Source organism: Phalacrocorax aristotelis, chromosome 2, assembly GCF_949628215.1.
Source record: "Phalacrocorax aristotelis chromosome 2, bGulAri2.1, whole genome shotgun sequence".
Classification (NCBI taxonomy): Eukaryota; Metazoa; Chordata; class Aves; order Suliformes; family Phalacrocoracidae; genus Phalacrocorax; species Phalacrocorax aristotelis.
This window is the reverse complement of record NC_134277.1, coordinates 158,774,611-158,918,789: the sequence shown is the minus strand read 5'-3', so window position 1 is coordinate 158,918,789 and position 144,179 is coordinate 158,774,611. Positions and strand designations below refer to the sequence as shown.

Genomic DNA, 144,179 nt, shown 5'->3' with positions numbered 1-144,179 from the left:
CAATAGCATGACAGAAGCATTTCTGTCACATCAAAGAGCAGGATAGATTGGAGCAGTACCAGTCACAGTTAACAGTGAAAGTTAGGCAATATAAAAAGAAAAATATTTTTGGAAAAGGCTTCCCTTTTAAAAGATTATTTTATTATTATTTTAATGAATTTTATCATCTCTGAGTTGTAGCACTGATCTCCATGCTAAAGGACACCTTTTCTGTTTATAAGAAATCATTCTGTGGTTTTCCTGCAGGAACACAGTCCTTGCTAACCTCTCTATAGTGCAACAGGGAGTGCCTGAGCTGTGTCTGGCACTGGGGGTAGGTCACAGCCATCTCCACTCTAAGGCCTTGGAAAAGGCTAAGAGCTACCACACGAGCATGTTCATGGGGAGAGAATGAGAATTTATCTTAGTTTATTATTTATCGAAGTGTCTTGTGAAAGGAGCTGAGGAAGGACTGATTGTACCTGTCCTGAATGACATCCTTCTTATCACAGTTGTTTAAGACTTAGTTTGGCTTTCCCAGGAGAATAGTGAAAATTAATGAGAAAAAAACATGAAATAAGAAAAGGAATGAAAATGCAAGGCTCCATGAAAAAAGTGAAAACATTGGCTGCCCTCAAAAAAAAAAAAAGTTTTTCTATATTCCAGGGGGTTCAGCCCTGCAAAGCCTCTATGCTTGTTTGGCAGAAGTACAGAAATGATGGTGGCAAATCAATATTTCAGAGATCTTATGTTTATTATTATTCCCAGTCAAGCCCACTACGATTTGTCAGTCTGAAAATGTTCGTCAAGGCAGTAAAAATACACTTTGGGCAATCCCTGGAGACTCCCACTGGAAGCACCAAAACTCACATGAAAATGAATTTTCATATCATTAAGGCATAATTTCTGCCATGTTTCACTTTTCTGTAAAGTTCCATGGTAGGGCTGGTCACAGAAATGGTATGACTGGACCCTGTCCTTTTCCTGGCAACATGTCAGTACCACATCGATATAGAATCACAGAATGGTTGAAGCTGGAAGGGACCTCAGGAGGCCATCTGGTCCACTCCCCTTGCCCAAGCAGGGCTACCTACAGCCGGTTGCCCAGGACCATGTCCACATGGCTTTGGAATATCTCCAAAGGAGGAGAGTGGGAAGGAGACTCCACAACCTCTCTGTGCAACCTGGGCCTGTGCTCTGTCACCCTCCAGTAAAAAAGTATTTCCTGATGTTCAGCGGGAACCTATTGTGTTTCAGTTTGTGCCCATTGCGCCTTGTCTTGTCACTGGACACCACTGAAAAGAGCCTGGTTCTGTCCTTTTTGCACCCTCCCTTGTAGGCATTGATGAGATCCCCGTGAGTCCTCTCTAGCCTCAGATCTCTCAGACCCTCCTCATATGAGAGATGCTGTAGTCCCTCAATCATCTTTGTGGCCCTTCTTTGGACTGTCTAAGTTTGTCCATATCTGTCTCATACTGAGGACCCTAAAACTGTATCTGGCCTCACCAGTTCTGAGTAGAAGGGACGGATCCACTCCCTTGATCTTCTGGCAAGACTTTGCCTAATGAAGCTGAGGATACCCTCAGCCTCCTTTGCTGCAAGGGCACGCTGCTTACCCAAGTTCAACTTGGTGTCCACCAGGACCCCAGGTCCTTTTCTGCCAAGCTGCTCTCCAGCCGGGTGGCCCCCAGCATATACTGGTGCATGGGGTTGTACCACCCTAGGTGCAGGACTTTGTGCTTCTTGTTGAACTTCATGAAGTCCCTGTTGGCCCATTTCTCCAGCCTGTCAAGGTCCCTCTGGATGGCAGCATGAGCCTCTGGCACATCAGCCACTCCTCCCAGTTTGGTGTCATCTGCAAACTTGCTGATGGCACACTGTGCCCCAGCATCCAGATCATTAATGAAAATGTTAAGCAAGACTGGACCCAGCACTGACTGCTGGTGTACACCGTTAGTCACTGGCCTCCAACTAGGCTTTGCACCACTGACCACCACCCTCAGGGCTCTGCTGTTCAGCCAGTTTTCAACCCACCTCACTGGGCTCATCCAGCCCATAAATCAACAGCTTCTCTATCAGGTTCTTATGGGGACACAGTGCCAAGGGCCTTTCTGTGGACAGTGTAGTTCACTGGGCCTTGGAGGAGCCAAGCCTTTTGCTCACGTAAGTATTTTTACAGTTCCCAATTTGTTGGGCTTCGCACTTTTCCATGCTAAAACTCAGTGGACAGTTTGCCTTTGTTGATGGCATCTTTGAAGGGTAGCTGCATCTGACCCTGGCAGAAAGCACACCTTCCGAACGAGGAGGAGCCTTCCCAAAGCTCATTGACCCAACCTTCCCCTGGATTTCACTCAGCTTTGGAGCAGAGCCACCGTGGAAAGACAAGAGCAGACTTCTCAACCCTGCAAAATGCCAGTGTTTAAAGCTGTATAAATTTTCACTCATCTTTCATCACTGAACACTACCTCTTGCTAAGCTATTAAAGCCATATTCACATGCCCCAGAGATTTTGTGAGTGATTAATAACAATGAGATGATTGTTATTTAATTATAGCCAAGAGTATTAGGGAAAGTTACTATACGATGAATGCACCTGCAGAACAGACTTCTCAGTATAGATCCTTTACATGGCTGGAGCCATATTACTAAGATACACCATGGGCATAATGACTCCAAGGAATCTCAGGGAAGAATTAATTAATAAATGTTGAAGTGGGTTTGATAAAGGGAGTGATCACATGGGTGAGGTATATATCCAAGTGGGTATAAATAACTTAGCACTGACTTCGTTGAAATCCATTTGTCCTCCATCCAACTGCTTTCGAATAATATCCCTCAAGGTAAGCCTTTCTAGATGTACTCTATACTATGGGAAGAAAACATTGTAGAATAAGTTATTTGGGACTGTGTAGTTGCAGACAGAAGCATAGGTAAGAGATTTGGGAGAGTAGACTATAGATATTTAGAGCTGTTAGATTTATAACCTCACTTCCTGGTGAAATATTACAAGATTTTTTTAGTTGAAATGAATGCAATATCAGACCTTGGGGGAGCAGGTAATCAACAGTAGATAGATACTGATAAATAAATGTTCATTTTTCTAGCTTTAAAAGTCCCCATGCCTGACTTAGAAAATCATTCTAAGTTTAGAGTAAACTATGACTGTAGTTCCAAGCAACCTATTGCCTGTCATTTAATGATTATTAATGCAAGGCTTTTATCTTCAGAATAATTCTTTATACACATTTCTGTAAGGACAAGAACACCCAGAACCTGAAGAGCTCTAAAGAACTTAGTGTTTATCATTAGGAAAATATATGATACGTTAGGTCAGTCTCAACACAGATTAGAGTAAATGTTTGACTACGAAGTGGGAGAGATTTTTGTGATGTGAAGGAAACTAATATAATGGATTGCAGGTACCTGGGTTCAATAGAAGTAATCCCAGAATGTCTCTTCATTTACACAGTGTTTTACAATATCTGCATTGAAACATAACATGAAGAATTGTTTAAACATCCTGTTAGATCAAGTAAGATGTGAAAACTGTTTGCAAAACAAAAGAAACCTCAAGTGCATCATTTTATTGCTAAATGGACTTTCTCTGTCTACAGCACTTCAGCAGAGTCTGTTGACTCACCTAAAGCAACACGAAAGTATACATTGTTAGTCAGGTTTATAGAGGACATTGGTGAAATTTGAACGATACCTAAGGCTCATCGTTGGTGCAATATGTGCATTTACCATGATAAGGGTAAAAACTGAATTACATCAAACAGAAAAATGTCCAGGCTACAAAAGAATGATTTCCTAAGCTGATGTCTTCCCACTCCCAGATTCAGGAGCTAACATTCTGCCTAATATTTTACTTAACTCACCAGGCGTACCAGTCTGCTGTGCGACTTTTTCTTGTCTTTGGATTAAACGAAAAATGATTGTAATTCTGCTGGTGTCTATGTCAATGGTGTTGTACAGTGGTAAGTGGCAATGTATTTTTATGATTATTTGACATTTATGCCTAAATACTATTTTAAGTATGTGCATTTGGAAACAGTCCTGTAGAAGGACACCTTCTGTCCCCTCTAACTTAGTTGTTCAACATTCAAATGCACTTAAATAAGTTTATCTATGGAGTACTTACATAACATATTTTTCTCAGGACTTGTAACGAAGCAAGAAACAGTTAGCGGGCTTAAAAATATAACCAGAAAATTGCAACTTCCCTTCTGTAGGCATTTGGTCATTATTTAAGTCCTTTAGATTCAAAAAAATGTACTAGTTACATATAAAGAGATTCTACTCATTAAAAACATGTGTATTGTCTAAATTCTCCAAACCATTCAGTGCATCCTGAAATATAACTCATGTTCGGCTAAAGCTCCTCCTTCAAATTTTACTATGAATAGGTCTTTTTTCTTCATATAACTCTTTAGATTTTATTGTCATGGGCGAATGAGCTTCCCAGCGACAGGGATGGGCAAACATTTAAAATTTCTGCAGTCCCTGCACTGTGTAGGAGTGTCATTAAGAGTTATCAGTGTGCAGGTAAAGAGAAGGGATCTTAGAAGGTTTAACACACCATTTCTGGACATTCCGTGGGGTTATTTCTAAAGGGAAAAGAAAGCTCAGCACCTTGGCACAGACAAAAGTCTGCACTCACCTACTTCAAGTTCACCAGTTGCTTCTCTTCTAAGGGGCTGTGTGCATTAGAAGTCAGTAAAGAAACAGGTCTAACAGAAAACGCATGGGCTAAAATATTTTGATGAAGCTGAACCTTAAGACTCCTACTATAGGAATAGAAATCAGTAAGAACATTAGCGTTTCCCACTGCAGTGACAGAGAATGCCAAAACACCTACATCGTTTATTCATAAAAAAATAAAGGGGTACTTAGTCCCCAGATGTAAAGGGCACTATACATATTGATAATATCTGATGCACTCAGAAATATCTGGGCACTCAGAAAAATTTTCTGACATAACGTTTGAAAGATATTTCCCCCAAACCTCGAAAAGGCTGGGCTGCAGGTGTCCCATGCTATGCCCTGTATGGTGACATCTTAATTAGCCACGATTGCAAAAAACAGCTGGAGGAGCACTGATGTGTTTTTGATGGTTTTTTTTCCAGATAATACTACAGAAAAACATTGTCAGAGTAACAACACCACAGACACATTTTTACATGTATCTGACTGCTGAAAGAAACTTTTTGGATAATGTATACAACTGGAAAGCCCAAGAGCTGATGTATCATACCAGAATCCTCAGGACATGTGCCAAGGCAGTTAGCAGGTTTTAGAGAAAGGCGGGAGGAGCTGAGCTCCCTGGGGTCTTCTGAGGTTTAAAGGACTGATTTTTGTAGTGCAATCTTTCACTGGCTATACAGGGAACGACATAGGACCAACAGCCCAAGAGACATGACAGCAAAAGAAGAAAAGAGAATAATTAATGTAGAGAGTATTTTCACTTTGTCCCTCCCCCACAATTTAAAAAAAAGTAAGCAATTTTGTTAGCAAATCTTGGTTCATTGATCTTGACTTAGTGACAATTAGAAATATCGTTCTTCATAATGAAAGGATTAGAAGAGCCAAAGGTTTAGCAAGCTGCTGACCTTGTCATAGGGAGTTTTCTCCAGGGGACCTTCAAACATTTATGTGTTAATCGGTTGTGTGCAAATGAAGTTTGCTGAGAAGAACTAAAGGCAAGTGAAGGATGCTGGAGCAACTGCAGCTTCCGGCAGTTCTGTAACATGGCTTTATCAATTCTCTCCTCTGTCTCTTTTAAGCTCAATGGGATTTTCATGCTTTCCAAAATTTTTCTGAAAGGACTAAATGATCAATAGCTATTCATCAACAGACACTGAGTTTGAGCCATGGTGTTATGCACTGTATCAAAACTTGGCTCTAAATGCATTTGATAGAATATGGCCTGGGGGAGGGATGCTTGTAATTGCAGAGGAAATACAGGCTTTAAGCCAGAAAATAAGGGGCAGTTTTTCTCTATCAAGCATGTGTACAAATGTGTATTCAATGCTATTTATTTTGCAAGGCACACCATTATTTTGCTTGAATCTGAATTCTTCGTGGCCATCAAGCTTCCAACAGACTTGTTCCAGTTCTGTGAGAACACCAGCCTTTATTGGGAGGCCTCGTTTGTGGAAAGCAGCCCATGCTGGAGGCATACGACTGTTACCATGGGTATCTTGTTCACCTCACAGAAATTGTAGACATCCTGAGAAGGCCCTTATACACAATCTAAAAGAAGTCCCATTTTTTCCTAATCCTTTGCTAAACATAGAGTTAAGCCATATATCTAAAACCCCACTACTCCACTTTACTCTCTTACACCTATGTTTATTGAAGGAAAATGCAACAATTTAGCAAGCTGTCAGTTCTTTCCCAGAATCTTTTGCAGAGGAAGTGGACAGCTTTCCAAATGCCAGTTATTCTGAAATATAAGCTATGCCATGAATTTAACATTACTTTTTTTCTTCAGTTTTTAGATCCTTGAGCCAATAAATACCCTTGACTTATTATCTTTAAAAAAAAAAAAGGTCAAGTTTAAATAAATCCAAAGTAACACGTCCTCTCCTAAAATCATGCAGAAGACAAGAACAAGTTAAAAAATGGGAAGGGAGAGAACAAGTATTAGATTTCACCCTAATTTGGGACACGGCAAACAGGAAAAAACAGAAGTGTGGAAAAAATATCACAGCATCTTCAAGAGGAAAAAGAGATAATTAACTTAAAGAAATAGTGATAAGAAGAGAGGCAATAAGGTGATAGGCAAGAAGGACTCAGAAAACCCAAACCTCTTGACTTCAAATACATGAAGAGCACAGGGTTACAGAGTAGAAACATCTGGGACAGTGAAGGTAGTTCAGCAACTAAAACTATTTTATACAGTTCCACTGATTCATCCCAGTAAGTACCACTGCTCCAAAGAGCACAGGAGTACAAGGGTTAGCATATCCTCACTAGTGATACCCCAGTTTAACAGAGGACTGATTTTTAAGCTGAATTCAACATGACTTACCAGCATGATTCTGGCTTTCCTGGAGGTGAATGGAGCTGATCAAGTGTTTCATGGTTTTGATAAATCAGCTTGCTAGTGTAGGAAGGTATGCAAAATGCCTGCAGTGTATGTGTCATAATGAAGTATATGTTGTTGGTTTGCTGGGGGCTTTTTTTATTTTAAAAACTTTTTGTTCTCAAATTTATTTGCTGAGGCAGGTGGCCAAGACCTGGAGCCGCCAGCATTCCTGCCAGAGCTTCTTAACACACCTGAAAGAATCTTGAGTAAGAATGGTTTAAGCTTCACTTTCTACAATATTGCATGGCATTGGGGAACTGCTCGTACTCCAGAAGCATTGCAGGGAAGTGTGCTGTTAGCAAATAGCTACTAACTCTTATCTCAGAATGGTTTAACAACTGAAGCAAGACCAGGGCAGTCTGGGGACAGCTCTTGTAATTTACTTTTTAAAAAAGAATGGTGATTTGTTTATTTTTTCATTTAGACAATGCCACGTTCTTCAATGGAGTCTTTCAAAATGTGGAAAGTGTTGCATTGTTTTTTGGTAAGTATGTGTTCCAGTTGTACTTGAGCACTGAATAGAAATCAAGTGGAGTTTACTTTCATATATACTGAAAAGGATGAGGGATTTTTGAGGGTGTAGATTTCCCCGAAGACTTTTATAATACTAAATATTGCTGAGTGTCAAGCGTTGTGCAATGTCCCTCGTTTACTGCTTTGTTTAGGCTCTGCATTCACGCGAATGTCACCCATGTGTGACCCACACCTGGTCACCTCCATTTAACACACATTTTATGGCCGTTCTCTTTCCAGACTGCCTGGGTTCTCACTTCACCTGGTTACAGTCCATCTTCACTAACTTCCCTGCCCTGTTCAACTTTGTGAACAAAATGAAGTGCATTACCGGTTTTTGTCCCAGGGATTTTGAAGACTATGGTTGCTCTTGCCGGTTTGAGATGGAAGGGCTCCCTGTGGATGAAGCTGATGAGTAAGTCTTATCCACGAGATGTCCTCTTCTGCCCTGACTGGCTGTCAGTGCCCTCATTCCCTGATGACCCAAACCATAACACTTGCCTAAACGATTTAAGGACAGTTGTTTAGTCCACTCATCACTCGCAACCTGAATATCTGATATGACATCCAAAAGATAACTCCAACTCTGCTTTATCAGCCCTGTCCTGTGCTATTCCTACCTGCTAGTGAGCGCTATCATTTTGCTGGGCCAACACCCTGTGGCGGTTGCCTTACAGGATGGCTTGGAAACAGTTGAAGTTGAGGTGGTTATAACCTACAGCATGTGATGATCCACTTCCTTCTTTCTTCTCATAGCTCAGAGTCTCTCTTCTTTCCCCACACTTAGATGTGGAGAAATACGCCCATCCTAAGATAAAAGCAGAGTTACTCACATGTGCATATAATTCCACCAGTGCAACTCTGGTGGCACGGCTGGTTTAAACTGGTTGCAAAGAGTGACCACGAATGCAATAGGATAAATAAACACCATACCCATCTCCTTGACATATCTCACCCAGAGGTCTCTAAATTCTGAACAGATCTTTGTGAACAAAACCTCATTCATTTCTTTGTACTGGACAATTCTGTCTCACACTTAAATTGGTGCCAAAAACTGGAAGATTTGTTAATACAGTGAGTGAGAGAGCAATAAACGGAGCAAGTTAGTGGTTTACAGTCTTACCAAACTGTTGGTATTGACAGCTGTGTAATACACCAGCAATGTAAGCTCATAGTGGACTATAATGAAAACGTTGGCATCTGAGGGGGATTTAAGCATCAACAGAATCGGGTTAGATCTAAGTATTACTTCAAGTGGCAGTTAGGAGGTTAAGTAGATCTTGCCCTGAATATCTGTGTACCTGCAGAGGTTGTAGGACACTGGAGCATCCAGGCACAGATAACAATGTAGCTGAATGGCTCTGCCCAGTACCATGTACCAGGAACAAAACCATCCAAACTCTGCTCTGTGCTTTGGGGGATACTGACTGGGCTAGTGAGAAAAAATACAATCTCAGGCCAGGACAATCAAATAGTTCTTCACTTATGCCAGCAGAACATGCGAAAAGAAATTCAAAGAGAATCAATATCCATCCGTGTCTAAATACAAAAAGATTTTTCCAACAATGTAATGGTATATTGTATTAATTCCCTGAGTGAAGACAGTAAAGGCTCAGAAAGGGCTGATGCTTATAGCTAGATGGAAGTTAATTCATCCACTTTCTAGCATGAGATGGCTGGAAAAATGAAGATCTAACCCTGCTACTGGAAAAAAGCCATGGGGTTTCTTAGGAAAGGTTTTCTGAACAATTGTGATGACATGCTGAAACTAGAGCTCTAGTCAGTTCAGTGGATTGACACGCGAAGAGCTGAGCACCTGGGCTTTTGCTTCACTCAGCTTCATTTTAATGCAGAGTAGCATAAATACAGAAACAGCAGAACGGTCTATCAGCACTTTTCTCCTGAGAAACATCCATAGTCACTTTGTGTTTACAAACTGGTTAGCAGCCCTGCAGTGAAGTTTCCTTAGCAGCACGGCAACCCTGCTGCAGCTTGCAGTAAATGGAGACTGATTATTCTTTTGCCACTGACACAGAGGTGCTCTTGGTTCAAGAGAGCCTCTGAACAGGCAGCTGCTGCATATCTTTCTCCAGCAGTGTTCCCACAGTGTTGCAATATTTTCACTAACTTTATTTCTGAGAAACTAGTTTTGCAAACCTCAGAATTTGTCACTGCCATTTCTGTTCCATAAAAAAGGGCTGAACGTCTCACTGTAGGTTTTTAAGGCACTGGAAAATGTTTGTGCCCATAAACCCAACCTTTTCTCACTTCCCAGAGTGGCTAACTGTTATATCTAAATCAGGAGCCTAGTCTACCTCCATAGTCCGCGGGGAAAGAGAAGTATGTCCAAAGGACAATCCATGTCTTACAATCCTCTGCTTGCAAAGGGAAGGCAAGTCACATTTTCCAATTAACTGTTGCATTAAATGGTGAAGTAATCGTGATGCTCTAAACAAACACACACTGCAGGGAGTTTGTATTAGACTAATTATGCAATTAGAGGAGCTTTCAGGTGCTGACACCTCACCAGGCCTCAGGCAGAGACAGGAGCGGGTCTTGAGACATTTCATCAGCTATATGTTTATGGAGCACCTCTGAAGCAAGGCACAGTAGTGTTTGTAGTGTGGAGGAATCATCAGGGCCCCTCTGCTGAATGCTATTTGCCCTCACCTTTGCTCAATACATTCCTGCAGTCTCCTAGACCAGGTTACAGCAGGGAGCAAAACCACTAACAGGCAGCAGAGACACTGGAGTGCAAGAGATTGGGCTTTGAAACTTCATCAGCTGCGATAATGCTATACATGAGCTCTGACCCGCTGCTGGCAACCTGGGCAAACCTGAGCACTGGTGTCTTTCACCAAGTCAAAATCTGATCACAGTTAGGGCTTGGACAGCTTCCTTGATTGTGAGGACATATTAAATATTGTAATAATTATTTATTAATATAGTAAGTGATCAAATATTAAATGCTTCCTAAATATAAGAAGTGAGAAAGTGAATGCGAAGCCTAGAAGGGATCCTGCAAGGGCTCACGTTCACTGTGTCTTCAAGAAAAATCCCACATGAGCTTAATTAAAGTTACCTCCTTACATTGTGCTCTCAAGTAAATCCTTCCTGGCAGCAGATGCTGGTTTTGAGTGCTAATGTTGTCTTGGTATTTGGTGTGGTCAAGACCAATGGCAGTTCAATAACAGACACATGTTCTGAGTCCATTTCTCTGAAATGAGGATATTTCAATCTAAATCTAACATCAAGCCCTTCCTTAATTTATATAATAATCTTATGTGGGTAAATGATGACTGAGTGTTTTACTGGTGTCTCATTTGTAGCTGATGTCAATGCACAGAGATGTTGCTGTAATACAGAAGTAGATGTCCTGCCTGTTCAAAAATAGCTGAAGGGAAGAGAGGACTGATGACGAGCCTGTTGATTTAGTTGACTTTCCATTGCTATTCACATTTAAAGCAGTCATGCAGGCGTTTGGGATTTGCACGACAGCAGGGGTGTAGGAAAAACACAAGGTTTCTGACTGCCTTTTGCTGTGTGGTGGTAGGAGAAAGGTACTTTACTCCGATGTGAGAGAACTATTTCATGGCCCCTTCCCATGGCTAAATGGTGTACTTTAATTCTGATTGTTGCACAGAAGAGAAAGTACAAGAAACAGAGGATAGCATGGCATGTATTTATATAGTCTCAATGGGACACGGGGATTCACAAGGCGTTGCAGAGGCATTAACACTCCGTGAGTGCCAGGTTCTGTGTAGTTCTCCAAATCTGCAGTGAGAAAGGTTGTGGCAGGACTGGAGCCAAGACCTCCAGACCTGAGCTGTAAGAACTCAGGTACTGCAGGAGAGAAATGTGTGGTCTCCCACAGCGTGCAGACCTGTGTCTACCACTGAGATTTGCATCCAGCTGTGCTTATCCGGCTAGACTGACTCAGGGAAAAGCAGTGCTCAGCCTTCCTCGTGTCTAGGGACCACACTGAGGAGCTCTTTTTCTCTTTTGGCATCTTTTACATTCTTGTGTAAATGACACGAAAGCATTGCAGTCTGATCTTGAACTGAAACCAAATTTTGTGAACTTCATGTTATTTCGTTTTCTAAGCTGTTGTTTCCAGCACCGCAAATGCTATGAGGAAGCAACGGAGATGGAGTGCACATGGGAACCATCAAAGATTTCTGCAGATGTCAGCTGCTCTACTGAAAACCTGACCTGCGGTAAGATTAACCTATCACAAGAGCAGAATACTGGAGCCTCACTATGACAGAGAAGTTCGTTCTGGTCTACCTACCAAAAGTCATATATATATTAAGCAGAAACCACCTCCATGTGTGGATTTTTGAGGGCTTTAGTGTTCTGCTTAGGGGTGAATGGAAATAGGAATACACAGAGGCATCAAAGCCCAACTAGGCAGGAAAATTGAAGTCCAATAACTAGAAACTTGCCAGGTCTCCTCTAATAGGCAGCCTTTTGCTGAGGTTCCCCTGACTTTGTAGGACCACTAAGCATTGCTTGAGATATCTCCACACATCAGAAATGCAGTGGATGCTGGGGAAAGACCTGAAAAACAGCTCCCTTCTGAAGCTTCAAGGCCTGATTTTTATATACTTTGAGGGACTATTGTTCCCTGCGAATTGTTCGCAGGGTCATATACACTCATTAGATACAACAGTATCACCAATGAGGGCAGAGACCATGCCGTTATAATAGGAGCTACTCCATGCAATAATAATACAGTCCTGGCAAGTGTGTAGTGGGGCTCTTTAATGCCTAATCAATTTTAATATCTTTTTTCTGGAAGAATTGACTCTGAGAAAAGGCTATATGCTACAACATGATTTGAGGATACCAGCAAAGAGTATCAGAATCCCCAAACCAATACTCTGACAGATTTTTTAATCAACAGTCTGATCCAATTTCCTTTTCATGTTTCAAATTAAAACAGTTTTTGTTATTTAGGCTAATCTATAAAGGTCCAAGTGCATTTAAATATGAATAGTGCTTTTTAGGTGTTTCCATACTTCATAATCAGGAAACATTTTGTTCAAACTAAAAAAAAGGATTAAAAAGAAAGAATAGTCCCCATCGAAAATGTGAAACATAAGTGTGACAGCTCTGAAAGGTCAATGTTTTTATAATCCTGAAGAGTGGAAGGTTTTGAAATGGGAAAATAGTATTTCCTGGGAAACTGTTTCCTATCCTTTATAAGGAGCAAAACACATCTTACCCCAAAGGCCTGGCTTGTGGACTAAGACTTCTTGCAGTTAGGAGGAATATTTTAATGAGGTTTGTAAAATGTCAAACTCAATATCAGCTGGGTTAAGTTTCCCATGGGAAAACTAGAGGCAGCAAAGCACTGCTCTGTAGCCCTCACTATTCCGCAGAATGAACCGGCCCAGGCAGGAAGTCTATTTCCAGCTGTGCCCGGCGACATTGGATGGCATTTTGAAAACAAACTGTGTTGGAGTACGAAACTTGACTGTGTTCAGTGTGAAGAAGCACAATATAAATAGGTTTGCGGTAATAAATATAGACACAAACCTTACAGGGAAGAAAAGGCAGGAGACAGAAAAGATATTTCAATAGTACCTTGTTTGGATTTTTATTTTATTTCCAGAGTCTGGGGATGCCTGTGAACAGTTTCTCTGCAACTGCGACAAAGATGCCATTGAATGCTTTGTGAATGCACATATTAACTCTTCCTTGAATGGGCTGGATGTCTTCTTCTGTCCATCTCTGGTTACAGGTAATAATGAGGATCTGACCGACTGCCTCTGACTGCCAGGTTTGACTGGCAGATTTGATGCCAGACTCATCAGATTTGACCCAACACGAATGAAGCAGTAGCTGGGTGCTTTACTGCACGAAACGTGGCAGTCTGTGCTATTCTCCATTTCATGTGTCCTTCCCATTTACTGCTACTCAGGTGAATACCAAGAGAGAAGAAGGACTAATTGCTGTCCTGGAGCAAGTCCAGGAGAGGTTACTGAGCTGGTGAGGGGGCTGGAGCACACGATGAAAGAGGAGAAGGCTCAGGGGAGATCTTTTTGCTGTCCTCAATACCTAGTGGGGTGCGTAGAGAAGACAGAGCCAGACTCTTCCTGGAGGTGCACAGGAGAAGGACAAGAGGCAAGAGACACAACTGCAGCAGGGAGAAGACAGTTAGATATGAAGATTATATTTTTTTTTCCAGGAGGCTCCTGCTAAACCTGTGAGGCTCTTGCCAACCTGAATGAATAGGTGATACTCAGGGTGATTAGTGGCGAGAAGGTCACTAGCAAGAATGCCAAACGGAAAATATTGTTATCTCAAGTCTCCCCTTAAATCATGTAAAACTAGCTGGAAAGGCAAAAATAGACTCACTTTGCTCTGTTACTTCATTTCCATCTTGGAAGGAAAAATCGTCTCTAAAGATGAAGGGGACGTTTATCTCCATTGTCATACACTAATCTGTGCTCTCTAGCTGAAATTACAGCCTTGTAAGGCTGAATACTGACCCTGTGGGAACAGGGCTGGATTAAAAACTTAATTCCTATGGATTGCAATCAGAGCATGGCAGGGGAGGACCTTTGAACTCCCAAGCTGAGACAGACATGAAAAAGCAATGTTAGTTTTTCTAATCCTTTGGCTCATATTCACACACCCCAGTGCTAAGGACAGGTGTCCACATCTATATCATGCCCTGGGTGCATCCCTCGTGAATAGGTCAAAGGAGAAGAAAATGCCACAGAAAAGTTTGCATCACAGCCAGAGAATTGTTTTGCCTAAGCCAGTAATCCTTCACTGGGGTCAGATGGCTCCACATAGAGTATGGCAGCTCCAACACAGGGCAGATAAAGGGGAAATTGCTAGGTGCTAACAGAAAAATCATGCTGGTTTTACCACTGCTGATAAAGATAGATTCAACTCTAGGTCACCAAATACCTCCACTTATTCTGGGCTCCTGATTATATTTCTTAATGGAAAAAAAATCTTTTGAATGAAACATTTTTATTTAGTGTTTACTTATGTTATTACCTTTCTGTGTAGCTGTTCTGTCCAGTCCAGGCTTCGGGGAAAAAAATATCCTGCCTCATAAATTTCTGGGGAAAGAATTTTGGTAGATATTTTATTACAGAGAAAAATGTGAATTAGATGGGGATATATTTTCCAAAACCTTTGCTTTAATAAGAATAAATTAAATGAATTCCTGACTTGTTGTACTATTCAGATTAAACAGTGGCAAGCTCCCTTCCCACACTGTAGTCTGTGAGAGAGCTTTCTCCTTTTCAGAAACCACCGGCAACAGAGAGATGGCAACGCTTCACACGGAGGGTATGTCCTTACCTCTGTAATTCTTTGAATGGAGGATATTAAATCAACATAAATTTATAATCACAAAAAAAATAATGTGAGTATTTTGGAAGCTATGGATTCCTTTCTGAGAAGCAAAGACAAGTTTTAGCACTATATCAGAATATGAAAGGAAGAGAAAAAAGCCTAATACACTAAAGCACCATTTTTGAGGCAAGCTTACACAGGTGCACAGGAAAATTTCAGCCAAATGAATCATTTTCCTGAGAAGGAATTCAGAAGAGGACCCTGAATCTCATTTAGAAATAATATAAGAAGAAACACACTAAAAGCAACTTCAAAAATGTTTTCAGGTGGATCCTATTCTATTTGCATGTGCATTTAAGGCTTTGCTTCAAAAAGGTTCCTAGCCAAGGGTGTGGACTTTAACACTTATGTTTTCTGTTGAAATGTTTAATTCTGACCTGCACACCTTCACTACAGACCATGTATTTAAGTACCCGCTGAAATGGGAATTTAAAGAATGCTGATTGCCAGCCCACTTCTCTTGTTTAGGTTGAAACTCTTTATGGCAGAGACTGAGGGATTTTTTAAAATTATACTCTATGCTGCTGAGTAGAATTTAGCATCAGCAGTGAAAAAACACTGAGGCAAGATTTTAATACTGTTACCATAATTATCAATAATTAGATTTGTATTTGCTCTATTTAAATCATATAGTAACACTACAAAAAGCACAATGGTAATAATATTTAGAAATAAGTTCCATTCGGATGACTCTGATCACGTTGTGCCAAGAGCCAGTCTAATGAGCATCCTAAGCCGTGACCCTCTGGAGTAAGAATGCTTTTATTTTTGCAGGATTCCTTCATCATGGGACTGACAAAACACAGGCTGCAACTGCATCCATGGAAGAAGGTTTGCAACTTACAGTGCAAGAAGCACTGTTTTCAACTCCCCAAACCTGAACAAATAAAATACAAGAATAAGCTGTTTGCTTGCTTTCTGCCCTTTTAAAAGGACTGATATAAAAGCAGATATAATGTTTCGGTGATCAAATTCAAGACTGAATGAGAAGGTGCAATTTTTCAATTTGTGCGTGTGATGCGCTTAACCAGCCTTTACAGTAAGTTTCCCAAGGGCTGAGAATGAGCACTCTACGACAAAAACTGTTTTTATCCAAACAGGCCTTTATTTCCCCGGGAACAGAGGTTGCAGCAGGTGAGCTGTTTGGCAGAGATGTGCTGTGTGGCTGCCAACCGCTGGACCCACAGCAAATTGCATATTTGTTGTCTTTAAAGAGACATTTAATTAGAGAAGATCAGGCAGTGGCATGAGGAAAAGTTGAACTTGGTTTATTGAAAACGAGCCAGCAGTTTGGTGGTGTATTTTCTTGCAACACAGATCCAGGCTGAAGTCCTTCTCACTCTGGTGCCCCTTGGGTGAGTTCCTAAACCACAAGATCAAGTGGTTCTTCTGACAATCTTCATATTTTTTCTGCTACAGTCAATAGCTATCTTATTCAAGAATGGATGCTTGCAAAAATCTCATTGCTGCAGTATGAGAAAACTATTCTTTTCCTACCAGCGTGGTGTGCACAACACCACAGAGGAGTCATCCAAAGCCTTGGGTGGCTCTGGGAGGGCACACCTAAAAGTGAGGGCCGTGTCTTATAGTAGTGGAATACAGGAGGAGACCAGTCTTAGACCATCCATTGCCTCATTTAGCTGATGCACTCTTGTATCGCAGTCCCACCACGAGCAAAGCCATACTGTCACGTACAGAGACCCCGTATCTGCCAAGCGCACAAGCAGCGTGCGCCAGGTGGGTGCAACCAAACCACTGCTCAACTTGGAGAAACTCAGGAGTTATTTTTAGGGAGTGGATAGAGGTGGAAAGTTGCACTTTTTGAGAACTTAAGAACCTGGTTTCAATTTCTAGTGTGCTCTTCTGTGTTTCTCGAAGCAAGTAATTGCCCTATGTGTGAATCTGGAATAATTCAAAAACATATGGAATGTTTCTCCTCTTCTTCTTCTCTTTTTTTTTTTTTCTTTCTTTATGCCAGTGTTCTGGCTGTTCCTAATACCTCTCCTGTATTATCAAGGTGGGTTTTTTACCAGGTATTTTATGTTCTTGCCTAACAACAGCTCTGATCCAGGTTCATGTTTTTCTAGCTGCTTCGGGAGGCTTGGTAACAGAAAACTGAGAACTCCTGAAGGAGTGAGTGCACCTGTATTTGTACATCTGTAGCAATCTTTTACTTCCCCCCAAAATGATTACTTGTCCTCTCTAAAGAAGCATAGTCCATCCTAAGGCTCAAAATGTTGGCAAAGGGTAAAAACCTGTATGAGGAATTTCAGAAATCTGAAAATGTATCCCAAATAACGTATCTGGTCAGATTTTGAGGGAGATATTTAAAGAAAATTTACCATTTAACTAGCTGTATCCCCATTTTAGCCCATAGGAACTTCACCATTGACAACTGTGAGAACTGTATTAAGCCAAAGATAAGTTCTACTCAGAAACTTATTCAAGGGCAAAGACATTCTTCCTCACATCACAACATCCTAACAACAGAGAAGAAGATGCAGAGATTATTTTTTTATAGTTTATATGTTAATAATTTATCAAAAGGGAGCTGATGATAAATGAAACAAGTTTATCAGGTAAATAAATAAATTAGATGTTAATATTCAATTTGCCGCTTCATTCATACTTACGCTGCTTCTTTGTTAGTGTGAAGCACGTTATCTGAATGCAGCAATGAGATTATTTTATCAGTATCGCTTTGCCTACAATGATCAATGTACCACAGAAAAATGGGCAAATCTCTATACATGAGATGCCTGAGTCTTCCTGCTTTGCTGAAAAAGCTCTCCTCAGCAGCTTGACGTCTCATAAGAGACTCTGCTGGCAACTTGTTTTCTGAGTTTATGTTTTGTCTTCAACAGTGATTCCTTCTGAGCCCAGCAAGATGATCCTGGGGACCTCCAAAGCTGGAGGTAAGAGTCTGATTATACTATTGTTGATGAATCAGTTATTCCTGACTCCAGGAGAAAAAACAGATTTTGGTTTATGAAGCTTTGTGGTGTCACAGGCAAAAATCTGCAGCTCAGGATTTCTGGATTATACCCCTGGTTCTTCTGCTGACTTGCACATCCCCGAGCAAACCATTTCATTTCTCCTAATTACTATCTTTACAAAACAAGGCTACTTGTGGTGTCTGGTTAAGCTTTATGATGTTTTCAGTAGAAGTTACTCGAGAGATGCATTGCAGAAACAGAACAGGTAGGTCACTGCCACGATGCCTCTGCTTTTTGTAGTTACCACAAGGGACCACAGAGGTAGAGCTCCTGCTCCCTCCATCCCTCAGTAAAAGGTCAGTGACTCTCAGCTTTCCTTTTCCTTTGGCTGACATGGCAATACTTCATCTAAAAGCATCGCAATTAAAAATCCATGCATGGTGACAACAGGGCTGCTGCCAGAGAACCGAATTTAGGTAAGGGTCAGATCGCAGATACACAAACGATAGCACCTGACTGAGAAGTATTCGCTGTCCGTTGCCTCCACTCACTCGTTTGCACTTCTCATGAAAGTATTTGTGAAAACCTCTTCATATAAGGTTTTCTGATATGAGGGTTGGTCCTTTAAATTACATTCATATCATCTGCTGCTGGAAAGAGGTAATTTTGATTTTGCCTCCTCCTTTATTATACAGAATTTCACAGAATTCTTTCCCAGTCTAAAACCTACTTCAGCTTTTGCAGTTGTTAGTGCTTGGAGCACAGCCACACCAGTAGCTACAGCCAGAAGTGGAGCACCTTGGTAGACTTGGGAGTTTTCAGTGGCCACTTTTTTGTAGAAATGATCACTCAGGCAGACTGAAACACACCATAAAAATGTCGAGGAACACAATATGGCGAGTAGAAAGGAGTCAGTTTTTTTAAGTCTGATTACACTGCTGGACAGTAGCCACCGTCAGGAGAGTAGCCACCCCAATACAGAAATATGGCATTGCTGTACTAAACACTGGACAAATGTTCTCCTTTAACTTGAATGTATCAGATCTGTGTGCTGCGTTGCAGGTCTGCACGGCTCCCAGAACATTATCTGTAATATCTATGCTTAGCTAAGTGCAGAATTTCCCAAACTTCAATTTTATTTTCTACATCTAGCGGGAATCACTTTCATTTCAACACACCACTGTCAAACAAAGTGGCATGAAATGTGCACCTTGCTGAGTTATTAAAACTAGTGTGTTGCTATTGATCCATCTCTGCAACTTTTCATGGGCTGCTTTGTGTTTTTTAGCAGTACTTTCCTTTTTTAATCTGTTTTCTTAACCTCTAACAGGTTACTGCCAACACAAACTAAACCCAGAAATTCAGAGAGGCAAATTTAATGAATTTGAGTTTAATCCAAATAAGTTCAGCCAAGGAATTTAAAATGAAAGGCTTTAAAAATATTGAAACATATGTTCACTAGTATTTTCCAAGTATTTTGTTTGTGAAATGCAACGTTCTTCATATTGACATTTAGAAAAAATGAAAGCATTTGATTTCAATTTGATGACAATATTTTCATTTACAATTATCCTATATAAAAAAGGTTAAAAAAGAGAAAAAAAAAGTTAAATAATCCCCAAATTAAACGAAACATTCCTGCTTAACGATAAATCTTCAGATAAGCTAAAAATAAATAGTCCATTTAATTTTTAGGATAAAGAATCTCCTTAAAATTATGTTTCTATTCATCCTAAAAAAAAATATATATATCAGTAGTTATACTGGTCTTATTTAACCAGCATCTTGTTTTCTGAAAAGCAAGAAATGTAATGAAATGACCAGCGTGGGTACTTTGCTTTTCCAGTCTTCATTTTGATTTTTTTTTCCCTACAACCACCAGTCCACATGAGTTCTGCCTGAGGGTATTGCTCTGACCTGCTATCTAAAATGAAAATCTTGATGTTTATTGCTCCATGTCTTCTTCCACTTTCCTCTTTCTGCTCATTCAAAAGAGGACAGATTTATGGAAGCTGTGGTCCCAGTGGAAGAGATAACCACCTCCCCAGCCTCCTTCCCAGGAGATATAAACCCCATGCAAGTCAAAACTGTCCCCACCGAGAAGATTCCTGCAGGCATATCTGCAAGGGCAAAGGAAAAAGGCAAGTAAAAGCTGTGTTGCACCTATTCTAACTTACAGCGCTCCCCGATTCCTGCCCACAGATATCTGCGGAGTCAGCATTTCTCATAGATATGTGGAATAACACTATTTTCTGCCTAAATCTGGATACGTTACATAGAATACAGGGTGCACAACACTGCACTGGGAAGAGCAGTTCACTATCACTGACCAGGAAAGCTTAACTAACCATTAATGAACAGTCTTCCAACTACGAATTAAACAAATGTTAGAAGACTGGCAACTGATTATGGTTCAGAATATGCACTTCTGGACACATTAGAGGAAGAAGAGTTTATTCTACCTTTGCAAGTCTAATCTATGCATATGTCATCTCCAGAGACAAGCCCTGCAAGTGGCCAGAGCACGGCTTCCTCTGGAACAGCTCTGGAACTGGTACTGGCTGACAGGGGACCCAATGAACCTGCTGGAAAAGGTAACTGAAGTGGTTTTTTCCAGTTATACCTAATGAAGTATGCAGCTACCTCTACATTAAAAGGTAGATGTATGTTACATGTAAAATTAGTTATTCTAAACCAGTTAGACAAGCACGTATCTATTGGTATTTATAAGAACAGGAGATGGAGTCATCTGCAAAAGCTTCCAGCAGTTTAACTTCCTCCACCAATGTGCTACCATTATCACTTACAAAAACTATTTATGACTAGGTTGTAAGTACATTTTTCATATGGTACATGATCTAAAATGAGCTCAGTGAACGTTTCCCCTTGCTTTTGCTTTTAGGCAGTAATTTAATCATGTCTTTGAGTTACTTTATTTTACAAGCAGCAGAAGCAATAAAAGGAATTTCCCCTGCTCCTCACTCTGACCTCTTGCTAAAGTCTTGCCAGATTCAGCCTTTTTCTTGCCATTTCTGAGTCTGTTCCAACTCCTCCTCAGAGTTCACGGATTTCCCAAGATGTTTCAGACCTGTCACTGCTGTAAATCCACACTCACAGACCATCCCATCCATCTTGTTAGGCTTCCCAATGCGGAAAGCAGTCCCAGGGCTGGGACAGGGCAGATATAAAGAACCACCCAGCCTTCTGTCATACTGGAAAATCTTATCGTAAAATATCAGTTTTTAGAGAGCGCATGCCAGTGTACGGACCTGGGGCTTGTTCTTAGTGGATGAACGTGAGTGAGCAAAGACCCAAGCAGGCACATGGTCAGAATTTCCTACTGGGGGAAGTAATCCAGGATTGTCCCTGAAAAGCAGGAAGAGCCAGCCTAGAGCTGCAGAAGGGAAGATGGGATTACTTATGGGAGCAAGGAGGATGCACAGGGAACAGAAGCCCGCCCTCTCTCTTCCCCAGTCCAACCATCAGCCCCTTCGAGTCCTTTCCCTGGTAAAGTCCCAAAAGAGACCACCTTGACATCATTTTTCCTGACATGGAACACACTCTACTCTCAAATCTTAGACATAATTCCCACAACATCAGCTCCTCCTGAGTAGTGAAGCCACAGAGGCATTAGAGCTGGGACACGGAGGTGTCAAGACCTCGGCAGCACAGTAACCGTTATGACAGATAGCTCCTGCATTTGGGACAGAACCATCATAGCTCTAATCGAATCGCAGTTAAAAAGCATAAATGTGATAATCTAAGGTGGTCTTCCCTGGGCTGTAATATCAGGAAACAACCTCTTCAAAATGAAAATCCAGCCTCTTTCCTTTGGGAAAGATTGCTCTGTAACAGTGGTGAAGGAATCGTGTACATCTTAGTCCTAGTAGACCTTTAATGCTAGGTGGAAAGTATTTCAAATGAAAAAAAAAAAAAAGCTATTGCACAGCATAGTCACTGCTCGGCTATCACTGTGCAAGCACAAGAGGTTAGGACTCTGTTTTCTGAATTAGCCAAGATGGAAGTTACTGAACACTCAGCTAGGTTTGAATATTGCAGAAGAAAAATTTAACTATGAAGGATTACAAAGGACTGCAAAGTACTTTCATTGCAATCTAATTGGACTTGTAATTTACATCTTCATAGGGTTCTCTCTTCCCCTTAAATATTTCCCAGCACTTCTGCTGTCGTAGTATTCTAAGAGTATTCATGGACTGGAGCAATGATTTAGAAATAGTAAAATGTTGACTTTAAAAAGTTCTGATATCTCTGAAAATACTTCTACATCACAAGAGAGCTCCCACCAGTGAAAACATGGTGTGTCAAATAACATTTTTTGCTTTATAGTATGTGAGCGATTAACCTTCCTGCAAGAGAGAGGAAACGGAACGGTGAAGAGGGAGATGCCCCAGCTAGGAGAAATGCTGTTCTGTTTAACTCAGCGATGCCCACAGGAATTTGAATCTTACGGTTGCTACTGTGGCCAAGAAGGAAGAGGTTATCCTACTGATGCACTGGACAGGTGTGGGCTCTTCTATAATCTGTCATTAACTGTGGGTATTATTGGGCTGCCCATGGACCAACAAAGAACCGTATGCCTTTTGTTGGGCCTTGTATTGCTTCTATAGCCAGGCCACATTTTGAAAAAAAATACACTTAAATACTTAAAACATGAAATACTCAAATGTCACTAAGACACATTCTATTATTGCATCAATGTTTTGGAGAGGACTTAAAATAAGAAAGGAGAACGATGGGAGGTAAGCAGAGCAGAAGGAAGAGTGTACCAAAAGAGATGAGGAAAATGGTTTGCTGTGAAACTTGGCTAAGAGGTAGTTCGGAAAGTGATTTAAAAAGAGTTAACATACAGCTGTGCTCCACTGTCCTTCAGAAGAGAGTACAGCTCGAGTGAAGCACTGTCTGAGCTGCAGCCAAGAGACCTGCTGTGCTCGACTGTGTGCTGTTACGACACGGCTGACAAAGAGGAGGATTTCTGGAGTAATGCTGAGAATTCAACCAAAGTAAAGACATCTCCTTTAAGAGTGTTGCATTTGCAACTAAAATTCTTCCCTGTATGGAAGTTCGTAAGAGTTGGGGCCACATCAGGTCTACGTATAGCCCTTAGTACACAGCACACACAGTTTTCCCACACCTGCGCACAAGTAAGACTGCCTACGCATGATCACTAGAGTACATGAAGGCTAGTGAAGTCTCTGGCTATCATGACGCAGTTTTCAGATTTTCAGCCAACAACACTTGAACACTCAAAGACACTTCTCACAGAGGATTAGGTCACAGTTACAATTGTAACTATACGTCCTAAATTTAAACAAAAAAACCCCTAAAAAACTACAACACTGTTAAACATATGATACCAAAGGTATGAGGAAGGAGGGAGTGGAAGTAAGAACCAGTATAGGAGGAGAGTAGGAACCATTTGGAGTGGTTTTCTTCTTTATGGAAAAGACTTTTCTGTGATGAAAACCAGGATCTCTCAGTTTTAATGGGCATTGAAAATAAAGAGGTAAAATAATTGGAAATACTCTGTGATGCACGAAGAGTAAGTATTTTTCATTTACATCTACTATTTATTTTAGGTGCTGCTTCTCTCATCACTGTTGTATGGAACAAGTTAAGAAACTTGGATGTCGTGCAGAAAGAACTTCAAGATCTGAAGTTGTATGTTTTGATCATAAGCCAAAATGTAAGTTTGGGTTAGAGGAAATTTTTCACGCCCTGATGACAGTGTACCAAAGCGTTACGGACTGAATGCCACCATGCCTGTGAGCTGCTAGAGCTGAGTATGGAAACAGAAAAATTTGGCTTCCAAACGTTAGCAATGCTTACCATAAAACTGAGCCTTTTTCCTAGATAAGATAAAGGTTATTACACCACCGTGTATGATGTAACCAGGTCAGGCTGAGATAATTACGTTGAGATATTTTATGGTTGGAGACAGAAGCCAGCTGGTGGTGTCGTTACATTCACAAACTCAACTAAAGCCAGTTGGACCTTCAGCTGTCCAGCACCTTGGTGTCAGGCTTATATTTAGACAGTTAAAGGTGAATTTGGAGACTAAAATTCAAGGCCGATTTGAAAATTTTATTTTCAAAAGCTTATCCACCCATGACAAATTACACATTGATTAATGGTAACTGCTATAAAATATTAATTCTGAAACTTCATTTTAAGGTATTGGTTGGAGCATGTGTGAGAAATTACTATGTGCTTGCGATAAGACAGCAGCCGAGTGCATGGCTTCTGCCTTCTTCAATGAAAGCCTTAAGTTTCCACACAGGCAAGACTGCCAAGAGGGGAAAGTCTTATGCCAAAGTGACCCTCATGAAAGGCCTTCAATCGGCACAGAAATAGGCACCGGGATTTCCAGCTCCGAGGAGAGCAGTGAGGAGGAAGGCCCACTGTGGAGTGTATTAAGAAGAGCAAAGAGAGAGATACACCATCCCGTTGGAAACTCCAGAACTGTGCAACGTGAAAGCAGATAACCAACCACCACCATGTGCTTGAGAAACGGCACGGAGACTTTCACTGTTGGCCATTGCGTACCTTACTCTTTCTTACCACTCTACAGGCTGCCCTGTACTTCGCAGCACAAATGACATAATCATAGACTAGGCATTAAATGTTAGGCTGTATAACTCCTTACTGTAGTGCTGTATAACTCCTTACTGTAGTGAAGTCAGCACTATGGACCATCTTTTTAGGTCAGATATTACCATAAATAATTATTTGACGGTGTTCTGTAAAATTTAATTTGATTTCTATGCAAAAACTGTTCTGATGAAAGACTGATTTTTGTTAACTGTGTAGTTGGTACAGGCTGGAACTTGCTGATGGTGGCTAAGTATTTTTGGCTTTTAATTAAACCAATCTGCAACTAATTCCAACTCCTTTTGCAGACAGTCTTCTTTTACTGAGCTTAGCAGGAAACATCCAAAAGAAAAGCTAAGGTAATTACATGAAAATTAGTTCCTTCTTCCCTTCCTATCTAACTGCAATTTTCAACCCACAGAGTTTCTGCTGTTCAATCAGATCTTGACAGTAAGACACGTTCCTTGTCCCAAAGCTGGGTTCTAGGCACGGTTATCTCCAGTTTTGAGAGATTTCAGGATGTTAAAGGGAAGAAAATTAAAGATTCTGTTTCGTGGTATCAATTAAAACTCATGTATTCTGAAGTATGTAATGTAAAGCGGGAATAAGGCTTTTTGCTTTTCACTGAACCCAAGTTTGTTTGCCTTTTTTCTTTTTTCCCAAATTCACCATTCATAAGATTCACCAGTTATCAGACAACAGCAGTAAAAGGATATGTACAATCTTTTACTTGATAAGGTGCTATTTTAGGCTATGCTTTGATCATAAAATATTGCCACAAGAAAAAATTACTAGAACTTGGCTACTAATTACAAAGCTAAACAACAAAAAACCCCAGCTAGGGTCAAAATCACTATGAACCTTGTTACTTTGATACGAAAGATGTGCACAAAGGCATAATCTTTATGTCTTTCTGATTAAATTTCAGTTGTACAGCACACAACAGTGCAAATACACAGCTTAAACCCAGAAGGTGACCTGCCCAAAATAGCACATAACATCTTATTCAATGGGATTACTCATATTTCCATAATTTCTCTGAGCATGTATTTGCAAAACCAAAACCATACTAATAAGGTACTTCCTCTGTAAGCACATTTAATTGTATGAGTGAAGGTCTGACTTCTTGCTTAAAAGCAGTCCTATCATTTTCATTTGATTGACCATTCATCTGTTGACCTGCCATGTTGACCGTGACTTTGTTCTGTGTTTACATCACTTGTGAGATCTTTTAACGGTTAGATTGGTGATTCCCAGTCTTTTATTCAGTTGAGTCATGTTGGTGTTCCTCTGTCATATTCTCTTCAACTGCATCCTTGATCCCTAGAGCCACATCTCACGCTCTGGGAAGCAGTAACAGCACCTCACTCTCACCGGTAGCTTCCCCAGTGCTGAGCACCGAAAGAAACAAAGACTGACAACCCCCCACCCCACCCTCTTTGAGTTCAGAGTTTGGGTTCAGTTCTGCACTAACGTCTCAGCATAACTCCCCAGACATCTCAGAAACTAGAACCAGGAATCAAAACGAGGTAGTTTTACTTCTCAGTTGAGGTATCTTCAGATATGAAGCACGAAAGAATTCAACAGCTCAGCTACCACATTACCCGAGACACTTGGATTCTGAGTTGTACAATTCTGAGCCTGCAGACCTGCAGTAGGATTAAAAAATGTTAACACTGGTGTCAAACTCTACCTACTTTGCATATTGTTCTTCATAAGTTCAACTTCAAGTGGTATGTCAAGTCAAGTGGTATGCATTTGACTGTGTGGTCCTGACCATCCAGAAACAAATTAATAATTGAAGGTCAACTTGTACCTGTCTTACTTTCTCTTGGAATTAGAAAGGTCTCTAAGAATGCTCACACTTAATGCTTCATGGTTCTTAACAAAGGCGTACTTTTGTTTGTTGCTATTAACTGGAAAAAAAGCGCAGAATAATGATTTAAAAATATTTTTATTGAAAGATTCCAAATCTCCCTTGCTTTTTAACCTTCTCTTAGAACAAAAGATTTAAAGGTGGTGTACCTGAAACTAATAGTCAGTCACCGAGGTGAGCTGCTCCGGAGCCAGCCCAATGCACAGCAGAGTGGCCGATCTTGGCATACAGGGAGGTTTCCAGTCGTACCCACTCATTAATACGTTGCTCCATTTTGGTGTCACCACCGGAATTTTGGATTCTTTGATAACGGGATGGCCTACACAGCATCAGGCCTGCTGGCATCGGGTGGGATTCACGTTTGTCAAAGGGGAAGAAGGTCTTTGCTCACAAGCTAGTGGGATTCATTGACAGAGCTTTAAACTAGACTTGAAGGGAGAGAGGGATAATACCAGGCTCACCCGTGACAAGCCGTGGGCTGACACTCCAAGCTTAGAGGGATGGGGTGCCAGCAAGTGCCCTCAGCCTGTTGCTCTGAGGCTTGCTAAGTACACTGGAGCATACCTGAAGTCTGACAGAGATGAGCCAGGGGCTCCTGAGGAGCCAGCAAGGAAATGCCAGTGAAACACCTCAAAGGAATTAAGGGGTGCTCCGCCGACAGCTCAGCTGACGTGCCTCTACACCAACATACACAGCATGGGCAACACACAGGAGGAGCTGGAAGCCACCGTGCTGCTAGAGAGCTACAGCCTGGTTGCTATTACTGAAACTTGGTGGGATGAATCCTGTGATTGGAGTGAGGCTATCGATGGCCACAGGCTGTTCAGAAGGGAGAGGTGAGGAAGGACGGGTGGAGGGGTTGCCCTCTATGTCAAGAAATGGATAGAGTGTGAAAAGCTGTTTCTGAAGAATAGCCACGAGCAGGTTGAAAGCTCATGTGTAAGAAGCAGAGACTGAGGCAACAAAGAGAACCTTGTGGTCACCTGATCAATGAGATCCTATTGATGAAGCCTTCTTACTCCAGCTACCGGAGGCAACAGGTTCACAGGCTCTTGTCCTGCTGGGGGACTTCAACCACCACAACATCTGCTGGAAAAGCAGCACGGTGAGCTGCAGGCAATCCAGGAGATTCCTCGAATGCATTGAGGATAACTTCTTAAGCCAGATAATAGATAGCCCTAACTGAGGGGATACGATACTGGACCTGTTGGTCACCAATGCAAGTGATCTCATTGGTGATGTCAAGGTTGGAGGCAGCGTGAGCCTGCTCAGCGTGAATCTGCTGATCCTCGCAAATCCATGGGCCCCCGATGGGTTGCACCTGTGAGTGCTGAGGGAGCTGGCAGATGTTCTTGCTGAGCCACTCTCCATCATCTTTGAAAGGTTGTGGAGGACAGGAGAGGTGCCCGAGGACTGAATGGTAGCCAGTGTCACTCCAAACTTCAAAATGGGCAAGAAGGAGGACCTGGGAAGCTCTAGGCCAGTCAGCCTCACCTCCATCCCTGGAAAGGTGCTGGAGCAGTTCATCCTGGAGGTCATCTCCAGGCATGTAGAGGACAAGAAGGATATCAGAAGTAGTCAACATGGATTCACCCAGGGAAGATCATGCTTGACCAACCTGATAGCCTTCTGTGATGCTGTGACTGGGTTGACAAAGGGAGAGCAGTGGATGTTGTCTATCTTGACTTCAGTAGGCATTCAACACTGTCTCCCACAGCATCCTCACGGACAAGCTAAGGAAGTGTGGGTTGGATGAGAGGACAGTGAGGTGGACAGAGAACTGGCTCAACAACAGAACTCAGAGGGTCATGATCAATGGAGCAGAGTCTGGCTGGAGGCCTGTCACTAGTGGTGTTCCCCAGGGGTCTGTGCTGGGTCCAGCCCTGTTCAACACATTCAGCAATGACCTGGATGATGGGACCGAGTGTAACCTCAGCAAGTTGGCTGATGATCCCAAGCTGGGAGGAGTGGCTGATACACCAGAAGGCTGGGCTGCCATCCAGCGAGACCTGGACAGGCTGGAGAGCTGGGCCAAGGGGGACCTCATGAAATTCAACAAGAGCAAGTGCAAGGTCCTGCACCGGGGGAGGAGCAACCCCATGCACCGGTACAGGCTGGGGGCTGAACTACTAGAAAGCAGCTCTGCTGAGAAGGACCTGGGAGTGCTGGTGGACAACAAGCTGACCATGAGCCAGCACTGTGCCTTTGTGGCCAAGAAGGCCAATGGTATCCTGGGATGCATTAAAAGGAGTGTGGCCAGCAGATCGAGAGAGGTTATCCTCCCCCTCTACTCTGCCAAAGTGAGACCACATCTGGAGTGCTGTGTCCAGTTTTGGGCTCCCCAGTTTAAGAAGGATGTGGAACTGCTTGAGCAAGTCCAGAGGAGACCTACGAAGATGATCAGGGGACTGGAGCATCTCCCTTATGAGGAAAGGCTGAGAGACCTGGGTTTGTTCGGCCTGGAGAAAAGAAGACTGAGGGGGGATTTCACCAATACCTATAAATATCTGAAGGGTGGGTGTCGGGATGATGGGACTGGGCTCTTTTCAATAGTGCCCAACGACAGGACAAGGGACAATGGGCACAAGTTGGAACACAGGAAGTTCCACCTCAATATGAGGAAAAACTCCTTCCCTGTGCAGGTGCCAGAGCAGGGGCACAGGCTGCCCAGGGAGGCTGTGGAGTCCCTTCCCTGGAGACATTCAAACCCTCCCTGGATGCGTTCCTGTGCCCCTGCTCTGGGTGTGCCTGCTCAAGCAGAGGGGTTGGACGAGATGATCTCCAGAGGTCCCTTCCAACCCCCACCATTCTGTGATTCTGTGATTCTGTGATATGCACAAGCCTATGGGACCTGATGAGATACATCCCAGAGTCCTGAGGGAATTGGCTGATGTAGTTGCTAAGCCGCTCTCCATGATATTTGAAAAGTCATGGCAGTCACATGAAGCCCCTGGGGACCAGAAGGGAAACACTGTGCCCATCTTTAAAAAGGGTAGAAAGGAGGAGCCAGGGAACTACCAACCTGTCAGCCTCACCTCTGTGCCAGGGAAGATCATGGAACAGATCCTCCTAGAAGCTGTGCTAAGGCACATGGAGGACAGGGAGGTGATTCAAGGCAGCCAGCATGGCTTCACCAAGGGCAAGTCCTGCCTGACCAATCTAGTGGCCTTCTCTGATGGAGTGACCACATCAGTGGACAAGGGAAGAGCTACGGATGTCATCTATCTGGACTTCTGTAAGGCCTTTGACATGGTCCCCCACAGCATCCTTCTCACTAAACTGGGGAGATACGATTTGCTGGGTGGACTGTTTGGTGGATGAGGAACTGGTTGGATGGTCGCATCCAGAGGGCAGTGGTCAATGGCTCGATGTCCAGATGGAGACCAGTGACAAGTGGTGTCCCTCAGGGGTCCGTACTGGGACCAGTACTGTTTCATATCTTCATCAATGACATGGACAGCGGGATCGAGTGCACCCTCAGCGAGTGTGCAGATGACACCAAGCTGAGCGGTGCAGCTGACATGGCAGAAGGACAGGGTGCCATCCGGAGAGACCTGGACAAACTGGAGAGGTGGGCCTGTGAGAACCTCATGAGGTTCAACAAGGCCAAGTGCAAGGTCCTGCACCTGGGTTGGGGCAACCCCCAATATCAATACAGGCTGGGGGATGAAGGGGTTGAGAGTAGCCCTGTGGAGGACTTGGGGGTACTGGTGGATGAAAAGCTGGGCATGAGCCAACAATGTGCGCTCACAGCCCAGAAGGCCAACCTTACCCTGGGCTGCATCAAAAGCAGCGCGGCCAGCAGGGCGAGGGAGGGGATTCTGCTCCTCTGCTCCGCTCTGGTGAGAGCCCACCTGCAGGGCTGCGTCCAGCTCTGGAGCCCCCAGCACAGGAAGGACATGGACCTGTTGGAGCGGGTCCAGAGGAGGGCCACAAAAATGATCCGAGGGCTGGAGCACCTCTCCTGAGAGGACAGGCTGAGAGAGTTGGGGTTGTTCAGCTTGGAATAGGCAAGGGGAAGACCTTACAGCAGCTTTTCAATTCTTAAAGAGGACTTATAAGAAAGATGGGGACAAACGTTTTAGTAGGGCCTGTTGTGATGGGACAAGGGGTAATGGTTTTAAACTAAAGGAGGGGAAATTTAGACTAGATGTAAGGAATAATTTTTATATGATGAGTGTGGTGAAACACAGGCACAGACTGCCCAGAGAGGTGGTTGATGCCCCATCCCTGGAAACATTCAAGGTCAGGTTGGACGGGTGTCTGAAGAACCTGATCTAGTTGAAGATGTCCCTGCTCACTGCAGGGGGTTGAAGATCCCTTCCAGCCCAAACTATTCCACAATTCCATGATTCACTAACATTTCTTAGAAGAAAAAGTGTTGTTACAAGCCTTCTAGCAATTCAGTTGTGCTGACAGATCTGGATTTCTTCTCTATAATCCTGTTCTACAGGGTTGAATTTTGTCACAGGGGTATTCATTATAGATCAAGGACTACATCCTAATGCTGGATACAGAAACACTACCCGATTTCTTCCAAATCATGAAGCAGTTAACTAAACTGTATCATTAAGTCTCCTTGTGCAAACTGGACATTTTGAGAACAGCACGTGAAAATCCCAGTGAACGTTCCTGGAGGAGCGGTTAATACTCTATAAACCTCTGGCTGGTGGTATTCCCCCTTCAGTATTTTTCCGACATTAAAACTGCAAAGGATTAGAGCTGTGCAGAAAAACACCAAAACAACCCACCCCAAAATCAAAAACAAACGCAGAAGGTATTCAGCCACATGAATCCCACTGCCTACAGTGGCTACACCATTAGCACTAGCAAAAAAACAGAACATGGAGACTTTTTCTTTAAGGGAAGGCAGAGAGGATAGTGAAGAGAAATTCTACCTGCAGACAAGATTTTAATTAACTTTGATTCCCCCCTCCCCCATTATGCTGTACAGAAAGAGGGCATTTCATGTACTTAAGGAAGATGCTACAAATCTGCAAAATGCCCATTTCTGTCCAGTGCTGAGGATGAGATCTACACTGCGCTGCTCTTTATCTGTTTCAGGATCGGACCTTTATCATAGTGGTGAAAAACTATTCTATAGTTCACAGCAGTTATAAATAAAAATGATAATGAAAAGGTTGGATAGCTAATGATGAGATGAAATGGGAAAAATTGGCCTTTAAACAAATGAATTAAGTGTGTTGCTGCTTAATAATACCCCGAGCTCATTTCTCTGATGACAGTAGTGCTGCTGCTCTGAACCCTGCATTTAAAATACACGCATAAGAGAAAAAAAAATCCCTTTCTGCTCATTATTAGAAACTAGTATTACATTTGCGGTTATGCAAATAAGACATGCATATATTCACTCAGAGATATGCTGAATCTTCTGATTGTAGAGGTAGGGATGGATCATTTGAATCAATCAAGTAACAGAAATTACAATATAAATATGCCGTTATTCAGGCAATGTTGTCATTACTTCCTTCGGGCTTTTTTCCAGTATCTCTTATTTCAGCAGTAATTTAACATTGAAGTTGTTCTGTAATTACTACCGTATGAATTGTGTTGATAAAGAGAGATCCTCCATATCCTAGCTATGATTAGCTCTACCTATTCATTCTCAGAGATCAGTGCTAAAATAATAAAAAAAAAAAAAAGATAAGCAGGTCAAGATGAGGCACTCAGCATAGCCTTTTTCCTTTCTTCTCTCAATTCTCACAGTAACTTTACACTGTATTTTTCAAATATTTGGGGCATAGCTGCCCAAAACCTAGTTGCTTCCCCCAAATGAACAACTAATCTATTAATTACTGATCTGAAGAGATTTCCTACTTCATTAGATAATGGTTTATTTATTTTAACTTTTAAAGCACTTATCCTTTGCCTGTAAGCTGATAAAGTACTAAAGATTTGCGAACATGATTTCCTAAATGACTTGACATAATTCAGGAAGACGCGAACTCTGAACACCACCACTATTTGGGTGTACTGGTCGTCTTGATCACAGTATCGTTAAAACTGTGAGCAATGAATGAGTTCAGTCTTTCAAATAAAGGCAACAGTGTGGAGCAGCAAATACTTCCAGGAAGCACCTCTTCACAGGTCAGCTTTGTTCTCTCTTACAATCACACCAGCTGCCACTTCTGTCCTTCCCTGTTTGGTCTCCTGTGGTAGGCTGACAGAACCTCTTACTCACCTCTACACCTTCTCTTTAGACATGATTTAAAATAATCTCCCATGTGTTGCTACTATTTTCTCCCTGGACTGTTTTGAGGTATCCATCATCAAAATCCTGCTCAGACCAAACTGAGCAACACAAAAGGTTGAGGACCATGCGTCTCAGCAGAGGGTTCTGATCGAAGTCACAGATTACAGAAAGATGACACCTACCCTATGAAATTCCCTCATTATACACAAAGTTTTGATGTCTGCAAAAACTAGGAACAGAGGAGCAAGGGAAAAAAAGACGGCAACACAAGCCTCTAAATACATCAGGACATGTCACACGAGCTAGAAAAGGTCCCAGCTTCGTCAAAATAGGAAAAAAGAACTGTTCTTCCCACTTCTCTCAGGGTGCACCATTAAAACCATTTAAATAAATGAATGCTCCCCAAAAAAGAAAGTAACAGAACAACAGTGCAATATTCAGCCCCATTAGATGGCATCACTGTTCGAAAAAAGCTACCTGTGTGCGAGCTGTATGCAGACCTTTGCACACACTGACAACTTTATTCCTAGAAATTGATACTACAAACCCAATATGTTCCTTAAGCAGGGAGGCAGGCCTGAAAAGCACAGCTTCTTCACCTTCCTGAAGCTTGTCTGCTACTAGGAAATGATTTTGCTATTGTCGCATTCTCAACTTTCAGTGGTCTGGGTAATAGTAATGGTTTGATCTTAAATACAGGTAGTAGTTTAATAACGATGCAATCTATAACATTTGCAAAAAAAAAAAAATGTAAAATGAAGCGTATTTTACATGCCAAAAAATTACGTCATTGACATTTTAATTGTGAGCAATAAAAATTAACTGACCTTAGAACGGATTAATTTTAAATTTTGGTTTATTTTATTGCTTAAATATAGATTGCACAGTGTGTTCTTACATTTATTGAAACTGGTTCATTACGTACAGTACAGAATATGTGACCACCAGAACGACAGACAAATCAGCCCCACGCAGATCCCAGACAGCAGGCTAGGTCTATCTTTTGAAATTAACAAGGATTTACTTTAATTTAAAGTGACCCACTACCAAAAGCTACAGTTTTTTAAAATGACACAATGGGAAAGAACCCAAAGCAAGAGCTGGAATACATTTAAACAGCTGGATATCAATTTATAAACGCTGTGGCAGCACTCAATGTGTTGCAGATAACACAGGCCCAGTAAGCACATGGAGCTTTGAAGTTGTGCAACTTGTCTCAGGAACGTAAAGAGATAAGTGAAACAAAGCAGCTTTATACCATACAACTGCATTCTTAATTCATTTGGTTTTGTTCATTAGCTACATATAACAATAGCTACGAAGACAATACACTTTTCAGCCACTCCATCTCCCAGCTGTCTACAAAGGCCAGAGTGAACCAATTATCAACTTACAGACTCCCTGAATTTCCAGAAAGGAAGAAAATAAATATCATGTGACCACACGGAGTGTTACAAGCTCTTCATTCCCCGCACAATACCTGCACCACACCTGCATTTTCCAAACAAAGCTCATTTGAACATTGAAAACATGGAAACCTATCATTAGCAAAAATCAAAAATACTTCATAAACAGATCAGAAAACGAAACGCTGAATCTAGTTATTTTCACATGCAGCATTCATGCAACAGAATTCAATCACAGAAACAATCCTGTATTTACAGCACAGTCTCCACACTGCAAGAGTGCAAACAGAAGTACATTCTTTAGTTCTTAGACTCCGTGTTTTCTTTTTGTACAAAAGTGCACAGTGTTCTTCTTAAAAAAAATGACGGAGTGGATAAGTGTTTTACATTGTATCCCTAGGTTAGATAGACTATTTTAAAAATTACTCTCTTTATATAGGCCAAAAAACTATTATGTCTTACCTTAAAAAAAAAAAAGAAAAAAACAAAGAGTGAGAACTAAAAGCTAGAGTGACATCGAGTCCTACTTATGTGTAGACTGCGGTCTGATCAGGCTGATACGCTGCAGCAGTAAAAATCACAACGGAATGCTGTAGATAAGGGGCTGTTTCGTCATCCACTAACAGCTGTGATTGCACTGTTAAACTGAAAAGAAGGTCTCAATTACCTTTTGAGTTTTGTGAATGCTCTCTGAAAGTCTCAGCACGTTATCTCATAGGTTTAAGTAGCTGATATTTCTCTGATGTTACATCACATCAGGCTTTTAGACGTAGTCCACTGGAATACTGTACTACAGTTCAAAAAAACTTAAAATCTGTTTTACAGTGGGTTTGCAACTGCTCAGAACAGTCAGCGAATTAGCCGGCCTGATAACCATTCAGATCTTCGAATTATGCAATCATAGATTAATTTAGGTTGGGACTTCTGAAAGTCATCTCAAGCACGCTCCTGCTCAAAGCAGGGCTAACTGAAGTTAGATCACTTTGTTTGTGGCCTGATCACTGTTTATCTAAACTGCTGGCTAACTTAAATGTCTTACATTTATTACAGACATTTTAGAACATTCATTCATGTTCGTGCTGCTTCAGTCAGATTCAGAGAGATGAGAGGACTTCAAACTTCCTATTCCTGGGATCGACACAAGCTGTTTTTTCTTTTTGCCTGCAGAATTTAGTGAGCCATAAAGACAGCCTTGACAATTATCATCAAAAGCTGAGTGATTTACTGTATCGGTTTTACTTTATCCACATTTCATTAGTATACTCAGATACATAAACCTATGAAAGTTAACACATTTTCCTTATTTCTAGACAGGTTCGAGAATGACACAAAAATGAACAGAGACAATGCTTTTGCTTGAAAACATATGTAATAAGTTCTTGGTCTTTAAATGGTTTCATCCAGTTTTCTTTCAATTTCTAAAATATCATTAAAAAGCTGTAATAAACTACAGAGAAATACCTCATAGAATATATTTGTAATTTCTGTATTTATGATTTAAAATGCCCTCAGGTTATTTTCTGCTATACTAAATATATCTCTCATGTATTTATACTAAAGCAGACATTAAAATACTACTGCATTTTCAAAAGTACAGTCTGTAAACCATACACCTTAAGACATGAAAAATATTGCACAGTTCAGTGTTTCAAGAGGAGATGTCTCCTCTCTTATGCAAAGCAGTTGACTTCAGCGAGGAACAAAGGGCTTGGGCGTATATATCTAAAAAGCATGGTACGTGATGCATCAAAAAAACTCAACAAGTGTGCATTAATTCATTTACTGTATTTGAACACATGTAAAGTATCGGTTTTTTCCATATATTCTAAAATAAAGAAGTTGGCTAGCTATGGCAGCATGAATAAAAGGGAGCTAAGGTAGTGCTCCACTGGTTACATTTATGAAGATGAAGCAAGCCAAAAGCATTCTATTTAGATAGAATTGAGGTGGAGAGGAGGAGAAAAACCTAAACAAACAAATAAGAAGAAAGCTTTAACAGGTTCTTCAGTTACAATGCCTCAAATTAAAGGAATTTACAGAAATACAAATTCCTAGTGTAACTGAAATATTCATCTATATGGCAAGACAAGTTTTAAATTTGACTTCTACATGTACTCAAATATGAAAATGAAGAAGCACGATATATGAAAAACCTAACTTCAAATATATTACAGATGAAACCAACTCAGGACAGTCTCATGAGTTTGACTACAGTGATCTGTATTTGGCTCATTCTCATCTTTATTTTAAAGTTAGTTTAGATGAAATAAACCATAAAATTTGAAAACTCATCTTGTTCTTTCTATTGTACTCTACTCTAAGTAATGTCCAGCAGACTTCAGAAGACACTTAATACACACAAAGATCTGGAAACTTCATCTCATAGACTGGAACAGATTGGTAATGAGCATGTCCGGCAGTAATCGTCATCGTTCCTGAGGGGCTAGGTGGAGGACTGTGTGAGAAGAACAATCAATATGTATAATTTGTAGTTATATAGATTGCTTTCTTTTTTACAACTTGATATACAAGTAGCTGAGAAACAAGGGCAAACTACCCTTCCCCCCTCACAACCAGTATTTTACCCTGCTCCTGAAATTCCAATGAAATTATCACGCCTCGGGGCTTTTTTTGTACTCTGGTCTAAATCATCAACTTCACTGATGTTACAGAACTACGAAAATGCATTTTATTGCTAACAAATACTATTCACACTGCACAACGGACGCCCACAACAGCCTGTAATAATGTCATGGGCTATTTTGGGTGTTCATTTTCTAATTACTCTCTCAAACAGATACTGTCTTAATCTCAACCCATGGGTTTTCTCACTTTCACCCTTCCGATTCTCCTCCCCATCCCGCTGAGGTGGTTAGCCAGTGGCTGTGTGGGGCTTAGATGCCTACCACAGTTAAACCACAACATTCAGTTAGGTCAGTTAACTTCTGCCTATTACATGTGTTTAAGAACTCTATGACACAACCACTTCACAGTGGTCACAATTGCTTTATAACTCATTTTTCATTCATCTTGCTCTTCTTGCATAAAGCCTTACCGAATGGTGAGTTCCAGGATCTGTGCAAGTCTATCATGAAGCAAGTTTGCCTAGGAAAGAAAATAAAAATTGAGTTATTAACTACTATATATCGAACCAAGCTAAAATGTATGTGCCAGGCCATACCCAGTCACAAACTCAGTGAGTGCGTTTCACATCACAACATGGCAAACCCAGGCAGCATTTCCTATCTCTATTTCTCTTCTCACTGCTTCAAGGATTCTGAGCCCTGAAGAGGCATGTGAGACTGAGCAAGCCTGTCTTGGAGTGCAAGGAATTACATAGCACATTTTGCTGCTGCAGATATGAGTTTAATAATCCTGAAATACATTGAGTTATTCAAAATATATAATGGGGTAAATACTGCTCCAGTTATCCCAGGATGAAAAAGGAACAGACCGTGAATCTAGATTTCAAAGATAGTAGGGAAAACACTGAGATGAAGAGTGTAAAACATTTCTGTTCCTTTTCAAATGGTCTAGGAACAATCAAAAGCACACAAAATAACCGGAGATTTCCAACATTAATAATAGTAGAGAAAATAGCTGAAGACAAAGAACTGAACTTCTTTAGAAGCAGCAGCAGCAGAAACATGATAACATAAATCACCTTTAGCTAGCACATCCCCATTAATGCCCACACTAGTATCTTCAGTGCTGTAAAACATTTTTCAGAAACTCACTTTGGTTTCACATTGTGCTGCGATTTCTTCAAATGGTGCTTTCTGGAACTTTTCAATCACAAGACGCCTTTTTTCTTTTTCCTGCTCTTCAAGTCCATTGTTATCTTAAAAAAATAATAATAAAAGACAAATATAATCTTTGCCTATCAAGAATAAGCGACACAAACCTTCAAATGTGCCCTGCAGAAGAAAAAACCCACTGTGTTTGAAGTGATGCAACCATACCTAAGTGAGCTGTCATCTGTCATTGCTTCTAAACCAAAATCCAGATACAATTTCAGGAAGCTGATTTGAGGACCTCAGATTTGCCCCTTTCTTACTATGTGCTTCAATTACGAGTACATCCAGGCTTCCTTTTGTTTTATTATCTGGACTCAAGACTGCACTTCTCACTCACTGCACACAAGTTCCCCTTCAAGAGGAAAGAAGAGATTATCCTCCCTCCCAGTATCATGCAGAGAGGTGGGTGGGATTTTCTATCAGAATTTGGGAAAAGTGAGTTCAACCTCCATAGGCTGAGTGAACTTACAACAAAGCTGGAACTTTGCAGCATCTAAAGAATTTAAGTCCCTCAGTGATTAGTCAGGTTTGGAAAACTGTCAGATTGAATTATTGTCTAAAATACCAGCATCTATTGTTTAAAACATCCATGTCTAATCCATGCTTTTGACAGTTTTAAATAAATTTACTAGCTGAAGAGAAACAAATGTTATATTTTGATTATGCTATTCTGGCAACACCTTTTTCTCTAGCGATTTCACAGTAATCTAGAACTATGCTGCATAAGCACAATTGTAATAAATCTTACCAATTGCTTTCTTCAAAGCTTCAAAGGTGATTTCTTCAGTATTATCAGTCTAAACACAAGAAAAGAAAACCCCTTAAAACTCACATCTAACAAGCTTCTAAAAAATAAGCAATGTGACAAATACAGAAGGCCAAAATGGCCACAGAGCTTTTCTGCCTTACAAGTTTCTCATAGTTTTACCTGGAGCTTGTGACAGCCGACAGATCACTAATTCACATTTTTAAGCCACTGCAATTAGTGAGAAACTTTTAATCACGGGAGATCAAGGAAAACTTTCCAAATTCTGGTCAAGACACTCTACGTCAACAATACCTTGGGAAAGGACTTGAATTTTGGCAGAACACTCCTTTGGGTCAGGTATATGCTGTGGTGTTTCTATACCTCTAAGCCTCAGCACTGGTTCTTAGACACCTGTTGAGAATAATAGCAACTGCTTCCTGAGACTAGCTGAGTTACCAGCAACGTGATACTAAAACAAGAGATGGTAGTGGAGGGTAGAGTGGAAAATGGTTGTTGCTTTAGGCTATCTTCATACCAGTATGGGCTCCAAATAATTTGGTGCTTATGCCATAAACTTTGGAGCTAAACGGCTCTTCATAACAACCTATGTCTGATGCACTGAGAAAATGTGTTCGTTTAGCAATATGAATATCCATTTGCTGCTGCAGATGTACTTCATTAGGAACTGCTTGGGGCTGCAAAATTACCAAAGACGCGTGAACATTTTTCTGACGAGCTCCAGCTCACGGATCTTTGTGTTTCAATTCTTTATAGGCCTAGAAATTCTGTAGCAGTACGTGTGTTTGCAGTGAAAGCACTGTGATAACATTAGGGGAGAATGCTTAGGTGGCAGAACAGTGTTCACCTGAATATAACAGTAAGGCTTTGACTGTCTTACTAATTAACTACATGTAAACAAGCAGCACTTATTTTTCCTTATAAACACTAATTGTTTAGAATGGTCTAACATAATTTAAGATTAAAGATCTGTAAGGTAGCAAAAAGTTATTTCACCCGATTCTAAAGACTCTGAATCCTTTCAACTTTTTAATCCATTGACTTGACCTACTGTGAATGGAAAAGCCAGAAGGAGCAGCTGTTTCCTTTTCACATCAGTGTTATTTCAGGAAATGGAGCTGTAAATGATACTTTTCTAACAGATTTTACTGCATTAGCATTGTATTCTCTACCTCTGAATATATAAAAGGTTAATAAACGAACATCAAAACTCCCTTTATGTCAAATATTTGTGGATATGGCTAGAGATAAAGAGTATTCAGGTTTTGAAGTAATCACCTTTTCTACAATTCACATTTGGTAAATATTACTTGTTTATGGCAGTGTTTCAGATTTCTAATTAACATCCATAGTAGCTGCTGATATTAGCCAGCTTTAATATCACAGAAGCACATTAGCTGCTTTCACAGGCACTTTCATATGGAATAAACCCTCTTCCTGAACAGGATTCACTAACAGACTTGCCACAATAAAACACTTTGATTGTGCTGACAAAAGAACTGCATTCCTATTGTAAACAATAACAGATATTTTATGGATAAAGTCTTCTACCGCAGACAGTGCAGAAATGATACATCATTTATCCTAAAACTTCATTAATTAAGTAGTTTATCCTCTCAATCTTAAAGCCTTATGCTCCTTTTTTTTTTTTACAGTGTAATTCTGGAGACAGTTACGGATTATGTTATATTTACTAATCTACATAGCAAGAGAATCAGGTTTAATATCCTCGTGGACTTTTCTTTTTTCCCCTCCTCTTGAGTTACATCCAGTGTATCATCTTACGTTGCAGGTGGCCAAAAACATGAATTATGAGGGAACAAGAATTAGCAAAAATTATAAAGCACCATTACTGAAGGAACAGGCTGCCCAGGGAAGTGGTTGAATCACCATCCCTGGAGGTATTTAAAAGAGCTGTAGGTGCTCAGGGACATGAGTTAGTGGTGGACTTGGCAGTGTTAGGTTAATGGTTGGACTCGATCTTAAGGGTCTTTTCTAACCTAAATGATTCTATGGCAGTTTTTCAGATGTTTATGATTTTGGTATCAAGGTGCAGTCAGCAAGTTGGAAAATATTGGTTTTCCTTTTGCATTGTAAACAAACACTGTAAAGCAACTAAAGGAGGGATACTTTATGTATTTCTGATTAACAAAATTCTTGGTTTTGGGAGAGACAAACAGTAATTATCCAAGACACTGTACCACATTAAACTGAGAGCCCATACAAAGATTTTGATTTCTCTAAAACTGCCATATCCTCTTCAAAAAATGTCTATATACCAGTGCTTAACATAACATCAGCATAATAATTTGAAATATGAAATGGAAACTTCTCTCATTTAATTCAAGAGAGATATCACTCATTTATTCTTTCAAGAGAGAAGTTGAATCGCATATGATGACATAGAATATATGGATTTTAAAAAAGGATACTAATGACAAACACCCTCATTTCTATTACGAGCACTTACTTTCTTCAGAAAGCTGAAGTTTGTGATAATCTGACTTATTTTTCAAACACTTTTTTCTTCTTTCTCCTAAACTTTTATCTAGTTTATCTGTGTCTTTGCTAATGCACAATACCAAGAAGTGAACACAGAAATATCATCTGAGGTATCATCAGCACCGAGCAGAAAGGAATAATAATAATGATGCAGAACATAAATCACTTATGTCAGTAGTTCTAAAAAGAGGCTTACACAGAATCACAGGCTTGCTCCTTTACAACAGCTTAATATTACATTTTTAACTAACAATCAGCTTGACTCTGTCCACATGTTCTGTTTCATGCCCCGACTGGTTTGTGCTTTAAGATGCTAAAGGTAGGATTCATTTGCAGGTACAAACACCTCAATTTCAAGCTAATCTCCATCGCAGCCAGCGGAAATCTGGTTAATAAAAATAGGCAGAACCTTGAAAAAGATTCAATAGAAATGGAAATTTATTTTAAGAAATACTTCAAATGAAGTGTCAAAAGATGTGGGATAATTTTAATTATAATGCAGTCTTCCAAAGGGATAATTAGCACCAGCTCCTGTACCCTACATATGAACTTTTTGTTGCTACCTTATCCTTCCCGTGCCTTTAAAGCACTGTGTGCTCTTCTGGAAGGGAAATGTGATACTGTAACACTGTGGTGTAAGTAGCCTGCCTAGACTCCGCTTGCCCTCTCAAAGACAGCAGGTCTCCCACCAGTTTTCTATCCGTCAGTCCCCTGTTGATGAACAAGACTCTCAGATATTTCAGATAATGCAGGGGTACAGATGCCGGAATTTTACCTGATCCCTCAAAATGCAAAGATAATTTTTTAGAATATTTACTAATAAAATATTAGTTGTTCAGCATATATCTGTATTGCTGCCCCCATACTCTGCAGTAGTATCTGTAAAAGCTATAGTGACAAAATACTTTACAGTTTTATACAGCTTAGATCAGTATCAATGTCCTTGACAACATATTTCTACAAATGTAGGAGTTAAAAAAAAATCAAAACCCCAAAGCATTAAACACTGCCAGACAATTAGATATCAGGCTTTCTGGGAAAACTTCATTTGCATTCCCCTCCCACCCCCAACCCCCCAGAAGATGCTGCCTGGAAATATCCTGTGATTTTCATACCTTATCCTCTGTGTTGTTGCCAGGCAGAATATCCACCTGAATAGATACTGTGTCCACAATACTCTTCCTCCTGGAGAGTCTGTCCTCATCTAGAAGAAAAATAAATTATCTCCCTTTTTGTGTAACAGTTGAAACATGATAAATATATAAAACACGTTAATTTCTACACATCAGATGCAGATTTGTTTCTCTATGCCTATTTAACCCAAGATCATGTATTTTATCACTTGGATTGCTGTAAAAAATGATCAGTTACTGCTCTAAATTGTTAAACATGAAGGAAAAAACCCTTTTTATTGTCCCTTCACCCTCTCATCCCAGATCTTGCCAACTTTCCCTTGAAAGCCCAGAATTTAAAAAAATGAGAGGAGACCTTATTCAAATGAATAATAAATAACATAGTACATGACGATATATTGCTGCAAAGTAATTTAGAAAAACCTGAACTTATTTTTTTGGTTGAGAAATTGAAATTTTAATGTCTTAATTTGAAGGTATTCTGAAACAGAAAAGGGCTTCTTGGCAGGTGACTCATTGACAGAAGAGATAAAGTTCTCTGTATGGAAATGAACAACAATCCTTCCTCATTCTTGTTGCTAAAAGTACCATATTCGGTGAGTCTCAAAATCTACTTGGTGAAAAAAACTCTATCCATTTCTAACTTTCTACAAACATTTTAGCAAGTCCAGCTGACCTAAAAGGTTGTCAGAATAAGACCAACTGTGCTGATACTCTAAGGAGCACAACAATTTCATTGATGCATAAGCAGATTATGATCAAATGATCCATCAGTTGATGGATTTTCCTTTTGTGACTGCATTCCTGAGACAATACCCCAATAATCTTTTCTCATTTTTGACATTTGATATATTAACGTAAGATTGAAAAAACAAAAAACACCCAACTCAAAAAGCTGGTAACCTGGTAAGAATGCATTTATAGATGTGTCATGAGGATCCTCTGACAAATGAAGGCTTGACTGGCCCGACTTTTGTATATCTGATTTATAAAACCGTGAGTTGCCGTGTCATATTTTAGATTTTAGCTGAGATCAAGCCATTTGGATCTGGCTGTTATCATTTGATGACTTGCACTCCACACAGTTAGAAGGACCTACAGGCACCTGATACTAAGATAAGGAGAGTAACTGTAAAACTCCCCCACCACGAGGTAATTTATGCTGTTTCTTCCACAACCTTTGTTCAATCCTATTCTAGCAAAGCGCTTTTGCAGTGCAAATATTGAGCTTGAACAAACAGAATTCACTGCAGCAGAGCTGGGCATATTCAGCTTTTAAAAATCAAGAAACAACTTTCAGCAGTCATATAAATGAAATGCCATTTTAAAATGTTCATGAGGCAGTGAAAGAACAAGATTAGTGAAAAACACCTGAATTCTAGCCATCTTTGCCAGGTTCTCAGAGTCCCTGAATATTTGATGTGGCATTTTGAAGGATCTCCTTAATTTTTTAATCCCTGGTGGCTCACTGGTACATACAGAGTCTGAGGAAAGCACCTTAGCCCTCAAGGGTAAACACAAGACAAAACTGCTTCTTTGCTGCCATCTTGCTGCTCGCTGCGTAATTGACATGCAAACACCAGAAGATACATTTTTGGGACTACTTTGGATAGAATTTATTTCTATAATGGATGCCTCACTATACTTGCCTAACAAAAATGTCCACTGTTCTCTAATTTCAACACATTAAGCAGGTAAAAAATGGTGAAAATTGCCATTTTTTCTGTTACGCTACAAAGCTCATCCCCACACAGAGGAAGGAGCACAGAGGTACAAGGGTGGTGGTGGATGAGCGCCTGCCAGGGCTGCCCCAGGAGCCTTGGCCCTGTGGGGCAACGTAAGCAGCCCTCTCGGTCACCTCACTGCCCAAGTCAGGGTCAGTGCCTGGGGTACAGGGCACATTGTGGGATGCCGGAGAACAGCATCTTGGGACTGCACGAGGCTTAGTATGGGATGTTTAGGGGAGGAACCAAGGGTGGGGAAAAGGACTGAAATGGTTTGGGGAGGCGTAAGCAAGGAAAATAGACAGGTAAGGGGATAAAGGCATCAGTCCCATGTAAACAGATTGCTGACCAGTATGTGCATCTGGCCATGCCCTAAGACTCATCAGTGCAGCCTGTCCCATCTTCTGATTAAACCCCACTTCTCTTTCCCTGGGTGAGGGACTCTATTCTTTGTGCAGGTGTGTGCATAGGGCTCTGAGCGCAGCAGCTGGAGTCAGACCATGGGTCAGAGGGCCTGTGTGCCTGGAACGAGCAAGGCCAACAGCACCAGTGCATGATAACAAGGGAATACCAAGCTGGACCAGCAGGCTGGCAGATTAAGCGGTCTAGGAGCTGGGGGTGTCCTTGTGTGTCTGTGCGTCAGTCTGTCTCTGAGCGGAATGCACCTGGAGGCCAACTGTCAAAAAGACCATGAAGCCTGGGGGACTGACTGAGACTCATGCGTGCAGGCGTGTGTGCATTACTGTGCACAAGGGGGATCTGTACCAGCAGCTGGACTGGGGCTCTGGGCCTCAGGGACTCACATGCCCAGCTGCCAGTATCTGGGGAGACTGGGATCTAGGAGACAGCTGGTGGGTAGACAGTCTCTGAGCCCAGCTACTGCTGGGGTGCACACAGAACATCTGCGTGTGTGCATGTCCCGCTAACACAACTTTATCCTGAACAGCCAGCAAGTAAGATAAATCATCGTTCTGTGAACAGCTGAGAGCTTCTTCCAACTTTCTACCATGTTCTTGTAATTTCACTCGAAGAGGTAATTAGTGCTATCACAAAAATCATATGTACAGCCCCTATTACCTGCTCAGGAACAGAAAATGGGAAGCTACCATATTGAAGAGTTCCAAATCAAGAGTAAAGACAAAGGCAAACCTTGTAGCAGCTAAGATTGCTAGAAGGATATAAAGGAGATAAACAAAACAAGTGAAGGAAACACAAGTACAACACAATTTCTGGCATAAAGCCTTCTAAAAGCATTAACTTTTTTTTTTTTTACTGTGCACATCCTCTACACACACCACAGCTAGGAGAGCAGGCTGACCTACAACTCATTTTTACCTTTTGACTTGTGTCTGCATTTATGAGGTTTTTTGCCTGATGGAAATAAAGCTAAATTTAAAAAATTATATATGTACAGACAAAAAAAAACTACTAAATGTACATTTAAATTATCATCTTCCCCCCTCCACCAAATAAGGAAGAGAACAAGGTACAGAATGTTGCAAATATGAATATCTTTCAAACTGATAAGATGTACCAAAACCTGAAACAAAGACACGATGATGATTTTACGTCTGTAAGTCATTGTTAAGCATTATACATTGATATTCAGAAACAGTAGAAATAAACAGGATATAATCTTTATTGGCTTTTTTGGTTCAACCATAAATTTCACAGGAATATACAAAAACCAGATCCACCTTTCACTAAAATTACTGATATATTTTGAAGCATTACATTCTAGCATTACATTATAATAGTAGAAATGAAACATTTTATTGAAGTAAAAAATGAAAAGTCTGAGTTCCAAAGTATTCACTTTGGTCTTGATTTAGTTAAATGAAAACCTTAGAAGCTCAGTATCCCACAGGATCAGAAATGAATGATCCCAGTTAGATATCATAACAGACATGGGAACCAGTTTTGGTTCCTGCTCTTTACAAAAAAATATTAGGGGAAAAAAACCCAAGGACAGAAACAAAACCCCAAATCAGCTGATTCACATACGCTAAGATTTAGCGTTAAATATTACCATTTCTCGTCACCTGAAGGGTCAGTTAATCACATACTTGCAGCTAAACTCACTTAACCGTGATGTCAGAACTTACATATCCTCCTATGTAGGAATGCATTTTTAATAACCCATCCAGGAAAACCCCAGCAACGTCATTTGGGTACAAATACATCTCAATTTCTGGAAGAGGCTTAACATAAATTTCAAACCAGGCTACCCTTCTCATTCCATTCTCATTCACTAAAAGACAGTAAAAATTTGAAAACGTAACATTTCCTTACTTGCTACCTACCTCTTCTGCTAATACTAAAATATAATGTTAACTGGTTTTTTGGATGCCAGAAGAAATAATCTGTCACGTATAGCAACACTTTTCAGAAGGGGACAACCAGCAACAGAAAACACAGACATTGCAGCTGTGCCTCAAAAGATATCACTAGCTTGCTTGTTAGCACTTGGGACAAAACCACATCTGCTGTTCCGGAGACCTCATTCCCTCCCACAGCAGTTATCCAAAAAACATATTCAAGAGCAGGCAGCCCTGTCTCTGAATCACACACAAGTGCAACAGATCTGGCATTCACTGTCCGTATGGACTTGGTTTGTTGCTATGTGTAAGCTACAAAAAATAGGAATCACATTTTCCTGATGGGTACTTTTATTCCACACCAAGGTCATACTTCAGACTGGGATGTCCCATAGTCTAGTACAATAGCAAGCAGTTATGTATAGCCACAAAATACACCTGGTTAATAAAACAAATTCTTCAAGCAATTTTTTTCAGTGAATTGTGCAGTTGGCTGTTGAAAATATATTAAAACCCAAAAACCCACCATGTCACATACTAGCCCGTCATTCAAACCCAATTCATGCAGCCTGGGCAGCGCGAACTCTCACAAATCTTCCTCAGGCATACTTGATTTTCATTATGTTACCTGACACTAATCTAGCATAGGTATCTAGTGGAGGAAAGCATAACATTCTTGACTGAATTAACACCTGCTCATTGAGAATTTGACTAAGAGCAACAACGCAAGACAGCACGAGGCCATATGGGAAAAGGATGGGATACGTTCCATCCAGTGTCTACATAAGAAGTATAAAGTATGCTGACTTGTATGATTCTTCCTCACCTGGTAACTCAAGCGAATACAGAAAAAGAGTAATAATCACTACCACCTTCTTAGGTATTCTTTTAAAACAAAAAAGACTTAATTAAAAAGAATCAAATTGGGTCAAAACTTTCTGCCCCAACTCCTGAAGTTAAGGAAAAAAAAATAAAACTTAAAAGGACAAAAAGTTGAAACTTCTTAGCAATAATACAGTAGCTAATGAGGAAAAAACCATCTTGAGAAAACAAAGGTTTACTTTCATTAAGTTTTGTTGCCAAACAGTCACACTACATTTCACTGGAACACCGCACGTTAAGCAAGCATTCTTAATAACTGGTAATTAGCAGTTTTGCCACTAATGACCACTTACCTGTTACCTGGGGCACATACGGAACTGACAATCTTTCCACGCTGTATCCACTGCCTCCTAATGATTCTGCAATCTTGTTTGTCAGGAAAAATAGATTTTTTTCATGCTTCTCTAAGGATTTGGGAAGACTGTCAAAATATATATTTGAAGTTATTACCTACCATTAGAGTTTTGTTCATTAAGTAAAATACTTTTATAATGTTTGCGAGCAACCAAAAAGGGTCAATGGTACTGATTTGATAGAAACAGAACTTCTCAGTTATTTAGGAATGAATATACACTCCAAAATAAGCCCATTGAACACCTCTGCAATACTTCAAATTACTTTAACACTTCTTGGCTATCTAAATTATGTTCCTCACCTGTTCTGCTACATCTTGAGAGAACATGGTCTCTGTTAAATGGCAAAAACTCCAGAGTGGTAGTATTTGCCATTTGCGAGTGATGTGCCCTCGTGACAAAAAGGGCTAATGGTATCCTGGGCTGCATTGGGAGTATTGCCAGCAGGCCAAGGGAGGTGATTCTTCCCCTCTACTCAGCACTGGTAAGGCCACACCTGGAGTGCTGTGTCCAGTGCTGGGCTCCCCAGGACAGGAGAGACATGGACTTACTGTGGCGAGTCCAACAAAGGGACACTAAGGTGATTAAGGGATTGGAGCATCTTTCCAGCGAAGAAAGACTGAGAGCTGGGACGGTTCAACATGGAGAAAATAAGGTGGGTCTTATCAATGTGTGCAACTATGCTAAGGGAGGGAGGGTGGAAAGACAATAGGGCCAGGCTCTTTTCAGTGGTGCCCAGTGACAGGACCAGAAGCACTGGGCACAAACTGAAACACAGAAGGTTCTGTTCAAACATCAGGAAACAGTTTTTTACTGTGAGGGTGACCAAGCACTGGCACAGGATACCCAGAGAGGTTGAAGAGTCTCCATCCTTGGAGACATTCCAAAGCCATCTGGATGTGGTCCTGGACAGCCTGCTCTAGGTGACCCAGCTTGAGCAGGGAGGTTGGGCCAGATGATCTCCAGAGGTCCCTTCCAACCTCACCCATTCTGTGATTCACTGAAAATGCATTTTGCTGTGTTAGCACTTACACCAAGCACCATATCGTACAGATGTAAGTGCCTGTGAGTACAATAAAAGAAGTCTGAAAAACAGATAATTTTTTTCATATATGCATACATGCTTTTAATGCTAGGTTTCCTTCTGACTATCCTGCACACTACTAAGCCTCTAAATTATTTTTCACATATGCAATGTATTTCAATGATGCGTGATTTTTAATAACACATTTAATTACTTCACTGTTTATTGATTCACGTTCTATATCTACTTACTTGCATTTGTCTTTGAAAATTGTTTCTGGTAGAAAATAAGAAGCTTCCAGACTTCTAGTTTCGATGACCTGAAAAAAAACAAGACAAATAGTACAAAAGGAGTAGTTTCATAGCTATTTTCTCCAATGACTAAATTGCTTAAAGAGGTTCTACTGTAGCAGATTACCAATCCTTCGCTAACATCTACCTCAGCACAAATGAGGCCTTTAGAATTTCTCTTAACCAGAGAAAGAGATCATGGCACTCACCCTTTAGATGAAAAATTTGGTTCTCATTGTCTTGTGCATTCAGTACTGTTTTACCAAAGCCAGTGATGCTGTAAAGTCTTATACCAGATGGGGATTTAGCCCATTATATATGGTACTGTATACAAAATAAAAATGCTATACCTTGAGAGAAGAATATTCTGTGCATAAGTTTTAAGAGTCAGTAAGTAATGCCATCGGAGACCAAAGAGCAATGTTGGTGGACACAAATACAGGAGAAAGGAGATCAACACCACAAGCAATTACGTGATGGAAGTTATTTATCCATTTTACAGCAGAATGTGTACTGTTTGAAATTGCTTAAATTACTTATGTGTTACCTTGCTGACATGCTGACAAAAGGCAGGAACTGCAATCATCTGACTCAGAAAGTTTAGATACGCTGCAACCAACGCCATGACACCACAACGGTTAAACATTGGCAGATTGTCCTCATTGATGATGGCAATGTCCTGAAATATAAAGGATAGCATTACACCCTCCAAAGTTAACAGGCTGTCCTGAATATATGGAAGTCAAAATTATTATTGGTAACACTAGCTGACATATGATGACTATCTAGTATTGGCATTGAAAGCCTCTCACTTTAAAATTCTAGTCTTCTAGCTCACTCCTGAATTAAGTATATAATTGATCTAAGTCAGAGAGCCTGAAGGATTCAACCCCTAAGAAAAGAAATAAATCTACTCCACTCAAACTTCTGTTTCTCAGGAAGAGAGTACAGATTAATGACTGGTAGTCTCTTGTCCTTAAGGTTCCCATAAGGACCACCTACTGATCATAACTTTTTTCAGGAAAATTAGAAACAGTAGTTTAATAATAAAAATCTCTTGTGATTTATGTACCATAAAGGGAATTATTTAATGCTTATTAGCATTTCCATGTTCATTCAGATTGTATTATTTTTGCTCTAGTAAAACTCCTAATGTAATTTTCATCAAGTAAGGATTTGGTTCAGTGACATATTTGAAAATTAAGGATGCGCTCTGCATTTCAGAGGTTTCATAATGCAGGTGCACATTACACAATAAAGCTAACGACAGAGCGAACTGTAAATACAAGACATAATTTCATCAAATTTCCCCAGCACATGCTAGCACTACTTTTTTGAATCCTCTAATTTCAACACAGATAAACCAAGTTACACAGTTTCCTTGAGGGCTGTATGCAAGTATGAAATCATGTTTGATCCTGTGAAGGAAATGTTAAGGAATAAAGCCTGTCAACACACCGATGGAATTTTACTCTTAAGGTAAGATTCAATAGCCTGATTTGAGAAATATTTCCAACCAATCAGTTAACAAAAAGCTTTCTTCCAAGGTAAGGACATGCCATATATTGTATACAGAACACTGATGCAAGATTTTAAGAATACCCTGTCAATCTGCTAACGAATTTATCAGTGATTCTAGAGAATGTTTCAACAGATTTCCATATCTACTATATTTCCTGAAGAGAACATGTAGAAGTTTGTAACAAATCTAATTAGTTCAAGTTTCCCTATTAACAAGTGTTATGTACAACGTGCACTTCCAGAATGGATTAGTGAAATTAGGACTGAATGATGTGATTTCCAATTTGAAGATCAATATGCAAACAAAAAAAAAGTTATCCACATCTCCAGTTACCAATATACATTGTCAACCAATGAACCCAACACTGATTCAGACATATACCTGCAAAGCAATAGCTAATCGAATGAGGTCAATAACCACCTCTTCGTTGGCCAGTTCAATTGTGGTAAGAGCTAGAGATGTAAACAGCAGTTCAAAGTTTTTTTGGACATTGTCTTCTTCTTTACAGCCTAAGTAGATGTGTCTGTACAACTGCTGACCATGCTATAAAAGACAAAAAAAGGGAAAATTAGTATTAAAACCATAGAATAATTTAGGTTAGAAAGGATATTTAAAGGTCCTCTAGTCCAACCCCCTACTCCAGGCAGAGCCAACTTGGGTGTTAGATCATTTTGGATAGACAATTAAAAAAAATTAAAAAGGATAAAGTACATGTATACACATACACACACAAACAAGTACATGATTAATCAAGACCACCACTGATTTACTGCTGTAACAGTAGCTTCTTTATAAATACAGTACTATTTTATTTTATGTGGAAGTGTATGGATGGGCAAGATGATACAGAGCATTGCACATGAATACTGCACTGTGTGTCACACATGGGCGTTCATTTCCTATTGAAATATTTTAAAAAATGCCCATTTTTAAAAAGGAAAAAACAAAAACTAGATATTGAAATACTCTCAAGAACGTCCAAGTAACTGAGGAGCTTCAGGGGTTATCCTTGTGCAGACGTCAGATTTGTTCATTAAGCAAGTCTCTTTGAAGAACAAACTGAGAAAAAAGTCTTGCAGAGTGTGTTTTGGAAAATGAGTGGGGCTCTTTTACCCCTGGGCATACGGAGGCTGTAGCTCTAGTGAAGAACATACGCTAATCTAATGAACGACCCTCAGCTTCAAAAGTTACTCTTCTTTCCTCATTGCACTGACTTAGCCAAATCTTTTTAACAAAACTATTATTTCAACACACAAAAAAATGAAAATACAGAAAGGAAGCTTAAGAAGCAGGTTTTGTATGGCACACATGACTCAGTACCACCCTAGATTTCTACAGCTGTAGAGGACACAGGTCTGTATCAGTTGACACAGTTTTCAAGATGTAAGGACTGATGCTTTACCTCTGGAAGTACTAGCTTGGCTTTAGAAGGAGGAAGAAACCTGATTTTTAACATCTGTTTTTCAAGCAGCACATATTCACTTAAGAAATAATAAAGATGCTGTTAGCCTTCTTATTACTTCTAAAATAAAATATATAGTTGTTGAAATATATTTTATTTTAGAAAAAGAGGGATACAGAGCTATTAGCAAAGCACAGAAGCTACTATGAAATAAGCACAGTAAAGGCTAGCTGTTTAAAGACACAGAGCTGAAAGTAATAAAATTATTCATCCCACTGATAAAGAATTGCTAACTGATAAATTATTTTCATAATTATATAACTCAAAAATAAATCATTCTATGGATTTTCTCAACATGTAATATCTTTTTAGAAGATTGCAAAATGCAAGAAGTTCAGTATCTCCCCTTAAAGACAGGTCAGAAATAAACCTCCTGTCTTTGAGAAGGTGGACTGAGATGAAGAGAGTTTTCTGTCTATGTCTGGTTTAATTCCACATTATTTTAGGTACTGAAATTCCTAACTGTGATACACAATTGCCTTAGGATCCTCATCTAACATCAAACAAGCCTAGATGGTCATTCAGATCTTAATGGACTTCACCCCTCTCCTTCGATAACGCAAGGAATCTAGGAAGGGTAGTTCTGCCAAGGTACACATCTAAAGGAGGTGTGTAACGTTAGGTTTATGATGTGCACCTGAAACAGCATCACATGGACAGTTACTGAATGACTTCATTCCCCAGGGTTAACACATTTTTTTAGAAGACTGTATAATCTTTTCTTGACCTGATAAGAGTCTCGTCTCTTCTCTCCTGCCCTCTTGTTCAGATGAAGTGTTACGAATTTAAACATTTGGCTTAACAATTAAAATTTTCTTCTAGCAAAATCAGTAAATACAACTTATCCAAACTGTTTTAAATCTTAGACAGTAAGTTCATGAATTAAAATTAAATTCACTTTTTACAAAGATTCATTACTAATGATTACCAATGCTGGAGTATTCTTCATATTTGTGTTATTACAGTCTTAATAAAAACAGGGGCAAATATACTGCAAGGAATATCAGCTGAACTAACTTAGCAAGAACATTTATCTTGCAATGTTACTTGAAAGCTACACAGCTCTATTTTGCGTATTATTATACACGCAGTATTTTTGCCTCTGGACAAGTTAAACTGCAATTCTTCTGATTTTTATAATTAGAATATTAAATCAAGTCAACACTCTGAAGACACACTTTTTCTTATTTCACAGCTAATAGGAAATGAAACCAAAACTGTATGGGATAGCTGTGAGAAATGACTGTGTTTTCTCAGGCAGATAACAGTGATAAGTGTTCCAAAGCCTGCTTGAGCTGACTTCAGAAATTCCTTTTTTTTTGTTTACAAACATACCTACACAGATAAACTATAGTCATGAATGACAGAGCACACAAATAACTATCTGCATTTTTCCCCCATAGAAAATAATCGTGGTTTAGATATACACTGTTCTAACTTCACGCATGCAAGGCTTTCCACTGAAGACATAAATGAAAATTTTATTACAAGGAACCACCTCTCAAGTATCTCAACATCGAAATCACTGTAATTTGAATTAAAATCACGCAATACTGATCTTTGCAACTTGTTGCAAAACCCCATCTGTAGACGAAAAGCAAAGCAACTGGTTCAGTTACTTTATCGTCTTTCTAGATCAAAAAGTTAACTTTTTCATCTATTACCTTTTTCATGAAGCTCACGTCTTGCCTTGAAATTTTGTCTCGTTTTATCTTTAGATCAGAAACATCTGGTATTATTCTACGAAGAAAATAAAAACATCGTTTTAGCAAAAAAGTTGAAAGGGAAGAGAATGTCAAACATATGAACTATTCGAACAAGTCTTGAAGCAATTTCCATTTTAATTATATCCATGTTTAATAATGACATTCAGATTCCAGTTGAAGAGGAATAAACAGAATTATGAAAACCACATATTCTTTCCTTTACATGAAATACCATATTCTGTCTTCCACAGTTAAACTAGCAGATATTTGGAATGGTCATTTAAGGTATCATGAACTGAGGCCCACCGGTAAAACACCTGCCATCATTAAATGACAACGAGCACTGTGCGTTTATCAGAAGCGTACATTAACATTTCATATTAGGGAAAGTATTTTAAAATCAACAGTACTTCTCATTCAGATATTAAACTAGGATTTAAAGTAGTCCAAAGCATTACCGTATCCCTCTAAGCTTTGCCCTGTTGTCATGCCGATCAATGAGGTTATGCAGTATTTCCAAGACCAGCTGCCTTAGCTCCGAGTCTTCCATGAGAGAAGGAGACAATAACGGGTCCAGAAACGGGGGAGGAAGTGCATTAGTTATTGTTGTTGCTTTGTATCCTGAAGTCACCTGTACGTTGTTGGAAGTAAAATTAACATGTGTCATTATTGCATTGTAAGAAGTACTTGCAGCTGTCACTCACATTTTAGTGTGCTTGCTCCGGCACCTGAAAGGTGGATTCAAATGGAAGTAGTGTATTAGTTTTGAAAATTCCTAACCTCACTAAGAATTTGGAAGGACTTTAACACTCATGTTCAAATTAACTCCTTCACCTGTTTTAAAGTGGTATTTCTCAGGATCCCTCTTCTACCAACAAACCTGAGAGGAAAAAAATAAAGGTAGTGTTTTGGGTTTTTTTATTAAAAAAAAAAAAAAGGCTGTGAGAAGTTGCAGGGTGTAAAATGTACATGGTGGTAATTCCAATAGAGACTTCTTTGGTACTGAACGTGCTCATGTTAAGAGAATTATCAAGAGAATTATCAAGAGAATTATCAAGAGAATTATGTCTCACTTTTCTCACTTGTACCCTTCCAATTTTCTCCCCGATCCCACTGGGGAAGACTGAGCAAGGGACTGGGTGGTGCTTTGCTGCCTGCTGGGGCTAAACCACAGCATGCGAGCGAGCAGAATTGAAAAGTTTGAAAGGAAACTGGCTGGCACAAGAGCACACAGGTACATGAAGGTATCTAATCAATCATTCTGAAAACAGAAAATTACCAATATTACAAGCAGTAAGGCTGCAAATATAAGTGCATACTTTTAATGAAGTGCCAGATTTTAACTGCCCACACAACATTAAGTTGACTGCCTATGTGTACGCACGACAACAGACTAATTATGTTATGAATTATTATTCTTTTGTAAAGAATACAGGATGCACAATGCTCAATTCAGTACACAGAACAGGCACGGTTCAGTAGTTTCTAGTTCTTTATTATGTGTGCAGACTACACCTTATATACCACAAGAAAAACTTTGCTCTGAAGACAGATTCCCTCCCACATTTTTTCCACAATATTTATCAATATCTGAATAATTCATTATGCACCAAAACATTCCCTTTCACATCTTTGTGCCATGAAGGGATTCTACTTCTAAAAGAGGATCCAAACCAAAATTCACTGTTAAAAAAGTTAAATTCCTTCCACGTGCACAATGTGAATCCCCTAAACCATGTACACAGGCTATGCTGCACCTCAAACAATTGGAACAGTTCTTACCAACTTCAATGGAAATTGTTTAAGACTGTTGAGATGAATATTGTCAGGAACGGTTTAGGCATCGCTGAGTCTATCTTTAATGAAGACAATGTGCAAAATGACCCCCCTGAGGCCCTTTCTAACATGTTTTCTATCCTTAAATTCCAACTGTGAATGCTCAGCTCTTCTCCAAGCTAGAATCGACGATTTCATATTCTGACAAGCAAAGAATGGTTTAACTCATCTGCCTAACACTACACACAAATTTCATGTCAAAGCAGGGATAGAAACTCATTTTCCAGGAAGGCATTCTTCTGCTTTAGTCATGGAATCATTCTGTATGCTATTTGCCCTACTTCAGTCACTAAAGAGTTTCCAGTTTCTGCAACAAAATAGGCCAGGATTCTACAGGCAAGAGTCTCATTTACTACCCACTTCTGGTTATCACCATCAGGATGTATTTCCAGAAATACTCTTTGAAGGTTTACAGTTGAAAAATGCATTTGTGATAAGAAAAGGTAATTATACCTTACAAGAAACATAGGAACTACTAGGAAGGAAAGAACAGTCGTGTCTGAGGCTCTAAGGACCTGGAGATAGGCATCTATTCCGACTGTTTTAAATAGATTAGCCATTCTACTAATTACAGATTTTCTGGTGTCAGAGGCAAAAGTGATTTCACTTTGATGTTGCCACCATTGCTGGCAGAACTAGTCAACTCAACCTACTCTATCATGTTCTTTTGGATCTGGATATCCAGTTAAAACTGATATTCACTGAAGTGCTCTAAGAGATGGAGGAATATATTGAGCTGCCTGTAGCGTACGTTGGGAAAACGCTGCCACAGTTTTATTCAGTAGAACTACAGATCTATGCAATATGATGGTATGTTTAATTTCATAATAGAGTTGTAATACTGTACTTATACATAAAAAAAGTGTGCATAAAGTGAAACATTGTGCACTTATAATATACTGAACAGAGAAGGCTTACCATAAGTAAAGATCTCAATAACATGATCTGAATCCTCCTAGTTCCCAAATCTCTACAATCGGAAAAAAGTTGAAAATTAGTTTCTTTGCATATCTTCAAAATAATATTCTACTCCAGACAACATTCTATAACAACTGTGGTTTTGACAAGTGAATACAGCAATCTTGGAAGGGATGCTAGGTGACCACAAATAAGGGGCGAATAGCTCCAAATACAGTGCAATAAGTAAATGTTTTTTGAAAGGGACATTTATAGGAAGGCTTAAAAAATGAAGCACATACAATTGAAGAAAAACAGTAAACGATATATGTGAAGCAGATCTAAATCTTCAAGTTTCATTCAGAAATCTCTTTGTATCCGAAATGTTCAACTGCAACACTCTTGACTTAATTTTTACAAGCATCAGCACTCAGAATTTCTTCTGAATTGAAATGTAATTGAGGCTTCTAAGAAACCAGGACACTTCTTGCTCAAGTCAGGCCCCAAAAATTTGAGGCTGGAAAACGGTTTCTGCAAAATCAGCAAGAAAAACTGAAAGAACCCTCCGTTTTCAGATCAGAGGAAGGCACACATAACACCACTTAATCTGTTCTTCATCTGTTCTCGTTTTCCATCTGCTGATGCTAAAAGAAGTTAAGTATCTATTGGTACGTAGTCACATATGCACTCTTCTTGCAAGATCTTACAAGACAGAAGTGCACTTGGAATAAATTACTCCAAAGAGACTCTTTCAAGAAAGTAAAACAAGCTACGAAACCTTTTGACCACCAAATAGCATAGGGAAAGAGCAAGCCTCTTCACAAAAGTTGGCCCCTACATAACAGTGGGAACTTCATGGGCTATAATCCTGGCTATATCCAGTTGGCGGTATCATTCAAATGTCTTGCATAGCAGAGACCAAATTTTCAGGTAAGTAACGCAGGACTGTATCAGCAGAAAGCCTGCTTTGTTCACAATGACATACCACATCATACTAATGCACTACTCAGTCCCATGTCTACAAAGAATCACATAAAGGAAAATTGTACAGTTAAAAAACAAACAGAAAAACCCCACGCACCAAGGGGTAATCCAAGTGCACGATTCTAAATGGTTCCATATTTCAAATGCCTTCTTAATGAATGGTAGCTGCCTGGCATGGACAGATTTCTGTCTTCCATGGAATGGTGTCCCATACTGCAGGGACACGGTACTGTATGAAAAGCTACCAAGAAGACAGGAGAATGACAACGACTTCCTACTAAAGCTAGCAGGGGATCAGACCTTATGTGGTACAAAGTATCCAGGGATACCTGGAAAGAATAGCTGCAACCTTTTCAGTGACCTTCCCCATGCTGATGAAGAGCAGTCTTTAAACATAATTATTCTTCTTACAGGGAAAAGTATTACTTCAGCATATGGCAGCTTTTTAATAATGGGTTTGTTACAAGAGTCTGCCCACCTATAGCTTTTTTCTACTTCTACATAAATAGACAAAACCTAAACCAAAACAAAGTCACTGGAATTCCTGCAGTTTATTTCTTAATCTGAAGTCAGCTTGTACAGAACGAAGAAAAACCAGAAATAATTTGTAAATTATGCAGCTATTTGGAAGAATGTAGTCATAGTTCAATTTCTCTCATTCACAAAACACACACATAAGAAGTTATGGAATTAACCACCAAGTAGATAATTTCAGAAATATTTGTACAGATGTGGAGAAAAGAAATGTTCTACTGCAAAATAAATTGCATTCCAACCAGGTATGTTCTATCAGTCTGGAGAGTGATTTCATACTGCTGACACTGTGCTTGTCTTGATTCTGCATGGTATTTAATACAGCAGCTAATGAGTGAGAATTTGCATTTCACTTAATTTTGTTCACTTAATTATCAGGATTGTAAATTTTTAATCAGAAATTTTTAAAAATGTAGGATATACACACCCAAGGTGACTGGTATCCAGCGACTGTGAAGTTGTCCCCAAAACAGGTACTTTTCCCATAATGAACATCATAATCTCTGATCTCTGGTAATCTGGGAGGTTGCTTCCAAAAAATCCTAAATAAAAATGGAATGAAATCACAGAAGGACAGAGATCTAGGACCCTTCTCTTCATAAAAAAAAAAAAAGCCTTATAAATACAAGGAATACATTTACAAGGTCAAAACAGATGAAGAATAAAACCATGATTTGTTTTAGGGCATAATACTTCCATTTCTGCTGAATGGCTTTACAGAATCTTTCCATGACACTCACTTTATTCTCTGAACCCTAGAGCTTTCTTTTATCCTCCTTTAAACATCTCATTTAAATGTTAATTTGTAACTAGCAAGGAATTAGAAGTATTTCTCATGGAACATAGTGTTGTTACTTTTGTCTGTTCTTAAGTTACCATCATTAAGTTACCATCAAATATTACAGGTGTGCGAACAGGAATCTTAGAGGTATACAAGTATTACATGACCATTACTTTCCTTAGAGAGGGGTGAAGCAAGCAGCGCCGGTACCAGCATGATCCACAGCAGAGTGGTGCACAAGGGGGTTTCCTGAACTGGGAGAACCTCATGGGAGAGCTGGGAGACCACACCAGTCTCTCTGTTGTAGTGTCTTAATGCAAAATAAATTGCACTCCTATCGGGTATTTTCTTTCAGTATTGTAAATAAACTAGACTTGAAGGGGGAAAGTGATATCACCAGGCTTGCTAGGCGGCACACTGATGTTTGAGGGATGGTGTGGTAGCAAGGTCCTTCAGTCTGCTCTACGATGAGCTGAGTACACTGGAACACATTTGAAATGTCCCTGTACTAACACACACAGCATGAAGAACAAACAAGAGGAGTTAGAAGCTTTGGCCCAGTCCCAGAGCTACAACATCACTTGCACAAGCAAAACCTGGTGGGATCCATCCTGTGGCTGGTGTGCTGCGGTGGATGGTTATAGGCTCTTCAGGAGGGATAGGCAGGGCAGGCGAGGCGGGGTGTGGCACTGTAAGGGAGGGGTGGTTTGTATGGCGCTTACAGCTGGCAATGACATGGTTGAGAGCCTTGGGTAAGGGTCAAGGGGAAAGCAAATAAAGTGGATGTTGTGGGAGTCTACTATTGACCACCCAGCTAGGATGAGGACATGGATGAATTGTTCTACAAGGAATTAAGGGATACCTCTAGATCAACTGCCCTTGTCTTTATGGGTGATTTTAACTTCAATATGGGAAGTTAAAATCTGGGAATATCATAGAGCAGACACAAACATGTCTGGGAAATTTCTGAAGCACATTGAAGGTAACTTCTTGGTGCAGGTATTAAGGGAGCTGACTAGGAAAAGCGTCCTTCCTAGATCTGTTGTTTGTAAACAAAAAGGGACTCATGGGCATAGTGGTGCTCAGTGGCTCGCTTGGTCACAGTGACCACAGAGTAGTTGAGTTTCAAATGGTCGGTGATGGGAGAAACACTGCCAGCAAAACTTTGACCCTGGATACAGGGAGAGCAGACTCTGGGCTGCTGAAGCAGACAGTTAGCAAGGTCCCTCAGGAATCTGCTTTTGAAGGCACTGGGGTCCATGAATGCTGGTCACTTTTTAAGAGCCATCTCTTAAGAGCACAGAAGCTGGCAATTCCCAAGTGTCAGAAGTCAAGCAAGTGGAGCAGAAGGACAGCTTGTTTGAACAGGGATCTGCTAGAACTTAGGCAGGAAAGAAAGTGTATAGACACTGGAAGAAAGGACAAGCAACATGGAAGGACCACAGAGATCCTGTTTGACACTGTAGGGAGAAAACTTGTGTGGCCAAAACTCTATTGGAGTTCAAGCTGGCCAGCACTGTGAAGGACAGCACAAAGAGCTTTTCTAAATATGTTAACAGCAGAAGGAGGATCAGAGATAATGTTGGTCCATTGACTGGTGAGGCTGGTCACCTCACAAGTACGGATGTAGACAAAGCAGAGATGTTTAATGCCTTCTCTGCCTCTAACACCAATGATAGGCACTGGGAGGGGGTGTCCCCAGCGCCCTGTGTTAGAAGACCATGACTAGGGGAATGATGAACTCTCAGCTGACCCTGAACTTGTTCAAGACTCGCTGCTCCACCTGGATGGGCCTAAGTCTCTGAGGCCCAATTAGATTCATCCCAGGGTATGGAAAGAACTGCCCGATGTCATCGCAGGATCTTTCCCCGTTATTTTTCACTAGTCGTGGAACTCTGGAGAGGTCCCAGTTGACTGGAAGCTCGCAAATGTTGTCCCAATTTCCAAGAAGGGTAAGAAGGAAGGCCCTGGTAATTACAGGCCTGTCAGTCTCACTTCAGTGACTGGTAAAATTATGTAGAAGGTTGTTTTGGGAGTTATTGAAAAACACTTGAGAGACGATGCAGTCACTGGTCACAGCCAACAGAAGTTCACAAGGGGAAAGTCCTGCTTAACCAACTTGATTTCCTTTTATGACAAGGTCACCCAACTAGTTGACCAAGGGAAGCCGGTAGATGTGGTGGTTTGGGATTTTAGCAAAGCTTTTGATACTGTCCCTCGCAGTATCCGTCTGGACAAAACGTCAGGCACACAGCTGGACAAGTCCGTAATACACTGGGTGAGCAACTGGCTGGTCAGGCTTAAAGAGTTATAGAAAACGGGGTTACATCAGGCTGGTGGCCAGTCACCAGGGGGGCGCCCCAGGGCTTAGTTTTAGGGCCAGCACTCTAATGTTTTTAGAAAAGAACTGGACTCAGGAATTTAATGTACATTATGTTTGCTGACAATACTTAAACTATGAAGAGCTGTGGACTCCCTTGAGGGTAAAGAGGCCTTACAGAGAGATCTGGATAGACTAGAGAGCTGGGCAATCACCAGCTGTAAGGGACTGAAAGAGTTAATATCTCAAACATTGTTGTAAAGTGGGATGTAGTGAACTGCAGGCGGGAAATTGATGGACACAGGGTGTTGGGGGGGCATCAAGAGGATGCGCAGTCCCAGGTTCTGCTGTGTCTCACATAGCAACTTGCTGAGGTCATACTATATTCATTTGAGGAAGGGGCTTATGACTGCCCAAAAGACCCCTTCCGACCACACCTCACAATGGCGCCTGCGCAGAAGATCATGAAACTTCTGCAACAAGAACCACATAAGCTCACAGGAAGCATAACTGAAGGCAGGGCTTCGACTATAAAAGACACTACACAAAGAGACTGGTACACACCCATCACTGGAGGATCATCACATAGTCATCAGCACTGGATCCAAGGGTGGCGATATTTCCTTATCTTTCCTTATCTCTTTTTTCCTCTCTGCCCCCCACCCCCACCTCCCCAGTTTCTTTTCCTCCTCCTCTTTTACAAATATTCTTAATAAGAACCTCCACCATCAACGCTTTTCCATGTTTTCAAGTTCGAGTTACCTTTTCAAGTTCAAGTTACTTTTGCATTGAAATGAAATGTTTAATTGGTCGTTTGGTGTCATTTCACCTTAACTTAGTCTGAGGGGATCATTAGAACCTTGGTTGCTCTCCCTCCTCCTCTCAGGCTGGGTCGTGACACCAACCGTAAAAAGTTTGACAAGAGCGAGTGCCTGATTCTCCACTTGGGACCAGATAATCCTGGTTGTATGTACAAACCAGGAGACAAGTGGCTGGAGAGCAGCCCCGTGGAAAGAAATCTGGGGGTGTGAGTTGATGGCAAGTTGACTGTGAGTCAACAGCGTGCCCTGGAACCAAAAGGGCCAACCATGTCCTGGGGTGCATCAAGCACAGCAGGGCTAGCCAGCTGGGGGAGGTGATGGTTCTAATCTGGTGCACTGGTGTAGCCCCGCCTTGAGTACTGTGTGCACTTTCAGGCACCTCCGTAGAAGGACATCAAAGTATTAAAGTGTGTCCAGAGGAGGGCAACCCAAGATGGTGAAAGGCCTTAGGAGGAGCAGCTGAGATCACTTGGTTTGTTCAGCTCGGAGGAGAGAGGCTGAGGGATGACCTCATGGCAGCCTACAACTTCCTCAAGGGTGGCAGCAGAAGGGGAGGTGCTGATCTCCTCTCTCTGGTGACCAGCGACAGAACATAAGGATATGCAATGAAGCTGTGTGAGGGGAAGTTCAAGATGGGACATTAGGAAAAAGGTTCTTCACTGAGAGGGTGGTCGGTCACTGGAACAGGCTCCCCAGCAAAGTGGTCACAACACCAAGCCTGACAGAGTTGAAAGAACATCTGGATGATGCTCTTAGTAGTATGTTTTAGTTTTAGGTAGTCCTGTGAGGAGCAGGGAGTTGGACTCAATAATCCTTATGGGTCCCTTATAACTTGAGATATTCAATTTTATTGCTGTGCAATACTATAAATGTAACTTTGACAGAAAGAAGCTTTACTTTAAAAGCGTGGGTTGTGTTTTTGGGGGGGATTTCTTTTTTTGGGGAGGTTAACCTTTTAACTTGCAGCTTTATGGTAACAGTAAGAAATAATCTACTACATATTTGCAACTGCTTTAGAAAGCTTCAAGGCATAAGCAAAAGTACAGATTAGTGAACAACGTTTAAGTTACATTCCCCCTTGTTCTTTAAGTAAAGGAATACACATAAATGCACTGCACCATAAAGAGAAAATATGGAAAAAAGGGAGAGGCTATTTAAATGAAATAACTTACAGAAATTGTTGCTCTTACTTTCAGTATTGTGCTTAAAGTATTTAAGTCGTGGTAGCACAACCGGCCATTAGGTGTCACTGTTGCTGCTGTGTTTAACATTGGCTTCTACAAATTTTTAAGTAGTACCTACTAAAACATATTACTGTATATGATTGTTTGCAATATGATTTTCATAAAAGGACTAATATTAGTTCTGTACCAAAGGTACAGAACGTCTTCATTTCCAGGGCCATATAAGAAAACAACCAACAAATTTATTATAACTCCGCCAGCATTTTTAATTTTCATTGAGCTTCTTGGCTATCTGCTCAGTTAACAACTGAAAGAACAGTCTTTCAGAAGTCAAATCGGTGAAGTGAGCCTGAGAGTTAGCAGCAAGTACAATCAGAGATACCACACTTGACATTATTCCTTTTTGATTCAAGCTGTTTTAATACCACCTCATTGAGGAAGGGGGAGCGGGGCAGGAATTTTAAGTGAGCCTATGTTACTGCCAGTACTCACCAATTGTTTGAATAATAGCATTCTGGACAATCCTCTCGTCGCTCTCCTTGGAGCTTGTGCTGAAAGTGCCACTCCCTGCTGAACTGCGCCTATCACCCAGCTCAAAGTCAACACTGATGCGTAAGTGCTTCAACAAGGTATTAAAAACCTCCAGAACTGTTGGACCTGAAAACAACAGACAACAACGATTGCACCTGTCAAGGGAAGGATGCCTTAAGAAAATGAGAACTAACTTAATTCAAACCCTTCTCAGGAGGAATCAGATTAAGCTGAAAAGAACAAGTGAAATACACTGTTTGCAGGATGTGGCCTATGGATAAACTTTTGAAATGCACCTATGCCCTGATACTTTATAAATTATTTTGGAATCAGGAAATGCTCTCAGGCATATATGCGCAATCCATCACTATCCAGTTGCACAGCATCTGGCTGAGATGGAGTTAACTTTCTCAGCAGCCTGGGTGGTGCTGCGCTTCGGATTTGTGACTAAAATAGTGTTGACAACACACCAGTGTTTCAGCTGTTGCTGAACAGGGCTAGCAAGTGTCAAGGCTTTTTCTTTTGCCCACTCTGTCCCTACAAAGAGTAGGCTGGTGTGTGCAAGAAACTGTGAGGAGACACAGACCGGGCCAGCTGACCCAAACTGACCAAAGGGCTATTGCAAACCATCTAACATTATGCTCCGCAATGAAAGCTCAAGGAAAGGAGGAGAGGGGGGACGGGACATTTGTTTGTATGACATTTGTCTTCCCAAGTAATCGTTATGCATGCTGAGTCCCTGCTTTCCAGGAAGCAGCTAAACATCTGCCTGTCAATGGGAAGTACTGAATAAATTCCCTTGCTTCCCTTATGTGTGCAGCTTTTGCTTCACCCATTAAATTGTCTGTCTTGATTCATGACACTTCTCACCTTTTTACCATCTCCCTGTCACGTGGGAAAGGGGAGTCAGCAAACGGCAGCTGGCCAGAGACAACCCACCATGCAAGTTTTACATAGAAAATGTAAGTGGTACATGGAATCAAGCATCAACAATGGGTTGAAGTGCAGGTACTTTCACCTGAACATCAGTTATTTCAAAATGTGCTACTAAAATCCAGTTCTGTACATTGGATCAAAAAACAAGCTCTTTTCGTAACATGGTAAAAGGTTTCACAGGTCTGTGCATGCAAGTGGGTCTTGTATAAAGAGAAAGGACTGGCTTGGACTCAAGCTAATGAAGCAAAGCAATGATGTTCCAGCAAGATATCAAATAAAAACAGCAGAGGACGTGTGTGTCCACATCCTCATAACTACTCTTATTTCAAGGAACTACATTACCTTGAAGGACATAATTCACCTTATTTCAGCAGCTTCACAGTTACTAAGGTAAAATTTCTCAAAGATCATTCTACTCTTGGCTCCTGTATTACTGCTCATCTCACAGCAGCTGTATCAAAGCAACAGTCCTCTTGACTTTTCGTAGCTGCAAACAATTCTCTCAGACTTTGTGACCAAGCAGAAATTCCTGCCTTTCACAAGGCTGTAGAAGTACATCTACTCATTTTTGCAATGCAAAGGATTATAAAACAAAGAACTAAGTATGTATAAGTAATGGTAAACTGTGTAAGATTTCAAGCATTTTATATACAATAAAGAAAAAATTAACACAAAACTTGCTAAAAAAAAAATGTTTTCATTCAGTCTCAGAACAAAGCAAAAATGAGCACCACCCTTCACCCTTTCACCCGATGCTGTTAATTTAAGAAAAAACTTACCGATTGATCCTTTAGCTGCTATTGCAACTGCTTCCAAAAGAACCTGAATAATGCCAGCACGAACTCGTGGCGAGTCCCTTTTGCGAACATCAAGGTGTCCAAGAATTTCTTGTATTACATGATGGGAATATTGTGCCTATTAAAAAATATGCAAACAGAAAAAAAGCCTCATCTGTGACTTTAACAGCAGTAAACTTGTACATCATTCAGCTATAGTCATGACCATGTTCCCATTCTGAATTGTTCTTACTCAAAAGTTTATCTAAATTTCAATGAATTAATTATTAAATAAAGATGAAAAAAAGTGACAATGACAGATGAAGCCACACACACCCATCCAGCACAGCATACAAAAGCTTACAGTATTAAATATCCAGGAACATCTGCAAGAACAGAGGAAGCGTAAAGTGGTACTTCATTCAGCTAAACTGGAGTTCAAGACCTCCAGCTGGTCTTACAAAAAAGTGTCATCGATTCAAACAATGAGAAAACTCAGCTTTTCTTCCACAATCCTGGAATTTTATGACTTTATTTTCTGGGTGTCTGTGCTTGACACATCCAAATATCCAACTTTGAGCATGTTTACATCAGACAATAGAGGTTGTCCACTAGTAAAGATCGCTTAGCACAACATAGTTCCATGTGAAGTTGGTTTCTTGGGTTGTAAAAGCAGTATAGCTGCATTGGCACAGAAAAACAACCAACTTAAGAGAGATTTATTTATCAAGCACAATGTCAGATTGGTATGGCTGTCCTGCTCCTTGTTCTGGAGCTTGGCCAGGGACCTTCGCACTACCTTCCACGGAGAATCCCTTAATATCTTCTTTGTTCTGCAAGTGTACATTAGTTGAAAGTAAATCAGACAACCTCTAATCATAAACCATGATTAGGTTACTATTTGAAAAGTTTAAAGAATAAGGGTAGTGAGGTACAGAAAGGGATCTTCTGGATTCTTTGACTTCACTACTATCTAATATTATGATGGTGAGGTGAGCATTTAACCCCGTCTCATGTGTTTGAAACATGTATGCAAGGAAAACAAACCCCAGGGAAAATCCTACCTGTATAGAATACATGATGATTTTGAAGCAGGAAACAGCAAATTCATTGGGATCCCATAGCCTGTGGTGGTCTAAATGCCTGTAACCAAAAATGAAATCATGACATTCCACAGATACAGTAAATGGCATCTTACAGTTTTCTCAAAATTCACCTCAAGTGGATTACTTCCTTATGTAAAGCTTCTAAAGAATGACCTACTAATTAGGTGAGAAAACTAGAACTTTAGAAGAGCATTTATTTTCAAGGTTTAGGATGTGATCACAAAACATTTGTCTGTAACTGAAATTCCTCATCTTCTAGTTTCAGGAATTTAAGGAACCTAGTCATACCAAAGATACACAGTTAAGAACATACTGTTTCCATACAAAGTGCATGCATAAAAATGGCTGTGACATTGTATGTGTATTCACGTGAAAGAGACACACTGAAGAGGATAGTTATAATACCCTGACAAACTTCTACCCTAAATAAGAGAAAGAATTTGTTTTAAATTAGAAGCTACAAAATTATGGCTGTTACACCCAGAATTGAGTCTTCAAGAACAATTTGCGTTTTCACAATGGTTTAATGAATAAGATGTATATACTCCTTTATCACTCTGAAGCATCTCACCACTTTCTGCAAGAAATATCAAAACAGAATGATAAATGCATCGGTGTCTCTCTAAATGGGACAGGAACCACTGATGAAGAACTTTGTAATTTTCAAGCAAAGACAAGAAATTCTGCTTAAGCACTATGCTGAAAGCTATGAATAGGGCACACGCAAAATTTTCCCAAAAGGAGTTCTGAGTATCTGGAAAAACATGACAAAAATATTTTTAAATCCGAAGGATTGATAGAAGTAATTTGGGATGCCTTTTAATTGCAATAATTTAGGTAAAAGAAAAAAAAACCCACCCACAAAACCCCCAAACAAACCCCAAAACCCACAAAAAACCCCGAACACCCCAACCTTCTTACAGAAACTGAATTTAGGTAGTGTTTCTAAATAGGTATCTCGGCTACAGAATCACTACTGGTCTACCCTTCCTCAAAGAATGTAGTAAACATAAAGATGCTTCAAATAACAAACCTGAAAGCATACAGGTAAAAGAAGTTCACTTCTGAACCTGTGTTCAGTACTCTGAACTCAGGAGGACTGACTGGATGCTTTAACTTTGCCTAGAATCTGGAGGCCTCAGTTAACTCACCGGCCAGCTGCTACCAAGCCTAGTGACCTAGCTGAGTACACAGGTCTCCTTCAAGGTTGAGTAAACCAGCTGGCATAAAGCTACCCTCTTCTGTGCCCTAAATCATCTTGCAGTCCATTGCAGAGCTTAGAGAAAAAACAAGAACAACAAAAAACCACCAAACGAACAAAAAACCAAAGGAAAACAAAAAAACCCACAAAACAAAACCAAAAAGAAACAACACCAAAACCCAAACAAACCATACTGCCATTTTGACACAATATACACCTTCAATAGAAATCCCTACAGGAAAGAATTTCAAGAATTTCGTAGGTGTTTGTCTGCCAAGATAACAGCATTTTTGCATTGCTAAATATTAAACTGAACTACCTGTTGGGGATAGCTGCCTTTCTTGTGCACATTCCAAACAGAAAGGTATATTTAATCCTGCCTTGGGGTGGAAAGACAAACAAAATTACCTCTTTAAATCCTTCAAGGCTGAGCAGTTCATAATATATTTCTTCCTGTCTTCTTTCTCCCTAATATCACTCCAGTACAGTCCGTCATTTCTTGTACATGGTACCTCATTTAGATAACCTATTTTCTGTCTCATCAAATACAAAATCATACCCTCCACTATATTCTCCTGACTGAAGCTGATCCTTTAATCTTTTAGGGTAGCATGTGTTCTCTGCTGTTACCCTTGACAATTCCTCTTATCTGCCCCGAAGATCCATTCAGGCAGATTATGGTCAACTACATCTTTTATCAAGTTTTTTAAAAAACATTTCCTCTCAAAACAAGACATACAGTATTCTTTTTCCATAAAGGCAAAGTATTAGCTGCTTCAGGTAGCTGAACTGATGAGAAGACAGCAGGGGGAAGATGACAGCCTAGGTTAATGTTTTGTGTAATAGCTCAATGGTCAGCACACTTAGAATACTGGAATTTTCCTCCTAAGAAAAGGAATATTAGGTTACTGTAGGCGATATATTTTACTTGTCGTAATGCAGACAGTGTATTCAATATAGTTTTGTTTTTGTAAAAGATGGTAAATGGTATTTTCAGCATGGTGCATTCATATTAGTAAAAATCAAGTCACATCTTGCCTATTTCTTTCCCCAATTATATTTCTTTTAATAAATAATATCTAAGTGAGACTGCAAAACATTTTATTGATGGATTAACAAATGGCAAACTCTGCCTACTGTTAAGCTCTGCTGCGTACATGTAGCAAATGTGCACAATTAGGTTTCTCAAATTAAAAGAAACAGCAGAACCAATGGTGCAAATTACTGCTTTATGGAGTGAGAGCCGCTGACGGTCCCTGAATTCACTCACATTATCACACATGCAAGCAACCCTTACAGTACAAAATTATAAATTGATACCGATGATTAGAAAGCAGAACAGAGGCATGCATGGGACTAGATAAAATAATCTTCTTATGCATCATGTTTGCTGAAAGAATATTAAATACCAGTCTTTCATATTCAAAACCTTTGCACAGATGATGTGATAACTCACAAGAATGAAAATACAGTGAGAAGAATAGGGCGTAACTTGTTATACTTGGGAAGTTGTTTATATTCACCGTATCCCTCTGGATCTGCCTAATCTATTCACCATTGCAAATTCATGCTAAGTAAGCCTAAATAGCTTGTGGCTGTTGACATAAGATACAAAACTTTTTCATATCATATTAATACAAAATTTTTTTACTTCCATTAAGCAGTTTGCCAGGTTGATCTGTCAGATTTCATTAAAAATGAGAATTTGAGAGTTTCTAGCTACTAAATGCAGGCACATAAACATGGAGATTTTCTGCCAAGGGCAAGGAGAATTAAGGTCAATCCAAACCCATACCAGGAGACTGACTTCAGATTTCAACAACCTTCATTATATTTAAATCCCACAATCGTTGAATGTACTCACAGCCTCATGATGCCAGAAGCACTGTTCTCTCAGTTTTGCAAGGAAGTGATAGCATGTTGACTGATATTGCACTGCCACATGAAGCAAGCCTTCAAGTGGGGAAATGAACCTGCATCTTCAGTGTTAGCACTGTAATAAGTGGCCTCATATTTATTTCCAGAGCTTTCTTAAAAGCTGTGAAATTGTTGAAAACTGTTAGGAGAATCTGTTTTCTAATCAAGTACACATAAACTAAGTCAGGTTTTTCAATCAGATGAAGTGCAATGGACTCACTATCTCAAACTTTCATTCTACCAGTTCTGTTCATTCACAGAGTGAAGCTGATTAGATAGAGCACTCACGTTTTGTTTAGGAAAAACAACTTCGAAATTGCATTTTCTGCATCTCTTGCTCTTCAAAAATCATAAACCTATACAGCAGTTATTTATAAAAAGATAAATTTGTTTGGCAATTCTCCCTCAAATTGGAACACAAAAATGGTGACCACAAAGACTATTCACAGACAGGTAATGTATTCTGCGTAACCTGTCATTATCTATCGATCTCAGCGCACGAATGCAGCATGTGGCATGCAGAGGTACACAAAAATTCAAGCGGTTCCTTAGGATCATAGCAAGTACGACAAGAAATTAAACTGGAAACAACACTTTGAATAAAGCTTTGGATCTGCCACAGGAAATGGAGGAACACCACCTTCTCTAATCCCAAACCAAGCACTAACTCTAGTCTAGGGAATCAGCAATTATTTGTGGGAAACTTCCCTGATACTGAAATGAGTCAAAAGACTTGAAGTAACCGCATATGCTGATAAAGTTTTGAGATAAGCCCATAAAAGGAACTTAGAAGTGGTATGAAAGCCGCTGCAGTGTATTTCCAAACAGTCCACCCAGACTGTTTAGTACCTAAACGTTCCCTCTAGTTGCAGGTATTTTGGAGGAATGCAAATTTTAAATATAAGAAAGGATGAAATCTTTTTAATAAAACACTCAACTTTGCAACAGTTAAACTCCTATCAGATTGGTATAATAGGTACACATGGAAAGTAAGATAATAGCACAGTTATTTTGCATTTAATGCTTTTGGGTGAAAAACAAGGTACTACAAAAGTTCTCTGCCCTCAGTACCTACCCTATTTTCTTTTTGCATTTCTGTTCTTACTTAACAGTAGTAACTTGAAAATGGCTTTTGGTAGCTTGAAAGTCTGTCAGTGTGTGAATGGAATACTTAGTCTTTGTGGGAAGAACTGGGCCACCTAAGAGAAGATATTCCTATAACAGGTGAGTACCTTCAAAGCCTTCAACAAGGAGCAAGCAGCTCTCCTCATTACCAGGAAAAGCCAGGATTTGAAAGTAGTATCACCAAGTCTAGAGCTTCCTGCAAAGATTTCTCCTGAGAACATACCTGCTTTGTAGACATTAGCAGATGTGAAAGAAGCAGATTTAAGTTTTCTCAATGCTTGTAGCTTTTTTCTCTTCATATTTTTTAAGAAAACAACACAGACACTGCAGAGAATTGAAAAACGCTAGACTTTATAATTAATATATCAGCTTTGTGCTGTGTGCATTTGTGCATAATGTGCATACTGTGCTCACATCTGCCATTCACTAATAAATGGGCTGTTAAAGATATCCCTCACAGAATATCAAAACAGGTCTTGGAAGAAAATAGCAAGAAAGTAGAAAACCTAACTTTATGTATCAATTTGGGCACACTATTCCTTTGCGTTAGTTGTGTTTTACTTGGCTTGTCACTTCACTGACTGCAGTGGTCATCTGTGTGACATTAATATCTTGAATAAACAGTTTCATGTTCAAAAGAAAGACCAGCTGAGGTAACAACCCATCCAAATCAATACACTGCACTTCTAAAATGAGTAAAATGGGGGACACATTTCTCCATAACTATCTTCAAGTTAACAGAGAGGCAACAAAGAGGTGAGATTAAAAGAGGTGCAATTTTTTGAAGAAATGTGAATGGGTTGAAAAGGAGGAAGGAATTTAATGCAATGTAGAGGATGAAATAAAAAAAAAGTCTCTTAAGACCTTCTACAAATTTTCAACTTACGCAAAAACTGGTCTGACAGCATTATTCATATTTCCATAGGTCGCTCGTCCTAGTAGTTCCCTGAAACAATTCTCAGCCAACAGAGCAGGATTTTCTTCTTTCTCTCCTCCTGCAGGAGAGGACGGAGGGCCTATTCTACTGAAATAAGACAAAAGTACATTGATTTTACTACTAGTTAATATTCATCTTCCTTACTGCACCCACCCTTCATTCTATAACGTTCAAGAGTCACGCTCTTATCTAGGCAGGAATTGTATCTCAAACGTCCATCAAACCAAAATTCTGGATAAAACATTGTATTCTCTTATAACAGGACTATAGATCAACATTTGTTCTTTCAGTACTGACCACTGTATTAGTAAGCATTTATATGGCAAAACCAAAGGCTATTAATAGTGATTTAACTTGTTGCCCACTGCATTTTGACAAATTATTACTTAACAATGAATGAAAGCGATGAGACCATGTGAAAAGTTAGGCAGAATCTTAGTCGTTCTGTTCAGACTAATGATCTCATTCACCTGCCCACTACTGAATCCACAATGTGTGGGTGAGTGTTAAATAAAACTCCAATACTTCTGTAGAAACAGATGGCTTGTGAGTTGAAAAAAAGTCTGATTGAACTAATTAGAACATTAGCACCCACATAGGTATCTCTAACTAGACACTGTAAAAGTTAGTCACCTTGTAACTGACTGTCTCCCAACATTACTATGGAGAGGATTGTACTGGGTGTCCATGCCCAGGCACTGGCAGTGGGGCTGCAGGGGTGGTCTCTGTGGGGAGAGGCCGGGGCTGCCCCGTGCCGGGCACAGCCGGTCCCGGCCGGCTCCAGCGGCCCCACGGCAGGGCACAGCCGAGCCCCTCAGCCGAGCTGGGGGCGCCGGGGGGAAACGGGCTTCAGAAAGGGCCAAAGGCAAAACACGGCACAGGAGGAGGAAGCCGAGGAGGGAGCAGCAGCAGAGGCACCCCCAGGCCGGAGGAGGGGGAGGAGGGCAGGAGGCGGTGCAGGCCCGGAGCAGGGACCCCCCGCGGCCCTGCAGAGGCCCCGCCGGAGCAGAGACCCCGCCTGCAGCCCGGGGAGGGCCCCACGCCGCAGCCGGGGGATATTTCCTGCGGGGGCTGCGGCCGTGGAGAGCCCAGGCGGGAGCAGGGGGTCCCTGAAGGGCTGCAGCCCGGGGAAGGGCCCGCGCTAGAGCAGGGAGGGGTGTGAGGAGGGAGGGGCGGCCGAGAGGGGCTGGGATGGGCTGACCGCAGCCCCCGAACCCACCCCTGCGCCCCTTGGGGTGGGGAGAGGGGTCTGGAGGGAAGGGGTGAAGCTGGGAGTAGGGAAGGTCAGGGAGGAAGGGGAAGGTGTTTTAGTGTTTGTTTCTCACTACCCAAATCTATTTTGATGGGCAATAAAATAAATTCATTTTCCCCAAGTCAAGTCTGTTTAGCCTGCGTCACCAGCTGGTGAGCGATCTCCCTGTCTTTATTTTGACCCATGAGCTTTTTCATCCTATTTTTGTCCCTGTCCTGTTTGGGGAGGGAGGTGGGGAGTGGAGTGAAAAATGGCTGGGTGGGAGTTTGGCTTTTAGCCAGGGTTAACCCACCGCAAGGGCTGAAAAGTTAAGCATAATATCTATTATAGTGTCTGCACCACTACACACAAACCTCTAGTTTTTAACCTTATTAAAATACACTGCTTTATCAAGTTGTTTTTTTGTGTTGTAGTATTCTCTGATACCGCTGGGCAGCTGGACTCCCTTATTTATCACATAGTATGTTACTAATGACTTGGAGTCAGGAGGGAACCAAACACCTTTCGTATTTGGAAATACATTTTTAAAATGTAGATATTGATGTTGATTTTCCCGTAATATAATTACAAAGGTGGCTCTTGTTGAAGGAGGATTCTTCTTCCCCTAAAAGCATTACTCTGAAAAGGAAACATAGCAACTGATCTCTTCAGTCAGAAAATAACAATGAAAAAATACAGACTGTCAAACTTCGCATTGGATAAATACACCATAAAGAGTATTAAACTGTGTCAGTTTGCTGAAAAATTTGTCCCTTAACAAGAAGATTAGTTATTTCAATCATAGGAACTTACTACTGACAGTAAAGAACAATAGAAAATGATGACACAATGGGAGGGAGAAGAAAAAAAAAGCAATGGGTGGGGGAAGAATTTATTACTACCACTGCTACTCCTCTTTAAGGTGCTAAAATACCGCAATGAATGACTTAATCTGAAATAAAAATTATTTTAAATTAGGAAGGAATTAAAGTCAGCATTTAAATATCAACTTTGTTTAATATGGAAATTTCAACTTATGAATTAATAAATCTTGTAGTGCAAAGCAAGGCTTCAATGTTTGGTACCAATGACAGCAGCGATGACCAAACTTTTGTAAGGTTCAAATACTGCCATTTTCAATTATTTATTTTCACTCTGCGACTGGGAGTTAGGCTGACTATTTAAAAACAGCACGGTACAAAGAGAGAGTTAGAGTACTGAATTAAAGACTGAATCCAGTCACAAGAGAAGCAAAACTACAGAAACCCCACACGATTTTGGACCAACTAAAACCTACTGAGGCTCCAACTCTACCACTGAGTTTTGAAGGGAATAGCCTGCCCTCGCCTTGGAATAACTAAAATCAGCATCAGCACTGTAAACAGTGAAAGGCAGAGCCTTTCCAGAAGAGTTTCCAGTTTCCCACTTCTCATTTTTGATGCAGGCCTTGGTAGCATTCATTTTTTGGTTCATTTTTTGGGTTGTGGGGTTTGGGTTTTTTTTTGTTTCTTTTTTTTTTTTTTTCCCCCCAAAGTCACCTCCTTTTCAGTATGCAGAGATCTGAATTACTAGAGCAAATGAAAGGCATTTGAAATGTATTTCTGAATTTAAGTGCTTCACTCATCATACCGTTAGGCTGTTAGGAATATTTCATTTAAACTGAGCAGTTCAAAGTTGGGAGATTGAGGAAGAAAGAAGCAGAACAGTTCCCCCTAAGGTACTGTACCTACAGGTGGCAAGTATTTTTTCCCACAAAACACTTTATACAAACTTTATTGAGGATTCATTCACCTACATTAATATCATGCATCAATGCATTAGGAGATTAGACTTTAGACTGCAGTAATCAGTACACAAAAACCTTGAACATACCTTCAGTTCTGCAGTGCGAGCTTGTGGGTTATGTTTAAAAGTGTTCACTAAGAGCATCAGCTGTAGTTAATATTCACTCTTCAGAATCATAAAACACAGCTTTAGAGCATTATAAAAAAATCAAATACTGAAATGCAACTAGACAAACGAACACGTTAACATCATAGTTGTAATATCTTCTGATAGCAAAAGATCTTCTCGTGTTTCAAGACCACTGCAATCTAAAAGTTGCAATATAAAAATCCTGTTGCATCTGGTAACATCAGTGTTCCAGACGTTACCATAACATTGCTAGCTTGTCAGATTTTAATAATAAAAAAGCCCCAGGCACCCTGTTAGGTAAGTAAGGAGAAATAGTTTTACAAATGCAGAGTGATGAAAATTTTAAAAGGCATGACTGTATATAATCCACGACTCATGTATATAAATCCACCACTAAGCTGCAGCTTTATCCAACTGCTGTGCCCCTCAATCTCCCTATTTTTTTTCCTGTACTGCCTAGACTCTGATCTAGACAGATGGGCATCCTTCTGAGCACAGAGAAGGTACAAACAACAGTGCAGAACTGTCACTCCCATTGCTGTTTTGACACAGATTCCCTAGAACGCAGCAGCATTACAAAGGTAGGTGGGTGGGGGGAAGAAAGAAAGCAGGCAGCAGAACACACAGAGCTGGTCTATATGGAATAATTTTCATTAAAATGCATTAAAAGTAAGTTATTTTTTAAGTGTTTGTATATGCAGTCCTACAGAAGGTGACTTCTCGGCATTGCTTGGAGTCTTATTTTAGAATAGGTTAAAAGAAGAAATTGCAATGCAGTCTTCCAAGTCTAACACGTCAGTCTTAGACTGCATCAAAATGTTCAGAAATATGTCCTGTTGTCTATAGGAATCACATCTTTATTTTGAGCTTAACAGCACCTACCTCTAAGTATTTTTCACTAGATGTTCCTTAGCATCATCACATGAAAGACAATATAAAACCCATCTTAACCTTTCAGTTTGCAAGGAAAGCTTTGGAAATGCATTTTGCAATTAAATGGGCAAGAAGTGCTCCCCTTCAACAGTTCTACCAGCTTTTTCGTGTGTAAGCTCTAACAGAAAATGTGGCAAAAAGGAACAAGGAGGGACATTTTGAAGTGTAGCAGTTTCCACAGCAAACATCTAATCACAGGCTTAAACTGGCTCAGAGCAACTCAGCATCTCATGCATCAGATTTCCTTAATACCACAAAACCAGGATTGTCCAAAAAATACGATGGGACACGTGAAGTAAGACTTAACCACTACTTTTGAGCAGAGTAGCGACAGGAGTGTTTGACTATGATTCATTCTAATCTACCTCTAAAACAGAATTTATATGGACATTACAGATATATTAGAAGGATTTGAAGTCAAGTCTACAACAAGCGCTAGTGTCCTTCTGCCTTAAATAAGGCTGGTACGTTTAGCTTTGCTGTTACCATGAATGTTACAAGCTAAGCAAATTTCCAATTTCATACATCCTATTTTAGAGATGCATATAAATTGACATACATGATTGGCTCTTCTGAATTTTCTTCTAGAAAACCTGAAGGAGGGATGGAGAGTCTTTCATGCAACGCCTTCTACTATACTGAAGTATGCATGGCCATTATTTTGTAATACAGAATCATAATCGAGTACAACTAAGAAAAAACCCAATCTGATTTTTAGAATACGTTACACACTTGCAAATTTTTCTGATAGTCACGTAACTAGAACGTGCATTCAGATATACAGGCAAATAACAACATCCACGAAGACAGTTACCTTTTTAAAACATTGTTTAAATATTAAATTCTTAACTCTGAAAAGTATCTCATCTGACACGTACTCCGAAGAACTTGAATTAAGCTATTAAGGTTTCACAAGTGAAAATTACACTGATTTTTAAGGTAAGCTTTACCCATGTGTACTTCAGCTTTAACCAAAAATGGTTATTTTCTACTGACTCAAGTTGGGGATATTTTCTGGAATTTCTGCTCTTTCCTAATAGTGCTTTTACTCCATCTGCCAGAACAATATGCTTCTCACTCCTACTCTTCAAGATGCCTCTGTTTATGCTCCACAAATACGAAGTCACATATAAAACAAGATGAGAAATTTTCCGTAACATCATTTAAGGCCACCAGACCAATAATTTATAAATATTATTTTCAGCTTTTCTGTCATATGCACATCATACAAGGCCCCTACTTGCCACTTTGAAAATCATTAGTGTTTTATTCTGTTGAATGTGCATTACAGAAGAAGTTTCACGCAGCCAGTTCAGATATTTAATTAACAGTTGCTTTTTGACAGATTTGTTTTTCTACCACCACTATTGCATTGCTCAACAAATGATAAAAATTAGTCCTGCAGTACATATAAACTGATCCACTTAACGTGGTTGATCCAAACCATATTTCAGTCAGTCTTTCCATCAGTAGTAGTTAGTTCAGTTTTGCTATATAAAGGAAAGTGTACTCTTGAGGGCACTGTAAAGAGTAACAAAGGAAAGGGCCCACCTGCCTCTAGAAGCCCTGTAAAAGCAAGCAAAGATTAACTAGGCTCTCCTGTTCAAACAGCAGTTTCAGAAACCTTTGTCTCTTATTCAGATCGCTCTTCAGACATAAAATCCAAGTGGATATTTCTGTACATACTGTGTGAGCCCTCGGTTATATGCAGTAAATAGATAAAACATGGAAGATAGACAACTATTGATTTTAGTCATTTAGTCTGAAAATTTGCTTTAAAGAAGAGACTGGTACTGGCAGTTACAAATAAGATAAGAAAACTAAGGCTGAAGAATGGGAAAAAACACCACCAAAACCCAACAAGCTAACAACGACAAACCTGACAGATGCAGCAAGCTGAGTGTCACATGAAAGCATGAAAAGGCGTTGTTATAGGAAGGTTGCTGAGCCTACTTACCAAGCAAGTTTTGAAGCAACTGAGGTTGGACATGAAATAAACATTTAAGCTTGTTTGCACAGCTGAAGTTGGTTTTATGGAAATTCCCCAGTGCTAGTAATAAACACTTTTTACACCTACGTAATGTTTAGCCACAAATAAGAGACATGGACCAAAAAAGTGACCTTTCATTTATAAAGTGACTGACATATTCTCAACATCAATTATCAGAGATCTTTTCTGAAGGCACGCCTGGCAGGTAATATGCCTAGGAGTCATTGAAAGCAAAAAAACAGAAGGGTATCTACATATAAATTTTAAATCCTTACTTTAAGTACTGTTGCAGACAGAACAGGCAGTTGTTACTAATGGCTAAATGGGAATTAAACCCCTAATTTTTAATGAATATAACTAGCAAAATCATTTGAGTCACCTAAAAGCCTGTGCTTACTGATTGCTTTATCTGATGTTACAAAACACAGAGTTTACAGTTTTTAAGTCTAAACATGGTTATACAATTTCTAGAGCAAAAAAAAGCAGTTGGAAAGACTTTAAGACAAGAAACATTAAAAGCAGTTAAGCAGAGCTGTGCTATCAGCGTCAAGCAGACTCAGCTAGTAAACGTCAGTTGTTCTTTCCACTAAAAAGAAAAAGGTATCTATAATAAAAACTAAGCCCAAAGGCTGCTTAAAAACAATGCCCATGACCAGGAATAAAAATACCTGTCAACATCTTCTATTTTCTGCATATTAAACAGCAATGATGGTACTATCTTGTCCATGTGCTGAGGTTCCCATATAGTTGCTCGAAGTTCATCATTCACTGTTTTTCGAACCACTCCCTGAATGCCCCTGATTCCAGCAATTCGGATCCTGAGGAAGAAAAAAAAAGAATTACTGAAAAGGAGAAACACGGCACCTCCCAGTATGGCTGTAACCTCTTAGGCAGCAGTAATTATGTAGTGTGGAATTCCATTAGGTTCTCAAAAGCAGTAATTTGGAAGTTTGGCCAGTTCATTAGGGTTGCTTATATTGCCTTTAAACACCTTTTAGCTCCTAAGGAAGCTGACAAATACAACTGAACAGAAAATTATCTGTAAGGATAATGCTGACACTGATCAATGAATACTCAAACTGTGTATATCACCTCCAGAAGAAAGTCACATGGGTAAAAACCGACCAACTCTATGTAATTTATTGCCCATCGGTTGAAACTGTGCACAATCTCAACCTATGCCAGTCCTGAAGAAAAATACTGTGAAGTTATCACAGCAAAGCTGAAGCAATAGCTACCAGAGCCATGTGATCATGTCCTTAAAAGTTGTAATTAAGGCCGTGGATTAGTCATTACAAATCTTTAAAGACTTGTGTGAGATTCACAAGCTGGAAAGCAAAGGATAATTCTATCAACTTAAGTCTGACGCACAAAAGGAACCACCACTTTTATACTAAAACTGTTTGAACCACATTAACTGAGAACTGATCAACAACAACAATTAAATAATAAAAAGGAAAACTTAATATAAGTTCTAAAAAACACAGTCTAGCTGTTAGCTGTTTTGTTTTGTTGAACAAAAATAGTTTGCAGGAGAATCTGTACTATGAAAGAATGGCAAAATATTGTTTTTTGAAGTGATAAAAGCAGATTAACCGTTACAGTAAATGGCAGGAATATAGTTTTTTTTACTTACTGAAAACAAAGAATTAGAAGAAAAGGTGGTACAGCAATCAAGTGAAATAAGCACAAGCTTTGCTAAAATTTGAAATTATTTCTATTAAAATCCATCCCTCACTTTTTAAAATCTTAATTTCAGTATGGGCAACACATAACTAACCCTTGTTCAGTCAAATTCGCTATATTAAAACATTTGCTAGATGAACTACAGAGCTAACTGAACTCTAGAGGTAATAGAATTCCATTTGTAAATACTTAACCTGTTTTCCATCTATTTCTGAACAAAGCCATATGCAATCAATATGGATCTGATGCCATTCTAGACCGTTCAAGACAGTTTTACTAGGGTTACATACAAAACAGGGAAGAAGAGGGATGCACAAACAGCTAGAAAAGCACTTGCTACAACTACAACTACAGTGCCGTTTCCAATATAAATTTTTTAATATTAAGGATCTAAGATTGACATTTGAGACACAGAGCTTCCAAAATTCCCTCACAAACTTTTGTTTTCAATTATTAGTTCTTAAGGTAATCAAGTTTTGCTGATACTGTGGCTTTAGATACATTAAACACTAGCACTAACCTCCCCTGCTGGATGGGAAATGTCACTTTCCAGGTGAGACTCAGTTCCAGACCAGAAGCCTACATTGCCTGACTACGTGTGTAGATGACGTTCTAGCTCCCATTCAAGCCAGTCAGTTCAGTGGAACCCCAAGCTATGTAGGTGAACAGCAACTCCAGACGTCTGATTTAGGATGAGCTTAACTACTCCCTAGCCCCCATCAATGGTATTGACTACTTGTGGTATCTGCATTTAGAATTGTAATCTATAGCCATATCTCATCTGCTCTGTTGAATCACCTCAGTACCTAGAGCAAACCTGGTATGCCAACTCCAAGAATGATTGCTCTTCATAAAGCTCTTTCAAAAAAGAGATACATTCAAACTGTCTGGAATGATGTGGAAGAAGTCATATTGCTATACATTTTGTTAACGTAAGAAAATTGATTCACATGGGCAAAAAAGGTCACACTTGTGTACGGCAGTGCCACTAGCCCTAATTTCATGTTCTTACTATTGTGTAGGAGGTTGAAAAATGAGGGTTGAAGTACTGAGGAAGGTGCAGCATCAAATTTCACCATATGCAGGAAAGGTTTCTTTCCTCTAAAGAAGGCTCAGATAGGTATTAAAGCCGAGATTACATTTCAGTCAAAGTCATGTACAATCTTAGGTCACCAGGATGAAATTCCACCCTAAGGGGACATCAACGTTGCAAACTGAAGCACAAATAACAGTGCAGGCTGACAACCTGAAGAGCAAAAGAATAGCACAGTTCTTGTCCTCCTACAGCAACCACAGCTTTGAGGTATTTTACTTTGGGGTATCCTTATGAGTGATAGATCATACTTGATAGATGATTAGTCTGTTAATTCTTTCCATGTTCTAGTTCATTACTAATATTACCTTTCATTTGCAAAGGGCAAAGAAGGTGAAAGTAGCACTAAAAATCCTGAGCTGAGCTTCGTGCCCTAACCTCTTATGAAATGTTTTACAGTAAGTAGTTTAACTTTTCTGGTTTAGTTTCACTAAGCTTAAAGGGGCAATATCTCAACAACCTCATTAAAACATTTATGAATACTATTTGCAGCCACCAGCTTCAGGTAAACATACCGCACCTGAGAGAAGCCTAGGTTATGAGGTAGCTGCATGATACACTGGCTTCACTAGGACACCTGCTTAAGGTTCCACCCCCTTTCCCCTTTGGTCCCTGAGTACAATTTACCATCCCTTCAGTTTTCCCCCATATGATTCACAGGGTCGTCCTGTAAAATCATCCACTGGAATAATCTTCCTAAAGGAAAAGGAGGTAGGGACAGGGGGGAAAGCAAAGAAGAAGGCACATTTAATCCTAACCCTTTCAGAGACAAAGTTTACAGCAGAATCCTACGTGTACAGCAATAGGGCAACAAGTGAGATGGCAGCAAATTACAAAAAATGAGGAATGAACAAGAAGACTAAAGGAGGAATGAATTTTTTGTTTTGGTGTTTTCTTTTTTTAAGTAAAGTAAAGAGTATTCATTCTTTTTGAAAATATAGTTCACGGATTCTTGAAACTGCAAACTTTAAGAAAAATCCTTATGCGTTGCAGATATCAGAACAACAGTACACCCAAAGGGTTGAATAAATGTTCAGCACATGGATTTTTTCATAGTTGGCTGAACAATTTAATACACAGAAATAGAAAAGATGAGTACAACAGAGATGTAAATCATGTAATCTGAAAAGCCTTGAATTTTCTAAAACGCTCAGGAATTAAATGCTGATTAACAATTGATATAAAGGACATATCACTAGGGGGAGCTGAAGTAAAAAAAAAAAGTGGTGCTTACATAATAATGTAAAAATTCTTAATACCAATTCAAGAAGGCATTTCAGTTTCACACACAGTATCATCCTGAAGACATCTAAGAAAATTCAATTTTAATGAGTAATTCTCAAATAGCAGGCTCAAAATATGCTCTTGCTATTCATGTAAGTAGCCCATTAATTTCTCAAATAAGTAATGCAACTCACACATTTACACTTAGAAGTAGTGCCTTTCTGGAGATAATCAGTGCAGCAATTATTCAGTTAAAATTCCATTTAAATATTCTAGGAGTTCTAGCCACCTAAGATTTGCAACAGTCAGTGCTAGTTAAAAACTCAGACTTTCATTTTCTTCTTATGGAATGAACTATTCCACTAAATATCATAATAATATAGTCTGTAACACAGCTTTTAATGTGTTAAGACAGTTTTCTGTAATACATACAGAATGGCACTTACTCAGTTTGTGTTTCTGGATCGTGGTCACATGAATGACACATGGCACTGAATCGAGACACAAAGAAGTCATAGCGTCTGTGATAGGAAGGTGTGTCTTCCTCAATGTTGGCAAATTTGACAAACTAGAAAATGAAAAACATTTTAAAAGCTTTTGATATCATTTCCCAAAAGAAAATAATGAATGCTAAGCTTCATAAAACATAAAACTAACATACAACATTGCATTAGGAAAAGAATCCAGATTTGGCAATACTTAAGTATTTGACTTAAAAGAAGAAAAAGTTAAATTGGAGAGTTTTCTTTTAAAAGGCTTTCTGCTAGAACTTCATTTAGATCATTATGAAAGGCTCCAGCTGCATGAAATCTGTTGTACTATGCAATATGAAAACATCTAACACTTGAATAGGGTGTGTCACCAGTTCACAGAATCACAGAATCATTTAGGTTGGAAAAGACTTAAGATCTTTGAGTCGAACCCTAAACCCAACACTGCCAAGTCCACCACTAAACCATGTCCGTAAGTACCACATCTATATGTCTTTGAAATACCTCCAGGGATGGTGGCTCAGCCATTACCTGGGCAGCCTGTTCCAGTGCCTGACCTCTCTTTCAGTGAAGAATTTTTTCTTAATATCCAATATAAACCTCCCCAGCACAGCTTGAGGCCATTTCCTCTCATCCTATCACTTGTTACTTGGGAGAAGAGACTGACACGCACCCCACTAGAACCTCCCTCCAGGTAGTTGCAGAGAGCAGTCCAAGCAACCAAACGGTACACTGTCACTGGCAGGTAACTAGCAACATTCTGGCTTACGAAATTCAAGGGAAATAAACTTGGAGGCATTCTGTCAATTCTGTCTACCTTTGTAAAAGGGAAAAAGTGAGGAGTCAGGGAATTATAACCCAGTCAATTTTAATTCCACTCACAGAAAGACACTCTGAAAAAAAAAAAACATTCCAATTTGCAAACATCTACAAAGTATCGAAGGGGTAAGTAACAGTCAACATGGATTTGTCAAAAACAAATCACATTAACCCAGCCTAAATTATTCCTGTGACAAGGAAATAGATTTTGTGAATCCAGGTGAAGCAGTATCTGTCATATCTTAACTTCAGTGATGCTGTTGACAAAAACATAAACAAGATTCTCAAAAGGAAGCCAGAAAAACACCATCAAGAAAACATTCCCTACAAGATCGATGCAAAAGGGTTTGGAAAAAAAAAACACAGAAACACTTGCAAATCAAACTACGATAACATATTGAGTGAACTTCTGAAGGGGCCTGTCTGGAATACAGTGGTGTGAGAGTTTCACTAAAGACTTAGACACTAAAGACTTAAAAGAGTAAAAGACTTAAAAGACTAAAGACTTAAAGAGTGGGCTCATCAAATGAGCAAAGAACACTAAGCTGGCCAGAGCTGCAAGCACACTTGATGCTTGGTTCTTAACAAACTGGAACTAGGACCTGAAAAATCAACGAAGCAATTTAGGAATGACAAATGCAAAATACCATTTTAAGACAGCTGTACAAATACAAGCCAGACTCAGCTGAATGCAGAGAAGAAACTTAGGGTTATAATAAACTGCACATTCAACAAAAGTCAATGCCATTACACCGACACGAAAGAGAAAACAACATATTGTGATACATCTGTATTACCCATGACACCTATGAAGAAACTGTTGCAATCTAATTGGCACTAATAAGTCCTTAGATGAAGTACTGCATCCAGTTGAAGCATCACAGCTGAAGATGGTGATTAATGGATACAGTGCTTCAATTATTCAAGGGATGAACAAAGCTTCAGATAAGCAACTTTTAAAAAAAGACTGAAAGACGTTAAATTATCTAGTCTAGAGCTACCTCAAAGAAATTAGTCTTACAATGTACAGAAGACAGCTATAAAAAGAAAAGAAAATGGGTTTCTTTATCCGATGGTAATAGGAAAAGCAATAATGGGCTTACACTGAAGCAAAGGATACCTAAGCTAGACATTAAAAAACCCTCCTTTCTAAAGTGAGCAGACTGCCTAAAGACATTCTGGATTCTCCACCACTGACAGTTTTAAGAACAGACTACAGAGGGAAGAAAAAAAGGGAAAGAAAAGGCTGCCAGAAAAAGGTTTAATATCGTGCTGGCTCTGCCCTGAAGCAGAGAGACATCCCATTAAGATCCATCCATGTTTTCCCACCTCAGTATTCTTCTTACCAATTCCTAAGCAGAGGCTGAGGCATTCTTGTATACTCATCGAGATGCAGATGCGGCTTTTATCAGCACATTACTACATACATCTAGACCAGCCTAAAGTACTGTAGCACAATCTATAGCATACTGGCTTGTGGAGGTTTTGAGGTAGTTTTCAAGCTGAAAGTGAAAACTGTATATTTCAGAAAAAAACCCACTACTTTTTCCACTCTTTTTTTTAGTCATCTTTTCTGTTTTTTCTAGAACACTTAGCCCTTTCAACCGCACTACCAGTACACCCACTGAATGGTACAGGCGCAGCTAAAAATGATACAGTTTGTAAAACTATATTTTCAATCATTACTGAAAAAAGAGCAAAATTGTATAATACTAGTCTATTTTAGTCCAGAGAAGAGGAGGCTGAGGGGAGACCTTATCGCTCTCTACAGCTACCTGAAAGGAGGCTGTAGTGAGGTGGGGGTTGGTCTCTTCTCCCAAGTAACTTGTGATAGGACGAGAGGAAACGGCCTCAACCTGCATCAGGGGAGGTTTAGATTGGATATTAGGAAAAATTTCTTCACTGAAAGAGTGGTGAGGCTTTGGAACAGGCTGCCCAGAGAGGTGGTGGAGTCACCATCCCTGGGCGTGTTCAAAAAACGTGTAGACGTGGCACTTTGGGACATGGTGTAAGAGACATGGTAGCGTTGGGTTGACAGTTGGACTTGATGATCCTAGAGGCCTTTTTCAACCTTAATGATTCTGTGATTTTACATGTCCGACTGTAAAGAATATCCTGTACAGTCAGTGATAAGAAGGTGACATACGGTTAAAAAACCAATTCTGTATAGTCTACTGCCAGTTTGAAAGACAACCCACAAACAGCACCATACTTTGTAACTCACTGTATTAAAAAAACCCCATCATTTCCTTCCCAATAGACCCTGGAAAATGCTTTAAATACCTTGTGCGCCTCACTGGTTGGTTTCATGGAATTGGTAATTACAAAACAGAAATAGATTTTCTAAAGTTTTTTGAAGACAAAAACCTAATCAGTCCTTATGATTTAACAAAGCATAAAGTCCAGGGGTAAAAAAGGGATCAACACAGTCTTAGTATTTTCCACACATTCAAGTGTTCAAGTCTACAATTTATTCACCCAGGGAACTTCTATGAAAGCATGTACAAGAATGGAAGCAAAAATTTAAAGAACACAAAACACTATGGGAGCGGCCATGAGAATATTAACTCATCTAGCATTTCATATCAGCATATTAATACTACCTAAAATGAAAAAATATATTTGGTTGACAGGATCTTCCAATAAGAAAACTTAATATAATTCTAAAAACTATTTTGCTGGAAGAAAGATTTATTGTACAAAGAAATTGCTTTGTAAGAAAAATTTACAACTTTAGGCCAAGAAAATGTCAGGGATTCTCTCTCTTGCTCTGGACACTTCTACATCACGATGTAGCTTTGTAGAAGGGAAGCAAGTACCCAGAAGTTATACCTCTCAAAATGGCACAGACAGTAAAGTGTCCAGAAAGGGCAAAGGTTTTTTATTTCCTCATGCATATAACAAAGTTTCACCCCTGAACATATTCCAGGGTTAGCATTCAGATGACTGGACGTTTAGGCCACAGCAAAGCTGGGATAACACTGTTTTGAGTTGCAGTGTCACTCGGTATACAATTCCATTTCACTACAGAAATTTTAAGTTTTTACAGTACACATTAATCTATACTTTCTCCTTGCTTAGCAGTTGTGCTCTTAAGCTGTTATTGTTGTTAAATAAAGAATATTTTAAGCATACTTCAAATACAAAAATTATTCAACCTAAAAAAGGACAAAAATCTTTTGAAAGTCCAAGCACTTGCCTGGGATACACTTACAAAGCTTTTATAGATGTAAACATGTCAATCAGTCATAGTAAATGCTTGCAGTCACCCGCTGGTAATTTGTGGAAGTTTTACCAGTACAAGCATCTTCTATATTTGTACAATACAGAAGGTACAAAAAGGAACTTACATCGGTAATATCTAATTTCCATTAATTTTGAAACTAATAAAATTCAATCAGTAAAAAGACATATAAATCTATCATGAAATAAAGAAGGAACATATTATCTATTCGGAAGATGTTTGTTCCAGAGTGAGTCAAGAAAGTTGGATCCTATTACCAGGGAGAGAGAGATTGTGCAAGTCCTGTAAGTCATGCAAGTTCTCAATTTAAATTCCTAAGGACGTAATTTCTTATATATATTTATGCTGTCTTATCACTCTTATGTAGCCAGTACCGTAGGAGAAAAATCGTAACTTTTAATGCACCCTAGATGTCTGTGAAGAAGGTCAGGTTTTTGCAGCAATTCAAGAACAGACAATCAGCAGGTAATATTTAAGTCTGAGTTATGTTATTTAAAGTATCTCCCTGTAAAAACTGTAGGCTAGATCTAAGTGGGTGTTTTGTTTGGGTTTTTTTTGGTGTTTTTTTTTTTTTTTTTTAAAATATTTGAGCTCCCCAGTCTGTCTTCTACAGCCTGCAATTTTCTCAGGTTTCAGAAGGAGGAAAGAGGGTGTTGATGCTGATGGTTACCATCTTTTCTAGACAAAGCCACTGTATTTCATTATTAGGAAACTACCACATAGGAAGACATAATATCCTATAAACTTAAGACTCTTATAAACTACACAATACAGCATTAATGAGAAGTGTGTGAATGTATGTATGTACTTCAAACAAATGCAAAGGGACAAACACTTCAACTTTCCCAAAGAGTTTCAAAAACTGGATTCCCACATTAATTTCACAAACACAGTATTAAAATGATCATAATAAATAATAACAATGTAAGATTCTCAGCAATAGAAATTGGCAATTTAGTTTAGTTATTAATAGTTAAGGTCACCTGACACTTCTCATTTTGAGTTTTATTGGAATGGGATGGATAGCTTCACATTCTATTTTACTTCATGCCACCTGGAAGGAAATTATCCTGAACACCACATGTGCAGTTGTGTAACGAAGCCAGTGGTGGTATGTTGGCTTACGGGGCCACGTTAGCGTGGCTACGAAATGGCGAGACCACAGAGCACAAACATGAGGTGGGGGAAGCAATACCTAACTGTGAATGACCTTAAAAGGAACACCTGAAGCCATTTATCCAGCATTACTCAAATTCTAGTAGACACGGACACCGAATTTAGAAGATAATTTAATAACCTACAGGATGAGAAAGTGCTTTGTGTAACTCTGTCTCTCTGTACCTTTAACTCCTATTAAAAAAAAAAAGAGCAGGAATCCTAGAGATGAAATACTTCATTGTGTATTAAATCACTACTAGCACATAATTCCGTATTGGTACATGGAATGAAAGAAGCGTCTTATAATAAAGGTAAGCTTCCATTACAAACTTCCAGATTAGCATGCTGCAGAAAGCAAGACAAACAAATGAGCACTCTGCTGGGAACATTAATTTTGACATTCTTTAACTTCACAGTCTTGACATTTTATACTATTTTTACATACACATGCACTTCACTTCTGCCAAAACCAACTGCCTTTTATAAACCAACACTAACAAATATAAAGACCTTGTTATATCAAGCACTGACTGGTCACTCTTCTACTTGGGATATTGCTTGTCTTTTAACTAAGAAATGATGACAACTAGCAGTAACGGTCACCTTCTCATGCACAGGAAGCCCAACACTGTCACTGATGGTATCATTATTTCACTGCTCCTAAGGAGAAATTGCCATTCTAAAACGAAGCGCCCTACCAACTACAGGAAGCATTTGTGGTAGATAATTTAAAATGTGGTATTACCAAGTTCTCATATATCTGCTGTTTTTCACATGAAAAAACAATGTTTTAATATAAAAATACAAAGAAGAGTTCACCCTGCCAGCATTCCAAATTAGCTTAAAATGTTCTGTATTCAACTTAGTTTTGTCAACATAGTTTAAGATCAAAGTTGTACTCAGTTATGCACCCCATTGCTTTCAACCAGCTACTCACTAATTTTCTGACCCCTCTAAAAATTGGCAGATTAAAAATATATAAAAAATACATCTCTTGTCCAAAAAAAATTTGATGAAAAGTTCACAGATTTGAAAGCTGTTCACCCCATGACAGTTAGAAGAAGCATAATTAATTCATTCTATCCTAGTAATATAACCACTATGGACCTAAGCAATACGTTTAATTATTTGTACATGAGATCGAGATGTCTTACATGAAATTCGGTTACTGAAATTCTGTAAAATGGTTAGAGAAAGTCATTTAGTATTGCCATAAGTATCTAAGTAAAAGCTTATTGCAACCAGCCTTCAGATCCTGTAACACTCAAGCCAAGGAAATCTCACTTTTTCCCACCACATTTTTTCAGTTTCCTCACCAGCATATGCCATCCTAGCACATGGTTAATAAAAATATCTTCCATGATAGAAAAAGACATTTTGAGCTTCATAGACGTTGCCAATTTGAGATCTGGTCTACATTAAAAAAAAATACCATTCAACATATCCATTATTGAATTTCACCTGTTTTCAAGTTACCTGCCTATATAAGTAGATTTACAATTATGTTATAAAAAAAATTGTCGCTGTAGCGAGTAAGCTAATATAATTTATATATGCAACACATAAAAAGTAATAGGAATTATCTGTAACCTGAAGATCAGGCATAAAACTACATAAATGAAAAATTAACAATTGTTTTTTTAAATGAGTGATCTTCAGGTTTGTGTTTTGGAAGTAAATCAACTTCAAAAACGTAATTTAACTTCAAAAAAGGAATTTAAGGATTCAAACAGCTGAATGAAAATTTTGGGGTTTTTGTAAGATATAGAACACCAAGTAGAATAAATTCTGCAACCAAACACAGATATTTGGAAATTAGGGTAAAAACCCTGGACGACAGTGGGAGCTTCCAGATCTTTCACAGAATCACAGAATGGCAGGGGTTGGAAGGGACCTCTGGAAATCATCTCGTCCAACCCCCCTGCGTAAGCAGGCACACCCAGAGCAGGGGGCACAGGAACGCATCCAGGTGGGTTTTGAATGTCTCCAGGGAAGGGGCTCCACAGCCTCCCTGGGCAGCCTGTGCCCCTGCTCTGGCACCCGCACAGGAAAGACCGTTTTTTCTCATATTTAAGTGGAACTTCCTGTGTTCCAACTTGTGCCCATTGCCCCTTGGCCTGTCGTTGGGCACTATTGAAAAGAGTCCAGTCCCAACATCCCGACACCCACCCTTCAGATATTTATAGGTATTGATGAAATCCCCCCTCAGTCTTCTCTTCTCCAGGCTGAACAGACCCAGGTCTCTCAGCCTTTCCTCATAAGGGAGATGCTCCAGTCCCCTGATCATCTTCGTAGCTCTCCGCTGGACTTGCTCAAGCAGTTCCACATCCTTCTTAAACTGGGGAGCCCAAAACTGGACACAGTACTCCAGATGTGGTCTCACTTTGGCAGAGTAGAGGGGGAGGATAACCTCTCTCGATCTGCTGGCCACACTCCTTTTAATGCAGCCCAGGATACCATTGGCCTTCTTGGCCACAAGGGCACAGTGCTGGCTCATGGTCACCTTGTTGTCCACCAGCACTCCCAGGTCCTTCTCAGCAGAGCTGCTTTCTAGTAGTTCAGCTCCCAGCCTGTACCAGTGCCTGGGGTTGTTTCTCCCCAGGGGCAGGACCTTGCACTTGCTCTTGTTGAATTTCATGCGGTTCCCCTCGGCCCAGCTCTCCAGCCTGTCCAGGTCTCGCTGGATGGCAGCCCAGCCTGCTGGTATATTAGCCACTCCTTCCAGCTTGGGATCATCAGCAAACTTGCTGAGGTTACACTCTGTCCCATCATCCAGGTCATCGATGAATGTGTTGAACAGGACTGGACCCACCACAGACCCCTGGGGAACACCACTAGTTATGGGCCTCCAGCCAGACTCTGCTCCATTGATCATGACCCTCTGAGCTCTGTTGTTGAGCCAGTTCTCTGTCCACCTCACTGTCCTCTCATCCAACCCACACTTCCTTAGCTTGTCCATGAGGATGCTGTGGGAAACAGTGTCAAACGCCTTACTGAAGTCAAGATAGACAACATCCACTGCTCTCCCTTCATCGACCCAGCCAGTCATGCCATCGTAGAAGGCTATCAGGTTGGTCAAGCATGATCTTCCCTTGGTGAATCCATGTTGACTATTTCTGATAACCTTCTTGTCCTCTAAATGCCTGGAGGTGACCTCCAGGATGAACTGCTCCATCACCTTTCCAGGGATGGAGGTGAGGCTGACTGGCCTAGCGTTTCCCAGGTCCTCCTTCTTGCCCTTTTTGAAGACTGGAGTGAGATTTGCTGTCCTCCTGTCCTCAGGCACCTCTCCTGTCCTCCATGACCTTTCAAAGATGATGGAGAGTGGCTCAGTAAGAACATCTGCCAGCTCCCTCAGCACTCGCAGGTGAATCCCATCGAGGCCTGTGGATTTGCGAGGATCCAGTTTGCATAGGTGATCTCTGACCCAATCCTCCTCAAACGATGGTAAGTTTTCCTTTGTCCCAATTTCTCCTCTCTCCTCTGGGGGCTGGGATGCCTGAGGGCCAGCCTTGGCAGTAAAGACCGAGGCAAAGAAGGCATTCAGTAACTCTGCCTTCTCTGCATCCTGTGTTACCAGGGCCCCTTCCTTGTTCAGCAGTGGGCCCACTGTATCCCCAGTCTTGCTTTTACGGCTGATGTATTTAAAGCCCTTCCTGTTACCTTTGACATCCCTTGCCAGATTTAATTCCAAGCAGACCCTGGCCTTCCTCGTCGCATCTCTGCACACCATGACAACATTCCTATATTCCTCCCAAGTGGCCAGTCCCTTTTTCCATGTTCTGTGAACCTCCCTCTTCCATTTGAGTTTCTCTAGAAGCTCTTTGCTCATCCATGCAGGTCTCCTGGCTCCTCTGCTTGACTTCTTCCTCGTGGGGATGCACCGATCTTGAGCTCGGAGGAAGCGGTCCTTGAATACTGTCCAGCTCTCTTGGATTCTCCTGCCTTCCAGAGTCCTAGCCCATGGGATTCCTCCTAGCAGGTCTTCAAAGAGGCCAAAGTTGGCCCTCCTTGAAGTCCAAGGTTGTAACCGGACTCATAGCACTGCTTCTACCTCAGTATCTTTCCAAGACTTTAAACTACTCTGAATCATCCAGTAAACAGATTTGTTTCATTTGAAGCCCTGACTTCTGAGCAATCACAACAGTCCCCACAGCTGAAGAAAAATTTTTTTCTGAGGCTCAAAAAAACCCTACAACTCAATAGTTGAACCTTACTTGAAAGATGTCACTGCCTTTGTATCCCACTGAAGCTTTGAATGTCAGCTTTGAGATGGAAAATAATCAAGATCTTATATCCACAAGCATATTCCTCATCTTTTTAAGTGTAAGCAGAGTATAAATCTCTACTGGCCTGAAGTTGAGTTTAACCTAAAAATATTATGGAAACTTTTCCAAAGGTTGCCTGACTTTTCACCAGTTTAAAGACATTTACTTAATATATAATTTATTATCCTCTTCCAGGCAATACAAGTTTCAACTCCAAAGTGGTACAGCAGAATAACTGAAGCACAGGAAACATTATTCAGTTACTCCACCATCTCTACTCTTTCTGCGGTTTGGTTTTTTTGTTTATTTCCTTCAGGAGGAGAGAAAAACTAAACAAGGCTAAATATGATGGCAAACTTTCTCAGTGTCTGACAAAATTTAAGAACACAGTGGGTCAGTGACCTTGGTAACGGACAAGCTGTCAGCACCAACACACTTTGCTCCTCCTGAGTCAACGCAAAAACACTCTAGCTTTTATCTCCTTTGACTACAGAATGCACCTAGGGAAATCAGCGTAAATTAGGCTAAAATTAGCCTTTGGAATACTGCTGAAGAGCCATATAGATTCACTCTCCTCACAGAATTTGACATCTTATTTGGGAAACATAATTATTTTTGGTTACTGAGTTTTACAACAGACAAACACAAACTATCTCCTAATTTAGGAAGCCCATTAATCTGCTTTTCTCATAAAAGACTTCATTAGGAACTGACAGGGATATCAAACAGATTACCACAAAGTGGAGTTCTGTTCAATAACTTTCGTTTGGAAGTGACATGGGTCTTGTTCATCAAATTGGAGGCTAGCAGTAACTGTTTGCCACCAAGGATTTTAAACATGTGGAAAGTGATGTATATTTTAGCTTTGGAACTTATTTCCTGGGCTGCCGAATGGCATTTCCCTTAGAGGTTTTGCCCAGGCATTATTATACAAACAAATCAAAAGAAGAGGGTAGTGTGGCTCAAATATTTTTCTCATTACCCTCAGTAAAGCTGCCCTGGTTAGTTTGGAGCACAAGGGGACACTACTCTCGCACAGAGCAAGAACTGTGTTCCACCATAAGAAGATATTCTACACCAGAGTAGCATCACTCGACTACACCCTCCTGTCTCCTTGAACTGCAACTCTGTTCAATTCCATCAACTGGGAATCATGCCCAAAGGAAAGTCCAAGAGTTTTACAGAATCCACAAAGAACCCCCACACTGCTAACAATGGCAATATACAAGGAATGCAAGCATTACTTCTTTACTCATGTAAAAACAATCACTCTAAGTGAAAACAGTCCACATCACAATCCTGGAATTCATGAGATTCCTATTGTACCTGCTGGAAATACAACGGTTAGAAGGGAAGTGTGACAGAACTATCATACTGATCGTACCCATCACTCTATGTGGAAAACCAGATCTCCAAATCTTCATTTTGATACTTCCAGTTATGCCCTTCACGCCTAGATCTGAATCCTGAAATATTTAAGCTAATGAGATGGTGAGGTTGTAATACTGAAAATGTTTGCCTCCTGGCTACCTTTCAGCTAAGAGTAATCTTCCTGTGCAGTCTTAGTGCTGTAGAGAAGGATGTTATTTCCTCCTCCTCACACCATCACTCTCGTTGCTGGAGAGCAAGAAAACACTGTCTTACCTATACAATGCCTTCAGGAGGTCTGCTTAAAGATTCAAAACATGAATTCACAGAACAGTTTTCCTGTTCCTTCCAGACTCATAGAATCATAGAGTGGTTTGGGTTGGAAGAAGCAGTTATTTCTGGAGGGAATAAGACTAACCATCGAAAGAATTTTAGAGTCTGAAAGAAAACAGTTTTTCTGCCTCCATCTGGTATCTGCTCTGTGCTTAGGCCCAAACAGTATACCCTGCCACATAGAGAAGCTTCTCAATTCATGTTAACTGGCAGATACTTTCTGACTTCCAAAACTACTTTCCCATAGCAAATAAGCAAAGATTTACTTACAGAATTAGTTCCAAGAACTTGCAGCTTTGGTTCGCCCGATTCCAGAAGCTTGGCCACCATATGAAGGAAACTTTCCACAAACGGTTTTATGCTTTGAGAATGACAGGCCATCAGAAGTTGGTCCAATGCCTCCATGGCAATTAAAACATACCTGAAAATTAGTTAGAGAGACTGACATAAACATGTGCTATGTTAATCATTACCTCAACTAATTTGATTTAGGTACTTATTTCCACAAAAATTAGAGAACAAAGGGTGGAAGGCATGTATTTTTGCATTATCTAAAAATGGAGGTTATTGGTACTTCCTACATTTATCTTTTTTCTTTTTTCTGGAGGGGGGGGACAGGGAGAGAAATATTTAGAAGAGATGTCATGATACTTGGTAACAGAGTAAATATAGTTCAATTTTCTTTTCTAGCACATTTTATTTCCAGCTATAAATCCCAGCTTTCTTGCCTACAGCTCTTCTGTCTATCCAAATCCCAGTATGGAATGCCAAGAACTTATTCATGCTCCTGCACAACGAGACAACATGCTAAGTAAATGAAAAAGTGTAAAGAAAAGCAGGGAACAAAATAAATAATCCTAAAGAACGGCCATTAGCCCATTCTATAAAGTTATCAAAATAGCTTTTGACATCATGATGGCCTGGGATGGATATTGCCACTTCCTAGACTTAGTACTTCCCTACTCCATTTCCACACTTAGAATCTTCTCTTCTTTTGACCCTACATTCTTTCAAATTTCTAGCTCAAATAGGACTTAAGATTATGACAGTTTTAAAGTTCACATTTAAATACAACTTAGGCAAAGGGGTTGAAAAGAAAGATATCCCCACTTCCCAATACCCTGAATGAAATTCAAGGGTGTATTGGGTTTACATGGCAAGGTTTTGGAAGCAGGTGGGCTGCAAGGGTGGCTTCTGTGAGAAGACACCAGGAGCTGCTCCCATGTCAGACAAAGCCAGCTCCAGATGGCTCCGAGACAGATCTGCTGCTGCCCAAAGCTGAGCCCATCAGCAACACTGGTAGTACCTCTGCGGCAGCATATTTAAGAATGAGTAAAAAACATTGCAGAGCATCTGTGGGAGAGGAGTTAAGAAAAATGTGAGAAACAGCCCTGAAGACACCAGTGTTAGTGAAGGAGGTGGAGGAGGTGTTCCAGGCACTGGAGCAGAGATTCCCCTGCAGCCCATGGTAAAGCACATGGTGAGACGGGAGAGCCCATGGAGGTCCATGGGGCAGCAGATATCCACACTGCAGCCTGCGGAGAACTCCACGCTGGAGCAGGGGGATGTGCCCTGAAGGAAGCTACAGCCCATGGAAAGGCAATTCTGGAGCAGGCTCCTGGCAGGAGCTGTGGCCCATGGAGAGAAGCCCATGCTGAGGAAGGTTTTCTGACATGACCTGTGACCTATAGGGGACCCATGCTGGAGCAGTCCATTCCTGAAGGACTGTACCCTGTGGAAAAGACTGTATCCTGTGGGAGGGACCCCACACTGTAACTGGGTAAGAGCGTGAGAAGGAAGGAGCAACAGAGACAAAGTGTTATGAGCCGACTGCAACCCCCATTCCCCATCCCCCTGCGCTGCTCAGCGGGGAGGAGGGAGAGGATTCATCAGTGAAGTCAAGCCTGGGAAGAAGGGGATTAGTGTGGGGAAACATGTTTTTAGCTTGTTTTCATTTCTCACTACCCTACTTTGCTATTAATTGGCAATAAGTTAAATTAATCTTCCCCAGGTTGAATCTGTTTTGCCCATGACAGTAACCGGTGAGTGATCTCCCTGTTCTCACCTCAACCCACAAGATTCTCCATCTTATTTTCTCCTCCAGTCCTGCCAAGGAGGGGGAGTGAGGGAGCAGCTGGGTGGGCACCTGGCAGTGAGCGAAGTTTAACTCACCAAAGGGACTGGGCCTGTCTTACCTCCTAAATGCAATCAGAACAAATGATGAAATGCAGCTACCTGTTAGTACCTATTTTTAATGCTGCTACTTATTTCCTTACCCGTATCGATGCCTGACAACATCTCTGCTCAGTCTCTCTGCTAGGTAAGCACCAATTCGATCCAGCTTTTCTGGTGCGGAAACAGCATAGAAAGTCAGCTTCTCCATATCAGCTTTAACAAGACCATCCTAAAAAAAACAAGATGTCAAAATATAAAGTTCACAGGAAGTATAAAACTTTTGAACTCTTTTTCCTTTTCTCTGCTCAACACTTAAAGATCTGAGGACTACACATGGGAATTGTGGCCTAGTATCAACAGGCAAGAAGGCTGAGGTACTCAACTTTTTTGCCTCTGTCTTCACTGGTAACCTCTCTCCTCACCCTTCCCAAGCAGACCCATCACAGGATGGAGACCAGGGGGATAAAGCCCCTCCCACCGTAAGGGAAGACCAGGTTTGTGACCGCCTGAGGAACCTGGATATATACAGGTCTATGGCACTGATGAGATGTGTCCAAGAGTCCCAGTGTAGCCGCTAAGCATCTCTCCATGATATTTGAAAAGTTGTGCCAGTCACGTGAAGTCCCTGGGGACTGGAAAAAGGGAAACATTGTGCCCATCTTTGAAAAGGTTCTCCTTTCTACGGAGGACCTGGGGAATGTCTGACCTGTCAGCCTCACCTCTGTGCCAGGGAAGATCATGGAACAGATCCTTCTAGAAGCTGTGCTTCATGGAGGACAGGAAGGTGATTCGAGGTAGCCAGCATGGCTTCACCAAGGGCAAGTCCTGCCTGACCAATCTAGTGGCCTTCTCTGATGGAGTGACCACATCAGTGGACAAGGGAAGAGCTACGGATGTCATCTATCTGGACTTCTGTAAGGCCTTTGACATGGTCCCCCACAGCATCCTTCTCACTAAACTGGGGAGATATGATTTGCTGGGTGGACTGTTTGGTGGATGAGGAACTGGTTAGATGGTCGCATCCAGAGGGCAGTGGTCAATGGCTCGATGTCCAGATGGAGACCAGTGACAAGTGGTGTCCCTCAGGTGTCCGTACTGGGACCAGTACTGTTTCATATCTTCATCAATGACATGGACAGCAGGATCGAGTGCACCCTCAGCGAGTGTGCAGATGACACCAAGCTGAGCGGTGCAGCTGACATGGCAGAAGGACAGGGTGCCATCCGGAGAGACCTGGACAAGCTGGAGAGGTGGGCCTGTGAGAACCTCATGAGGTTCAACAAGGCCAAGTGCAAGGTCCTGCACCTGGGTTGGGGCAACCCCCAATATCAATACAGGCTGGGGGATGAAGGGGTTGAGAGTAGCCCTGTGGAGGACTTGGGGGTACTGGTGGATGAAAAGCTGGGCATGAGCCAACAATGTGCGCTCACAGCCCAGAAGGCCAACCTTACCCTGGGCTGCACCAAAAGCAGCGCGGCCAGCAGGGCGAGGGAGGGGATTCTGCCCCTCTGCTCCGCTCTGGTGAGACGCCACCTGCAGGGCTGCGTCCAGCTCTGGAGCCCCCAGCACAGGAAGGACATGGACCTGTTGGAGCGGGTCCAGAGGACGGACACCAAAATGATCCGAGGGCTGGAGCACCTCTCCTACTAGGACCGGCTGAGAGAGCTGGGGTTGTTCAGCCTGGAGAAGAGAAGGGTACAGGGAGACCTTATTGTGGCCTTCCAGTATTTAAAGGGGGACTACAGGAAAGATGGGGACAATCTTTATAGCGAGGCCTGTTGTGATGGGACAAGGGGTGATGGTTTTAAACTAAAGGAGGGTAGAATTAGGATGGGTGTAAGGAAAACAATTTTTTACAATAAGGGTGGTGAGGCACTGGCACAGGTTGCCCAGAGAGGTTGTGGAGGCCCCATCCCTGGAAACATTCAAGGTCAGGCTGGACGGGGCTCTGAGCAACCTGATCTGGTTCAAGATGTCCCTGCTCACCGCAAGGGGGTCTGGACTAGATGACCTTTAAAGGTCCCTTCCAGCCCAAAACATTCTACGAGTCTATGAATAACTACTGAAAAAAAACCCCAAAACCACAGCTTTCGAGGAAAAATTGTCAATAGCTTAGCTGCAAAAATAAGCAACATAAAAAGTTAAGTAAAATATCTTCTAAAGAAATGAAGCAACTATCTTCCCCCATCTTTGTTTTGCGGGCAGGTATTTCAAAAGAAGCTATTTAGTGAGATACGTCATCAGTTCTAACACACACTTTTTCCCTGCTGGTGCAATCTAAGTTTTTTCTTGTACAATTTCCCCCCCCAAAACTATAATTGATGTATCACTTTGCTGCTATATACAAACAAGATTGTAGTTTAAATATTTTATTTCTTCAGTGTCACATCTTGGACAAGGCTGACATACAGGGTACCTGAAGGCTAATTGTTAGAAGGTCAGAGATTAACATATTTGTTCCAACATGAACTTCGATATGGATCTCCTCAGTTGTATTATAATTATAACTATCAAGTAAGAAAGACACAGATTGTCATCTTCTCCCCCTCCAGAATTTCACAAAAATATATCTTTTTTCAGATAAATGACTTTGAAGCTTTTAACACACTCATTATTAATTAATGCATTTTATCAAGCAAGTGTTCTCATATTTTATGAAAGGCCTGTAACTCAGTGAAACATGATGGACTGGCTTGTGTCCTGCACTGAGCCAGTGACTATTAGCAAAAACAGACTAAGGAGTGCCAGCTCAGAGCTACTGAGTGAGAATAAAGCTGTGAGACTGCAACTGTAGCAATTCTGGGTGTTTCTACGCCTGTATCAAAGAAGTAGATTTTAAAAAATAAATCTATAAAACCATATTGTTCCATGCTTTTAACATACTGTATACAGAGAAAACACTTTCTTTGAAGCCAGGAACATATATAGCAACTAGCACTTAGTAACAACACATTTTAAAGAAAAGGCCACGTACTTTATAAGATACAAGCCAAACATTATACAAATGTTGCCTGTTCTGCTTACTTCTACTATAATAGAAGGTAACAAAGTCTGGTAACACATTTAAAAGAAATACAGCAGCAGAAATATAAGCTCTCAATTAGACTGAACCACCATGTGGTTATGTATAGCTATGGGCATTACTAAACGGTAATCTAGAAGTTACCTGTTTTCTTACAGAGTAAGAGTTGGGCTATAATATAGCTCCAAGACTGTTCAAGTGAAATGAAAAAAACCTGTAGATTAATTACTGGAGAAATGAAAAGAAAACAACAAAAAACTACTTCAGATCACAACAGTCTACCAGAACTATAAAAACTTACATGGTCAATATGTCAAGAGTTAGAAAATTAAAATCTTGTAGAAAAACAGAAAATGTTCACACCTGCCAACATAACAAAACAAGTGTTTGTGGTTTTAAGTAGTTACGAAGTTAAGTGCTACCTCTGCTCCAGAATACCCTGTTTAATGAAATCTCTATTTTTCTGAAAAGGACATACTGATTTTACTCTTCCATATGCTCAGCTCTGCTCTGGAAATGGAATTAGACCAGATGAACTGTAGAGGTCCCTTTCCTGGTAAATAATTATACTAACCTCTATTAAAGGTATGAAATGTTAAAGCAGAACTTACTGTAAAATGTGAAAATAGACAAGAAAAAGTAAAATTTAAAAAAATGCTAAAGCATTAGTTACTAACCAAAAATTTTCAAATGCCAATTCCTTAAAATTTTAAAGTCATCACTCACTTTTGGATCTTCAGGAAATATGTTATCTACCAGACGCTTGTAGCGAGGTCGCAAAGCAGCACAGCAACAGCACACTCCTGCAGAGATATGGACGAACAGAATTTAGAATTAAGTTTTAGAAACTCTGGTATTTTCATTTTAAGTGACTAGCTGACAAGCAAGAAGGAAAATATACAGGGAATTCAGCTGCTTATTACTATCAGCAATAAAGTAAGGTAACTGAAAATGCCTGAGAAGTCAAATAAGCAAAATACTATTATAATATAATACATGAGAAAATATGCAAGCATGTTGAGCATTAGAATGCACCTATCATCCAGCCACACTTTAAAACATGCAGAAAAATCAAGACATTCCAAAATTTAGTAATACTATAAACACGGCTATTTCATTTGCTACTTCATCTTCACCTGAATGACCACTCCAAAACATAACCAAACATGCAGTATGTTCACTCCTCTGCAAAAAAAAAGCCAGCTATGAAATCTTCTGTTTTACAGGGAACCATATAAAGCAATATAAAGCGCAAAATACAAAACAAGCTCTCCCTTCATTATCCTGCTATTTTACTGGGCATTGGACAAAAGACAGTCACTCAAAGTGAAGAAAGGTATTTTTCTGGACTCTTTTCTACTCATATAAAGACGATCAGAACAATACATATAACTTACTAATTTATTAATTTAGTAAGTCACACTGCCTCCTTTACCAAAATAGAAACCTGCAAAGCATGGTTTGTTTATTCCAGCATTCAGGACTACTAGGACTTTGGAATAATTCCAGTTTACCTGAAGTAAAAACTCAGCACAAAAACCCCTAAAGAAATGTTTCTAGATATCTGCCCAATTGTTTTACCAGTGCTGACTGATTCCTAGGGAATTTAAATGTTTTGACAAATCAGGTTTTAAATGTTTAGCAGACATAGACTAATCCACTGGTCACGCCTCAGATTAACATTAAAGCAGCTCTGATGCATAAGAGCCACTAAATCAAAAATAATATACTGAATATTATACCAAGTATGCCTGCAGATCACTGGCTGTCTGGTCTTTCAAATCTCAGTACCTAGAGCATTCAGAGTGGCTAAATATCTTACAAATACCTTATGAAATGTATTAATTTATGTACTCCAAACATCATAAAACACTTTGCTAAAAATAGTAAAAGCTGCAAAAGCATTTACTGCAAATCAAAATACAAAAAAATAAAGGATATCACGACAGCAACTTTGATGATTATAATTCATCTGCAGATTTTTCAGGGTGTGAAGATGTACTAGAGAAATACATCAGGATTTAGATTTTAATCATAATATTATTATAATGATATATCAAAATAATATATTTAATATAATTATATATTTCTGGACTTAAGATATCCAGCTAACTTGAGCTGGTTTCAACCATATTTATCAGAACATCTGGGAGATTCATGACAAAGACTTCCCCTCCTGTACTTGTTTTTATTACAAGACTCTACATGAGTAGATACTGTCCCTCTATTCCACCTGTTTTCTGATACTGCTTGTCTTTTGGACAAAAAAAAGCTGAATTGTGCTCACAGTCTGACAACTTAATTCTTGCAATTTATTTAATCACAAACAATTATCAATGATAGAGCTTTGATTTTTAATAGCATACTCTGAGTCCTCAGTGGTCTTTTAATTCAATTAATGAATTAGAGTCATGTATCAGTAGTAAGATGAACATAGACTTACAACTTAACTTACACATAACTATGAAAACAACATGCAAGGAATAAACTGGATTTTTTGATAATTTTTCTGTGAAATAGTATTTTGCTACTACTGTGAAGTTCTTCATGTTATTCCTTCTGTTGACATCTCCTACTCGCAGAAGTCTAACCAATGTAAAAATCTCCATTTACATAGAAGCTGCAAGTCCTAGGTAGCTAAAATCAAAGCTATTTCATATGCCACTGGAAAACATAAGTATCAAAAGAGGTTAAAAAACTACTTGACTTAAACCAGAAATAATTAAGATAGTTGTACAAATAGATTCTATTGAGAGCAACATTGTGTAACATTTTAGAAGTAATATCATAGTATGAAAGGAAAACCTCATTCGTATCTAGTATATCACTCAGTATTCAGATATTCAAGTAATACCATCAAAATCCACCTGATACTGCCAAATGTTTCTTGAGTTAGGAGGGCAGCTCTGCACCCGGCTCAACTTGTGTTTTCCTACTTGGATTTTTCTACCTGATGGATCACTAACATTGGTCCAGAATAAACAGTATGTTCAATTACTCCTAAGTATAAGAAGATATTCTTACAATTACTGTAGTAAAATACTTTGCTACAGCTATCTAAAACATAGTAAGAACAGAAAATATTATATGCAAGACAGAGGCAATTAAAAATTCTTCTAGTTACTTTTTGCCTCTTTAAGTGACAGAAGAGACAAACCTTGCAAAGAACCACAATTTAAGTCTTCAAATTATGTTTTAGAACTGTGGTAATTACATAAATGGAACATAGATACAGTCAGTCCTTTGAAAGATGAACTATCAGGTAGGGGTACCCACTCATTCTGACGGCCTTACCAGATGGTTTCAGTTACTGGAAACTCAAAAGTGTTAAAATACTACTCTTGAAATTTATGGCACAGAGTGAATTTTGACATAAAAAAAGGCCTCACAAGAATTATATTACATAAGGATTGAAAATTCTCTCTTTTCCCCATCCTGGGCTTTCAGTAGTATACTTACATTGCTATGTATTTCATTATAGCACAGTTTACATGAAAAAAAAAACCCACCTACCATGAAAATGTAAAATAAAGTTTAATGTCATTAAAAGAATTTTCTAAATTAACAGAACTTTCAAGGATTAGAAAGCTAGAGTTAATCAAAGCTTTCAGACTCCAAAGCTATTCTGAGTAAAGAAATTTAAGTAGAACAGTCAGAAAAAAAATTGATAGGCTCTCCAAAGAACACAGAAAAAAAGAAAACAAAAGCAAAAAACAAAACAATTAACAGTCATGAGACACACTTTGTGGGAAAATTATTTACCATTACTCAGTGTTTTGATATAACCAGGAAATATTAATAAAATCACAGAAATAGGTTTTTAAAAATAAGTATGAATGTTAAAAAACACACAAAACATCACATCTTAACAATGTATATTAAAAATAGATTGAACTTAAAAAAATAAAACAAAAATAGGAACATTTCACTACGTAGACCAGAAAAGATGAATGTTGTTTTAAAAGATGGAAAGAAACTGAGCAATTGAAAACACATTCTCTACTTCTCAGATACAAATTTAACCCAGATAAAAGCTGATCCAAATAAACAGATTCATGTCACACAAATCAGCTATTTTGTAGGTCTACAGAACGTAGTCACTAAGCCAAGTAAAAAGAACCTGTCCGTTCTATGCAGGTTTATTACCAAAAAAATCCTATGACAATTCCCTTTCAATGTCAGGCAAAATTTGCATTTTAATGGTCTCCCCCTCAAAGACATCTTTACATCATTTTATACAAGTAAATCTGAAGGTTAAAGTGCTATCTACAGAGAAGTTCACATTGTTACATGACAGTCAACGTAAAAGGTTTAAGCAATACTTATTATTTTCTTCTTCAGTAGTGGAATTCTCCAAGTTTAAACATGCATGTTCTCTTCTGCTAAAGGCATCCTGTATTCTGCATTTTACACGTTAAGACTGTACATATTTCCCAGCTGTACAAGTACTTCTTTCTACACACATTTATGCTACGCAATACCAGTAAGAAGAAACAGTCCATGTTATCAGAAAATGGTCATTTCACCTACCCAAACACATACATGGTCTTGGTTCAAAAGCAGAGTTATAATCATAGGCTTTTTCTTCCTCAACAGTTGGAACTCGAACATACTGCCTCATCCTGCATATGATTTGCCTCCCCGAGTACACTCTCTTTTTTCAGAAATTTGCTCTCTCACACTAGCATTGCAGCAGTTACTTCACGCGAGGGCTCTGCAATACTGTAAGCTTATCTGATTAGCCCTGTGACATCTACATAAAGCCACCAAACACGTGAAAAACTTCAGTATCAAATTCTGTTGACAAGGCCAGGCACAAGAGGAAAGAATAAAAGTAAAGATAGATCGTCAATGTGTGATTCACAGCTCATTGAATTAAAATGGACAGAGCCAGTTTCGTTACTTCAACGTCCCCAGAACAGGCAGCACATTATTTCTCTGATTAGGAGCAAAAAATCAGTATAGTTTCAGAAAAAAACTGTGTTCAGTCAGCTGCCATAAATATAGTGATAAATATTTTAAGAAAACGTACTTGTTTGATCTTGTTTAAGTATGGTCAGAAAAAAATTATTTAAGGGAGACTGCTGGCTGAAATGGCTTTTTAAACAGAAGGGTTTATCTTTAAGATTAGTCAAACACTTTAAAAATTAATAGGTTAATGAAATTAAAATTATCTCTAATAATCCCTCCGAATTTAAGCAGCAATGATTACAGAATTTAAATCCTTACCAACCTTACTCACAAAGATTATGATACATCTGATAGAAAATCGATTCTGAGTTAAGCAATTCTGAAGTTACTTTCTGGCTTCCTGTTAATTCTCTTCATTTTACTCTTTTACTTCCTATATTACACCCACTTGGGTAACACAAATACAGGATTTTCATACAGGTACTTTTATAAACCCTGGAAATTATAAGGCACTGCTTCGGATAAAAACACAACTAACAATTTCCAATAAATAACAATTCCATACTGATAAACTTAAGAGACTAGTGCTAATAAACTAGTGTTTACTCCAAATAAATTCAGAGAGAAACACTGAGCTGCACAGAAACTGTCACCACATAGCTTACTAAAGAGACCCCACAGTGTGAAACAGAAAGCTACAAGAAAGTTTTCTTTCAAATGAGTTTGTCTGAATATTCACTGCTGCATCTTATTCCTACAAAATTACAGAAAAACAAAACCTTCAAGCTGGCTTTAAGCAGAAAACACCAAGTTCTGCCCATCGAGTTTAAAACTGCCAGATTATTTTCCTCTTCAGTAAAACAGAAAACAAAATGGATTGTATTATTTATCTAATGCTAGAATTCCTTCCAAAATTTTGTGATGCTGTCTAATATTGTCAACTGTTTGCAGAACATTAGCAACCTGAAACCGAGATTTCACGTTCACTTACTGAATATTTTTGTTATGCCCCAAACTTGGATCTGGTCATCCATACCTTTACCGTCTATCTTCCAAGAATTAAAAAAAAATAAATAAAAAATTTAAAAATCTTAATCTATCAAAATACAGTATAATTAACATAGGAGTTTGAATCTACAGATAAATGCATGCTTTGCTAATATCATGAAACTGAGCAATATTAGAATTACATTTGGTTGCTCAATGTACTTAAATATAACTATGTAAAAATTGAGTACTTCTACACATTAGACTTTGTTTTACTTGTTTTTCTATATCTGAGATGAGAAACAAACAAAATGAAAGTTTTTTCCAATACCTAAAGGAAAGTGCATAGAATAACATTTCAACCACTACACTAACTATACTTGGTTAGTTTTGAACTATTAATATCAGTTGATGCATTTAATTCAGAACTAGAACTATTTTCAAGGGCATTCCCCTTCCACTATTAAAAACAGATCAAATATTTCAGAACAAGGAAATTATTTTGGCCATATAAGGGAGTTAATTAAAAATATTCTTCAACCTGCTATAAAAAGAACAACTGCTGTAAGGACGCGCTCATCAGCCATTGAATGTCCCTGTAACACACTCCCAGAGAGAATGGAGGGCTCATCATTCAGACACGTTGAAGTCCAATCTCCCTGATAAGCCTCTCCTCCTCCTCTCACCCTACTGCTGTTTAACTACCGAACAGCTGCTTTGCAGAGAAAATTCCAACATGCAGATGAAATTTCTGTCTTGAGAACACGATATTCATCTTTATGTTATCTTCTGACCCCCATGACAGCAAAATCTCAGTAACGAGCAACATGGGAAATACAGTCCACTATCTAGATTTGGCAATTTTACGTTTATTTTTAAAAATATGTTGGTGATCAGATAATCTGAAACAAATGAAAAAAAAAAAGCCCAACCCAACACAAAAACCGAACACCCACAACTTTATCCCAAGAATTTACTCTTGCAGTAGAGCTGTAAAGCTAATTATAAAGGTAATTCTGGTGCAATACATCTTCAAGGTGTGTTCTTCTATACTGGAATCAACATGGAGAGGTGCACAGCATGATACAATGAGAAGTATGCAAAAAGAGTTTGAATATAAGCTTTTTGTCAAAACAAGAAATGACAATGCATGTCAAGCTATTAGTAGGAAGTAGGGGGGAAAAAAAGCCAAACCACCTAGTCACTAAGGCTTACCACTAAGCTTCTCCAATGAAGTATTCTTTTCAGAACCATTAGCATTTAAAACAAATCCCCAGGGAAGGTATTATCTTTGGGACGGTGCCTTTTAAAGAATTCTAATCCATTAAAAGGAAGTTTTCCATTACATCAAGTTCTCCGGTTGCATTCTTTTTCACAAGTTCCACCGCCTGCAGCGTTTCCATACTGTCTCTCCTTTCTCCCACCATTGTTGTTTTCACATAGTAACTTTGTTTTACTTGCTCATTTCTGTTCTCTTCAACACCGCCTCCTCCTTCCCTACTCTGAGATATTACCAGCACTCTATTTTCAACACAGCATTAAGAATATCTAAAATTAATCCGGTTCCAGTGAAAGAAGCTCTACAGCTTATTATGAATTTTGCTTCTTAGTTCTTGTCCTTAATTATCTTCTTATTAGGCTGGCCATAACAAGGTCATTTACTTCTCATCACTAAAGCAATACAAAAATGAAACTTTGTCACTCTGACTTCCGAAGACACCTGTCCGAAGACACATCTACATAAATCTCTTTGACCTCTCTCCATCACAGCTGGCATGGATAACCTACTCACAGTAAAAAAATTAACTGGGTAAAGTCCAAGTTTTATTCCTGCTTTCACTATTGGGTTCGCAGTCAGGAAATGAGTTGTAGGTGATGAACCCAGAGGAAGAAAACAAAGGGACTTTGCGTCATTAAACTATTTCTAAACAAGCAGTGTCATGGAGAACAGGGGATGTCCCAGAGGACCAGAGAAAGGCAAGTGTCACCCTTATCTACAAGCAGGGCTTGAAGGATGATCTGGGTAATTATAGGCCCACCAGTCTTACTTCAATCCCTGGGAAAGTTATGGAGAGGATCCTCCTCGGGGCCATCAGAAGCCAAATGAAGCACATGATTGGGAAAAGTCAACATGGCTTCACTAAGGGCAAATCATGCTTGACAAACCTGGTGGCCTTCTATGACAAACTGACTTACTGGGTTGACATGGGTCAGGCAGTGGACATTGTCTACCTGGACTTCTCCAAGGCTTTTGATACGGTTCCTCACACCCTCCTCCTGGAGGAATTAATGCGTTATGGCCTAGACAAGTGGTCTGTGCAGTGAGTGGGGAACTGGCTGACAGGCCGCACCCAAAGGGTGGTGGTAAATAGCTCCTTTTCAAAGCGGCAACCTGTCACAAGTGGGGTCCCCCAGGGATCGATATTGGGCCCAATGTTATTCAACATCTTCATAAGTGATCTGGATAATGGGATCAAGTGTAGCCTGATGAAGTTTGTGGATGACACCAAGTTGAGTGGGGAAGTAGACACTCCAGAAGGGAGAGCTGCTCTGCAGGGAGATCTGGAGAGGCTGGAAGAGTGGGCCAGCAAGAACCTTATGAAGTTCAACAAGGACAAGTGGAAGGTCATGCACCTGGGAAAAAATAATCTGCGAATGCAGCACAGACTGGGATGCACCTGGCTGGAGAGCAGCTCTGTGGAAAGGGACCTGGGGGTCCTGGTGGACAGGCAGCTCAACATGAGTGAACAGTGTGCTGCTGCGGCCAAGAAGGCCAACAGGATGCTGGGTTGCATCAAAAAGGGCATCGCCAGCAGAGATACAGAAGTCATTATCCCGCTCTACTCAGCGCTTGTCAGGCCACACCTGGAGTCCTGTGTACAGTTCTGGTCCCCGCTCTACAAAAAGGATGGGGACAGGCTGGAAGGGGTCCAGAGAAGGGCCACCAAGATGATCAGAGGACTGGGAAGCTGCCATATGAGGAGAGGCTGGGAGAACTGGGCTTGTTCAGCCTTGAGAAAAGGAGGCTCAGAGGGGATTTAATCACCGTGTACTAGTACGTAAGGGGTAGTTACAAAGAAGATGGAGACTCCTTTTTTACACAGAGTCCCATGGAGAGGACAAGGGGGAATGGACACAAATCGCTCTTGGGGAGATTCCGATTGGACACCGAGGGAAATTTTTCACAGTGAGGACAGTCACCATTGGAATAATCTCCCCAGGGAAGTGGTTGACTCGGCCACATTGGACACCTTCAAGATTCAGCTGGACAGGGTGCTGGGCCATCTTGTCTAGACTGTGCTCTTCCTAGAAAGGTTGGACTAGATGATCCCTGAGGTCCCTTCCAACCTGGGATTCTGTGAAATACTAATTTCATAGCAAGGTGTTTGAAAAATCAGTGAAAAATGGGGACATAAGCAAACTACTGACTAAAGCAGAAGGGGAGGGAAAAGGAGGCTCATAGAGCTTTGTGTAATCTCTGAACTGGCATTATTCCTCCATCCAGACAACCAGTAGAGCATGGAACAGATTCATAACAAACACTGACAAAATACCCACTCTACTTATAGGCCTCATCCAGTAACACACTGAGACAGCAGGATATTCTTTGCCTACTATTTAATTCAGAATAAAAAAAGTAAAGAAGGATTAACATTATCACAGCAGCCCCTTCTACTCTCACTACTCAACACAAATACTTTGACCTGTCTCTCCCTGTCCAAAGGCCTGGCTGCTCCCCAGATTAGTGGGTACTGTGAGTCTCCCCAGCACAGCGATGATCCTGGTATAGAAGTAAGCTCCCAGTTCCAGACAGACTATGCTGTCCAAAGCCTGGCTTTACCTTGATCCTAACCTATTCTCTAACCCAGATGAGCAATTTTCAGAATACTGCATCCTTTAACACTTCACAGCTGCAGAGGATACCTGTGGTGGCAGATAAGCATGCTGTAACTTTTGTACGCACTCAGAGGCCAACCACCTTGCTTTACACTCCTCCATGGGTTCCGCTGAGGAGGGGTGTTGCAACATCTGCACCTTCCCTACCACCTTGTTCCCACTTTGTTGCAGGTAGGGAGCAACACCTAACACGGAAGACCATTCTATGGATTCTCAGGATTAAGATAGACATTGTGCTTGAAGAAGCGGAATGACACTACTGAAGGCATGGTTGAAAGGAAACAGGACAAGTAGCAACACTTAGCCTGTCGCCATGGTGGCCAGGGACCAATAACAAGCAACTTTTCCAAAAGCGGCACTGTGTCCCTCTGGAGCCTTCAAACCATACTTCTGGTCAACAAGCTGGCCAACTACAGGTTAAAAAAAAAATTATATATATACATATATATACACACACACAAAATATACTTGGCTAAATGCCTCAGTAAACTTTGGTGACTGCTACTTAAGCCCAGTCTACAGAATCCCTCCCAGATGCACAAGCTGGTCATACCTTTTCTTCCCAGTCCCAGCCTCAGACAGCAAGGCAGACAGCTGACAGGGACTTTCTCCGTGCCCCACCCCCAACACCCAGTTCTAGTTTTAAAAGTTCTAAACTAGATTTTCCACACTCTCTTTCCCACTCCATTTCCTCATAGATTACTGGACACAGCCCTCATTCCCAGCAAGGAAGAAAGTTATTTTGTTGTTTGAACAGTTGCTGCTCACTTTTGTTTCACTACAGGAATTCATGTAGATTAAGCCATTGCCTTTAAAGCAACACCCCTTGTATATGTGTGTATTTTGAGGCTGAGAGAGGGAAGGGGAAGAAGAGAGCATCAACAAGAAGCTGGGACAAGAGCATGAGTCTGGGTACAACTCTAGGCAGAGCATTAGGAGATGGTACATTGATAGTCTGTTAAATAGGGGCGAAAAACCATCTAGCAGTGATGTTGCCAATTATGCAAGTTCCCATTGTAAATGCAGTATTGTTACAATTAATGGTACATTTAAAGTCTCAGGCCTATGGCAGTAGCACATATGTATTACTTAGCATCTCTTGGAACACAGATGGTTACTGAAACATCATTAACAGTTCTGCCTTTCAGCAGATGTCTTTACTCCAAGGTCAGAGTCATGAAAGAAAGTGGAATGACTCCTGACAAGGGAAAGTTGCCAAAATGTGTAAAGAACTACCTTGCTGGTCAACTGAAATCTGTATTACATAGTAGCCTCTTCTGGTTTTGATGCTGTGGCTTCCCTACACCAAGAAAAAGATGGAACAGTGTCAAACAGTCCCTACTTTTGGAAGGTCATGAAGATTTTGTCAATACTACAAGCTCTCTTCAAGCAGTTCTAATGTGAAGGATGGCGCTGGTAAACCTTTATCACCACCTACCCTACAGAAGACAAGCTCACTTCAAACCAATAACTGGTCAGCAAGCGGCCAGAGCTGCAAGTGTTCTCAGGGTAATAAACACCTGAAGCTTTCTACATTGAAAAATCTGAATGTAGAGAAGCATGAAGACGTTTCCTGACCACTGCTACTATTTCCCTTTTCGTAAGACAATGGAGCTTGTTTTCTTGACCCAATCCGCACAGCTGCAGTGGTAAGAACTCCCAGAATCTTATGCTGCTGCTGCTCATCTTTTTCCTCAGAGAAAAGGAGGCTCAGAACAGTTGTGTCACCTCCTTATCACAGGTATCCTATGACTGCAGTATCTAGGCTGGGAGGATTAAGTTCTCTGCTCCTGCTCAATGGTGCCTTGCAGCACATACTGCCCAAATGCACAGTGCTGAAATAGATCAGGGAGTAGGAACCACATCGTCACCTGAGTTGCATGAAGAAAAATGAGGCATGAGGAGTTTTCTCTGAGTGAAAACAGCATGTATGTCATGATTAAAAGTCCTGATGATGAGGAAGCAAAAGTTCACAGGCCGCCTTTCTGGAAGCCTCAAAGCTAATGCAGTGGGAAGGTTTAACTCAGGGAACTGAATTTTAACCAGTTCAGAGTAAACCACTGAACCGTATACAGGACATGTAGAAGCGTGTTGTTCTATATATCCTTCTTTCCAACATAAGCATGGCCAGAGCTTCAAAAACAAGTTTTACCCTCATTTGAGTACAGCCACCTATAGATTTCAACACATATACACAAGTTTTGAAAAACATTTCCTAATTAAAAGCAAAACTTTCTGTATACAATTAGTTCAATACCACATCACACAGATTTGATTTCACACACACATTGTACATAGAAGGCATCATAAGAAAGAGAATGGATGAAAAATTTTCTGTGAATCTGGAACCATACTGTACTACCCACATTGAGAAAACCGAGTGCAGCAATTCTTCTGAGACACATACACAGGGCTCAAAACATGACAAAACATCTGTTCCTGTTCAATAACAAAGTGTTTAAATTGGACTGACATTATTGAAAAATAAAATGCTAAACAAAAATGTTGTAATGTTACTTTGAAAAACTGTCACAGAAGATACATAAGGTTAAGAACTCCAATTCTTGTTCAAGTCTCACAAATCTTCAATTAAGTACCCCGTTTGTGTCTATACCTACCCATTTGATTTTCCCAGTAAGTATTCATAAAATGGGATATTCCAAATTGGACACGTGAACATAAGTACAGAAGAACATTAGAATAATTCAGAATCAAAAATTTGAAAAAATCTCTTTACGTATTACAGGTCCACAGAGCTGCCCATACGCTCCATTTTATACACGTTCTTTCTCTGCAGACAGCTTTACCTAGTTCGTCCTGCCCTCTCAGAAGAGCAGCTTTGTGCTACAACCAACAAGCAAGCAGTAGTTTATGTGACAACTTTTCAATATTAACAGTTTTAAACACAGACATGAAAGAAGTTACAGTAAAAAGACTCCATCTAAATTAATCTGAATTATAAAATACCCTTGTGGTTGTTACCTTTCCCATTAATTCTAAAAAGTGCTCCAGCTTGTAGTCAGGTTTCCCAGAATAATTGAAAAGCAGCTGTTACAAGATTCTGCATTGTTTTCTCCTCTCCAAAACAGTGAGATTTAAGGGTAGAACACATGCCTATCTAGAACCACATACCCCAGCTAATTAAAAAGCAGTTGCCTCCCCACTCCTGTAATTTCTGATCACAGAGTACTGAAGGAACATGCATGTAGCTGATGGCTCCTCTGTCTAGCAGAGAGACAGCTTCGTATTTATACACAAAGAACTAGTTATATATACACACATTGTTAATCAACAAGTCTTAGGTGTCTCAGCTTTCTGTAGAAACCATCTCTGGGCCCACAGGTTCATTGGTTTCTATAGTAATCCAAGCATTCTTCCCCACAAGCAGCACTTCTCACCATGCTGTAATTTCAACATCAGATTCAATTTGCATAAATAATGTTCTGTCAGTTCAGAAGAACTTTAAGCTCTTGTCTAAACTAATGTCAATAACAGATTACAAACTTTAAAAAAAACCCAAACAACAAACATGCATATAGAAGTAGTCTTGGATGCAGCTTGTACTGCGTTTATTACAAAAGGACAACTCTGCTAGCTCAGACACAGATTAATTATAATTTAATAACTATTCATTTTTTATTACCGATGAAGTTCAAAAGTAGGGTATCAGCATCTTAAAGTCCTTTTCTAATCATAAAACAGTTATGTTCTAGTTTAATGAAAGTGGGATAATCTGTTTTAATTGCATAAATTATTCTGTATTTGTTAGAACTACAGGAGGAGACCAACAAAAATCTGAGAAGATTTATTTTCACATACTTTTGTTAAGCAGTTAATATGTAAGGAAGTATCACAAAGGAGTACTAATTTAGCATAATGATATAGCTTATTGTTAGGTTGAAATTCCTTACTAAGGAATGAGTAAGCATTCTCGAGCCATAATTAAAGACTTGGGGTGCCCATTTCAATCCAAAGGACAGACCTTAATCAGCAAGGTACTGTAACATGTCCAAGTATAATTCAGAATCACAGTTGTTCTCTTCTTGAAAAATGAAAAGGACTGAGAGCTTTAACAGATCTCAAGTTGGACATGAAAAGGAAGGCTGAGTTATACAGGAGCCAACTATTTTTTTAAATATTGGGGTCTAGAATTCTACTCACACTTTACATAGTATAAATCTATTTTTTTAAAAGCCACTGAATTTAAAAAGAACTAAAAAATTTATTTTGAAATCAAATATTTACCTTTTCTCACATAATTGTTGGGAATTTTGCACATCTTTACAAAAGACTAATTCTTACTGCCATGTTTCTAGTTTAGAAAAACAATTCAATATTTGAAAGAAAGAAGTCAAAGTTTTTAAACACAAAATACCAGTACATGAGCAGTGTTCATTTCTGAGCTCATTTATTTGCACATGTAAATTATGAAAGGCTAGACAGTTCTTTACCTGCAGTGAAATCTTTTTGCTATGAATTAAAAGCATGCAAGTCAGACTACTGCAATATTCACTCTACACAAATACATTTACTGATTCAAACTTCAGTTCAAGCAAACATCAAGTACTCCACAAACAGATACAGCTAATTTGCTTTTTATACTTTGTACTCAGGCTAATTAAGAACCTTCCTAGTTTACAAATTACTTGCTAGTTTTAAGTTTCTTAAATATTCCTGTACAAGACAAGGATTCTATACTTGTTTTAACTTTTGAAATGTAAATAATTATGACACATCCCTTATGTTAGAAAATTTCATACTGACCTCTACATGGGTACCAAAAGGCTTGTATTCTTTGAGCCAGCTGGGTTACCAGTAAGAGTCATAGGTCATTCCCTTGAACACATCAGCTACAAACAGAATTTGCTAGTATACTTCATAGACACGAACTCCAGAACACGGAATCAAGCAGAACTTTGGCTGTTCAGCTAAGCACCTTCAAAACAGCAAAATCCGGAACTGTTCACCTTTGGACATGATCATTAGCTGATATTTATAAGGTAGTAGATGAGGGAGAGTTATCTACCTACCCCAACTTTCTACTAATTCCTGTCTAATTCCTGCACGAATTAGTCTTGAATGACGTAATTTTCTAGAAATGAAACAGCACTCTTTAAAAGCCAAGAATCATGTACACAGCTAACTTCCATCTTCAGCAATTCACAAGGTACCTGATTCTCTAGAGAGCCACTGGGGATCCTTGCGGTCAATGATGGGAAAGAAATTACATACACCATGTAAAGGAAAGGCCAAAATATTTTTAAAACCAGTCTACCCTGGTCTTTCCAGAGGGACATGCATTTAATCACATAGTGGAAAACCTATCCCTCCCCCCCAATCAATTTTTCTTTGTTGTCATGCACAAAAAATAGGACACTTGCATGCATAATCAGCATGAGCCTTCTTACCCTTTCGTCCCATGATTGAGAAATCAATAGCAAACAATGCTGCTCATGAAGGTTAATCGACTGATAGGAAAACCAGTTGCAAAGAGATTTCTGTAAATAACAACGATAGCCATATTTTAATAAAACCTGAAAAAAACTGTTAAGCTACATTTTAACATTTGGCGAACTCTCCATGTATAGTTTAAAAGCACACAAAGGCTTTGATGGGGACATAATTAAGTTCACCAAAAGCATTTGATTTCCTACGTTATACGCCCAGATTGCACACACATAAAATAACTGAAAAAATAAATTCTTCAGGTTTTGACAAGGAATGAATGTAACAAAATAGTTCATTTCTTGGCTATACTAAAGTGTGTTCCAAAACAAATGGAAGGAATGAAGGAGGACCGATGTTAATGATGTTAACTAGTTGTTATTCACAAAGTGCTCATATGTGTGCTTTTCATTTTCTGTGGACCTTCTCCTAAACATTAACTTTCCCAAATGGGGTTAGGATGATGAGACATAGAGAGAGTTAACAGCTTACAGAAAATAACAAAATGAACACTTGTTCAAAATTAACAAGTCTTAAAGAAATCCATGCAGATTCATTAAATAAGGAAGCAACCACCCCACTGGCACACAAAGTAGCTTAGGGTATCATGAGTGGAATAAACAGATGCACAAAGAGCTACAGTTCCCCAGCTACAAGCTCCTGAGTTTTTTTTTTTCTTAGCTTAATCAACGGATACATTAAGAGAAGTTACTACTTTTTCTTTGCAGTGTAGAAAAGACAACCACCTAAAACTTCGCTGGAAAAAAATCTGTACCGAAATGCTTACATATTGAAAGCATTTATTGTATATTATTGTGTAAAGAATTCATTATGGATTTTATGACCATAGTATTACAGTAGTTACAGATATTCTGAAATACAGTTATTTTCCTTTACTGGCCTAGGTCTAGCAAATGGCAAACTGCTGAAGGAAACCCAAACCATGACATACCCTTGGCAGCTGTTTTTCAAGTTCCTGTGTTGGTTAGGTTAGTAGATGAAAGATGGGCTTGATATAAGGCTGCTTGTGTTTCTCATCCTCTAAGGTACTAGAACCAAGCAGCAGACAATGATTCGAGAAACTCTGCCATGTAACTCTTCTGTAATAGCCAAAATATGAATATTCTATAGAATTACAATGTATTTATTTTAACACTAAGTGGTCAACAATACTGTCAGAAAACTAATAGGGTTTCTACTGCCTATAAAATAAATTAAAGCAACTATGAAAAATGCTTAAGTAGGAGGTCCCATTTAGTGTTTTAAAGTATCAAGGGTACATGTGAAACACACTCCAGATGAGGAAAAAGGCATGTTAGACAGAAAGAGTGGAGAAAGTTATTAATTAGAACTATGGCTTAATTGTCACTAAAAACATTAGAATGCTCAGCCCATGAAATATCTGTATAGACAGATTTAGGAATACATCTCCAGCCACCATGGGTATTTTAGAACTGTATTTCACACAGAAATAAATCTTCCCTTCTCATTAACAATCTTGTTATTACTTATTATTTACATAATGGCAAGAGACAAATAAATGAATTTCCCAAAACTGCTGTGAGGGAAAAAACCAAAATGAGGAGATTATCTGCCTCTCAAAATGTGTTAATAACATTAAATGTGAGTTAAGAACTTACTCATTTCAAATTCCATTTCAAGTGCTGTTTTCCTTCCTACACTTGGCAAGGAAGCTCTAGTCAGAAAGAAAATTATGGTTCTAATAGTTTGTTGAGGGTTTTTTTTGTTTGGCAGGGAGGGGGGTGTTGTTTGCCTGTTTAAAGACCATGAAGCAACTTAACTGAAAGCAGTAACATCCAAGAACAATCACTACTCAATTGTTCTATTTACTTTCGTCTCTTATGAGCTAGGGAAGCCACGAGTACACATCAGCTGCAGCACAGCAAAGCGCCACATGGTGTTTGGAAAGCTGAGGAAACAAAATGTTATGTACTGTAACGAGAAGCAATCAATGCATTGAGCATACTTGGAGAAGCATCCTGGAGTTACCAAAACAGTCACTTCACAGTAACCGAGAACAGGCCAAATCATGGACGATTTCCCACCTAACTGATACATATATCTCGTAAATCAGAGAGGTCTCTTTTTAAGTGGCAAATATTTGACAGAATAGCATGGGGGATGCTCATATTACTGAAGTTCACAGCAGTAATTCAAGGGAAGAAAGTGGGAAAATTACATTTGTCAAAATCCTTATTTTTATTTATTTGCCGTCTTCATTTGCATGTTACAAGGACCCACTAATCAGCAGCTAAATTCAGTTTAATGTAACAATCATTATTAACAAAACCTTGAAAAGCAAAAATATAATTAGATATGTTAATGGCATATGTAAGAACAAGATAAAAGAACAGGAAAAAGAGAAAAGAAAATCACAAGCATAGCTACCACAAGTAAAATACATTCTTAGAGTCAGCAGGTGTTCTCACCTGTATCACACACACTTTTTCTAACCCAAGCAATTTCGTTTTAGTATCAAATCTGCCTTAAAGTTCAATATTCAACTGAAGTCAGGGAATACAGCCAGTAAGTAGGTTAGCTGTTTCTGAAAAAAACTCATTATCTACTGAACGGTGTTTCAAGCATCTGATTAAGTGTGAATATCTGGAACATAATGTCCAAAAAGAAAAGTGTCTTAAACAAATGTTTTGATACATGATTTAGCAAGACTTTTTCCTTAACAGAAGCATTTGTAATGTTTCAATCCAAATGCAGCCTACAAAAAAATCCTACCAAAACCACCCATGCTCCATAACAGAAGTATGTTGAATGAAATAATCTGCACAAATTATTGAACAGGGAAATTGAGTGCAAATTTGTGACAAATGAAGAACACATACTGCCTGTACTGCAAAGGCTATCTGGTTAAAAGTTCTTTGGTTTTATTTTTAAATAAAAGGACTAATTAATCTCTTAATCCACAGTTTCTTTGTAATAAGGCACAGCTAAAACGGTTAATAAAATAGCTGTGGCTCAAATCATTCTACTCCTACTGTATTATAACAGCAGTGAGAAAAGACATTTGCTTTCTCAACGTTTCAGAACTTGCATTTCAACTTCACATGAAGACACCATGTTTGTAAGCATATCTTCTATCAACACCCATGTTATTTGCACAAGAGGAGCTATAGATAAAAGTTACAGCTACAAAGAACACAGGGAAAAGCAATACTTTGGCAAGGTTGCTACAAGTGCTGCTGCAATTATATAGCATTACACCTCCACTACAGACTGGATGTCAATACAGACGCTACGCCATGGCTAGTCAAAACCAAGCACTTTTACATCTCAAGATTCAGAGAGCAGAGCGAAAATTTACTATTTATGGGCCATTACTGTATTGAGACTAAAATCTTAACATTATTTCATTAAGGACTCGATGCAGCACTATATCCACGTATTCCTAAATTTGATAATCCAATATGTAACAAAACTACCAAAGACCAGCACGCACGACTGAGATGAGGTTAAATGAGAAGAACATTACCCTTGGGTATCTGCTGATGTTCATCTCTCTCCCTCTCAATACCACATCCCAGTTCTGACTACATGCCTGTTTTTTGGATAGTTAATATTGAGGGAGATAAGAATTATATTGTCCTGTGAACATTCATGTACACTAACTTCAAGACTGACTTCTAAAGTGTCTCTAAGAACAGCTGAAGTCCCAAGAAAGACTAATAAAGTCTCCTTGTCCAGTCTTTCCATAATACCAGTATCTTGACCTCTCCTGACCTTCCGAACCACCACTTTCAGACCTAGACATTCCCTGACTACTGTACTGCGAAAAGGGAGTAAAAATATTACCAGGAACTGGTATAGAGACCCAGGAAAGCAAGCGGGACAACACTGGGTTGGTCAATATGAACCAAGAACTTAATCAAACTTTCCTTTTAACTAGATATTATTATTCTACTTTGTTTATGAAGAACTCATTCTAGCATGACACAAAACATTTTTTGAAAATATTTTTCTCTAACAGCAATTTCCACATTTTATTCCAGAAGATGCTCGGTGTACTTGTTGATGTGTGGGATAAGAGAACTCCATGTGAAAAATAAAAAAAAAATCCCAGCCTTTATAGAGCTTTTCAGATTTCAAGGACAAATACTTTAAGATATCAAAGTAACACTAAATAGTAGCACCCTGTTTTGTAATGTGCTCTGAAAAGAATCCTGTGGAATCTCTGAAGAAGCCTAAACTAGCAGGCAGAAGCTTTCCCTTTCACATGCAGCAAAGTTGAAGTCTTGAAGGCTGTGTCTATTCATGTTGATAAAATGTACAGCTAGCCACAAAGTAATGCTTGCTTGTATTAAAATCTAATAATCATCTTTATCACCACAATTTTTGGAAGGGAAATATTAAGAAAGTACTGTTATTCTGTAAGAATTGCAATATGCACGCATCTGTTTGGTTACCTTCTCTTCACCAGCACACTTAAACTCAAATGTACACAGAAGAGAAACAAATGGCTGCATAAGTCTGAACACCTCACTACAGATAAACATTGCAACTAGTTTTGGTCTCCTTTCAGTTCCATCTGACTCTGCAGTAATGCAGACTCTACGTGCATTTGAGTAAATAGTGTTAATATGGACCCTGAACATAAGCATGCCTGGCTTAGAAAAAAAAAAAATCTAACTTTTCCAGTTTAAAAGTTTAAAAAAACTGCACTCCTTCACAGCAAAAATGAGTACCAGGGCAGAGGCCTCAACAGTACTGAACACTGCAATCGAAACACAGCAGCAGATCACTCCACGACGAGAATCGAGCCACAGTAGAGTTGGACCAATTTATGCCAGCTGCTTCTCAAGTATATAATAGAAACATATATGCCACTATTCTGTACAAAAACTCATGTCTATGTAGAGAAAAAACGTCAACTATTTAACACAAAGGCAGAAAACCCCTAAACACTTACAGTAAGGTATTTTACAGGACAGTGGTTCAAACAACACAACATAGAATTACTGCAAGACATTTTTAGTACCCAGTAGTCACATATTATTACAAATCGTATTACGAATCTTAAGTCACTGAAAAAAATGAATGCTGAAACATTTCCTCATTAAATTAAACATTTGTGAAATTCATTACAAACCTATAATTAAAGTGCACTCAATATGATTGGTACTGTAACTTTATGAAGACCTCTGCATAAAGCAGAGTGCTTTATCCAAAAACTGATATTAGTAATTTTACTAGAGACCATGCAGAGTTTTTAATAGAAAACAGAAAAAATAAAAAAAAAAATTAGTTGGAATTAATACTGTTATAAGACATTTCATAACCTGACACTTTGTGTTAGGGGAATTTGCTATTCTTCAAAGTAAATAATAACTGGATTCTTTGAAGCATCTGCCTCAAAAGTCTCATTTAAATTTTGAATGTTAAAAATTTTAAGTCTTACAATTTTATATCCTAAATAGTAATTCTATCTTCTACAATCAATATTTGTAATTTTCACAAAATCGGATTATAGCTATATCAGAATCTTTTTATTTTCTATTTCAGAACATACTTGAAATCACAAAATTCATTGATGTTAAACTGTGAACTTCTTATTGAAAAGGAAAATGCAAAGCCCATACTCGGTTCCTTTGAAAAACACACGGAGATTTTCAAAGGCAGATGCTGGATAATACTGAGATCTTAAATATCTTAAAAATGACAGCAAGTATCATTATTTGGGTTATTTTCCATTTTAATTTTGGTAGAATTTTTAACTCCCAAAGAAAATATCGTAATAGTAAACACCCCTAAATACTGTCTTAACATACTTAAGAGAACAATACTTACTGCCAGGCATTGTTACTCAGGAATCTGTCTTCAATTTTGCAAAAATATAATAATCTATAAAGAAAACAAAAAAATAAGTCAAGGCAACAGCTTTAGACAATTTATGTCCAAATATGCACAGAAATTTACGCAGAATGAGACAAAGTCACATTCTTCAGCTCCAATATCAAAAAGGCTGTTACCACAGAAACCCAGATATCATTTTATCTGACCAGACTATATGCAGGTTTTGCCCGTTCTTGAAATTCAGTCATTCTGTTCTTACATTTGATGCCTGAATAAACATTTTTCTCTGTATTTATTGGGACGACCTTTTGAACTGCCACTATATACAATGCTAAATGGTGTACAGCCTTACAGGATACTTCTACTTCGAATGTAAATCCCAGCATGGTAAAACACCTGTGAAAGGTTTCTATTCTATACAAATTAAAACGATGCTAAAAAATCTGTGTGGCACTTTCTAGGACATTTTTCTCCCAGTATCAAAAAAAAGAGACAGATTTTAGATCAGAGGGCAAACTACTATAAACAATATAGTCAAAGAATTTTTGGTGCAATTAGAGATCTTCATAGAATTAACGCAACTGAAGTTACAACAATCGATTTTGGGGATAAAAATAGCCTAATCTACCTTTAATGAACTAGCATTAAAATCCAATTCATTTGAAGATTTTTCTATATTAAAGCAGCACGTTTGGGTTTTATTAACTGCCAAATGCAACCTCCCTGCAAATGTACCTTTTCACAAATAAGAAAAAAATCTCAGTTAAAGAGACTGAGCATTGCCATTTTCAATGATAAAATAAAAATAATGAGATATTCAGCTAATAGTTGTTATCTATGCACACAAAAAATCGTAATTCCAGACACTGATAATGTGAGAATAAACATTTCACTTGGTCACAAAGCATGTTTTAATGACCACACACAAAGAAATATTAATAATTGCTAGAAGTAAATTTTATTTTCATTGTACATGTATTTCAGTCAAAGGTTCCAACTTGCTGATAGCAACTGTGATTAAAACTAGTGATTCAAAGTTTTTTACTTAAAGTATCCTATCCTACTAGAAGGCTGTATGTCCCTCTCCAAGGACAGAGTTAAAAGCAGCATAATTTCATAAAAGGAAACATGTGCTGTGGATTGTGATGTTCAAGACACACGTGGAAAAGTGAAATCTCTGATTTAGAGTGTAGTTAAGAACTGAGCGGAGCGATTACAGAAAACAGAATTACTGACATATTAGAACATATAAATGCAAAGAGCCTGATGAAAGGTTCAAGGGAGTCAAGTGCCAGAGACTCAGAGTGTTTTCCTGACCATAACTAGCAATCAGGAATTCAATACAGTTTGCTAGAACATTATCAACCTTGTTGCTAGCAAAGTCAACTAGGTTTAGAAAAATATTAATGCAGAAATTACTAGAAAAGTTGTATAAGCAACTAAGACAAGTGTTCAAATTTAAGATTTTTCATTCTGTTTTTAAATAATTGACTGGATTTTTAACCATTTTAAGATTTGCAACAGTACCAAAAATTCAATATGGAGGCAGCCTGGCTTCTACATGCAGAAGAGACTACACAATTTCCTCCCCATAAAGTGTTCAGTCACTGGCTCATTAGGCCTAGGGCAAAGTTCAGTCTACAGACGCCGATATCTGTTACAGTAGAACAGAACTAAAATAAAATACAAAGCTTCCCACCGTGAGTCTGCTCTGCTGTTTGTCACTGAATTAAATTTTACATATCAAGAGAGGGAGGAAAATATCCAGAATTTCATGAAGTAGAACCTGGCTACAATTAAAAAAGAAGTATGGCAAACCTTGAGATATAATTTAGCTTTCCTAAATAGTCTAACACTATTTTACATATTCCGTGTCACTCTGTGATATTTGACAGAACACCAGAAGCAAGTTAAGGATGTTACAGACCTACACTACGTCTCCTGCACCAAAGAAATAGACTCCTGGATTTTAAAGAGGTAAATGTCATGTCTACTTTTCTGCAGAGAACTAGAAGTTATTTTGTTTTCTTAAGGATATAATAGTAATTCTAAACACAATTATAATCAAAGGACAATGCTAGCAAATGTATCTTAAAGGGCAGAACAACACTTCTATCACACATAAGGGCCATTTTTCTTAAAAACTTTCTGTTCAGTTTTAAGAAGATTCTACACAATGTGGCTAGGATAAGGAAATCCAAGGTCAATTTACTGTTCTATCAGATTCAAGCAGCACTAACATAGGAATAAAGATACACTTTGCTCTACTTATTGGTTCTGATAATCTTCTTCCTCCAGTTATATGCGTGCATGTGATATTTTTGTCATTACTTTTAATAACCTGGGACCTGAAATTAAACGATAGTTTATAAGCAGAAACTATTATTATCACAAGATTCCATAAATGGCACTGGAAGCCAAAGAGAAAAGCAGGCATCTTTTTCCTGTCTGCCCTGAAATATCAGATCTCTGTAAAAGATTTAAAATGAAAAAATGTAATTATACTTGTACCACAGTATAAGAAACATAAGTCAGCATACCTGAGGTTTTGTATTTTCTTTTAGTAAGTCCACCATTACGTTATTCTATTATGTAACACTATAAATTATTAACTTGATCTTAAGTATTCAAAATGAAATTGCCAGCTGGGCACCTATCCATTCCTCCAAATTAAGCCAAAGAAGAGCACAGGTTTAAGCAGCTCTGACAGTCAGGCAACCCAAGCTGGGTAGGCAAGAACTGAAAAATTAAAAATACACTGCACGATAAGTTTTCACATCACTTGGTTTGCCACTCATGTTTCCTATATGAAAAAATTAATCAATGCCTTTAGTTTTGAAGGTAGGCAAATGGCCAGTGCAATGCAAGATTAAGAAATCACACACTCATTCCTAAATACAGAGTTAGGCTCCAACTACAACTCCCATAATCCAAAAAATGCAACATAAGATAGATTTACATGGCACAGTGCAATTCTGACTTTATTTTGAATTACCTTTCTCAGATTGAGAAGCAATGCCACATGTGAGCCCGGCTGTATTAATGAGGCTACCCTGTTCTCTCACCCAAGAGTTCCGCTAAGCAGGCACATCTAAAAGGACACTAGTCCTGCCCCACTTTAGAGAATTCGGTCTTGAGCCGATGGGTTTAGGACAAGAAGAACCCTGCACATTTAGTAAATGTTCCTTAGCAATTCTTCCCACCCATCTCAAAGGCGAGTTTAATCCAATACCCCACTCACAAAATTAAAACCAATGTCCCTATGCTTAGATACATATTTTGCCAGCAGTGGGTTAAAAATCCATCAGATAAATAGTTTTTGCTCTATTCCATATACACAAAACAGTATTTGCTTTTACTTTGAAACAAAAAAAAAGTCTTCAAAGTTGTTTCAAAATAACACAGTAATTTTACAAGAATTACTTAGTTACAGAGTTAGGCTGGGCAGTTAAAAGTCACTAATATCAACCAAAGCTGTTTCTAACCTGTACATTTTACAATTTAGATTTAACAATTAGAAGTGCAATCCCTCTTCATTATACCTGAAGTTCATCACTTGCCAAGTCTGGTTAGCATTCTAACGCCTCCTTCCACTTGCATGTAATATAAAATTTGTTTAGTCTTTTCTCCTGCACAAGTTTGTATCAGAAGTAGAGAGAAGTTACTGTTCATTATTAACTACAAACAGTTTCATAACAGGATGCCAAAGTTAAATATTTAATTTTAAAACAGTTGTTTAATTACAAACTGTATTCTAATTCCCATTTTTGTGAGTCTTTTTCCTGAATCAGAAATCAATCCCATTCTAGCAGCATTTTTTTAGACAAATATTAAAAGTGTTATGAAAAGGCTTAAATAAAACTTAAAGAGTAAGCCTTTACAAATATCAGGGCACTACAATCAAGATTTCAACCCCAAAGCACAAATTTCTCAGGGCGATTTTACCACATTTCAGAAGATCCATACACTGAGTCTTCCAACAAGATGCCCTGAAAACTAAAGTTACTCAAGAGAATACTCCAAATCATTTCGAATTTGTTACAAAGGCTTCAGGAAGAAGACTACCTGTATCTTCCCAAAGCCTTGGCTGTTACTCTGGTTTTCGCTTACCTACTCGATTTGCACAGCAAACAACTGATGTAGCTTTACAAAGTATAACATCTGGGTTAGAGAACATGATTTTCACATAGGAATTAAAACTCTGGTTCTCAGTTAAAGGCTGTTCCACAAGTTCTCCAACAGAGAACACAGAACTCTCAATCCACGGCAAGATCTTTTCTGCCCAGTATCTCAGCTCAAAGTACCGTGGGATACCTCCCGAGATGTACTCAGCTTAACGAAAGAGAAGTGGTACTATAATTAGTTCTCAGTAACAGGATTTGTGAACTTACACCTCAATTATCTCAAGTATGGCTCCGTGCTGCACAATTAACTTTGAAATAAAAGATGAAGCTATAGAAGAAAGCTCACAGTGTAGTCCTTTTGTAAATTTGCATTGTGTTCGGTTAATGCTTAGCAAGCCCTCACTGTGTTATGGCCCATTTGAAGAAAACCGGCTTAGGGACGTCCCAAAACCACAGTCCTTCGCTGCCTCCAGACTGATACCACAGGGACTTCTGACCGCATCAGACACGACTGACGAGGTTTTGATTTATGATCGCCTCACGGAAGGCCTCGGCCTCCGAAGAAGCGCCGTGCACCGGCGGCGGGACCCCAGGCCCTCTCCTGGGAACGGCGGGGGGGTCCCGCTCGCCATGACAAGCCCCGCGGAGAGCCTTTGTGGGGAGCAGCGCCCACATGGGCGCTCCGAGCCGGCCGCCCCACTGACAGCGACGGGCTGAGGCCACGTTCCGCGGCTCCTTCCCCGCCTCCCCCCGCCGCCCAGAGGGGTCCCGCCGCGGCGGGTCGGACCGAGCCTCCCGCCGCCGCCCCAGCCGCTCCCCTCAGCGCCCGCCCATCCGGCGCGGCCTCCTCGCTCCCAAACGCGGAAAGCGCAGAAGGGAGCGGAACAGCGGGAGAAGGAGATGGCTGTGAAGGCGAAGACAACGGAAGGGACCTCCTCCCGGCTGCCCCAGACTCACCTCAGCCACCTCTCCGCCCCGCGCTCCCAGCCGCCATCTTCCCCCCGACCCACCCCCGAGTTCCCTGGGGCGCAATGCACGCCGGGAGCTGTAGTTCCGCGAGGACCCGCGCCGCGTCCCTCCCGCTCATCCCTCCCCACACACAAGCAGGGGTAGGGGGGGGAACGGGGGCACAAGGGGGGCCCCTAGCACGGCACGGCACGGCACGGCACGGCGGCCCCGGGGCGAGTGGCCGCCCAGGCAGGGCGGAGCCTGGCCGAGGAAGGCGACGGCCGCCGCGGGCAGGCACGGCTCCCGGCGCCCTTTGCGGGGCCCGGAGGCGGAGGGGCGGGCGCGGCTGTGCGGGCAGCGGCGGGCCGCGGGGGTGCGGGGCGGCTCTGGGTGCTCGGGTGAGCCGGGGCTCTGAGGGAGGTCCCGCCGCCCTGCCACTAGAACCTTCGTGTTTCTGCGCTGGCGGCGGCCTTGGCGGGCGAGGAAAGGTGGCGGTCTCCGTGAGGGACAGCAGGATGCCTCGGGGGGAGGAAGGGGGTATTACTCGTTTTAAACAATCCGAAGTTGGAACCGAAAACAGCGTGTTGGCAGAAGAGTTTCGGCCTGGCTGTGTGTTTCTGACACGATTATTCGGAACGGGACAGCGGGAGGGAGCTGCGGTTGTGCTCGGCTCCCGTTACCCGGAGAATCATAGGATGGTTTGGGCTGGAAGGGACCTGTAGAGGTCACCTAGGGCAGCCCCCCGGCAGTGAGGAGGGGCACCTTCCGCTAGATCGGGACTAGCTCCTCACTACCCAGCCACCGAAGGGAGGGGCCAGGCCGGGCAAGCTGCGCTTGGTGGCTTGGCTGGGGCCGGCGGTGCGCAGTCACGAATAACCCAAATGGAAATCATGTGAAACAGCTACTGATCCAAGGCAGCATAATCTCTTAATCCGTTCTCCTTGAAATGATATTACCAGCATCAAAATATGATATTTTTGATGCCTGATTTTCTAGACAAGCAAGGGGAAATCTGAAAAGTTTGTTTCCTGTTGTAGGTAGTTCCTTCTGAAGGAAGGCGTGCCAGTCCAGCTGTCAGGTTAGGTGGGTAAGTCTTAAGGTATTCTCCACATTTATGTATTCCACCAACTTCAGGTCTGCTTACGTTACATCTGGTGAAAAACTAGCGTTTCATTTTCTTACGCTTTTTGAATCTATTTTCCTTCCTTTCACTAATAGTAGAAACAGGATCAGTGTTTCTGACTTCTGTTCCTTGAAAAGAATCCCTAAAAACGCAAAACTGGGGATGTGAGATATCTCTGTGTCTTGAAGTTTTTGGCAGTGTCCAAAACATGTTAATTTGGGAAAACTGGCAAGACTATCACATGCAGGTGCAACTAGGGGAGTTAAAAGAGTAAACTGAAGACCTTAGTTGTTTATATGACTTCTGAAATACAGCTTATGGTTTTGAACTCTTGCGGCCAAACATAATGAAAATAATAACAAAAAGTGAACAGCCTGCCTTCCATAGATATGCATATTGAGTCACTGCCTCTGAAGTAGTTGGGATTAGAGTGCAATTTATTAATGTTTCAGCCAACAGTCAGTACTGAGATACTCCATATAGCTACATTTGTCCTTTGTCCTTCAAGTATAGCTGGTGGCAATAATCCTCCTAGTTCTTCTCTGAAGTGTAGAAGAAAGTTTAATACATTTTTCATCAGCCAAAAATACGAATGAATGGTCATGGTCTCAACTCATCATGTCAGATGCTGCTTTACTTCAAAGATCATTCTTCAACTGTCAGCTATAGGCAGCCTGCTCTCTTTGTTGAAGTGTTTCATTCAATCTATTTGTCTCATTTTTCTATTAGCTGTGCATAAGGGCTCCAACGTACTTCTCATGCCATATGGCTTTGGGAAAATGCTGGCAAAGAGTGCAGCTACTAGTTCTTACTAGTTGTCTGAGGGAAGCCAGGTTGGTGTTCATTCAGCCACTACTTTAAATGTAGTAGATTTAAATGTAACACTGTGAGCACCATGTCCTGATTTCTCTATTTTTCTTTTGGTTTAAGAGACAATAAAACAGTGTATAACCAAAGTTTCAGTTGTCTGACATTACACCTCCTGTGTCTGTGAAGAACGCCTTTTATGGTCTGAGGGTTCTTAATATGTTTTCCTCCATTTTTATTGCATTACAAACATCTGTGAATATGACATAGACTTACAAAGCTCAAATCATAAATACAGTGTTGGGATTGGGGCTCATTGGAAGAGAGCTAATATGTTTTAAAGCAGGCCTCTTTTATGACACTATTACATAAACCATGTGGTACCTAATAGTCAACAAAAGTCAGTAAAGCCCTTAGGATAATTGTAGTGCTGTTGTTTAAAGCAACTATTTTCCTCATTCAATTTCAAAATAAAGCAAACAGCTGTAGTCTATGAATATGTATGTGTTGATCTCTTTGAGCTTCCTTATGTATTATGTAATGGATAGCAAATTTAGTTGTGAAATACAATAATCTTTCATTTTGGTGAGGACATCAGAAGAGTATCCAGCCACCTTTCCATCCAACACCAATTTTTTATTTACTGTCAATGAAAGATGGACCTGATCCTTTGACCACATCTAGGGTGACAATCAAACTACCTGGTAAGATTAAGAAAATGTTTAATTACATATATATGAAATTGCTGCCTGGCTAATTTGCAGCCAAACTGTCTGGTTTTACTTCCCCTCATCCCAAGCCCATCTAAGTGGATGGGCCAGTTTTGCTTGAACATCTAAATCTTCTGGAGCAGAAGTTCATAACGTGTTGATCCACACATGCACAAAACTCTGTGCCACATGTGACCTGCCTTTAATTTTTTAAAAAGTGATAATCATTACATCGGCACAGGTTTTAGAGCGTTCACTCTAGAAGTATCTCAAGTGTGCTGTAGAAGTATCTCAAGCGTGAGACAGAAGCGTCCTGTTCTGTGGCCAATAATAAAATGTGAATTGCATTAGTAATTTGGCAGTAGCAGTTCTATTTTCTAATTACATTACTAATTCACATAAAAGCACCATCAAATTTTCAGTGTCTGCAGCAAGCAGCAAAAAGTTCCTTAGTTTGAAATGCTAGTGGAGATTCAGAAGGGTAACAGGAATGATTCATTAGCCTTATATGGTCTAAGAGTATGAGCTCTTTACAAGAAGTTTTAAAGAAAAAGAAAACAAAAAAGACTAAAAAATCCCAAAGGAATTAATGTACCCCAATGACAGTATAATGCCAGAGTGGTAGAAAGCTCATGTTACTTATATACCTGTGTAGGAAAGATACAGTTAAGTTTAAAATATTGTAGCTAAAGAAAAATAGATAAGCAAATGTACAATACTTATCAACAGAAACGAGTAAAGGCTGGACTTGTGAGGCATTTACGGCTGCTCACCACCACGTTGTAAAAATCCATTATAGCAATTAATTTTGGCTTTCAATAGTGAGAAAACAGTTTTCATAGCAACGAGTCTGTGGCTTGCTCAGCCACCAATAAAGAAAACCATTCACAGGCATTTCATTGCAATATTTTTTATCTATATAATCAGTTGCTAATTAAATAATAATTTTGTTAATACTTATTTGGTGGCATATTTTTCCAACCTCATATTTTTGTGGTGGATTCAATAAATGAGTGGTAATTACAATATTTTAGGACCATTCAAATGTAGCTGACGATAGATGTTTCTACCTGCAGAGATCAGATCCTCGGGGCCTGTGTTAAGACAGTGACTCTGTCATTGTTCATTTTGGCAGGGAGCACAGTGGATGCAAACTGACAACATTAACCAGCCCTGGAAGCAGAGCAGAGAGCTCATGCCAGTTCAGTCCCCCAAACCATCCAGACGTTCCTGGTAGATACCTTTTGTCCCCCCATTCTCTTCTCAAGCGAGAGTTCTCAGTGACAGCCATGCTCACTAGGAAGACAGCTGTCAGGGGGACAGCAAAAATAGATTGGAATGATTACATTTTTTAGAAATCCTCAGAAAGTGCTGAGCAGCTGCTGTCAGAAAAGTTAGTGTCTTGCAGATGTCTCAGAGGAAGAATCTTGAAATTGCATCCAAAATCCCACAATACTTTTCAAAACTATGGACATATTTAGTTGGAGAATAAATTCCACATCAAAATTAAAGACGTTAATATTTCAGAATCCTCATATGTGTAAGAAAAGTTCTCATATGGAGTATATATACGCACACGTATGCATCTGAAGACAAATAATATCTTAAAACATAAATGATTCACAGATGCTTTATTCTTAAATCATTAATTGTCCTAAAGTCGAAGAGACTTTACAACAAGTTTATTCAAGCACAGAAGCAGACATTGTTATTCCATTGGGTTGCATACTTTTCATCTTTTCCTCCGGCATCAGGAGTGTCTGTGGTTACAATTTTCCTGGCAGATTGCAGCAATTTTGATAGATTTTTGTCTTTAGGGTTGGTAGTGTTTCTATAAAGTAAATGGGTTTATAATGCCCTATTTAAATGCCATCTCTGTTAAAATTTAACTTACTTGTCCAGCTGGGGGCAGAAGGGGAATGAAGTTCAGAACTTTCACCATCACAGAGTGGGTGGCAATGTGGTGTCTCAAATACTGCCTGCGAAACTCCGGTTTCCTGAAGTGGTGTCTGGAGGGAGAGCTGGCTGTGCGTATGGGTCCCAGCTGATCACACTGCAGGTTTTCATACTCCGAATCAGTGACATTATGTATTAGCCAAGTTCCCAATCCATTCCACTGAGCTTCTGATGTATGTCAGCATATTCTGTATATCTTCCCTCTGCTGTATAAGAGAGTAATGTCAAAATTCTTGATTACCATAACATCCAGAAATAGAATCTAATTATTCTCTTCCATTTTCAGTCTCAGCTAGATTTTTTTTTTTGAGAATCAATTAAAACCCTCTAGAAAAGAAGGAATGTGCTTCAGTTTTGGTGCAAAGAATATTTATTCTGTGTTATTTAAAGTACAGATAACAAATAATGCATGTCATGTTCTATGCAATTTATTTTTCCTTCTTTTTCCGTGGTTTCTAAGGCTTTTGCGATCTCACTGGTCAGTCCCTAATAACTTGGGGACCAACAGGCCAGTGTCAAGCCAGGCCTGACATGTACTTCCTTTTTCCCAGATGGTAGTGAGGGAATGCGGGGGGACTACTAAAAGTATTAGGGGATGAACAAAGACATGACAAAAATAAGAGAGGAGTAGGGATTATTACAGTGGAGGTACAGGTACGTGCGACACAAACCCATGGGAAATCAGGTTTCACTAGTTCCACTGATCACAGAAAAAAAATTATTTATGTTTTTCCTGTTAATAACTTTTGGAGAAAGACATTGCACATCCATTAAAATAACCAAACAAGTTTCTAACAGGCCTGTGGGTGAGAAAAAGAAGACTTAATTTCCTATCACAGTGGGCCAGATTCTCAGCTTGTGTGAACTGGCAGGATTAATCTGAAATGAATTGAGTTGTATTGACTTAATGCCAGTGGGCCTACTGTTTTAGGATGTTAAAAATACTTCCAAGCAAATACATAAAAAAAAAATTAAGCAGGAATATGTTTAGTAAAAATGGGCATAAAATTAGAATATGAAAAGCTGTTACGTCTTAATAGGAAATGGTGGGGAGGTAAAATATTAACTATTTTAAGATCTAGTATCAAAACTAAGTAGGAGATTCATCCCTTTCTATCCCAAAACATTTTTCAGGTTTCTTTACGCTGTTACAGGAAGTAGCAGCAGTTTGGCAAGAAGACCTGGTCTGGGAGAAAAGCCTGAAGCGTGGGTGAAGGAGACCAGGACTCTAAGGAGGAGCTGGTGGCAGGGTGAAACATGGAGTGGCATTAGGAGACAGGAGCCTGGGAATCACTCTTGGTTGAAACGCATGGGATCACCTATGCTCACTACAGCATCTCCTCTCCTGGGCTAGGAGCAGACTCTAAGGCACAGAATCCCACCGCCCTTCTGCTGCTCCCTCATCTTTGTAAGAAGTACTGGTTAACTGGTTAACTGGACATACTAGGTGACAAATGACCTGGATCAACTCACATAATTTCATGTCTTTTAAAAAATAAATTCACACACGCTCCTTCCCCAACTGCAGGTAAGTCCACAACTTTTTGTTCAGCTGGTTTATAATGTTTTAACCCTTTCTGTCTTCTTAGGTCAGTTTTGAAATAATGCTATGTGGAGCAAAAACCCTGGCAGATTTCATTTTGAAAATAACAATATAGATGCAATATTTTTTTCTGGTTTTTTTTTCCCAGTCATCATTATTTGGCACATAGGTCAGATTTCCATTTTTCTGCAATTCTACAATGTGGAAAATACATAAGTAAATCGCCGAGCTCTATTTAAGAAATGCCAGGAGGTGGCGTGTGCCTACTTAATTTGCTCCCTCAGATTCAAGCGCAGAGTTGTGCACTGTGGGTACCTGATCACATGCATTTGCTTCCACTTGGACTTCTGCCACATTTTAGGTACCTGCCAATTAGTGTTTACCAAATGAGGAACTATTCTCTAATTTGTTTGCTCATCGCTGTTCAATGTGTGTCCCAGTGGACATTTGCTACCTATTCAGATTTTGCTTTTGAAACGTAATTTCCTTATGGTCTTTTGCCTTAGTGGTCATCAAGTGTGCTCATCAAGTGTGGCACACTGAGAGGGTGCCACAACTTGTTAAAAGCACTGATTACTCTCCTCTGCTACTCTTCCATGTGGGCACACGTGACGCTGCAAGCCAGAGTCTGGGCAGAACTAAGCAAGACTCTAAAGCTCTGAGAAAGCAAGTGAAAAATATTGGTGCCCAAGTTATCTTCTCCTCCATACTACCTGTTGGAGGAAAATGGGTGACTAGAAATAGGCAAATGATACAAATCAACTCGTGGTTACATGGCTGGTGTCGACATGAGGGTTTTGGCTTTTATGGCAATGGGATGTTCTTCAGCAACCATAGGCTGCTAGGGAGGGATGGACTCCACCTGTCTGGAAGGGGCAAGGGAACCATTGGCAGCAGGCTGGCAAACTTGGCGAGGAGGGCTTTAAACTAAGGAACTTGGGGGGAGGGGGACAAACTGGCAATGCTAATGCCATCACACACAATAGGGGAATAAGACGGGACAACCTGAGCAGTGATAAAGGTGCCGTGGTGGCCTCATGCGATGGCAACCAGGAGACCGACTACCTCAAGGGTTTGCGTGGCTGTAGTGGATCCTCCTACACCCCTCCAGGGAAACCTGTGTGCTCAAGCACCTTTCTGAACTGCCTGTACACCAATGCACGCAGCGTGGGGAATAAATAGGAGGAACTATAGGTCTGTGTGCATTCGCAGGGCCATGATCTCATTGCAATCACAGAGACACGGTGGGATAGCTCACATGACTGAAATGTGGTCATGGATGGCTACAGGCTTTTCAGGAAAGACAGACCAGCAAGGGGAGGTGGGGAAGTTGCTCTTTATGGGAGGGAGCAACTGGAATGCATCGAGCTCTGCCTTGGAGTGGAAGGAGAACAGAGTGAGAGCTTGTGGATAGAAATTAAGGGACAGCCAAATATACTGATGATCCCAAGCTGGGAGGAGTGGCTGATACACCAGAAGGCTGGGCTGCCATCCAGCGAGACCTGGACAGGCTGGAGAGCTGGGCCAAAGGGAACCTCATGAAATTCAACAAGAGCAAGTGCAAGGTCCTGCACCGGGGAAGGAACAACCCCAGGCACCAGTACAGGCTTGGGGCTGAAGTACTGGAAAGCGGCCCCGTCGAGAAGGACCTGGGAGTGCTGGTGGACAACAAGGTGACCATGAGCCAGTACTGTGCCCTTGTGGCCAAGAAGGCCAACAGTATCCTGGGCTGCATTAAAAGGAGTGTGGCCAGCAGATCGAGAGAGGTTATCCTCCCCCTCTACTCTGCCAAAGTGAGACCACATCTGGAGTACTGTGTCCAGTTTTGGGCTCCCCAGTTTAAGAAGGATGTGGAACTGCTTGAGCAAGTCCAGCGGAGACCTACGAAGATGATCAGGGGACTGGAGCATCTCCCTTATGAGGAAAGGCTGAGAGACCTGGGTTAGTTTAGCCTGGAGAAGAGAAGACTGAGGGGGGATTTCATCAATACCTATAAATATCTGAAGGGTGGGTGTCAGGATGATGGGACTGGGCTCTTTTCAATAGTGCCCAACGACAGGCCAAGGGGCAATGGGCACAAGTTGGAACACAGGAAGTTCCACTTAAATATGAGAAAAAACTCCTTTCCTGTGCGGGTGCCAGAGCAGGGGCACAGGCTGCCCAGGGAGGCTGTGGAGTCCCTTTCCTGGAGACATTCAAAACCCGCCTGGATGCGTTCCTGTGCCCCCTGCTCTGGGTGTGCCTGCGCAAGCAGGGGGGTTAGACAAGACGATCTCTAGAGGTCCCTTCCAACCCCTGCCATTCTATGATTCTGTGATCAATGCTTATCTGAGTTCCTCATGAAATTTAACTTGGTAATTTGCTTTACACAGCATCTTTTTGAGATAAGTAGATAAAACACTTCTACCTTGTTTGACTGAGGCACAGACAGATTGTTAGGCATGTAGAGTTTGTAATGCAGAAAACTTGTTTTTTCCTGGAGTATTTGTCTAGAAGGGCAATTGCTACTGGTATACAAAGTGTCCTCTTGCAGATGCAGTCACTGCCAATGCCTACCCACTCATTTCCAGTATCTCCAGTGGTTTCCCACTCCAGTCCTGTCTCCTAGGTCTAAGGTCTGCCTTTTGCTGTCTAAATCCCTCTGCAGCACCATGTTTGGAGAGGAATGGATGTCGTTGCTTCTTTTCTGGAAAAAAGCAAAAAAATGTAAGGTGTTGTGAAGGGCAAGATACAGTTTGTGGGTTATGGGAGCAGTGGGGACTCCCATAGTCCAGGGGAACTAAAGCAAGAGGTGGGAGACTTAAGTATGGGAGATGGTGGGAGAGGAGAAGGGTAGGTGGAGGCAAAGACCCTGTGGCCTTCTGTATCTCAAAGTCTTGCAGAGCCATGCTGGCATCTCTCAGTATCCCCCACCAAAAGCCCACCCAAATTCATCTGCTCACCTCACAGCCAGCCCCTAAACCATGGGGTCTTCCATCCCCTGCATGTATTCCTCATGCTTTTCTTCAGTCATCTCCTGCCAGCTTTCTTCTTGCCCATTTGCTGCCCACATTGCCACTGCCACCAAGCTGTGTTTTGCCTACAGAGCTGAAAAGCTGAATAAAAGCCACCATCACCAAAGACATCCATTAGAATTTCCCAACTTTAGCATCATTAATTTTTCCCTTCCCTCCCCTTCCCTTCCCCTTTTCGTGCATTTAGTTATGCCAATATACCAAGTTCATAAATAGAAAGCTGTGATAAAGGTGTTGCTTTATCTGGTTTGTGTTGTATTCAGCCACTTGGGAAGAGGTCATGCCCTGATGTGACTATCAAAATCTGAAAATAGTTTCAGATTTGATCTCACATATGCCAGCTGGTCCTGCATGCTTACAGCCTGATTCTGTAAGTCATATGTCCTTCATTAAGGATTCACATGAGGTGTCCTGTTGAAGACAAAATTCCTTAGAGCCAAAACTGATCAAAAAGGTGGCAGCCAGTAAGGCCAGTATTTCCAAGGCTAGGTGACTGCTGTCAGTAAAGTAGCCCGATGCTGTCTATCATTCATGTTCTTTTTCTTTAGGCACTGAAATTTATTAATTTTGCCCAAAGTGATCTAGGACTTGCACAGCCAGGTGCCATGTCCTGCCATGTATTTCTTAATCCCCTGAACCTTATCTCTGCTCTCTGGGAGCAGATGGGATTCTGAAATTCATCTGACTAAATTGGGATGCCCAATGAAACAGTGAAGGAGGGAGCATGTATTTAAATAGTATGTAATGACTAAAAAACCCCAAATGCACAGAAAATGTAGAGAGAATTCAGGGTTAAAATGCAGCTTTTCAACATTGCTAACTTCTAAAACCACTTGAAGAAATGCTGTTCAGAAAATCACTGACAGGGTCAATTTCTGACATCGCCTTGCCTCATGGAAGTTCACTGAATTAAGCAAGATTGTATACATGTGAATGAACAAAATTTAGCTCAGAGTTGTTCGTCTGCTGTGACTGCTACATAGAAAATATTTTCTGTTGCTTGACCATATTCTGTCCTTTATCTTGGTACAATTTTGGCAGAAGAACAGATATGACATACTGTGTTTAGCACATCTGAGGAAACTCATTAAAGTTTGAAATAGAAAAATATCTATAGCCCTTTCCAACCAATCTTGTCTCTACTGAATAGGTAATTACTGAGATTAAACAAGCGTCTCTAAATTGCTTATGTATTCCAATTGCTTCTATTTTCTGCTGGCTTTATGAATGTCCTTCTAAAGAAAGCATGAAAGAGATATATGCTTTATTTTTTTTGAAATAGCCTGCAGAAGAAATTACTTTCATTTCAGGAATAACAACAAGTTGTTGTTTCTGAGGAATAAAAACTTTCTTTTGCAATACTTGAACTGGTTTCCACTTCGAAGTTACTGAAGCAAGAGAGCTTGCATGTATTTTTAATCTTCTAAATTCAAATCTTCATAGTAATGAAGAAGATAAAACAAACAAAAGATTCTACTTGAGGTAAAATAATAAAGTGATTCCTTTCTCCCAGCAAAAAGTCATTGATGGAAGGAATTGCTGTGCCTGCTTCTCAAAACTAGTTCCCGACCCCTGCAACAATTACAGCAGGTACTTTTTTTAATCCTTGATATCATAGTGTTGGAGATGCTTTCCCCTAATCTAAGACTATAAATAAGAAGAAATCATAATCCCGCTAAAAGATATTCCTTTGACTTTAGCAGAATAACGATTGCTGCAGCGCAAATGTGAACAGGACTAAGCACAGACCTTAGGTTTGCTGATTTCTTTTTCTTGTTGTGTTTTCCAAGAAGAAATCGTTCATTTTCTTCATGGCCTTTCATTCATGAACCACAGAAAAGATGCAGAAATGCTACACGGTATTGGTAGTACTCATGCATAAATTGTGATACCGTATTTAATGCCTCTTATCAAAAGGAGCTGGACAGATTTTACAAATGTAGAGTCTGCAAGAATCTCTTCCCAGCTACTTGCCTTCCAGTTGTTGCTAGGGTGCCTTGCACATGGTTATGTAGTTATTTAAATTGTAAATGGGTCAGTGAGTAAAAGCTAGTTGCATCATGCTCTTAAAGTGTTTGAATCTTTTATTGCTTTGTTTAGAAGTTATCGTGGTGTTTTTGCACGGAGAACAGAAGATGAACAACTCACTGCTTCCTTTACAGAGTATTGTTTACAGCCTGCTGGTATAAGGAGAGGAAGGCAAACAGGTGTAGCGATTCGAAGCACCATTCCTTGTTTGTCACATGAACGGCTTCTGAATGAAGATTTTTTAAGTATAGACTTTAATCTATACGTAATGTTTTGAATCTTCAGAAGAAAGGAACAAAGTAAGGGAATATCTCTACTTTTATCTCAAAGGGCTCCTAGAAGTAGTATATCCTGTTGTAACTATTTCAATATCATGAGTTTTCTTACTTTTAATTTATGGAAGGATAACTGTGTTGCTCTAATAGCAGACATCTATTTCCTCCCACTAAAATGGCTTTATTGTTCAGAAAATTGGACAGAACTGTCTGATGAAAATGGTGTATAACTGGGAAATCTTTTACTGTGTGCTGAATTTCTACTACAGGTGTGTAGTGTCTTCTACGCATCATTAAAATGTGTGGTTCTAAGGCAAAATAGACTTTAATACCAAATATACAATGTGACAAAAGTCTGTGAAGGAAAATGCACTTCGTCTAGAGCTAAAGGTTCTTCTTCAGGACCTTATTAAAATCTTTGAGAATGTCATGAAAAGTCCTGTTTTAAGTGCTTTGTGTTATACAGGAGTGGGTTTCTAATTTACCACATAATCACTCTTGGTGATTGTGCATAATAAAGCCAGTGAGATGCATCTGATTTTTTGTTTGTTTTGCTTTTGCAAATATTAATCAAATCTTCAGAACTTCATATCAGTTTTGTAGATAGATCTGTCAGATACACCTCTTTCCCTCCCTCCCTTTTCTGTGTATCAGGATAGCTTCTCCAGAAATGGTGATGACATTCACTTTGCAATCGGAAAATAATTCCATCATATGTTGCATCAATATGACTAATCGTGGATGGCAGTACTATCTCCTGATGGTTTTTGAAGACAGGAAAGCTGCTTTCACAAGGAATAAGGTTTGGCAGAATAGAAGTTCTGTCCTGCACTTATCTGGCCTTTCATGTTATGCTTAATGGATCTTGTTATTGATGTTCTAGTGTAAAAGGAGAAAATTGCTAATGCAAAATTTTTCTCACTTAGGCGTAATATTAAAATTTGCTGTGCTTACGTTATGCAAATTTTTTTAAAATCAGCCATTTAAAACAAGCCACAGCTATCAACGTGTGCACTGGAGACAACTCATGGCTAGAACCAAAAAATACTGTGCTGTGATATAATTCAGACCTGTTTCGATCACTTTCTGGCCATCTTCAAAAGTCTTCCAACTATAGATACACTTACAAATGAATCAGCCCAGATGTAGCCTCTACGGGCATAGGATCAAGTTGTTGGTCATTACTGCTCATAGCTGATCTGCATAACCCAGCAGATTTATTAACACAGCATTTTCAGATTAAGCCATCTTCAGTATGATTTACACTGGCAGTACTGTTACTTCCAAATGCAGGAGCTCATTTTGGACAGTCCCCAAAGAATTCATTGCTTTGAATGTCTCATCTGACTTCTGTCAGGGAATCTAAACACGTTCCCATCCCACACAAGCAGGCTGTGGTCTCAGGCGACATCCTCCTATGGCTTCAGCGTTGCTCTCTTTCTATTCACAAAAACTGCAGAGAGAGCAGTCCTTAGTTTACAGCTGCTACTTGCACGCCTGATTGTTAAGTGAAAGGCAACTGTGCAAAGCACATTTTTATATTAACAGTAAAATGTTTAATGGCAACATTAAAGGCAAACTACGTACATTTTTTCCATATTGTTTAAAATGCAAAAGATTAACCCAGCCTGCATCTTCTCCTACTACCTTTAGACAATTTTTTTGTCATTGATTACAAACTTCTGATGTGATTATTCAGTCACTTTCATGTTGCATCTACTTATTATTGGCTGGATGTTTCAATATTCCCTGCATTCTTGTACGCTCTTTCAAAGAGTAAGTAGAAAGCATTGCTGTCACGTAATCAAAGCCATCCTGAAGGAGAGACTTTGTCTCATTTGACCTTTTTAGAGGAACAGGCTTGCATAAACCTCTCTTCTCTCCCAGGTATGGTGCAGTACTAGAACAAGAGACATACTGCTTCCTACCTCATCACTCCCATTCCAGAGAGAAGTGGCCCATGAAATTATACCTTTCCACTTGGCTTGCAACAGATTATCTTTTTGCTCTCTTGCACAGGGCAATACTTCTTAAAGCAAAAGGAGGAATAAAAATAAATGAAGGAACAGGTTTTTCCCAGGAACTCTGTACAGTGACAAGAAGCAACTTTGATTACAAGTCAGAATAATGAGAGGCAGTAACTTGTATTTGAAGCAAGTTAAAATTGAGAAAAAGCCAACTGTTGTTTGACAATTATCTTGACTCAATCCTTAATTTTAGTTCTTCTCAAAGAAGACAGAGAAACTGAAGGACTCCATCAGCCTCTCATCTTCAGCATCTTGGGCTTGTGTTAGTGGATTTCAAAATGGCTCTCCAAAGCAAATGGAAATGGTAGGTTTTTGTGGTTTCTTCCTATGAGATTGCTTTTGTTCTCCCATAGCATTTGTTGAGGAAGGATTTATGTGATTGCATTTCCAACTTGAGCTTGAAGAATATTTGCCTGGAACTCTCCTTGTCTTTGAAATGCTCAATGGGTAAAATTTCTGATCAGAATAGCTTGAAAAGGTGCTTTTTTTAATTCTGAGAACTGACAACCATGACATCAGTAACTAAACTGTAGCTGAGTGAGGTTATGGCAGGGACAAGGAAGAGGACAGGAGATGATATGAAGGTTGGTGGAGGACCTCAGGACTAGGAGTAATTTCTCAGTGCTGCTCTCTCAATGTTATCTCAGCCCCAGCATCTCCACCCAGCTATGTCCCCAGTTGCAATGGCTGGCTGGAAAGGTAACCTGATTACCTTGCCACCCCATGCCTTGCTGAGGAAGGACACCCTACAGATCAGGAGACTTCTATAAGAAATTAAAATCTCAGCTCAACAGTCACACTGTTTAGTTGATGTGGTCGATTTCCTATGTGGCTGTCAGTCTAGTGAGGTAAGAATTGAGGCCAGTGGTAGATGTCACCCAGGCTGCTATATTGTGACTTTGGATTCAAAATGATGAACAGCTCAAAAAGGCCACCTGTTGCACAGCTTCTCCCCTAATGTATGAAGTCCACTTAAGGTTCAGGCTGATTCAGCATAGTCAGGGATGTGCTAACAAAAGCTGTATTATAGAATTGTATGTTTGTAAAATAAATTGTTATAGACCCATTGTTGCATCTGCTGGAGTGAATGAGACATGTGAATATAGATGATAAGCGGTACACAATTCCTCATTTGTAATACACTAACTTACAGTTCAATGTTACCTGAAGTGTCCTAGGACTGCAGAAGAACCCCTTTTCTGGTAACTTCTGTCTCTGGAGAGAGCCCAAGTAAGACGAAGGTGGGGTGAGAGGAACATAAAGGATGAAAGGAACATTACTACCATTCTTTTATCACCCAATTCTACTGATCCCACAAGTCTCCCTTTATCTCCATCAGCAGGTTTCAGGCACCAGGGAGTCTGCAAGGCCGTTCTCCACAGTACTTCTTCAGGCACTCCCATTTGATGGAAGTAAAGGGAAGTGCAGGAAGGGACAGACAGGAGACTGTGCCTGCAGGCTGCGAGGTACATTTAGAACTGGGAGGCAAAAAGCAAGAGTTGCTGGTCTTTGGATATATGCACTTCACAGAATGAATCCCTAGTGTTTTGCCCACAGGAAGAAAACTGAAATTTCAAAAATGATTAAGGGATAACACTAGCCCTCTCCCTGACGTAGATTCTGCCTTTGGTAGGGCTGACCCAGTTCTGTTCTTCGTTTAGCGAGACGGTATGTCACTAGAATAACAATATGGTTCAGTTCATACACAATGTCCCTTGCCATTGCTAAGATTCAGAATGTAATTCAGTTATAAATATAGCTATTAATTTCAGGATCTCTAGGGATATGCTGAGACACTGATGCCTAGCTCCTACATTACTTTGCCATGTATCTTACACAGTCAAATCGCAGAAACGTTTTCATACATTCTCCAGTTCTGATTAATAAATGCACCCACAGGAAAGAAAGTTTACATCAGAACATTTTATTGAAAATTTACCTTTCCTGTTAAACTTATTGGCTAGCTGAAAAATATAGTTTGTGTAAACTACTCTTATCATAAATAAATGCGTTCTTTGTGAGCAGGGACTCAAGACTCAGACCCTGCCCTTGCCCTGCTGTACGCTTAGGGTCAGGACACTTCATCTGTTTTCCTATTCCCCATATTTGAAATAAGATCAATAATTGTTACATCCTCTATAAAGAACATTCACTTCCACTGATGCAAAGCATTTGTACTGGAGCAAGATGTTCTGATAATATTGCAAACTGGCCATCCTCCCACCTGCTATCTTGGCCTGTTATGGCACACGTAGGATCAGCAATCCAAGCACTAAAAATATATTAATCTGACCCGCTTCTCTTCCTGCTTTTTCCAAACCATGAGGCTGGCTTAATGTAATATTTAAACAATAATAATGAGCATTAGATTCTTCTTCTTTCCTTTAGATATTTGAGACTTAAGGTTACACTTGTGTCTCATTTCAATCATTTATGCGCAGCAATCAGAGACTTAGCTTCTTTTGTGAAATTTTATTTCCAAAGATCCAGTAGTCAGGGCTTTGCCACACAAATAAAGTACCATGAGTTGTCTAAAATCACAGCATTTAGTGCACAGCCTGCATTTCACCACAGTGTAACTCTACATTATTTCTAGTTTCATATTTTATGTAAAACTTTAGTTCTTGGAAAGCCACCCCTCCTAGCTTCGGCTGAATTCAGATTTTCTGAATTGCTATGTTCCTTTTGCGACCTGAACTAGTCCCCTCAGGAGGACAAGGGAGTGAGAGAGTGGCTGGGTGGGCATCTGGCAGCAGGCCAAGGTCAACCTGCCACAGAACTGAAGGAATTTACTTCTTAGAACTTGATCCTGAACATTATCTTGATACCTAGAAGAATTCACATATTAATTGTGGCAGTTCAAACCGCCTTAATATAGCAAAACAACCCACTTTTCCAGAAATTGCACATATTGTGAAACTAGCGTATTACAAACTACAGAAAACATACTTTGTAGTATAAATTATACTCTGCAATGCATGCTGCTTCACTTTGCCTCCAATGGAATGCTTTCATAAACCAATTAAAGTATATTTTGAAATAGTATCCTAATGAAATCATAATCACATATGTAAATGTCCCAAGTAGACACTGATCTTAAAGTAGTCAGAGAAGAAAAATGTTATGTGCACTTTCATTGGAGACTAATCTGTCTGAAAATAATTCATATGACACCAAATTAGCTATGTATTAAGTCAGCTTCTTTTGTAACTAATCTGCAGTCCATTCCATTTAACTTCATATGCTTTTGGCAAATGTGTTTCTTAGTATCTGATTAAGAAGAGGTGGGATGAAGGAAGAACCTTGTTCCTTAGTTTCCTCTTGGCAAGTTCCATACCTGGTAATGCCTCCTGCCGGGGCAGTCAGGTTTTGCAAACTCTACGGCTTTGACCTAAATGTTGAACAATCTGAGTGACTTAGAGTATATTTGCATTTGTGCATCGAAAGGGGAGAATAATGTATAGTACTGCATTGGGAGTCCATGCCCAGGCACTGGCAGCAGGGGCGGTCCCTGTGAGGAGAGGCCGGGGCTGCCCCGTGCCGGGCACAGCCGGTCCCGGCCGGCTCCAGCGGCCCCACGGCAGGGCACAGCCGAGCCCCTCAGCCGAGCTGGGGGCGCCGGGGGGAAACGGGCTTCAGAAAGGGCCAAAGGCAAAACACGGCACAGGAGGAGGAAGCCGAGGAGGGAGCAGCAGCAGAGGCACCCCCAGGCCGGAGGAGGGGGAGGAGGGCAGGAGGTGGTGCAGGCTCGGAGCAGGGACCCCCCGCGGCCCTGCAGAGGCCCCGCCGGAGCAGAGACCCCGCCTGCAGCCCGGGGAGGGCCCCACGCCGCAGCCGGGGGATATTTCCTGCGGGGGCTGCGGCCGTGGAGAGCCCAGGCGGGAGCAGGGGGTCCCTGAAGGGCTGCAGCCCGGGGAAGGGCCCGCGCTGGAGCAGGGAGGGGTGTGAGGAGGGAGGGGCGGCCGAGGGGGGCTGGGATGGGCTGCCCGCAGCCCCCGAGCCCACCCCTGCGCCCCTCGGGGTGGGGAGAGGGGTCTGGTGTGGAGGAGTGCAGCTGGGAATGGGGAAAGTTGGGGAAGAAGGGGAAAAGGTGTTTTAGTTTTTGTCTTTGTTTCTCACTACCCAATAATAAAATAAATTCACTTTCGCCAAGTCAAGTCTGTTTTTCCTGTGTCAGTAACTGGCAAGTGATCTCCCTGTCTTCATCTTGACCCATGAGCTTTTTCATGCTATTTTGTCCTCCTATCTTGCTGAGAAGGGAGAGAGAGAGTGTGGCTGGGTGGGGATCTGACTGCCAGTCAAGGTCAACCCTCCACAGGTGTTAACTGCTAAACAGGAACATGTACTGCTCAATAATCTGCCATGTGTGTGAAGAAGAAGAGCATTGTGCAGAGGACTGAAACTTTACATGTGAAACAGAAAAGCAAATATGGCACATGCTACTTCTGAAAATAAGAAGAGAAACAAATGTGAGTTCTGGTGGGTCCTTCATAAAAAATATATATAACAGTTTAAGTGGGAGTTTATTTATCTGAAGTACTGTTGCGGTTTAAGCTGGCAGGCAGCTAAACGCCACACAGCCCTTTGCTCACTCCCATGGCCCCAGCGTGGTGGGGGAGACAATCGGGGGAAAAAAGTAAAATTCGTGGGTTGACATAAAGACAGTTTAACAGGACAGAAAGGGAAGGGAAATCATTATTATTATTATTACTATTATTGATAAAAGACTATACAAAATAAGTGATGCGCAATGCAATTGCTCACAACCTGGCAACCAATGCCCAGTGGTCACCGCCCCCTGGCCAACTCCCCCCATCTTATATGCTGAGCATCACGTCATATGGTATGGAATATCCCTTTGCCTGGTTTGGGTGAGCTGTCCTGGCTGTGCCCCCTCCCAGCTTCTCGCTGGCAGGGCATGGGAAGCTGAAAACTCCTTGACTAGTGCAAGCACCGCTCAGCAGCAGCTAAAACATCAGTGTGTTATCAACACAGCACTGTACCAGCTGCTAGGAACAAAATTAACTCTATCCCAGATGAAATCAAGACAAATACAAAAATTTTTGTCTGGGAGATTCATATCTGACTGTTGAGAAAAAGGTGAAGTAAATTCTATGTTAAACACCAGAAACAATTGTCCTGTAGCTCTGTATAACACAACCCTGGCATTGTCATGCTTGTATTTTGTAATAAAAGAGACTCCATAGAGAGTGTGTCACTGGGGTAGACACTAACTCGTACAGACAAATAACTTTATATATTCCCTGATAGAAAAGGATCACAAAATCATTAAGGTTGGAAGAGACCTGGTTCTGACTTTCCTCCCCCATTCAATATTTATACACATTGATAACATCCACCTGAGCCTTTTCTGCTCCAGGATGAACAGGCCCAGCTGTCTTGGCCTCTTCTAATATGGCAGATGCTCCAGTTCCTTAATCATCTTTGTGGCTCTTTGCTGGACTCACTTCAGTGTCTCTTTTGACTGGAGGGAAAAGAACTGGACCTAGGTCCAGCTGTCTCTTAGATGTGCCTCATGAGGGCTGAGTAGAGGGGGAGGATCATCTCCCTCCAGCAACCTCAGCAACCCTCTTTGTAATGCTGCCCCGGACGCTGTTGATGTTATTTGCCATAAGGGCTCATTTCTGAGTCATGGTCACCTTGGTGTTCAGCAGGATCCCCAGGGCCTTTCTTGCCAATCTGCATTCCAGCCAGCTGGCTACCAGCCTGTATTGGCGCATGGGGTTGTTCCTCTCTGAGTGCAGCAATTTCCATTTTCTTTTATGAGATTTCTGCCAGCCCATTTCTGCAGCCTGTTGAGGTCCCTCTGAATAGCAGTACATGACTCATGGATTGGCCACTCCTCCAGTTTTGTGTCATCTGCAAACTTGCGGAGGGTGCTGTCTGTCCCATCATCCAGATCATCGATGGAGGTGTAAACAGTGTTGGCTCTTGGAGTACAACCCTTGCGACTTGCCTCCAACTAGACTTCATGTTGCTGATGGCAACACTGAGCCCAACAGTTCAGCCAGTTTTTATTCCACCTCAGTGTCCGTTACCTAGTCAATATTTCATCAGTTTTTTAATTAAGAGGCGATGTCAAAACCGTTGCTGAAGTCAAGATACATCTGCTGCTTTCACCTTGTCCACCAAGCTAGTCATTTTGTCATCAGTCAGGTGGACATGATTTCCTTTCTGTAAATCCATGCTGACTATTCCCAGTCATCTTCTTGTCCTTCAT

General features: G+C 40.1%; 2 protein-coding genes and 1 long non-coding RNA gene across 12 annotated transcripts; 2 read left to right on the top strand and 1 right to left on the bottom strand.

The window, feature by feature from the left end:
- Positions 1–3,910: 3,910 nt before the first annotated feature.
- Positions 3,911–24,401, top strand: OC90 (otoconin 90). Its single transcript, XM_075085811.1, has 14 exons — positions 3,911–3,956; positions 7,210–7,275; positions 7,494–7,553; positions 7,823–7,997; positions 11,687–11,799; positions 13,200–13,328; positions 14,855–14,896; positions 15,737–15,793; positions 17,827–17,877; positions 19,893–20,039; positions 20,397–20,492; positions 22,246–22,420; positions 23,496–23,602; positions 24,091–24,401. Exons 1-14 carry the CDS (start codon positions 3,911–3,913, stop codon positions 24,399–24,401), a joined length of 1,575 nt encoding a protein of 524 aa, XP_074941912.1.
- Positions 24,402–33,435: 9,034 nt separating this feature from the next.
- On the bottom strand, positions 33,436–124,690 carry EFR3A (EFR3 homolog A). Of its 10 annotated transcripts, none has more exons than XM_075085845.1 (25): positions 124,465–124,584; positions 119,378–119,431; positions 99,044–99,120; positions 95,397–95,524; positions 93,391–93,541; positions 81,886–82,007; positions 78,105–78,254; positions 71,318–71,455; positions 66,147–66,225; positions 65,086–65,221; positions 63,332–63,496; positions 58,161–58,275; positions 56,237–56,288; positions 53,941–54,113; positions 53,441–53,516; positions 50,696–50,857; positions 49,340–49,471; positions 48,754–48,821; positions 47,419–47,546; positions 42,184–42,272; positions 38,549–38,597; positions 37,741–37,844; positions 37,059–37,108; positions 36,364–36,458; positions 33,436–34,648 (listed from the first exon to the last, which is right to left on the bottom strand). In XM_075085845.1, exons 2-25 carry the CDS (start codon positions 119,385–119,387, stop codon positions 34,644–34,646), a joined length of 2,454 nt encoding a protein of 817 aa, XP_074941946.1. In that variant the 5' UTR covers positions 119,388–119,431; positions 124,465–124,584; the 3' UTR covers positions 33,436–34,643. The 10 variants fall into 10 exon arrangements, with proteins under 10 accessions (XP_074941946.1, XP_074941938.1, XP_074941948.1 ...); XM_075085838.1 differs by lacking the exon at positions 33,436–34,648 and adding an exon at positions 113,521–113,610 and having other exon boundaries at positions 35,768–36,458; XM_075085844.1 differs by lacking the exon at positions 33,436–34,648 and adding an exon at positions 113,521–113,610 and having other exon boundaries at positions 35,768–36,458; positions 71,318–71,452.
- A 103-nt stretch (positions 124,691–124,793) lies between these two features.
- Positions 124,794–130,270, top strand: LOC142053762 (uncharacterized). The gene is made up of 3 exons (XR_012659313.1): positions 124,794–124,943; positions 125,493–125,538; positions 130,186–130,270. It is a non-coding gene; the product is annotated as an uncharacterized LOC142053762 (long non-coding RNA).
- The last annotated feature ends 13,909 nt before the right edge of the window (positions 130,271–144,179 follow it).

Excerpts from the sequence above, each read along its gene's own strand:
- OC90 (XM_075085811.1), top strand. The coding sequence starts at position 3,911 with ATGATTGTAATTCTGCTGGTGTCTATGTCAATGGTGTTGTACAGTG. Across the intron at positions 14,897-15,736 it reads GGCAACGCTTCACACGGAGG|GATTCCTTCATCATGGGACT; the intron begins GTATGTCCTTAC and ends TTATTTTTGCAG. Across the intron at positions 15,794-17,826 it reads AACTGCATCCATGGAAGAAG|TGATTCCTTCTGAGCCCAGC; the intron begins GTTTGCAACTTA and ends TGTCTTCAACAG.
- EFR3A (XM_075085838.1), bottom strand. Across the intron at positions 82,008-93,390 it reads AAGTTCTTGGAACTAATTCT|TTTGTCAAATTTGCCAACAT; the intron begins GTAAGTAAATCT and ends TTCATTTTCTAG. Across the intron at positions 36,459-37,058 it reads ATCCTGGAACTCACCATTCG|TCCTCCACCTAGCCCCTCAG; the intron begins GTAAGGCTTTAT and ends CTTCTCACACAG.